General features: G+C 40.9%; 10 protein-coding genes and 2 pseudogenes across 16 annotated transcripts; 3 read left to right on the top strand and 9 right to left on the bottom strand.

Moving 5' to 3' along the window:
* Positions 1-18,787: 18,787 nt before the first annotated feature.
* LOC144070331 (protein Hook homolog 1-like) lies at positions 18,788-30,381 on the bottom strand (annotated as a pseudogene). The gene is made up of 21 exons (XR_013299213.1): positions 30,209-30,381; positions 25,377-25,813; positions 25,139-25,243; positions 24,906-24,956; positions 24,571-24,703; positions 24,353-24,420; positions 23,988-24,050; positions 23,771-23,845; positions 23,076-23,239; positions 22,470-22,610; positions 22,051-22,383; positions 21,889-21,976; positions 21,162-21,231; positions 20,948-21,088; positions 20,786-20,873; positions 20,675-20,706; positions 20,351-20,433; positions 20,180-20,280; positions 20,001-20,102; positions 19,871-19,939; positions 18,788-19,797 (listed from the first exon to the last, which is right to left on the bottom strand). The product of XR_013299213.1 is annotated as a protein Hook homolog 1-like (transcript).
* A 271-nt stretch (positions 30,382-30,652) lies between these two features.
* On the bottom strand, positions 30,653-33,114 carry LOC144070326 (transcription factor 7-like 1-A). Its single transcript, XM_077594887.1, has 7 exons — positions 33,040-33,114; positions 32,358-32,410; positions 32,203-32,277; positions 31,963-32,113; positions 31,771-31,878; positions 31,594-31,630; positions 30,653-31,352 (listed from the first exon to the last, which is right to left on the bottom strand). The coding sequence occupies exons 1-7, from the start codon at positions 33,046-33,048 to the stop codon at positions 31,093-31,095; spliced, it is 693 nt and encodes a 230-aa protein (XP_077451013.1). The 5' UTR covers positions 33,049-33,114; the 3' UTR covers positions 30,653-31,092.
* Positions 33,115-34,355: 1,241 nt separating this feature from the next.
* LOC144070319 (protein Hook homolog 1-like) lies at positions 34,356-41,604 on the bottom strand. Its single transcript, XM_077594880.1, has 22 exons — positions 41,592-41,604; positions 41,193-41,472; positions 40,706-40,778; positions 40,473-40,523; positions 40,138-40,270; positions 39,920-39,987; positions 39,555-39,617; positions 39,338-39,412; positions 38,643-38,806; positions 38,038-38,178; positions 37,750-37,951; positions 37,506-37,616; positions 37,344-37,431; positions 36,736-36,802; positions 36,522-36,662; positions 36,360-36,447; positions 36,249-36,280; positions 35,919-36,001; positions 35,748-35,848; positions 35,569-35,670; positions 35,439-35,507; positions 34,356-35,365 (listed from the first exon to the last, which is right to left on the bottom strand). Exons 1-22 carry the CDS (start codon positions 41,602-41,604, stop codon positions 35,204-35,206), a joined length of 2,307 nt encoding a protein of 768 aa, XP_077451006.1. The 3' UTR covers positions 34,356-35,203.
* Positions 41,605-46,285: 4,681 nt separating this feature from the next.
* Positions 46,286-48,869, bottom strand: LOC144070325 (uncharacterized). Its single transcript, XM_077594886.1, has 7 exons — positions 48,715-48,869; positions 48,275-48,327; positions 48,122-48,196; positions 47,882-48,032; positions 47,690-47,797; positions 47,513-47,549; positions 46,286-47,151 (listed from the first exon to the last, which is right to left on the bottom strand). Exons 1-7 carry the CDS (start codon positions 48,835-48,837, stop codon positions 46,658-46,660), a joined length of 1,041 nt encoding a protein of 346 aa, XP_077451012.1. The 5' UTR covers positions 48,838-48,869; the 3' UTR covers positions 46,286-46,657.
* Positions 48,870-50,381: 1,512 nt separating this feature from the next.
* On the bottom strand, positions 50,382-62,019 carry LOC144070330 (protein Hook homolog 1-like). Its single transcript, XM_077594894.1, has 22 exons — positions 61,814-62,019; positions 56,975-57,411; positions 56,737-56,841; positions 56,504-56,554; positions 56,169-56,301; positions 55,951-56,018; positions 55,586-55,648; positions 55,369-55,443; positions 54,678-54,837; positions 54,069-54,213; positions 53,781-53,982; positions 53,537-53,647; positions 53,375-53,462; positions 52,767-52,833; positions 52,553-52,693; positions 52,391-52,478; positions 52,280-52,311; positions 51,945-52,027; positions 51,774-51,874; positions 51,595-51,696; positions 51,465-51,533; positions 50,382-51,391 (listed from the first exon to the last, which is right to left on the bottom strand). The coding sequence occupies exons 2-22, from the start codon at positions 57,044-57,046 to the stop codon at positions 51,230-51,232; spliced, it is 2,118 nt and encodes a 705-aa protein (XP_077451020.1). The 5' UTR covers positions 57,047-57,411; positions 61,814-62,019; the 3' UTR covers positions 50,382-51,229.
* Positions 62,020-62,255: 236 nt separating this feature from the next.
* Positions 62,256-67,052, bottom strand: LOC144070320 (uncharacterized). Its single transcript, XM_077594881.1, has 6 exons — positions 67,036-67,052; positions 64,158-64,232; positions 63,918-64,068; positions 63,726-63,833; positions 63,549-63,585; positions 62,256-63,187 (listed from the first exon to the last, which is right to left on the bottom strand). The coding sequence occupies exons 1-6, from the start codon at positions 67,050-67,052 to the stop codon at positions 62,694-62,696; spliced, it is 882 nt and encodes a 293-aa protein (XP_077451007.1). The 3' UTR covers positions 62,256-62,693.
* A 101-nt stretch (positions 67,053-67,153) lies between these two features.
* On the bottom strand, positions 67,154-74,195 carry LOC144070321 (protein Hook homolog 1-like; annotated as a pseudogene). The gene is made up of 21 exons (XR_013299212.1): positions 74,181-74,195; positions 73,780-73,865; positions 73,473-73,545; positions 73,241-73,291; positions 72,905-73,037; positions 72,684-72,751; positions 72,319-72,381; positions 72,102-72,176; positions 71,411-71,574; positions 70,805-70,945; positions 70,386-70,718; positions 70,224-70,311; positions 69,497-69,566; positions 69,283-69,423; positions 69,121-69,208; positions 69,010-69,041; positions 68,686-68,768; positions 68,515-68,615; positions 68,336-68,437; positions 68,206-68,274; positions 67,154-68,132 (listed from the first exon to the last, which is right to left on the bottom strand). The product of XR_013299212.1 is annotated as a protein Hook homolog 1-like (transcript).
* Positions 74,196-74,219: 24 nt separating this feature from the next.
* LOC144070322 (tumor necrosis factor ligand superfamily member 6-like) lies at positions 74,220-75,504 on the top strand. Its single transcript, XM_077594882.1, has 2 exons — positions 74,220-74,322; positions 74,902-75,504. Exons 1-2 carry the CDS (start codon positions 74,220-74,222, stop codon positions 75,327-75,329), a joined length of 531 nt encoding a protein of 176 aa, XP_077451008.1. The 3' UTR covers positions 75,330-75,504.
* A 6,314-nt stretch (positions 75,505-81,818) lies between these two features.
* Positions 81,819-93,370, bottom strand: LOC144070328 (protein Hook homolog 1-like). 3 transcript variants are annotated; one of them, XM_077594891.1, is made up of 22 exons: positions 93,243-93,370; positions 88,401-88,837; positions 88,163-88,267; positions 87,930-87,980; positions 87,595-87,727; positions 87,377-87,444; positions 87,012-87,074; positions 86,795-86,869; positions 86,100-86,263; positions 85,495-85,635; positions 85,207-85,408; positions 84,963-85,073; positions 84,801-84,888; positions 84,193-84,259; positions 83,979-84,119; positions 83,817-83,904; positions 83,706-83,737; positions 83,382-83,464; positions 83,211-83,311; positions 83,032-83,133; positions 82,902-82,970; positions 81,819-82,828 (listed from the first exon to the last, which is right to left on the bottom strand). In XM_077594891.1, the coding sequence occupies exons 2-22, from the start codon at positions 88,470-88,472 to the stop codon at positions 82,667-82,669; spliced, it is 2,118 nt and encodes a 705-aa protein (XP_077451017.1). In that variant the 5' UTR covers positions 88,473-88,837; positions 93,243-93,370; the 3' UTR covers positions 81,819-82,666. The 3 variants fall into 3 exon arrangements, with proteins under 3 accessions (XP_077451017.1, XP_077451018.1, XP_077451019.1); XM_077594892.1 differs by having other exon boundaries at positions 88,163-88,235; positions 93,243-93,369; XM_077594893.1 differs by lacking the exon at positions 93,243-93,370 and having other exon boundaries at positions 88,650-88,675.
* LOC144070323 (transcription factor 7-like) lies at positions 88,646-96,677 on the bottom strand. The gene is made up of 7 exons (XM_077594883.1): positions 96,397-96,677; positions 95,722-95,777; positions 95,567-95,641; positions 95,327-95,477; positions 95,135-95,242; positions 94,958-94,994; positions 88,646-88,929 (listed from the first exon to the last, which is right to left on the bottom strand). Exons 1-7 carry the CDS (start codon positions 96,517-96,519, stop codon positions 88,646-88,648), a joined length of 834 nt encoding a protein of 277 aa, XP_077451009.1. The 5' UTR covers positions 96,520-96,677.
* A 4,901-nt stretch (positions 96,678-101,578) lies between these two features.
* On the top strand, positions 101,579-109,611 carry LOC144070324 (transcription factor 7-like). The gene is made up of 7 exons (XM_077594885.1): positions 101,579-101,859; positions 102,479-102,534; positions 102,615-102,689; positions 102,779-102,929; positions 103,014-103,121; positions 103,262-103,298; positions 109,328-109,611. Exons 1-7 carry the CDS (start codon positions 101,737-101,739, stop codon positions 109,609-109,611), a joined length of 834 nt encoding a protein of 277 aa, XP_077451011.1. The 5' UTR covers positions 101,579-101,736.
* LOC144070327 (protein Hook homolog 1-like) lies at positions 104,811-116,439 on the top strand. Of its 3 annotated transcripts, none has more exons than XM_077594888.1 (22): positions 104,811-105,015; positions 109,420-109,856; positions 109,990-110,094; positions 110,277-110,327; positions 110,530-110,662; positions 110,813-110,880; positions 111,183-111,245; positions 111,388-111,462; positions 111,994-112,157; positions 112,622-112,762; positions 112,849-113,050; positions 113,185-113,295; positions 113,370-113,457; positions 113,999-114,065; positions 114,139-114,279; positions 114,354-114,441; positions 114,521-114,552; positions 114,794-114,876; positions 114,947-115,047; positions 115,125-115,226; positions 115,288-115,356; positions 115,430-116,439. In XM_077594888.1, the coding sequence occupies exons 2-22, from the start codon at positions 109,785-109,787 to the stop codon at positions 115,589-115,591; spliced, it is 2,118 nt and encodes a 705-aa protein (XP_077451014.1). In that variant the 5' UTR covers positions 104,811-105,015; positions 109,420-109,784; the 3' UTR covers positions 115,592-116,439. The 3 variants fall into 3 exon arrangements, with proteins under 3 accessions (XP_077451014.1, XP_077451015.1, XP_077451016.1); XM_077594889.1 differs by having other exon boundaries at positions 110,022-110,094; XM_077594890.1 differs by having other exon boundaries at positions 109,420-109,607.
* The last annotated feature ends 23,164 nt before the right edge of the window (positions 116,440-139,603 follow it).

A 139,603-nucleotide genomic window follows, 5' to 3' on the forward strand; every position in this document is an offset into this window, starting at 1 on the left:
GAGGGGAGATGTATATTGACCATTTTCTATAAAATAATCTTCCAGGGAGGTTCTGGGTGGATGTTAGGCAAGAATAAGTGCCCAAATTGGGGTAAATTGCGTCAAAAATAGTGGTTGTCTTGGAACTGGTCTTGGGTGGTTCTGGTTAGTCCATTTACCCTGAAATTGTGTCTCATATGAGGGGAGATGTATATTGACCATAATGTATAAAATAATCTTCCAGGGTGGTTGTGAAGTAAAGTTATGCCACAATCAATGTGCCTAATATGGGCACTTTTATGACAACGAGTGCTTGTGTTGGAACTGGTCCTGAGCGGTTCTGGTTGGTCCATTTACCCAGAAATTGTGTCTCATTTGTGGGTAGATGTATAATTCACAATTTTGTGTAAAATTAGTCTTCCAGGGAGGTTCTGGGGTGATGTTAGGCCAGAATAAGTGCCCAAATTGGGGTAAATTGCGTCAAAAAATAGTGGTTGTCTTGGAACTTGTCTTGGGTGGTTCTGGTTGGTCCATTTACCCTTAAATTTTGTCTCATATGAGGGTAGACTTTTATTGACCATTTTGTATAAAATAATCTTCCAGGGATGCTGTGAAGTAAAGTTATGCCACAATCAATGTGCCTAATATGGGCACTTTTATGACAACGAGTGCTTGTGTTGGAACTGGTCCTGAGTGGTTCTGGTTGGTCCATTTACCCTGAAATTGTGTCTCATATGAGGGGAGATGTATATTGAACATTTTCTATAAAATAGTCTTCCAGGGAGGTTCTGGGTGGATGTTAGGCAAGAATAAGTGCCCAAATTGGGGTAAATTGCGTCAAAAATAGTGGTTGTCTTGGAACTGGTCTTGGGTGGTTCTGGTTGGTCCATTTACCCTTAAATTTTGTCTCATATGAGGGTAGACTTTTATTGACCATTTTGTATAAAATAATCTTCCAGGGATGCTGTGAAGTAAAGTTATGCCACAATCAATGTGCCTAATATGGGCACTTTTATGACAACGAGTGCTTGTGTTGGAACTGGTCCTGAGTGGTTCTGGTTGGTCCATTTACCCTGAAATTGTGTCTCATATGAGGGGAGATGTATATTGACCATTTTCTATAAAATAGTCTTCCAGGGAGGTTCTGGGTGGATTTTAGGCAAGAATAAGTGCCCAAATTGGGGTAAATTGCGTCAAAAATAGTGGTTGTCTTGGAACTGGTCTTGGGTGGTTCTGGTTGGTCCATTTACCCTGAAATTGTGTCTCATATGAGGGGAGATGTATATTGACCATTTTGTATAAAATAATCTTCCAAGGATGTTGTGAAGTAAAGTTATGCCACAATCAATGTACCTAATATGGGCACTTTTATGACAACGAGTGCTTGTGTTGGAACTGGTCCTGAGTGGTTCTGGTTGGTCCATTTACCCTGAAATTGTGTCTCATATGAGGGGAGATGTATATTGACCATTTTCTATAAAATAATCTTCCAGGGAGGTTCTGGGTGGATGTTAGGCAAGAATAAGTGCCCAAATTGGGGTAAATTGCGTCAAAAATAGTGGTTGCATTGGAACTTGTCTTGGGTGGTTCTGGTTGGTCCATTTACCCTGAAATTTTGTCTCATTTGTGGGTAGATGTATACTTCACAATTTTGTGTAAAATTGGTCTTCCAGGGAGGATCTGGGGGGATGTTAGGCCAGAAATAGTGCCCAAATTGGGGTAAATTGCGTCAAAAATAGTGGTTGCATTGTAACTGGTCCTGGGTGGTTCTGGTTGGTCCATTTACCCTGAAATTGTGTCTCATATGAGGGGAGATGTATATTGACCATAATATATAAAATAATCTTCCAGGGTGGTTGTGAAGTAAAGTTATGCCTCAATCAATGTGCCTAATATGGGCACTTTTATGACAACGAGTGCTTGTGTTGGAACTGGTCCTGAGTGGTTCTGCTTGGTCCATTTACCCTGAAATTGTGTCTCATATGAGGGTAGATGTATATTGACCATTTTCTAAAAAATAATCTTCCAAGGATGTTGTGAAGTAAAGTTATGCCACAATCAATGTGCCTAATATGGGCACTTTTATGACAACGAGTGCTTGTGTTGGAACTGGTCCTGAGTGGTTCTGGTTGGTCCATTTACCCTGAAATTGTGTCTCATATGAGGGGAGATGTATATTGAACATTTTCTATAAAATAGTCTTCCAGGGAGGTTCTGGGTGGATGTTAGGCAAGAATAAGTGCCCAAATTGGGGTAAATTGCGTCAAAAATAGTGGTTGTCTTGGAACTGGTCTTGGGTGGTTCTGGTTGGTCCATTTACCCTTAAATTTTGTCTCATATGAGGGTAGACTTTTATTGACCATTTTGTATAAAATAATCTTCCAGGGTGGTCGTGAAGTAAAGTTATGCCACAATCAATGTGCCTAATATGGGCACTTTTATGACAACGAGTGCTTGTGTTGGAACTGGTCCTGAGCGGTTCTGGTTGGTCCATTTACCCTGAAATTGTGTCTCATGTGAGGGGAGATGTATATTGACCATTTTCTATAAAATAATCTTCCAGGGAGGTTCTGGGTGGATGTTAGGCAAGAATAAGTGCCCAAATTGGGGTAAATTGCGTCAAAAATAGTGGTTGTCTTGGAACTGGTCTTGGGTGGTTCTGGTTAGTCCATTTACCCTGAAATTGTGTCTCATATGAGGGGAGATGTATATTGACCATAATGTATAAAATAATCTTCCAGGGTGGTTGTGAAGTAAAGTTATGCCACAATCAATGTGCCTAATATGGGCACTTTTATGACAACGAGTGCTTGTGTTGGAACTGGTCCTGAGCGGTTCTGGTTGGTCCATTTACCCAGAAATTGTGTCTCATTTGTGGGTAGATGTATAATTCACAATTTTGTGTAAAATTAGTCTTCCAGGGAGGTTCTGGGGTGATGTTAGGCCAGAATAAGTGCCCAAATTGGGGTAAATTGCGTCAAAAAATAGTGGTTGTCTTGGAACTTGTCTTGGGTGGTTCTGGTTGGTCCATTTACCCAGAAATTTTGTCTCATATGAGGGGAGATGTATATTGACCATAATGTATAAAATAATCTTCCAGGGTGGTTGTGAAGTAAAGTTATGCCATAATCAATGTGCCTAATATGGGCACTTTTATGACAACGAGTGCTTGTATTGGAACTGGTCCTGGGTGGTTCTGGTTGGTCCATTTACCCAGGAATTGTGTCTTATTTGTGGGTAGATGTTTTATTGACAATTTTGTGTAAAATTAGTCTTCCAGGGAGGTTCTGGAGGGATGTTAGGCCAGAAATAGTGCCCAAATTGGGGTAAATTGCGTCAAAAATAGTGGTTGCATTGTAACTGGTCCTGGGTGGTTCTGGTTGGTCCATTTACCCTGAAATTGTGTCTCATATGAGGGGAGATGTATATTGACCATTCTGTATAAAATGATCTTCCAGGGTGGTTTTCAAGTAAAGTTATGCCACAATCAATGTGCCTAATATGGGCACTTTTATGACAACGAGTGCTTGTGTTGGAACTGGTCCTGAGTGGTTCTGGTTGGTCCATTTACCCTGACATTATGTCTCATATGAGGGGAGATGTATATTGACCATTTTCTATAAAATAATCTTCCAGGGAGGTTCTGGGTGGATGTTAGGCAAGAATAAGTGCCCAAATTGGGGTAAATTGCGTCAAAAATAGTGGTTGTCTTGGAACTGGTCTTGGGTGGTTCTGGTTGGTCCATTTACCCTGAAATTTTGTCTCATATGAGGGTAGACGTATATTGACCATTTTGTATAAAATAATCTTCCAGGGTGGTCGTGAAGTAAAGTTATGCCACAATCAATGTACCTAATATGGGCACTTTTATGACAACGAGTGCTTGTATTGGAACTGGTCCTGAGCGGTTCTGGTTGGTCCATTTACCCGGGAATTGTGTCTCATTTGTGGGTAGATGTATAATTCACAATTTTGTGTAAAATTGGTCTTCCAGGGAGGTTCTGGGGGGATGTTAGGCCAGAAATAGTGCCCAAATTGGGGTAAATTGCGTCAAAAATAGTGGTTGCATTGTAACTGGTCCTGGGTGGTTCTGGTTGGTCCATTTACCCTGAAATTTTGTCTCATATGAGGGTAGACGTATATTGACCATTTTGTATAAAATAATCTTCCAAGGATGTTGTGAAGTAAAGTTATGCCACAATCAATGTACCTAATATGGGCACGTTTATGACAACGAGTGCTTGTATTGGAACTGGTCCTGGGTGGTTCTGGTTGGTCCATTTACCCAGGAATTGTGTCTTATTTGTGGGTAGATGTATTATTGACAATTTTGTGTAAATTTAGTCTTCCAGGGAGGTTCTGGAGGGATGTTAGGCCAGAAATAGTGCCCAAATTGGGGTAAATTTCGTTAAAAATAGTGGTTGCATTGGAACTGGTCTTGGGTGGTTCTGGTTGGTCCATTTACCCTGAAATTTTGTCTCATATGAGGGTAGATGTATATTGACCATTTTGTATGAAATAATCTTCCAGGGATGCTGTGAAGTAAAGTTATGCCACAATCAATGTGCCTAATATGGGCACTTTTATGACAACGAGTGCTTGTGTTGGAACTGGTCCTGAGTGGTTCTGGTTGGTCCATTTACCCTGAAATTGTGTCTCATATGAGGGGAGATGTATATTGACCATTTTCTATAAAATAATCTTCCAGGGAGGTTCTGGGTGGATGTTAGGCAAGAATAAGTGCCCAAATTGGGGTAAATTGCGTCAAAAATAGTGGTTGTCTTGGAACTTGTCTTGGGTGGTTCTGGTTGGTCCATTTACCCTGAAATTGTGTCTCATATGAGGGGAGATGTATATTGACCATTTTGTATAAAATAATCTTCCAAGGATGTTGTGAAGTAAAGTTATGCCACAATCAATGTACCTAATATGGGCACTTTTATGACAACGAGTGCTTGTGTTGGAACTGGTCCTGAGTGGTTCTGGTTGGTCCATTTACCCTGAAATTGTGTCTCATATGAGGGGAGATGTATATTGACCATTTTCTATAAAATAATCTTCCAGGGAGGTTCTGGGTGGATGTTAGGCAAGAATAAGTGCCCAAATTGGGGTAAATTGCGTCAAAAATAGTGGTTGCATTGGAACTTGTCTTGGGTGGTTCTGGTTGGTCCATTTACCCTGAAATTTTGTCTCATTTGTGGGTAGATGTATACTTCACAATTTTGTGTAAAATTGGTCTTCCAGGGAGGATCTGGGGGGATGTTAGGCCAGAAATAGTGCCCAAATTGGGGTAAATTGCGTCAAAAATAGTGGTTGCATTGTAACTGGTCCTGGGTGGTTCTGGTTGGTCCATTTACCCTGAAATTGTGTCTCATATGAGGGGAGATGTATATTGACCATAATATATAAAATAATCTTCCAGGGTGGTTGTGAAGTAAAGTTATGCCACAATCAATGTGCCTAATATGGGCACTTTTATGACAACGAGTGCTTGTGTTGGAACTGGTCCTGAGTGGTTCTGGTTGGTCCATTTACCCTGAAATTGTGTCTCATATGAGGGTAGATGTATATTGACCATTTTCTAAAAAATAATCTTCCAAGGATGTTGTGAAGTAAAGTTATGCCACAATCAATGTGCCTAATATGGGCACTTTTATGACAACGAGTGCTTGTGTTGGAACTGGTCCTGAGTGGTTCTGGTTGGTCCATTTACCCTGAAATTGTGTCTCATATGAGGGGAGATGTATATTGAACATTTTCTATAAAATAGTCTTCCAGGGAGGTTCTGGGTGGATGTTAGGCAAGAATAAGTGCCCAAATTGGGGTAAATTGCGTCAAAAATAGTGGTTGTCTTGGAACTGGTCTTGGGTGGTTCTGGTTGGTCCATTTACCCTTAAATTTTGTCTCATATGAGGGTAGACTTTTATTGACCATTTTGTATAAAATAATCTTCCAGGGTCGTCGTGAAGTAAAGTTATGCCACAATCAATGTGCCTAATATGGGCACTTTTATGACAACGAGTGCTTGTGTTGGAACTGGTCCTGAGCGGTTCTGGTTGGTCCATTTACCCTGAAATTGTGTCTCATGTGAGGGGAGATGTATATTGACCATTTTCTATAAAATAATCTTCCAGGGAGGTTCTGGGTGGATGTTAGGCAAGAATAAGTGCCCAAATTGGGGTAAATTGCGTCAAAAATAGTGGTTGTCTTGGAACTGGTCTTGGGTGGTTCTGGTTAGTCCATTTACCCTGAAATTGTGTCTCATATGAGGGGAGATGTATATTGACCATAATGTATAAAATAATCTTCCAGGGTGGTTGTGAAGTAAAGTTATGCCACAATCAATGTGCCTAATATGGGCACTTTTATGACAACGAGTGCTTGTGTTGGAACTGGTCCTGAGCGGTTCTGGTTGGTCCATTTACCCTGAAATTGTGTCTCATGTGAGGGGAGATGTATATTGACCATTTTCTATAAAATAATCTTCCAGGGAGGTTCTGGGTGGATGTTAGGCAAGAATAAGTGCCCAAATTGGGGTAAATTGCGTCAAAAATAGTGGTTGTCTTGGAACTGGTCCTGGGTGGTTCTGGTTGGTCCATTTACCCTGAAATTTTGTCTCATATGAGGGTAGATGTATATTGACCATTTTCTAAAAAATAATCTTCCAAGGATGTTGTGAAGTAAAGTTATGCCACAATCAATGTGCCTAATATGGGCACTTTTATGACAACGAGTGCTTGTGTTGGAACTGGTCCTGAGTGGTTCTGGTTGGTCCATTTACCCTGAAATTGTGTCTCATATGAAGAGAGATGTATATTGACCTTTTTCTATAAAATAATCTTCCAGGGAGGTTCTGGGTGGATGTTAGGCAAGAATAAGTGCCCAAATTGGGGTAAATTGCGTCAAAAATAGTGGTTGTGTTGGAACTTGTCTTGGGTGGTTCTGGTTGGTCCATTTACCCTGAAATTGTGTCTCATATGAGGGTAGACGTATATTGACCATTTTGTATAAAATAATCTTCCAGGGTGGTCGTGAAGTAAAGTTATGCCACAATCAATGTACCTAATATGGGCACTTTTATGACAACGAGTGCTTGTATTGGAACTGGTCCTGAGCGGTTCTGGTTGGTCCATTTACCCGGGAATTGTGTCTGATTTGTGGGTAGATGTATAATTCACAATTTTGCGTAAAATTGGTCTTCCAGGGAGGTTCTGGGGGGATGTTAGGCCAGAAATAGTGCCCAAATTGGGGTAAATTGCGTCAAAAATAGTGGTTGCATTGTAACTGGTCCTGGGTGGTTCTGGTTGGTCCATTTACCCTGAAATTTTGTCTCATATGAGGGTAGACGTATATTGACCATTTTGTATAAAATAATCTTCCAAGGATGTTGTGAAGTAAAGTTATGCCACAATCAATGTACCTAATATGGGCACTTTTATGACAACGAGTGCTTGTATTGGAACTGGTCCTGGGTGGTTCTGGTTGGTCCATTTACCCAGGAATTGTGTCTTATTTGTGGGTAGATGTATTATTGACAAATTTGTGTAAAATTAGTCTTCCAGGGAGGTTCTGGAGGGATGTTAGGCCAGAAATAGTGCCCAAATTGGGGTAAATTTCGTTAAAAATAGTGGTTGCATTGGAACTGGTCTTGGGTGGTTCTGGTTGGTCCATTTACCCTGAAATTTTGTCTCATATGAGGGGAGATGTATATTGACCATTTTCTATAAAATAGTCTTCCAGGGAGGTTCTGGGTGGATGTTAGGCAAGAATAAGTGCCCAAATTGGAAAAATTGCGTCAAAAATAGTTTTTGTCTTGGAACTGGTCTTGGGTGGTTCTGGTTGGTCCATTTACCCTTAAATTTTGTCTCATATGAGGGTAGACTTTTATTGACCATTTTGTATAAAATAATCTTCCAGGGTGGTCGTGAAGTAAAGTTATGCCACAATCAATGTACCTAATATGGGCACTTTAATGACAACGAGTGCTTGTATTGGAACTGGTCCTGAGCGGTTCTGGTTGGTCCATTTACCCGGGAATTGTGTCTCATTTGTGGGTAGATGTATAATTCACAATTTTGTGTAAAATTGGTCTTCCAGGGAGGTTCTGGGGGGATGTTAGGCCAGAAATAGTGCCCAAATTGGGGTAAATTGCGTAAAAATAGTGGTTGCATTGTAACTGGTCCTGGGTGGTTCTGGTTGGTCCATTTACCCTGAAATTGTGTCTCATATGAGGGGAGATGTATATTGACCATAATGTATAAATAATCTTCCAGGGTGGTTGTGAAGTAAAGTTATGCCACAATCAATGTGCCTAATATGGGCACTTTTATGACAACGAGTGCTTGTGTTGGAACTGGTCCTGAGTGGTTCTGGTAGGTCCATTTACCCTGAAATTGTGTCTCATATGAGGGGAGATGTATATTGACCATTTTCTATAAAATAGTCTTCCAGGGAGGTTCTGGGTGGATGTTAGGCAAGAATAAGTGCCCAAATTGGGGTAAATTGCGTCAAAAATAGTGGTTGTCTTGGAACTGGTCTTGGGTGGTTCTGGTTGGTCCATTTACCCTTAAATTTTGTCTCATATGAGGGTAGACTTTTATTGACCATTTTATATAAAATAATCTTCCAGGGTGGTCGTGAAGTAAAGTTATGCCACAATCAATGTACCTAATATGGGCACTTTTATGACAACGAGTGCTTGAATTGGAACTGGTCCTGAGCGGTTCTGGTTGGTCCATTTACCCGGGAATTGTGTCTCATTTGTGGGTAGATGTATAATTCACAATTTTGTGTAAAATTGGTCTTCCAGGGAGGTTCTGGGGGGATGTTAGGCCAGAAATAGTGCCCAAATTGGGGTAAATTGCGTAAAAATAGTGGTTGCATTGTAACTGGTCCTGGGTGGTTCTGGTTGGTCCATTTACCCTGAAATTGTGTCTCATATGAGGGGAGATGTATATTGACCATAATGTATAAAATAATCTTCCAGGGTGGTTGTGAAGTAAAGTTATGCCACAATCAATGTGCCTAATATGGGCACTTTTATGACAACGAGTGCTTGTGTTGGAACTGGTCCTGAGTGGTTCTGGTTGGTCCATTTACCCTGAAAGTGTGTCTCATATGAGGGGAGATGTATATTGACCATTTTCTATAAAATAATCTTCCAGGGAGGTTCTGGGTGGATGTTAGGCAAGAATAAGTGCCCAAATTGGGGTAAATTGCGTCAAAAATAGTGGTTGTCTTGTAACTGGTCCTGGGTGGTTCTGGTTGGTCCATTTACCCTGAAATTTTGTCTCATATGAGGGTAGACGTATATTGACCATTTTGTATAAAATAATCTTCCAGGGTGGTCGTGAAGTAAAGTTATGCCACAATCAATGTACCTAATATGGGCACTTTTATGACAACGAGTGCTTGTATTGGAACTGGTCCTGAGCGGTTCTGGTTGGTCCATTTACCCGGGAATTGTGTCTCATTTGTGGGTAGATGTATAATTCACAATTTTTTGTAAAATTGGTCTTCCAGGGAGGTTCTGGGGGGATGTTAGGCCAGAAATAGTGCCCAAATTGGGGTAAATTGCGTCAAAAATAGTGGTTGCATTGTAACTGGTCCTGGGTGGTTCTGGTTGGTCCATTTACCCTGAAATTTTGTCTCATATGAGGGTAGACGTATATTGACCATTTTGTATAAAATAATCTTCCAAGGATGTTGTGAAGTAAAGTTATGCCACAATCAATGTACCTAATATGGGCACTTTTATGACAACGAGTGCTTGTATTGGAACTGGTCCTGGGTGGTTCTGGTTGGTCCATTTACCCAGGAATTGTGTCTTATTTGTGGGTAGATGTATTATTGACAATTTTGTGTAAATTTAGTCTTCCAGGGAGGTTCTGGAGGGATGTTAGGCCAGAAATAGTGCCCAAATTGGGGTAAATTTCGTTAAAAATAGTGGTTGCATTGGAACTGGTCTTGGGTGGTTCTGGTTGGTCCATTTACCCTGAAATTGTGTCTCATATGAGGGGAGATGTATATTGACCATTTTGTATAAAATAATCTTCCAAGGATGTTGTGAAGTAAAGTTATGCCACAATCAATGTACCTAATATGGGCACTTTTATGACAACGAGTGCTTGTGTTGGAACTGGTCCTGAGTGGTTCTGGTTGGTCCATTTACCCTGAAATTGTGTCTCATATGAGGGGAGATGTATATTGACCATTTTCTATAAAATAATCTTCCAGGGAGGTTCTGGGTGGATGTTAGGCAAGAATAAGTGCCCAAATTGGGGTAAATTGCGTCAAAAATAGTGGTTGTCTTGGAACTTGTCTTGGGTGGTTCTGGTTGGTCCATTTACCCTTAAATTTTGTCTCATATGAGGGTAGACTTTTATTGACCATTTTGTATAAAATAATCTTCCAGGGTGGTCGTGAAGTAAAGTTATGCCACAATCAATGTACCTAAAATGGGCACTTTTATGACAACGAGTGCTTGTATTGGAACTGGTCCTGAGCGGTTCTGGTTGGTCCATTTACCCGGGAATTGTGTCTCATTTGTGGGTAGATGTATAATTCACAATTTTGTGTAAAATTGGTCTTCCAGGGAGGTTCTGGGGGGATGTTAGGCCAGAAATATTGCCCAAATTGGGGTAAATTGCGTAAAAATAGTGGTTGCATTGTAACTGGTCCTGGGTGGTTCTGGTTAGTCCATTTACCCTGAAATTGTGTCTCATATGAGGGGAGATGTATATTGACCATAATGTATAAAATAATCTTCCAGGGTGGTTGTGAAGTAAAGTTATGCCACAATCAATGTGCCTAATATGGGCACTTTTATGACAACGAGTGCTTGTGTTGGAACTGGTCCTGAGTGGTTCTGGTTGGTCCATTTACCCTGAAATTGTGTCTCATATGAGGGGAGATGTATATTGACCATTTTCTATAAAATAATCTTCCAGGGAGGTTCTGGGTGGATGTTAGGCAAGAATAAGTTCCCAAATTGGGGTAAATTGCGTCAAAAATAGTGGTTGTCTTGGAACTGGTCTTGGGTGGTTCTGGTTGGTCCATTTACCCTGAAATTTTGTCTCATATGAGGGTAGATGTATATTGACCATTTTGTATAAAATAATCTTCCAGGGATGCTGTGAAGTAAAGTTATGCCACAATCAATGTGCCTAATATGGGCACTTTTATGACAACGAGTGCTTGTGTTGGAACTGGTCCTGAGTGGTTCTGGTTGGTCCATTTACCCTGAAATTGTGTCTCATATGAGGGGAGATGTATATTGACCATTTTCTATAAAATAATCTTCCAGGGAGGTTCTGGGTGGATGTTAGGCAAGAATAAGTGCCCAAATTGGGGTAAATTGCGTCAAAAATAGTGGTTGTCTTGGAACTTGTCTTGGGTGGTTCTGGTTGGTCCATTTACCCTGAAATTTTGTCTCATATGAGGGGAGATGTATATTGACCATTCTGTATAAAATAATCTTCCAGGGTGGTTGTGAAGTAAAGTTATGCCACAATCAATGTACCTAATATGGGCACTTTTATGACAACGAGTGCTTGAATTGGAACTGGTCCTGAGCGGTTCTGGTTGGTCCATTTACCCGGGAATTGTGTCTCATTTGTGGGTAGATGTATAATTCACAATTTTGTGTAAAATTGGTCTTCCAGGGAGGTTCTGGGGGGATGTTAGGCCAGAAATAGTGCCCAAATTGGGGTAAATTGCGTAAAAATAGTGGTTGCATTGTAACTGGTCCTGGGTGGTTCTGGTTGGTCCATTTACCCTGAAATTGTGTCTCATATGAGGGGAGATGTATATTGACCATAATGTATCAAATAATCTTCCAGGGTGGTTGTGAAGTAAAGTTATGCCACAATCAATGTGCCTAATATGGGCACTTTTATGACAACGAGTGCTTGTGTTGGAACTGGTCCTGAGTGGTTCTGGTTGGTCCATTTACCCTGAAATTGTGTCTCATATGAGGGGAGATGTATATTGACCATTTTCTATAAAATAGTCTTCCAGGGAGGTTCTGGGTGGATGTTAGGCAAGAATAAGTGCCCAAATTGGGGTAAATTGCGTCAAAAATAGTGGTTGTCTTGGAACTGGTCTTGGGTGGTTCTGGTTGGTCCATTTACCCTTAAATTTTGTCTCATATGAGGGTAGACTTTTATTGACCATTTTGTATAAAATAATCTTCCAGGGTGGTCGTGAAGTAAAGTTATGCCACAATCAATGTACCTAATATGGGCACTTTTATGACAACGAGTGCTTGAATTGGAACTGGTCCTGAGCGGTTCTGGTTGGTCCATTTACCCGGGAATTGTGTCTCATTTGTGGGTAGATGTATAATTCACAATTTTGTGTAAAATTGGTCTTCCAGGGAGGTTCTGGGGGGATGTTAGGCCAGAAATAGTGCCCAAATTGGGGTAAATTGCGTAAAAATAGTGGTTGCATTGTAACTGGTCCTGGGTGGTTCTGGTTGGTCCATTTACCCTGAAATTGTGTCTCATATGAGGGGAGATGTATATTGACCATAATGTATAAAATAATCTTCCAGGGTGGTTGTGAAGTAAAGTTATGCCACAATCAATGTGCCTAATATGGGCACTTTTATGACAACGAGTGCTTGTGTTGGAACTGGTCCTGAGTGGTTCTGGTTGGTCCATTTACCCTGAAATTTTGTCTCATATGAGGGGAGATGTATATTGACCATTTTCTATAAAATAATCTTCCAGGGAGGTTCTGGGTGGATGTTAGGCAAGAATAAGTGCCCAAATTGGGGTAAATTGCGTCAAAAATAGTGGTTGTCTTGGAACTGGTCTTGGGTGGTTCTGGTTGGTCCATTTACCCTGAAGTTTTGTCTCATATGAGGGTAGATGTATATTGACCATTTTGTATAAAATAATCTTCCAGGGATGCTGTGAAGTAAAGTTATGCCACAATCAATGTGCCTAATATGGGCACTTTTATGACAACGAGTGCTTGTGTTGGAACTGGTCCTGAGTGGTTCTGGTTGGTCCATTTACCCTGAAATTGTGTCTCATATGAGGGGAGATGTATATTGACCATTTTCTATAAAATAGTCTTCCAGGGAGGTTCTGGGTGGATGTTAGGCAAGAATAAGTGCCCAAATTGGGGTAAATTGCGTCAAAAATAGTGGTTGTCTTGGAACTGGTCTTGGGTGGTTCTGGTTGGTCCATTTACCCTGAAATTTTGTCTCATATGAGGGTAGACGTATATTGACCATTTTTTATAAAATAATCTTCCAGGGTGGTCGTGAAGTAAAGTTATGCCACAATCAATGTACCTAATATGGGCACTTTTATGACAACGAGTGCTTGTATTTGAACTGGTCCTGAGCGGTTCTGGTTGGTCCATTTACCCGGGAATTGTGTCTCATTTGTGGGTAGATGTATTATTGACAATTTTGTGTAAAATTAGTCTTCCAGGGAGGTTCTGGAGGGATGTTAGGCCAGAAATAGTGCCCAAATTGGGGTAAATTTCGTTAAAAATAGTGGTTGCATTGGAACTGGTCTTGGGTGGTTCTGGTTGGTCCATTTACCCTGAAATTTTGTCTCATATGAGGGTAGATGTATATTGACCATTTTGTATAAAATAATCTTCCAGGGATGCTGTGAAGTAAAGTTATGCCACAATCAATGTGCCTAATATGGGCACTTTTATGACAACGAGTGCTTGTGTTGGAACTGGTCCTGAGTGGTTCTGGTTGGTCCATTTACCCTGAAATTGTGTCTCATATGAGGGGAGATGTATATTGACCATTTTCTATAAAATAGTCTTCCAGGGAGGTTCTGGGTGGATGTTAGGCCAGAATAAGTGCCCAAATTGGGGTAAATTGCGTCAAAAATAGTGGTTGTCTTGGAACTGGTCTTGGGTGGTTCTGGTTGGTCCATTTACCCTGAAATTTTGTCTGATATGAGGGTAGACGTTTAATGACCATTTTGTATAAAATAATCTTCCAGGGTGGTCGTGAAGTAAAGTTATGCCACAATCAATGTACCTAATATGGGCAATTTTATGACAACGAGTGCTTGTATTGGAACTGGTCCTGAGCGGTTCTGGTTGGTCCATTTACCCGGGAATTGTGTCTCATTTGTGGGTAGATGTATAATTCACAATTTTGTGTAAAATTGGTCTTCCAGGGAGGATCTGGGGGGATGTTAGGCCAGAAATAGTGCCCAAATTGGGGTAAATTGCGTCAAAAATAGTGGTTGCATTGTAACTGGTCCTGGGTGGTTCTGGTTGGTCCATTTACCCTGAAATTGTGTCTCATATGAGGGGAGATGTATATTGACCATAATGTATAAAATAATCTTCCAGGGTGGTTGTGAAGTAAAGTTATGCCACAATCAATGTGCCTAATATGGGCACTTTTATGACAACGAGTGCTTGTATTGGAACTGGTCCTGGGTGGTTCTGGTTGGTCCATTTACCCAGGAATTGTGTCTTATTTGTGGGTAGATGTATTATTGACAATTTTGTGTAAAATTAGTCTTCCAGGGAGGTTCTGGAGGGATGTTAGGCCAGAAATAGTGCCCAAATTGGGGTAAATTGCGTCAAAAATAGTGGTTGCATTGTAACTGGTCCTGGGTGGTTCTGGTTGGTCCATTTACCCTGAAATTGTGTCTCATATGAGGGGAGATGTATATTGACCATTCTGTATAAAATGATCTTCCAGGGTGGTTGTCAAGTAAAGTTATGCCACAATCAATGTGCCTAATATGGGCACTTTTATGACAACGAGTGCTTGTGTTGGAACTGGTCCTGAGTGGTTCTGGTTGGTCCATTTACCCTGACATTGTGTCTCATATGAGGGGAGATGTATATTGACCATTTTCTATAAAATAATCTTCCAGGGAGGTTCTGGGTGGATGTTAGGCAAGAATAAGTGCCCAAATTGGGGTAAATTGCGTCAAAAATAGTGGTTGTCTTGGAACTGGTCTTGGGTGGTTCTGGTTGGTCCATTTACCTTGAAATTTTGTCTCATATGAGGGTAGACGTATATTGACCATTTTGTATAAAATAATCTTCCAGGGTGGTCGTGAAGTAAAGTTATGCCACAATCAATGTACCTAATATGGGCACTTTTATGACAACGAGTGCTTGTATTGGAACTGGTCCTGAGCGGTTCTGGTTGGTCCATTTACCCGGGAATTGTGTCGCATTTGTGGGTAGATGTATAATTCACAATTTTTTGTAAAATTGGTCTTCCAGGGAGGTTCTGGGGGGATGTTAGGCCAGAAATAGTGCCCAAATTGGGGTAAATTGCGTCAAAAATAGTGGTTGCATTGTAACTGGTCCTGGGTGGTTCTGGTTGGTCCATTTACCCTGAAATTTTGTCTCATATGAGGGTAGACGTATATTGACCATTTTGTATAAAATAATCTTCCAAGGATGTTGTTAAGTAAAGTTATGCCACAATCAATGTACCTAATATGGGCACTTTTATGACAACGAGTGCTTGTATTGGAACTGGTCCTGGGTGGTTCTGGTTGGTCCATTTACCCAGGAATTGTGTCTTATTTGTGGGTAGATGTATTATTGACAATTTTGTGTAAATTTAGTCTTCCAGGGAGGTTCTGGAGGGATGTTAGGCCAGAAATAGTGCCCAAATTGGGGTAAATTTCGTTAAAAATAGTGGTTGCATTGGAACTGGTCTTGGGTGGTTCTGGTTGGTCCATTTACCCTGAAATTGTGTCTCATATGAGGGGAGATGTATATTGACCATTTTGTATAAAATAATCTTCCAAGGATGTTGTGAAGTAAAGTTATGCCACAATCAATGTACCTAATATGGGCACTTTTATGACAACGAGTGCTTGTGTTGGAACTGGTCCTGAGTGGTTCTGGTTGGTCCATTTACCCTGAAATTGTGTCTCATATGAGGGGAGATGTATATTGACCATTTTCTATAAAATAATCTTCCAGGGAGGTTCTGGGTGGATGTTAGGCAAGAATAAGTGCCCAAATTGGGGTAAATTGCGTCAAAAATAGTGGTTGTCTTGGAACTTGTCTTGGGTGGTTCTGGTTGGTCCATTTACCCTGAAATTTTGTCTCATTTGTGGGTAGATGTATACTTCACAATTTTGTTTAAAATTGGTCTTCCAGGGAGGATCTGGGGGGATGTTAGGCCAGAAATAGTGCCCAAATTGGGGTAAATTGCGTCAAAAATAGTGGTTGCATTGTAACTGGTCCTGGGTGGTTCTGGTTAGTCCATTTACCCTGAAATTGTGTCTCATATGAGGGGAGATGTATATTGACCATAATGTATAAAATAATCTTCCAGGGTGGTTGTGAAGTAAAGTTATGCCACAATCAATGTGCCTAATATGGGCACTTTTATGACAACGAGTGCTTGTGTTGGAACTGGTCCTGAGTGGTTCTGGTTGGTCCATTTACCCTGAAATTGTGTCTCATATGAGGGTAGATGTATATTGACCATTTTCTAAAAAATAATCTTCCAAGGATGTTGTGAAGTAAAGTTATGCCACAATCAATGTGCCTAATATGGGCACTTTTATGACAACGAGTGCTTGTGTTGGAACTGGTCCTGAGTGGTTCTGGTTGGTCCATTTACCCTGAAATTGTGTCTCATATGAGGGGAGATGTATATTGACCATTTTCTATAAAATAGTCTTCCAGGGAGGTTCTGGGTGGATGTTAGGCAAGAATAAGTGCCCAAATTGGGGTAAATTGCGTCAAAAATAGTGGTTGTCTTGGAACTGGTCTTGGGTGGTTCTGGTTGGTCCATTTACCCTTAAATTTTGTCTCATATGAGGGTAGACTTTTATTGACCATTTTGTATAAAATAATCTTCCAGGGTGGTCGTGAAGTAAAGTTATGCCACAATCAATGTACCTAAAATGGGCACTTTTATGACAACGAGTGCTTGTATTGGAACTGGTCCTGAGCGGTTCTGGTTGGTCCATTTACCCGGGAATTGTGTCTCATTTGTGGGTAGATGTATAATTCACAATTTTGTGTAAAATTGGTCTTCCAGGGAGGTTCTGGGGGGATGTTAGGCCAGAAATATTGCCCAAATTGGGGTAAATTGCGTAAAAATAGTGGTTGCATTGTAACTGGTCCTGGGTGGTTCTGGTTAGTCCATTTACCCTGAAATTGTGTCTCATATGAGGGGAGATGTATATTGACCATAATGTATAAAATAATCTTCCAGGGTGGTTGTGAAGTAAAGTTATGCCACAATCAATGTGCCTAATATGGGCACTTTTATGACAACGAGTGCTTGTGTTGGAACTGGTCCTGAGTGGTTCTGGTTGGTCCATTTACCCTGAATTTGTGTCTCATATGAGGGGAGATGTATATTGACCATTTTCTATAAAATAATCTTCCAGGGAGGTTCTGGGTGGATGTTAGGCAAGAATAAGTTCCCAAATTGGGGTAAATTGCGTCAAAAATAGTGGTTGTCTTGGAACTGGTCTTGGGTTGTTCTGGTTGGTCCATTTACCCTGAAATTTTGTCTCATATGAGGGTAGATGTATATTGACCATTTTGTATAAAATAATCTTCCAGGGATGCTGTGAAGTAAAGTTATGCCACAATCAATGTGCCTAATATGGGCACTTTTATGACAACGAGTGCTTGTGTTGGAACTGGTCCTGAGTGGTTCTGGTTGGTCCATTTACCCTGAAATTGTGTCTCATATGAGGGGAGATGTATATTGACCATTTTCTATAAAATAATCTTCCAGGGAGGTTCTGGGTGGATGTTAGGCAAGAATAAGTGCCCAAATTGGGGTAAATTGCGTCAAAAATAGTGGTTGTCTTGGAACTTGTCTTGGGTAGTTCTGGTTGGTCCATTTACCCTGAAATTTTGTCTCATATGAGGGGAGATGTATATTGACCATTCTGTATAAAATAATCTTCCAGGGTGGTTGTGAAGTAAAGTTATGCCACAATCAATGTGCCTAATATGGGCACTTTTATGACAACGAGTGCTTGTGTTGGAACTGGTCCTGAGTGGTTCTGGTTAGTCCATTTACCCTGAAATTGTGTCTCATATGAGGGGAGATGTATATTGACCATTTTCTATAAAATAATCTTCCAGGGAGGTTCTGGGTGGATGTTAGGCAAGAATAAGTGCCCAAATTGGGTTAAATTGCGTCAAAAATAGTGGTTGTCTTGGAACTTGTCTTGGGTGGTTTTGGTTGGTCCATTTACCCTGAAATTGTGTCTCATATGAGGGGAGATGTATATTGACCATTTTGTATAAAATAATCTTCCAAGGATGTTGTGAAGTAAAGTTATGCTTATATTTTTATTTTATTTCAGGACATCGTACATCAAATTAAATACGAACTAGTTTTATGCAGACTTTTTTTTAATATGAAAAATTAATCAAGAAATGACCTGCATTAAAATTTGCACTTTTTTTTAGTTCACATTGTACACAAAAGGGGGGAAAGGGGGTGGGCAAAATAATAATTCCTTTTATAATACACAGAAAAACGATACAAAATAATAATTTCATAGAATATAATTTGACAGAGTAATTGGAAAATAAAATTAAATAAAAAATAATAATAAATTTAAAAAGCATATGCAGCCATCAAGTGAAAAAAAACTACCTTTGTGCTTAGGTACAATTAATTTGTTTATTTACGGAGTCAGGAGTTAAACCAATAACACTATTTTATGCCAAAAAATGAATCTTTATAAAAGACTTATGACCTAGGCACACTTACCCGATTCTCCGCTGCATGTGGTCAGTTATTAGAAATGTACACACCCAGAATATAGATATGTAACTTAATCAGCATGACACCAGAAAATTCATAAAAACTAAATTTAATTCCATCATAATTTTGCTTCAAAACATTTCTTTTAATACAACCATTAAATACAGATATATTTGGACAGCTTTATTTTACCATATAATACAAGAAAATTGTCAAATGTCTAATCAAAATTAAGCAAATCTGCATATTAACACATCGTGACAGAATAAGCCTGCCTAATGTTGATAAAGCACTTAGCAAAGCCCCGAACATCAACGCCCCCAATTAAAAACTATGCCATTGTAGGACCCAGGCTATAATTCTAAGACATTTGGATTTTGGAAAAAAAGCTGGTGTTTAAGTGCAACTCCATGGTTAATAACATGAGACAGTCACCATTTTGTGCCCCCTGATTGTCCGTCAGTGATGAGTCGGTGGCCGGTACAAAATCTACCAAATTTCACATGACATTCACAAACGTAATGCAAGCTTGGCCATCACCGTCCTCTATCTTGTAAGTAGTTAAAGGTTGTCAGGCTTCTGTTCCGTCCTGTTCCTGATGATCTGGTGTCGAGAGAAACTCTAGTCAGCTGAGCGGCCTGGATCCCCATCTTCCTTTAGCCTTTGGCACGGCGCTGACATGTTAAGGTCACTTGAGACTGGATTGGTCCTTTTTTTCCTCAGGGATTTCACTCCATTTTGCCAAAGCAGTAGAGAGAAATGACCCAATACGGTCAAAATAAAAACTATTGCTAGAAATCAATCGGTAAAATTGAGTATAAAAAAGAATGTTCTTCTACAAAAAGACCAAAATAGCTAACTTTGTGAGTAATATATATGCTTTTTTTACAATAAAGGCCAGAAAACGCTGACTGAGTTAAACATGTGGGCTCCACACAACTCTACTTGGAGGTCGTGTTGGGCACGCTGATGGAAAGCACGGGGCGAGGGGCGTTCGACACTTGTCGTTGTTGCGACAAGAAGGACTGGCCAGAATTTGACAGAGCGGCACCAGCGCGGCCACCCAGACGCGACTCGATGGCCAGCTTCTGAAAGTTCAAACTCTGAAGGGCGACAGCATGTTCTTGAGTAACTTGAGCGTGGATGGCGGCTTCAAAAGCGCATCTTGGACCTTACCTTGTTGTACCAAGCGGAGACTATCAGTTTCTCTTCGTACTCGCGCAGTCGGGCCTGCTCACACTGACGCTGTGGAGCCATATTGGCCTTAATTTTCTCCCAATGTGACAGTAGAAGATAGTACAATTACCTCTAGGTTGAGAATCTGTTTGTCTCTGTCTGTCACCTGGTTCCTCAGAGCCTGAATCTCAGCGGTCGCTGGGTTCAATTTAGGGTCTAGAGCTCGGATCACCTGCAGGCAAAGAGGCTCAAACCTTCAACTTCTTAAGTGGGGAAAAAATAGAACTTCATTCAACTCCTGTTACTCACATTTCGAGCTTTCTCTAGGTACAATTTGTACCTCTCCTCCATGGCCCTCATGTCATCATCCTTCTTTTTCAGCGCAACCATGAGCTCGTCCACTTTTAATGCTGAAAAAAACCCATAATTGGACTGATTCGGGTGGGGAATTCCGTCATCCTGTGGGGACGAGACACTCACAGTTTTGAGTGTTGTCGGGCTGCAGGTCCTCCAGGAGCTCTTTCTTCTTCATGATTTCATCCTGGGCCTCATTCAGCTGGACCCTGATGAAACAGGCAAAAGGCCTCTTACTGTAAAGAATCATCCAGATAGTATTCCTGGGGCTTCAAAACCTTGTCCCGCAAAAATGGTCACGTGGCAAAAGTAGGTACTCTCAGGTAGCAACATAGTTACCAGTTTTCCACTAGTTTTTCTTATACACTATTTGAACTGTGAAAATATAAACTATAGAAATATGTATGCTTTCAAGTTCCATCCAGAATCATAGTCCAGTTTGATACTTACATGTGCGCGTCCAGTTTCCGCTTCAGGTTTGACTATGTGTCAGGGACAGGAAGGACAGTTAATAATCAATGTAGGTATGCAAACACAATAGACATCTGCCAGCGCACTCACGTCATCAGGCTTGACCGCCTGACTTTGCAGCGCCTTTTGGAGGTCTTCAACCTGCTGCTGCAGCTCCCCGACTCGTTGGCGACTCAATCTGCACTTTGGGAAAGTAGGAATAAGGCAGAGTAAGGACACTGAACAAATAATCAGGCTGCAAGGAGGGGTAACCTGTTCTCCGTGTCCAATCGACTGCGGCTCTTGTGAGCGTTCTCCAGCTGAGACTGCAGAGATGCGATCTTCTCTCTCTCAAACTCTTCCTGCTGCACTCTAAGCATCCTGTTCTCGTGCTGAAGCCTGATGAACTTCTCCCTACGCGACAATGACAAAAGTCAGCGTTGGGTTAACCGGCCAGCCGTCGTACGTGTTGATGGGACTGTTGCACCTGTGTTCGACGGGGATCAGTTCTGCTGCTAGGTTATCGTGACTGGGGCTTGTGGAATGCAGCATCCCTGCTGCAGACCAGAGAAAACCGCTGATGAGGTTTAGAATTGAAGATCAACCGCGGGAAAACGTTATAGGGACATTTCAGAATTGGACATTTTACGTTCCACTTTCCAAATTGAAATAACCCACATACGAAATCTTAAACTAGCATTTACTCGTTTGGAGACCAAATCTTAAAAAACTAAGACGAAAGGACACTTGAAAATATGTTTGAAAATACCGAATAGGACTGAAGCATGGCCTAAAAATTTAAATTTTCTCCCCTTTGTCCTCAAGACAAGAACAGTTTGTTTCTACTCCTTTGAAAAAATTGCATATTAGTATAGCTCCGCAACCCTCTTACTATAATTATACTATAAATAAAAACTATAAATAAATCCCATCATGAAAATTTCACTATAGGTCTGTAAAATGAGCTAATCTATCTCATAATAATAATAATAATAATCGGACATAGGCTTTGTCATCATCATTGACTCGACAAAAAAGCCCAATTGTCATCATACCCAGCAATTGCGTATGACGAAATTGGTATAAATAGCTGATTAATACCATGGATAAGCAAGAGAAAAGTCATGAACGCAAAGGCTCATGTTTCCAAATTTTGTTGTTGACCAAGACAACCAATTCTGGAATGACCCAAAAGTTTTCTGAATGCACCCTACCGGCTTGGGAGAGTTGGTGCTGTTGCGCTTGGGTACACCGAAGCTCCTCATTGAGTTCCTTCAGAGACTCTCTCTCCACAATGATGCGCTGCAGGTGGATGGAAAAGTTACTCATGCTGCTCTCATTTCCCAACACCCTCCCCAGTTCCTAGAGAGACCCACCTCTTTCTCCTTCGTCACCAGTTCGTATTTCTCTTCCAGCCTTTTCATTTCAAAGTCGTGATTGTCCGCTCGCAAGGACAAAGAAATAATTCTCAAAACTTAAAAAAAAAAATGTAACTACAGCTGACTACCTGGCGCTTATACGTTTCCAGCTGTGCCCGGGCGGCGTTGGCCTTGCGCAGTTCCTCTTCCAGGCTGACGGTGTTCTGCATGTAGATGGTGTTGTTCTCCTCCAGGAGCTTCATCTGCCTCTTCAGGTCCCCCAGGTTGTCCAGTTTACGCTTGTACGTTTCCACCGAAGCCTCCAGCATCACCATTCGGTCTGAACAGTTCCTAGAAGGCAAAATGAGATGTTTTCACTTGCGCGGGAAACCGTGAGCCAAATAATATTGCTCATTTTTGGGCAAAAGCTAACAGACCTCAGTACGTCCAGCTCATCTTTGAGTGACCTGGACTCCTCGGCCAGGCCGGTCAACTCGTCGTTGCGGTGCTGGACTTCCACCAGCTGCTTCTCCAGCTCTTCGCAGTGGATCCTGTAGTCGTCCTTTGCGGCCTCCAGCCTGACAAAATTACCTTCAGGGTCAGTTCACAATTGGAGCACATTTTTGCTCAAAGAAATCAAAGCGTTTATTTATCAGATTTTCCACTACGTAGTATGTGTATTAAAACAAATGTTCCCACAGTTACAAAAAACAGTCACGAGAAAAGAAAAAAAAAGAAAAAAAAAACAAACAAAAATCTAATTTCAACTCATTTTTATAGTTTTACTTTTGAGTACATTTGTTTATGGGGACAGCGGGACAAGAGAAAAATTGTATGCAATTAGGTGATACGCCAGACTTATTTGGTATTTTAAAACGACTTAAAAAACGAATAACAATTATTGTTCTTAACTGAGTTTTAATGTAAATGAGTTCAGATACTGCATGTTTTGTAAAATGTCCCATTTCTTCAGTGATCCCCAAGGTCTTCATGCTTGGCTTTGGGCTCCGCCTAGTGGCACAAGTTGGTAAGCGGTCACCTACCTGAAGTTCTCCTCCTGGAGCACTTCTAGCTGTTGCTGTAGCTGGCTGTGCTTCCTGCCCGACGGCGTGTTGGGGTCGTCAAACGTCTCCAACTGATTGGCTCGGTCGGTGAGGACGTCGTTCTCGGCGAGCAGGCTGTTATGTTCCTCTTGGAGAACAGCCACCTGATCAAGAAGTTCCAAGAAGAAAAACACAGGTAGTAACCTTGGAGAACGAGACTCTTAAAAGACTGGCGGTGGTGAACAGAGTGCAAGTTAATCCATGCACAAACACTCAGTTGGCAGTTAGTCAGCCCACATTTGCCTGGGTAGTACAGAAAAACCACTGAATTAAAATTACTCAAATCACACAGCGTGTCCATGTAGCAACCTTAATGGAGCCCGCGTAAGCCGAGTTAGCGTCAACATCCAAACAGCACGGGGGATTAGTTTCGCTCATGTGGGGCTTACCTGACGGTCCGGCGGGACGGCAAAGGGAACGACAACCGAATCTGTCGAGAGTGATTGGTCAGTCAGTGCCCGCTGCTGAGCGGAATGACCGCAAAGTGGCTGGGCAGACTATATAAGCTCACAATCCTTCTGCCACAGCAGCTCCAGACAAAGGCAATATTTTGTTTACACTGGCCCGCGGACGAGTGTGCATGTGCTCTCGCTGTGTTTGTGTGCGGGAGGGTCCTTTAAAAGAAGTGGAGTCACCTGCTGGTCAAGCTCCTGGCAGCGTTGCGCGAGCGCTTCTTTCTCCGACGTGACTTCTTCCAGAGCTTTTCGGAGCTGAACACATGCGGCAGGGACAAACGGAGTATGAATGAGTGCATGCTCATTTGTGCTTTAACTCATTGGCGTTGAAATTGAAAGACTTCCGTGACATTTGAACTTCAAAGGCTCTGGCAGCGAAGGAGTTAATCGTACTGACCTGCTGTTCGAGGTTTCCAGATAGCTCTCCTCCTAAGGGGGCCACGGTCTCTCTGTGTAAGAGCTGTTTAAAAAAAAAAGTTAAACATTTCACCCATATACGAGAACGCCATTTTCTTCAATGAACAATATATTAGGAGCGCCTTGATTAATCGACAATTAGAGGACAAAAACAAAAATTATTTTTCGATTAATCATTTCCAGACATTGTTGACCAAAACAACTACGGTAAATTCCGAGTTTAGGGATTTATGTGTGGAATATTTTATATTCCAATTTTATCAGTGCAAAGTTTTAGTCGCAATTGTATTTAAAACTATTTTTTTTTACAACAAAACATAAGAGTTTATTAGATGTAGCACGAACCTCCTGAATGGCCGCCATGACGACATGCTGCACCGATTCCTCCAACGTCATGATGATTTGGATGTACTCTGTTAAAAGGGATTCACATTCAGTTGTTTTTTGTTCCTTTTACTTTCGTGGCCGTGGAATGAAGTAGCGAATGTTGGAAAAAAAAATGCACTTAAATATTTAGCCTTTGACAAAAATACCATATTACATCAATTGGCTTAGCCCTATACCTTGCTTACGCTCACATCTGACAGCGCAGTCCAATACGAGCTGCAGTAGCCTGCCCAGCTCCGCCGGGTTCGAGTCCTCGGCGGCCAAGGCCACGTCAGGCAGAGGGAAGTCAGAAAGTCCCTGGACCAAGACCTAGTCCAAAGTGCATCAAGTTACGACTACCACAAAATGTTTACTTTTTTGGCCTCGGTGATATGATCACATAAGCGCATACCAGACTTGATCTGAGCTTTTTTAGCCACAATGCACACTGTTTTCTTTCTTGTGCCTTTTGCTAACAACACAACGCGCCTCATTGGCCACATGAATCCGAACGAAATGAGGAGGCGCTTACCTCGCTGTAATACTCCAACACCATTTGGAGTATCTTCTTTAGGTTGTTCAGCTGTGACACACACAAAATCAGATACTATATTTATCCATTCAGTGCCATTGACGCTGACAAATAACACATTTTGTTTCTATATTTTTGCTCATTGGTAGGTTAATAGGTGTGTTTTTTAATATTTGGTTATAAAAAGGTAGATTGGACATCTTAGCGTAGCAAGAATAGGAGAAACAGTTTACCTTCAGCCTCCAGTTGTCATCCACGTCGGTTTTGATACGAGCAAGCCAAGCGTCAGTGAACCACGAAGGGTCTCTGCGCGACACACACTGCTTCTTAATGAATGCCTTAGAAGAATTTTGATGAAGTAAATTCTACTTTAGAACAAAAACTGTTTGTCAGTAGTAGCTAGTAATAGTAGATAGCTTTTTTCCATTGTGCAATAGCTTTCCTTGATTCATTAAACAAATGTTCACTTACAATTATAGAAAAAAGATCCAATTTCATGAAAAAAATATTGCTTCCCATTTTATCTGGTAAATTTGCTTTCATTCTACCATCCAAAAAGTTTCTTTTGTGTCGCAGGTCGAATTGAAAAGAGCCACTTCCCCAAAACGCTTCGCTGGGATTCGCGCATCAGCGGCGCCTTCACCGGCGGAGGCGTGGCCTACCGGGTGTCGGACGGTGCCCTCCGCGTCAACCAGAGCGGACTCTACCACGTCTACTCACGGGTGGAGTTCATCTTCAAGCACTGCTCGCCCACGTCCTCCTTCGTCCACACCGTGTTCCTCCGCTCGCCGTCGGGTGACGACAGCGCCCTGCTGGAGGCCCACCGGGTGGGCTTCTGCTCTCAGCGCCACGAGCGGGGGCCCCCGCACGCCTGGACCACTGACAGCTACCTGGCGTCGGCCCTGAACCTGCGGCAGAACCAAAGTGTGCTGGTCAACGTGTCGCACCCGGAATATCTCAGTCACTCCAGCCACGCCAACTTTTTCGGGCTGTACAAGATCTGACGGACACAACGCCAGGGAACGCCATCGCGGTCGTCAAGGAAACCGTTAACACTAATGTCGTGTGTAGCATTCTATTTATTCTACCTGGTCGGCCTGGAGACAGCTTTGTGTTAACCACTTCTCACCATGTCGCCACAATTTTCATTACTACATAAATAAAGAGCCCAAAATCAAATGTAAACTCTTTTCGTGATTCTCTAATGGTGACCTTTTTTCGACAAAAAAACTTCCTTGAATTTGCTTAAAATTAACAATAGGGGCCTAAGAATTTGTAGAATCCTCAAGTGATCCACAAATGTTTTTTTATACTACAAAATTACATCAAATTGTGAGACACATTAAAGGTACTGTAAAATCAATGTAAAAATGAATAAATTGCTGGATTGGGTAAAAGTGAAGCCTGTTTACAACTATAACCAATTTGAATAAATGAAAAAGGGGTGCAAGTAATAAGGCTTTAAAAATGTTGCCCTATTAGTAGTACAGTGGTACCTCGTCATACGACCGTTCGTCATACGGAATGCTCGTCTTACGGGGGAAATTTCGATCGAATAATTCGCCCGTGATGCGGTCAAAATTTCATGATGCGACCAAGCCAGGTCGCCATGGCATTTTTTTGTTTTTGCATCTCTTTCGTGTAAAAAATATGTCTACGAGCACTGGTGGGCGGACTTTGCATTTCCACACCCGTTTTCCCCCCACTTGGTCTACATTTACATACCAGGTAAACAATACGTATTACAATGGATCGGCAAAGTTTTGCTAAGAAAAGGCGACCGTTGACAATGGACATGAAACGCGAAATAATTGAAAAACATGAGCGTGGGGTACGTGTTACCGAGCTCGCTCGGCAATACGAGAGGAATACGTCAACCATATCCTCCATCCTTAAGCAGAGGGACGCAATTAAGGAGAAGAGGCCGACCAAAGGACTATCTATCATTTCCCACCGGCGCAGTGACATTCACGACGAGATGGAGAACCTTCTTTTATTGTGAATAAAAGATAAACAATTAGCAGGAGATAGCCTGGCCGAGTCTACCATTTGTGAAAAAGCCAGCCGAATTTACATAGATTTGATATCAACGAAAGGAGAGCCTTCAACAACTTCACAAACATTTAAAGCGAGTCATGGCTGGTTCGAAAAATTTAAAAAACGATCTGGAATACACTCTGCAATCCGACACGCAGAAGCGGCGAGATGCAATTCGAAAGCTGCGGTGGAATTTATCAAGACATTTGCCTTGATTATCGCCCAGGAAAATTACACCCCCAGCAAGTTTTCAACTGCGATGAAACTGGTCTTTTTTGGAAAAAAATGCCCAGGCGAACATTCATCGTGGCAGAAGAGAAGGCATTACCGGGACACAAACCTATGAAAGACCGCTTAACGCTAGCGTTGTGTGCTAATGCCAGCGGTGACTGTAAAATTAAGCCACTACTGGTGTACAATTTATTCAAGAAATGCTTCGATGTGACAGATGACACAGAGCTAACCCTTCGTGAATTTTGGAAAGAGCACTTGATGAGGCAGATGTGAATGACCTAATCGCCGAGCACCACGAAGAACTCATGACACAGGATTTAATCGACCTACAGGAGCGTGAACATTTGTTGCCAGAACTTAGTAGCGAGGAGGCGGTGGAAGAGGCGGCTACAAAAGATATCAAAGACATGCTCGCGAAGTAGCAAGAGGTTTCGGATTTTATAGAAACGATTCACCCTGACAAACTGGCAAGTGGTCGCACATCATCGTATTATGATGACATTTGTATGCGACATTATCGAAATATTTTGAAGGGTAGACAAAAACAAACAACTCTTGATGCGTTCGTTTTGAAGACTTCGGCGGAGTGGCCAGGTGGTGTCAACCCGTAGAACTAAGTAAGGTAAAAAAGATTACAACTAATTTAGAAGTTAGTTTTGTTTGAAGTTACATTAAAGGTTGAGTGTCTGTTTTTTTTAGTTATCCAAGTTAATTTAAATTTGTTTGTTCGTTTAAGAGTGCAATGTTGCCGTGGAGAAAGTCACCCCGAACAGTCCCCCCCCCCTCCGCCTCCGTGTGTGTTGTTCTCTCCCCTCCGCGAAATGTGTCTAATTTTACTCCTATTAAACACATTATTACTATCAAACCACTCGTTATTTATTACTTTGTTAATAGATGGTGAATTATAAGAAATAAAACATGTTTTCCAATCCAATATCCTGTTTTTGGTGTTTTCTTCAGATAGTTGGAACGAATTAATTTGTTTCCCATTCATTTCAATGGGAAACGTTCGTTCGAGTTACGAGAACCTCGTCATACGAGCTCAGTTCCGGAACGGATTAAGCTCGTATCTCGAGGTACCACTGTACTAAGATTCAGTAAGGCATGACCGTGCCAAGTGTCAATCACATTTTCATTAATTAAATAACCAATCCAACTTCCATTTCCTGTTAGCCCTACCCTAGCATAGAATTAACGCAAAAAGTCCAAAGATGATCATGTAGATGACAAAAGTTTGTAAATGCACTTTCACAGTATTTTGGGGTCGGATGGTCTTCACGTTTGGTTTTGCTTTGCACGGATGCTGAAAGAAGGTCGGAATACAAGTGGTCTCTTTTGGTTCATCTCTAAAAATTTGCACCACAATTTCCTTCCTGTATAAGGACGTTTTGGGGGTCTCAAGTGAGTATCAAGAAACTTTGCACCCTTTCGGCGATCCCTATAATATCAATATCACTTGAGAAAATAAATAAATAAATGGAATAAGAAACTCGTTCATTTTTCATACCGCTCATCCTAGTAAAAATAAAAAGCGTTTGATAAATCTTGCTTATAAACCCAACAAAACATGACATCAATTCTTTATTTAAATGATTTTTTTAAATGACTTGATCAGGCCAAATTTTCGATCACGTGATTAGCTGTGGAACATCCCAAGAAGTGAGATGGATAATTTTGTAACATTTTAAACACGTCTGTCAATTCCAATGACACGTATGTATGTCAATTCCAATGACCATCAGTTAAAGTTGATTTATATTTATTATATATATAATATATACATATGTATACATATTTAAACATGTACAGTGGTGCCTCGTCATACGACCGCTCGTCATACAAAATTCTCGTCTTACGGCGGAAATTTCGATCGAATAATTCGCCCGTCATGCGATCAAAATTTCGTGATGCGACCAAGCCAGGTCTTTTTTGCATATCTTTCGTGTATAACAATATTTACGAGCACGGAACGATTAATTCAGACGAGTTTCTCCTAAGACCAGGAAACGCACAACGCGCATGCGCGGGCAAAAAGAGGGCTTTCTGGGTAATGAAGTATACTCGTGCACACAACACCCATAGGCAATGGCAACCTTTCTCAGAATAAAACTTCATTACCCACAATCAATACGTGGGTAAGCTCAACTACTGTATTTCCTGTTATTCTTTCTAAGGAAAGAAGCTCCCGCGATCGTTCTTTAAAGACTATTTCTCGTTGGCAAGTGGTCGTGCGTTGTCCTATTGTGAGGACATTTGTGTGCATCATTTTGGGAATATTTTGAAGGCAATACAACAGCAAACAGTCCATCGATAGCGAACGTGAGGGTGGCGGCGTGGCAAACCACCAACCCGGAAAACGAAGGTAACAAAAGATTACAACAAAATTAGAATTCAGTTTTGTGTAAAGTTACATTAAACATATGTTTGAGTGTCTGTATATATTAATCCAAGTTAATTTAAATTTATTTGTTCCGTTTACGAGTGCGTTGTCGTGGAAAAAAACGACCCCCCCCCCCCACGCCCACAAACGTCTCTGTCTCCCGTCGGCGAAATCTGCCCAATTTTAGTTAGATTAAACACATTTTATTACTATTAAACCACTGGTTATGTGTTACTTTGTTAATAGATGGCGAATTAGAAGAAATAAAACATTTTTTCCAATCCAATATCCTGTTTTGGGTGTTTTTTCAGAGGGCTGGAACGAATTCATTTGTTTTCCATTCATTTCAATGGAAAACGTCCGCTCGAGTTACGAGAATCTCGTCATACGAGCTCAGTTCCGGAATGGATTACGCTAGTATCTCGAGGTACCACTGTATATGCATATAAACAGATTAATTCGAGAACCTCAAATGTTGCAGCAAATAATGTTAACCTATTCTGTTTGAATGTTCATTAAGCCTCCTGTTTGAATGTTCATTAAGCCTCCAACTGGTTGATTAAATATGGAGTTAATTAACTTGCATATTTGAGCAAAATAGTTTTAATTTGGCATTATGAGAATAGCACAAGTGGGTAAATGAGGAACTCACCAAACAATTCAATTCAATGCGTAGTTCTCGGCAGAACTGATGGTAACTCTTTTCGGGGGGGGGACTTTTCTTTTTGTATAAAAACTAATAATTTAGTTTTATTACTGTAATTTTACCTTTCTGTTAAGATACTATTAGCGATAATTTTGCATCGTGCACGCACGGTCACAGGTTGGAAACTGAACGTCACTTCCTCACTTCGATCTGGCCTACAATGACGATAAAACGCTGCACCTGCCCTCTGCTGGTTAAAATATTTACTGCAAGCAATACAACCTGAAATAGTGACTGGCAGGCCCTAAACTGAATGTATCAATATTTATAAGGCCTTTTCTTCCAGTGTTAACTTTGGCAATACAATTTTTCGTTAAAAAAATATTTTTGTCACCTAAAAAAAAGCATTTCCCACAAAATAAACATTTCTGAATTAAGATCACACAATAACACTTATTTAATATAAAAACATAAAAACAACATTTAAAACAGTAGTAAAATAGTATTCACATTTTTTTTTACAAATCGAAAACAGATGAATCAAGGTCTTCAAATTCATCGAAGAGCATATCTCCTTGCTCTTTTAAAAGTTAATTTTAGTGGCATCGGAAACTCTGCCATCACGTCAAAGGACGTGGAGAACAGGCAGGTGTCGGGAAACAACATTTAAAACGGTAGTAAAATAGTATTCACAAATATATACTTTTTTTTTTCAAATCAAAAACAGATAAATCAAGGTCTTCGAATTCATCGAAGAGCATATCTCCTTGCTCTTTTAAAAGTTAATTTTAAAAGGACGTGAAGAACGGGCAGGTGTCGGGAAATAACATTTAAAAACTGTAGTAAAATAGTATTCACAAATATACATATATATATATATACATTTTTTTTTACAAATCGAAAACAGATAAATCAAGGTCTTCGAATTCATCGAAGAGCATATCTCCATGCTCTTTAAAAAAATCATTTAGTTCCAGCTCAAGGCTGAGTGGCATCTGAAACTCTGTCGTCACGTCAAAGGACGTGAAGAAGGGCCAGGTGTCGGGAACCGTTGCCGGAGCGGCTTGGAAAGTTGCCGTTGGAGAGGCGGATGGATAGGCAGTGACCGGCTGGACAAAGCCTGGATCGGCATCGACTTGGTGAGAAGATGCTGAAAAGAATAAATAAATGTAGGTTATCCCGTGATTGAGCGTGGGTATTAACTCACTATCTGCCATTGACAGCACTAGACGTCCAATCAGTTGGCAGTGAATAATTGGCATAATTCCATCAGGTTTCTCACAAATACTCTTCTTTTCTTATGTACCAACTATGATCTCAAATCATGTGACTTTTATATTAAGCTCCTAAATGGATTTTAAGAATTAAAAGAAAGAAAGAAAGAAACTTACGTGCCGCATGACAACACTTCTTTTTCTTTGTTTTACCCTGGAAAATAAAAACAAAACATAATCAAGACCAGGCTGGAGTGTGAATATGTTGACTATAGAAATGATATGATAAATAATATTGAAAATTCCATGAAAAACATCAGCTATGACAAGTTGTTGCTCAGTTTCTCAACTTACGTAGTTGTCACGGGTCGACCAGTTGGGATACATAATGGCGTGCTCGTCGTTCAAGCGCTGCGCCTCCTCGAAATATTTCTGTTTGTCATATTGCGAAAGCGTTTTCCACTGTGGACAAAACCACACGAGCGTCAACACACACAAAAAGTTCACAAGCAGCAACAACCACACCGCATGGCCAGTTAAACTCACCATCTGACCCAAGAGTTTGTTAATGCTGGCGCTGTCTTTTTTCTCATAAAGCATTTTCAAAATGGGCCGGTTCTCCTTTGCATAAAGCATGAAGGCATTCAAGGGCTTCTTGATATAATCCGGTGAGCCTCGCACCGATGTCCTCTTTTTCCTAATAAATAAATAAAAACACAAAAATAAGTCAGTTGGGCTGAGTGTTGCCAAAGTGCAAATTTTTGGTGAACGGTTGAGACATCTTACAAGGTTGATGAGGACTTTTGTGGAGGATCAGCACCATAGGTGGAATCTGGGGGTGGTTGGTTCACCTGCCCTTGGCTACACAAAACCAACTGACATTAGGCCATGTTATAAAGCATGTGTATGTGTGTGTGTGTGTGTGTGAGAATGGTACTTACGTGCTGACTTCAACAATATTTTTAAGACCAATCCAGAATCCAGCATCAGTGTTCTGCTGAAAAAAGAAGAAAAAAAAGCAGTTAATATCATCTAACTACTTGACATTGTTGTAAAAGCTGTTGTTTAAATGCTGTTATTTGAGCCTATTACTTGCAACATGCATGTTTTTTTCCCATGCAATTTAACACTTGTGCCCAAACACTCCCATTTCTTGACAATTGTGGTAATTTTGTAAAAGTAAGAGCATCTAGCAGAGAAAACCATTGGTGCATTTTCAGTTAAAGCTTGGCAGAGCATGATGCCTGAACAAAAATATTTTTACCATCTAACTACTTGACATTGTTGTAAAAGCTGTTGTTTAAATGCTGTTATTTGAGCCTATTACTTGCAACATGCATGTTTTTTTCCCATGCAATTTAACACTTGTGCCCAAACAATCCCATTTCTTGACAATTGTGGTAATTTTGTAAAAGTAAGAGCATCTAGCAGAGAAAACCATTGGTGCATTTTCAGTTAAAGCTTGGCAGAGCATGATGCCTGAACAAAAATATTTTTACCTGAAAAGTTTTACGGACATCTGAAATTATTGTCAAAAGTAAAAAGTTAAGCATATTTATTAGGAAAAGATCTAAATCTAAACTACAATATTAAACTGGGATGATAATAATTTTGGTCTCCTACCTGTTGCATGGCAGGAAAAGTTGGGAATTCCCCAAGTGCATCTGGAGAAGAAGTCAAATTCCAGTCGATCAGCTCAAAGGTGGAGCTCAACCAAAGCTGGTTAATAGTTTCGAAGGACTCCATTTGATTTAATATAAGTTTTTCTTTCTTGCTGCTTGCAGAGACCCGAATGCTTCGCAGGCAAAGATGGACTGATGATGGATGACTGCCGTTGAGCGAAGGCCGCTGTGACGTCACGGGTGAAAAACCCCGCCCAACTAGAACGGCGCGTTCAACCATTCACTTCGCGAATCAACTCATCGCATTAAAATTCGATTTGAGTTTTGGACACTAAGGAAAAATAACGTTGAACAAAATCGTTACATCGAATTATATTAATTGTCACATTTACATGAACACCCCGTTGAATTTTATCAACGGATTAATTAAAAGAAAAGTGGGAAAAATAAAAAGTGTAATATACTTTACCGTCTTAAGATGGCGCCCACCCTAAGATGGCGCCCACCCCCCATCACTCGTAGCTTTGCTAGTTTTCCGCCAGGTTATCTTTGTTTATGTCGACAAAACACAACAAATAGCAAGTTTACACCATTTGAAAGTATTCACAAACATGCTAAACCCAAGCAATAAGGACAAAACGTTTTATTACGTCTGTGGTTGATTTTAGGAGTAGCCTGTCGATGATTCCAATGTAACGGTTTGCACGTTAGCCAGAAAGATGGCAGGTGATAGAAAAAAAACAGGCCCCAATTTTGGATGACGTCATTTCTTAATATTTTGAGCCCCATAGAAACTATTATATTTTTATTTTATTTCAGGACATCGTACATCAAATTAAATACGAACTAGTTTTATGCAGACTTTTTTTTAATATGAAAAATTAATCAAGAAATGACCTGCATTAAAATTTGCACTTTTTTTTAGTTCACATTGTACACAAAAGGGGGGAAAGGGGGTGGGCAAAATAATAATTCCTTTTATAATACACAGAAAAACGATACAAATTAATAATTTCATAGAATATAATTTGACAGTAATTGGAAAATAAAATTAAATAAAAAATAATAATAAATTTAAAAAGCATATGCAGCCATCAAGTGAAAAAAAACTACCTTTGTGCTTAGGTACAATTAATTTGTTTATTTACGGAGTCAGGAGTTAAACCAATAACACTATTTTATGCCAAAAAATGAATCTTTATAAAAGACTTATGACCTAGGCACACTTAGCCGATTCTCCGCTGCATGTGGTCAGTTATTAGAAATGTACACACCCAGAATATAGATATGTAACTTAATCAGCATGACACCAGAAAATTCATAAAAACTAAATTTAATTCCATCATAATTTTGCTTCAAAACATTTCTTTTAATACAACCATTAAATACAGATATATTTGGACAGCTTTATTTTACCATATAATACAAGAAAATTGTCAAATGTCTAATCAAAATTAAGCAAATCTGCATATTAACACATCGTGACAGAATAAGCCTGCCTAATGTTGATAAAGCACTTAGCAAAGCCCCGAACATCAACGCCCCCAATTAAAAACTATGCCATTGTAGGACCCAGGCTATAATTCTAAGACATTTGGATTTTGGAAAAAAAGCTGGTGTTTAAGTGCAACTCCATGGTTAATAAGATGAGACAGTCACCATTTTGTGCCCCCTGATTGTCCGTCAGTGATGAGTCGGTGGCCGGTACAAAATCTACCAAATTTCACATGACATTCACAAACGTAATGCAAGCTTGGCCATCACCGTCCTCTATCTTGTAAGTAGTTAAAGGTTGTCAGGCTTCTGTTCCGTCCTGTTCCTGATGATCTGGTGTCGAGAGAAACTCTAGTCAGCTGAGCGGCCTGGATCCCCATCTTCCTTTAGCCTTTGGCACGGCGCTGACATGTTAAGGTCACTTGAGACTGGATTGGTCCTTTTTTTCCTCAGGGATTTCACTCCATTTTGCCAAAGCAGTAGAGAGAAATGACCCAATACGGTCAAAATAAAAACTATTGCTAGAAATCAATCGGTAAAATTGAGTATAAAAAAGAATGTTCTTCTACAAAAAGACCAAAATAGCTAACTTTGTGAGTAATATATATGCTTTTTTTACAATAAAGGCCAGAAAACGCTGACTGAGTTAAACATGTGGGCTCCACACAACTCTACTTGGAGGTCGTGTTGGGCACGCTGATGGAAAGCACGGGGCGAGGGGCGTTCGACACTTGTCGTTGTTGCGACAAGAAGGACTGGCCAGAATTTGACAGAGCGGCACCAGCGCGGCCACCCAGACGCGACTCGATGGCCAGCTTCTGAAAGTTCAAACTCTGAAGGGCGACAGCATGTTCTTGAGTAACTTGAGCGTGGATGGCGGCTTCAAAAGCGCATCTTGGACCTTACCTTGTTGTACCAAGCGGAGACTATCAGTTTCTCTTCGTACTCGCGCAGTCGGGCCTGCTCACACTGACGCTGTGGAGCCATATTGGCCTTAATTTTCTCCCAATGTGACAGTAGAAGATAGTACAATTACCTCTAGGTTGAGAATCTGTTTGTCTCTGTCTGTCACCTGGTTCCTCAGAGCCTGAATCTCAGCGGTCGCTGGGTTCAATTTAGGGTCTAGAGCTCGGATCACCTGCAGGCAAAGAGGCTCAAACCTTCAACTTCTTAAGTGGGGAAAAAATAGAACTTCATTCAACTCCTGTTACTCACATTTCGAGCTTTCTCTAGGTACAATTTGTACCTCTCCTCCATGGCCCTCATGTCATCATCCTTCTTTTTCAGCGCAGCCATGAGCTCGTCCACTTTTAATGCTGAAAAAAACCCATAATTGGACTGATTCGGGTGGGGAATTCCGTCATCCTGTGGGGACGAGACACTCACAGTTTTGAGTGTTGTCGGGCTGCAGGTCCTCCAGGAGCTCTTTCTTCTTCATGATTTCGTCCTGGGCCTCATTCAGCTGGACCCTGATGAAACAAGCAAAAGGCCTCTTACTGTAAAGAAACATCCAGATAGTATTCCTGGGGCTTCAAAACCTTGTCCCGCAAAAATGGTCACGTGGCAAAAGTGGCTACTCTAAGGTAGCAACATAGTTACCGGTTTTCCACTAGTTTCTCTTACACACTTTCGACAGCGAAACTATAAAAATATAAACTATAGAAATATGTATGCTTTCAAGTTCCATCCAGAATCATAGTCCAGTCTGATACTTACATGTGCGCGTCCAGTTTCCGCTTCAGGTTTGACTATGTGTCAGGGACAGGAAGGACAGTTAATAATCAATGTAGGTATGCAAACACAATAGACATCTGCCAGCGCACTCACGTCATCAGGCTTGACCGCCTGACTCTGCAGCGCCTTTTGGAGGTCTTCAACCTGCTGCTGCAGCTCCCCGACTCGTTGGCGACTCAATCTGCACTTTGGGAAAGTAGGAATAAGGCAGAGTAAGGACACTGAACAAATAATCAGGCTGCAAGGAGGGGTAACCTGTTCTCCGTGTCCAATCGACTGCGGCTCTTGTGAGCGTTCTCCAGCTGAGACTGCAGAGATGCGATCTTCTCTCTCTCAAACTCTTCCTGCTGCACTCTAAGCATCCTGTTCTCATGCTGAAGCCTGATGAACTTCTCCCTACGCGCCAACCACAAAAGTCAGCGTTGGGCTAACCGGCCAGCCGTCGTACGTGTTGATGGGACTGTTGCACCTGTGCTCGACGGGGATCAGTTCTGCTGCTAGGTTATCGTGACTGGGGCTTGTGGAATGCAGCATCCCTGCCGCACACCAGAGAGAACCGCTGATGAGGTTTAGAATTGAAGATCAACCGCGGGAAAACGTTATAGGGGCATTTCAGAATTGGAGGACATTTTATGTTCCACTTTCCAAATTGAAATAACCCACATACGAAATCTTAAAATAGCATTTACTCGTTTGGAGACCAAATCTTAAAAAACTAAGACGAAAGGACGCTTGAAAATATGTTTGAAAATACCAAATAGGACTGAAGCATGGCCTAAAAATGTAAATTTTCTCCCCTTTGTCCTCAAGACAAGAACAGTTTGTTTCTACTCCTTTGAAAAAATTGCACATTGGTATAGCTTCGCAACCCTCTTACTATAATTATACTATAAATAAAAACTAAATCAATCCAATCATGAAAATTTCACAATAGATCTGTAAAATAGCTAATCTATCCGGTAAAGTTGATTAATACCATGAATATATATGCAAGAGAAAATTCATTTTTCCAATTTCTTTTGTTGACCAAGACAACCAATTCTGGAATGACCCAAAAGTTTTCTGAATGCACCCTACCGGCTTGGGAGAGTTGGTGCTGTTGCGCTTGGGTGCACCGAAGCTCCTCATTGAGTTCCTTCAGAGAGTCTCTCTCCACAATGATGCGCTGCAGGTGGATGGAAAAGTTACTCACGCTCCTCTCATTTCCCAACACCCTCCCCAGTTCCTGGAGAGACCCACCTCTTTCTCCTTCGTCACCAGTTCGTATTTCTCTTCCAGCCTTTTCATTTCAAAGTCGTGACTGTCCGCTCGCCTTGCCTCGTCTGACAACTTCAAGTGTAGCTCTTGGACCTGAAGGGGTGCAAACAACCAGAATACACCAAATCAGGGGTCCTTTGTTGATTTTTTTGTCTTTTCAAAATAAATCAAGGACAAAGAAATAATTCTCAAAACTTTCTTTTTTTTTTTAAATACATCCGACTACCTGGCGCTTATACGTTTCCAGCTGTGCCCGGGCGGCGTTGGCCTTGCGCAGTTCCTCTTCCAGGCTGACGGTGTTCTGCATGTAGATGGTGTTGTTCTCCTCCAGGAGCTTCATCTGCCTCTTCAGGTCCCCCAGGTTGTCCAGTTTACGCTTGTACGTTTCCACCGAAGCCTCCAGCATCACCATTCGGTCTGAACAGTTCCTAGAAGGCAAAATGAGATGTTTTCACTTGCGCGGGAAACCGTGAGCCAAATAATATTGCTCATTTTTGGGCAAAAGCTAACAGACCTCAGTACGTCCAGCTCATCCTTGAGTGACCTGGACTCCTCGGCCAGGCCGGTCAACTCGTCGTTGCGGTGCTGGACTTCCACCAGCTGCTTCTCCAGCTCTTCGCAGTGGATCCTGTAGTCGTCCTTTGCGGCCTCCAGCCTGACAAAATTACTTTCAGGGTCAGTTCACAATAGGAGCACATTTTTGCTCAAAGGAATCAAAGCGTTTATTTATCAGATTTTCCACTACATAGTATGTGTATTAAAACAAATGTTCCCACAGTTACAAAAGACAGTCACGAGAAAAAAAAGAAAGAGAAAACCCCCCAAACAAAATTCTAATTTCAACTCATTTTTATAGTTTTACTTTTGAGTACATTTGTTTATGGGGACAGCGGGACAAGAGAAAAATTGTATGCAATTAGGTGATACGCCAGACTTATTTGGTATTTTAAAACGACTTAAAAAACGAATAACAATTATTGTTCTTAACTGAGTTTTAATGTAAATGAGTTCAGATACTGCATGTTTTGTAAAATGTCCCATTTCTTCAGTGATCCCCAAGGTCTTCATGCTTGGCTTTGGGCTCCGCCTAGTGGCACAAGTTGGTAAGCGGTCACCTACCTGAAGTTCTCCTCCTGGAGCACTTCTAGCTGTTGCTGTAGCTGGCTGTGCTTCCTGCCCGACGGCGTGTTGGGATCGTCAAACGTCTCCAACTGATTGGCTCGGTCGGTGAGGACGTCGTTCTCGGCGAGCAGGCTGTTATGTTCCTCTTGGAGAACAGCCACCTGATCAAGAAGTTCCAAGAAGAAAAACACAGGTAGTAACCTTGGAGAACGAGACTCTTAAAAGACTGGCGGTGGTGAACAGAGTGCAAGTTAATCCATGCACAAACACTCAGTTGGCAGTTAGTCAGCCCACATTTGCCTGGGTAGTACAGAAAAACCACTGAATTAAAATTACTCAAATCACACAGCGTGTCCATGTAGCAACCTTAATGGAGCCCCCGTTAGCCGAGTTAGCGTCAACATCCAAACAGCACGGGGGATTAGTTTCGCTCATGTGGGGCTTACCTGACGGTCCGGCGGGACGGCAAAGGGAACGACAACCGAATCTGTCGAGAGTGATTGGTCAGTCAGTGCCCGCTGCTGAGCGGAATGACCGCAAAGTGGCTGGGCAGACTATATAAGCTCACAATCCTTCTGCCACAGCAGCTCCAGACAAAGGCAATATTTTGTTTACACTGGCCCGCGGACGAGTGTGCATGTGCTCTCGCTGTGTTTGTGTGCGGGAGGGTCCTTTAAAAGAAGTGGAGTCACCTGCTGGTCAAGCTCCTGGCAGCGTTGCGCGAGCGCTTCTTTCTCCGACGTGACTTCTTCCAGAGCTTTTCGGAGCTGAACACATGCGGCAGGGACAAACGGAGTATGAATGAGTGCATGCTCATTTGTGCTTTAACTCATTGGCGTTGAAATTGAAAGACTTCCGTGACATTTGAACTTCAAAGGCTCTGGCAGCGAAGGAGTTAATCGTACTGACCTGCTGTTCGAGGTTTCCAGATAGCTCTCCTCCTAAGGGGGCCACGGTCTCTCTGTGTAAGAGCTGTTTAAAAAAAAAAGTTAAACATTTCACCCATTTACGAGAACGCCATTTTCTTCAATGAACAATATATTAGGAGCGCCTTGATTAATCGACAATTAGAGGACAAAAACAAAAATTATTTTTCGATTAATCATTTCCAGACATTGTTGACCAAAACAACTACGGTAAATTCCGAGTTTAGGGATTTATGTGTGGAATATTTTATATTCCAATTTTATCAGTGCAAAGTTTTAGTCGCAATTGTATTTAAAACTATTTTTTTTTACAACAAAACATAAGAGTTTATTAGATGTAGCACGAACCTCCTGAATGGCCGCCATGACGACATGCTGCACCGATTCCTCCAACGTCATGATGATTTGGATGTACTCTGTTAAAAGGGATTCACATTCAGTTGTTTTTTGTTCCTTTTACTTTCGTGGCCGTGGAATGAAGTAGCGAATGTTGGAAAAAAAAATGCACTTAAATATTTAGCCTTTGACAAAAATACCATATTACATCAATTGGCTTAGCCCTATACCTTGCTTACGCTCACATTTGACAGCGCAGCCCAATACGAGCTGCAGTAGCCTGCCCAGCTCCGCCGGGTTCGAGTCCTCGGCGGCCAAGGCCACGTCAGGCAGAGGGAAGTCAGAAAGTCCCTGGACCAAGACCTAGTCCAAAGTGCATCAAGTTACGACTACCACAAAATGTTTACTTTTTTGGCCTCGGTGATATGATCACATAAGCGCATACCAGACTTGATCTGAGCTTTTTTAGCCACAATGCACACTGTTTTCTTTCTTGTGCCTTTTGCTAACAACACAACGCGCCTCATTGGCCACATGAATCCGAACGAAATGAGGAGGCGCTTACCTCGCTGTAATACTCCAACACCATTTGGAGTATCTTCTTTAGGTTGTTCAGCTGTGACACACACAAAATCAGATACTATATTTATCCATTCAGTGCCATTGACGCTGACAAATAACACATTTTGTTTCTATATTTTTGCTCATTGGTAGGTTAATAGGTGTGTTTTTTAATATTTGGTTATAAAAAGGTAGATTGGACATCTTAGCGTAGCAAGAATAGGAGAAACAGTTTACCTTCAGCCTCCAGTTGTCATCCACGTCGGTTTTGATACGAGCAAGCCAAGCGTCAGTGAACCACGAAGGGTCTCTGCGCGACACACACTGCTTCTTAATGAATGCCTTAGAAGAATTTTGATGAAGTAAATTCTACTTTAGAACAAAAACTGTTTGTCAGTAGTAGCTAGTAATAGTAGATAGCTTTTTTCCATTGTGCAATAGCTTTCCTTGATTCATTAAACAAATGTTCACTTACAATTATAGAAAAAAGATCAAATTTCATGAAAAAAATATTGCTTCCCATTTTATCTGGTAAATTTGCTTTCATTCTACCATCCAAAAAGTTTCTTTTGTGTCGCAGGTCGAATTGAAAAGAGCCACTTCCCCAAAACGCTTCGCTGGGATTCGCGCATCAGCGGCGCCTTCACCGGCGGAGGCGTGGCCTACCGGGTGTCGGACGGTGCCCTCCGCGTCAACCAGAGCGGACTCTACCACGTCTACTCACGGGTGGAGTTCATCTTCAAGCACTGCTCGCCCACGTCCTCCTTCGTCCACACCGTGTTCCTCCGCTCGCCGTCGGGTGACGACAGCGCCCTGCTGGAGGCCCACCGGGTGGGCTTCTGCTCTCAGCGCCACGAGCGGGGGCCCCCGCACGCCTGGACCACTGACAGCTACCTGGCGTCGGCCCTGAACCTGCGGCAGAACCAAAGTGTGCTGGTCAACGTGTCGCACCCGGAATATCTCAGTCACTCCAGCCACGCCAACTTTTTCGGGCTGTACAAGATCTGACGGACACAACGCCAGGGAACGCCATCGCGGTCGTCAAGGAAACCGTTAACACTAATGTCGTGTGTAGCATTCTATTTATTCTACCTGGTCGGCCTGGAGACAGCTTTGTGTTAACCACTTCTCACCATGTCGCCACAATTTTCATTACTACATAAATAAAGAGCCCAAAATCAAATGTAAACTCTTTTCGTGATTCTCTAATGGTGACCTTTTTTCGACAAAAAAACTTCCTTGAATTTGCTTAAAATTAACAATAGGGGCCTAAGAATTTGTAGAATCCTCAAGTGATCCACAAATGTTTTTTTATACTACAAAATTACATCAAATTGTGAGACACATTAAAGGTACTGTAAAATCAATGTAAAAATGAATAAATTGCTGGATTGGGTAAAAGTGAAGCCTGTTTACAACTATAACCAATTTGAATAAATGAAAAAGGGGTGCAAGTAATAAGGCTTTAAAAATGTTGCCCTATTAGTAGTACAGTGGTACCTCGTCATACGACCGTTCGTCATACGGAATGCTCGTCTTACGGGGGAAATTTCGATCGAATAATTCGCCCGTGATGCGGTCAAAATTTCATGATGCGACCAAGCCAGGTCGCCATGGCATTTTTTTGTTTTTGCATCTCTTTCGTGTAAAAAATATGTCTACGAGCACTGGTGGGCGGACTTTGCATTTCCACACCCGTTTTCCCCCCACTTGGTCTACATTTACATACCAGGTAAACAATACGTATTACAATGGATCGGCAAAGTTTTGCTAAGAAAAGGCGACCGTTGACAATGGACATGAAACGCGAAATAATTGAAAAACATGAGCGTGGGGTACGTGTTACCGAGCTCGCTCGGCAATACGAGAGGAATACGTCAACCATATCCTCCATCCTTAAGCAGAGGGACGCAATTAAGGAGAAGAGGCCGACCAAAGGACTATCTATCATTTCCCACCGGCGCAGTGACATTCACGACGAGATGGAGAACCTTCTTTTATTGTGAATAAAAGATAAACAATTAGCAGGAGATAGCCTGGCCGAGTCTACCATTTGTGAAAAAGCCAGCCGAATTTACATAGATTTGATATCAACGAAAGGAGAGCCTTCAACAACTTCACAAACATTTAAAGCGAGTCATGGCTGGTTCGAAAAATTTAAAAAACGATCTGGAATACACTCTGCAATCCGACACGCAGAAGCGGCGAGATGCAATTCGAAAGCTGCGGTGGAATTTATCAAGACATTTGCCTTGATTATCGCCCAGGAAAATTACACCCCCAGCAAGTTTTCAACTGCGATGAAACTGGTCTTTTTTGGAAAAAAATGCCCAGGCGAACATTCATCGTGGCAGAAGAGAAGGCATTACCGGGACACAAACCTATGAAAGACCGCTTAACGCTAGCGTTGTGTGCTAATGCCAGCGGTGACTGTAAAATTAAGCCACTACTGGTGTACAATTTATTCAAGAAATGCTTCGATGTGACAGATGACACAGAGCTAACCCTTCGTGAATTTTGGAAAGAGCACTTGATGAGGCAGATGTGAATGACCTAATCGCCGAGCACCACGAAGAACTCATGACACAGGATTTAATCGACCTACAGGAGCGTGAACATTTGTTGCCAGAACTTAGTAGCGAGGAGGCGGTGGAAGAGGCGGCTACAAAAGATATCAAAGACATGCTCGCGAAGTAGCAAGAGGTTTCGGATTTTATAGAAACGATTCACCCTGACAAACTGGCAAGTGGTCGCACATCATCGTATTATGATGACATTTGTATGCGACATTATCGAAATATTTTGAAGGGTAGACAAAAACAAACAACTCTTGATGCGTTCGTTTTGAAGACTTCGGCGGAGTGGCCAGGTGGTGTCAACCCGTAGAACTAAGTAAGGTAAAAAAGATTACAACTAATTTAGAAGTTAGTTTTGTTTGAAGTTACATTAAAGGTTGAGTGTCTGTTTTTTTTAGTTATCCAAGTTAATTTAAATTTGTTTGTTCGTTTAAGAGTGCAATGTTGCCGTGGAGAAAGTCACCCCGAACAGTCCCCCCCCCCTCCGCCTACGTGTGTGTTGTTCTCTCCCCTCCGCGAAATGTGTCTAATTTTACTCCTATTAAACACATTATTACTATCAAACCACTCGTTATTTATTACTTTGTTAATAGATGGTGAATTATAAGAAATAAAACATGTTTTCCAATCCAATATCCTGTTTTTGGTGTTTTCTTCAGATAGTTGGAACGAATTAATTTGTTTCCCATTCATTTCAATGGAAAACGTTCGTTCGAGTTACGAGAACCTCGTCATACGAGCTCAGTTCCGGAACGGATTAAGCTCGTATCTCGAGGTACCACTGTACTAAGATTCAGTAAGGCATGACCGTGCCAAGTGTCAATCACATTTTCATTAATTAAATAACCAATCCAACTTCCATTTCCTGTTAGCCCTACCCTAGCATAGAATTAACGCAAAAAGTCCAAAGATGATCATGTAGATGACAAAAGTTTGTAAATGCACATTCACAGTATTTTGGGGTCGGATGGTCTTCACGTTTGGTTTTGCTTTGCACGGATGCTGAAAGAAGGTCGGAATACAAGTGGTCTCTTTTGGTTCATCTCTAAAAATTTGCACCACAATTTCCTTCCTGTATAAGGACGTTTTGGGGGTCTCAAGTGAGTATCAAGAAACTTTGCACCCTTTCGGCGATCCCTATAATATCAATATCACTTGAGAAAATAAATAAATAAATGGAATAAGAAACTCGTTCATTTTTCATACCGCTCATCCTAGTAAAAATAAAAAGCGTTTGATAAATCTTGCTTATAAACCCAACAAAACATGACATCAATTCTTTATTTAAATGATTTTTTTAAATGACTTGATCAGGCCAAATTTTCGATCACGTGATTAGCTGTGGAACATCCCAAGAAGTGAGATGGATAATTTTGTAACATTTTAAACACGTCTGTCAATTCCAATGACACGTATGTATGTCAATTCCAATGACCATCAGTTAAAGTTGATTTATATTTATTATATATATAATATATACATATATATACATATTTAAACATGTACAGTGGTGCCTCGTCATACGACCGCTCGTCATACAAAATTCTCGTCTTACGGCGGAAATTTCGATCGAATAATTCGCCCGTCATGCGATCAAAATTTCGTGATGCGACCAAGCCAGGTCTTTTTTGCATATCTTTCGTGTATAACAATATTTACGAGCACGGAACGATTAATTCAGACGAGTTTCTCCTAAGACCAGGAAACGCACAACGCGCATGCGCGGGCAAAAAGAGGGCTTTCTGGGTAATGAAGTATACTCGTGCACACAACACCCATAGGCAATGGCAACCTTTCTCAGAATAAAACTTCATTACCCACAATCAATACGTGGGTAAGCTCAACTATTGTATTTCCTGTTATTCTTTCTAAGGAAAGAAGCTCCCGCGATCGTTCTTTAAAGACTATTTCTCGTTGGCAAGTGGTCGTGCGTTGTCCTATTGTGAGGACATTTGTGTGCATCATTTTGGGAATATTTTGAAGGCAATACAACAGCAAACAGTCCATCGATAGCGAACGTGAGGGTGGCGGCGTGGCAAACCACCAACCCGGAAAACGAAGGTAACAAAAGATTACAACAAAATTAGAATTCAGTTTTGTGTAAAGTTACATTAAACATATGTTTGAGTGTCTGTATATATTAATCCAAGTTAATTTAAATTTATTTGTTCCGTTTACGAGTGCGTTGTCGTGGAAAAAAACGACCCCCCCCCCCCACGCCCACAAACGTCTCTGTCTCCCGTCGGCGAAATCTGCCCAATTTTAGTTAGATTAAACACATTTTATTACTATTAAACCACTGGTTATGTGTTACTTTGTTAATAGATGGCGAATTAGAAGAAATAAAACATTTTTTCCAATCCAATATCCTGTTTTGGGTGTTTTTTCAGAGGGCTGGAACGAATTCATTTGTTTTCCATTCATTTCAATGGAAAACGTCCGCTCGAGTTACGAGAATCTCGTCATACGAGCTCAGTTCCGGAATGGATTACGCTAGTATCTCGAGGTACCACTGTATATGCATATAAACAGATTAATTCGAGAACCTCAAATGTTGCAGCAAATAATGTTAACCTATTCTGTTTGAATGTTCATTAAGCCTCCTGTTTGAATGTTCATTAAGCCTCCAACTGGTTGATTAAATATGGAGTTAATTAACTTGCATATTTGAGCAAAATAGTTTTAATTTGGCATTATGAGAATAGCACAAGTGGGTAAATGAGGAACTCACCAAACAATTCAATTCAATGCGTAGTTCTCGGCAGAACTGATGGTAACTCTTTTCGGGGGGGACTTTTCTTTTTGTATAAAAACTAATAATTTAGTTTTATTACTGTAATTTTACCTTTCTGTTAAGATACTATTAGCGATAATTTTGCATCGTGCACGCACGGTCACAGGTTGGAAATTGAACGTCACTTCCTCACTTCGATCTGGCCTACAATGACGATAAAACGCTGCACCTGCCCTCTGCTGGTTAAAATATTTACTGCAAGCAATACAACCTGAAATAGTGACTGGCAGGCCCTAAACTGAATGTATCAATATTTATAAGGCCTTTTCTTCCAGTGTTAACTTTGGCAATACAATTTTTCGTTAAAAAAATATTTTTGTCACCTAAAAAAAAGCATTTCCCACAAAATAAACATTTCTGAATTAAGATCACACAATAACACTTATTTAATATAAAAACATAAAAACAACATTTAAAACAGTAGTAAAATAGTATTCACATTTTTTTTACAAATCGAAAACAGATGAATCAAGGTCTTCAAATTCATCGAAGAGCATATCTCCTTGCTCTTTTAAAAGTTAATTTTAGTGGCATCGGAAACTCTGCCATCACGTCAAAGGACGTGGAGAACAGGCAGGTGTCGGGAAACAACATTTAAAACGGTAGTAAAATAGTATTCACAAATATATACTTTTTTTTTCAAATCAAAAACAGATAAATCAAGGTCTTCGAATTCATCGAAGAGCATATCTCCTTGCTCTTTTAAAAGTTAATTTTAAAAGGACGTGAAGAACGGGCAGGTGTCGGGAAATAACATTTAAAAACTGTAGTAAAATAGTATTCACAAATATACATATATATATATATATACATTTTTTTTTACAAATCGAAAACAGATAAATCAAGGTCTTCGAATTCATCGAAGAGCATATCTCCATGCTCTTTAAAAAAATCATTTAGTTCCAGCTCAAGGCTGAGTGGCATCTGAAACTCTGTCGTCACGTCAAAGGACGTGAAGAAGGGCCAGGTGTCGGGAACCGTTGCCGGAGCGGCTTGGAAAGTTGCCGTTGGAGAGGCGGATGGATAGGCAGTGACCGGCTGGACAAAGCCTGGATCGGCATCGACTTGGTGAGAAGATGCTGAAAAGGCTGTGACCGGCTGGACAAAGCCTGGATCGGCATCGACTTGGTGAGCAGTGACCGCATAGTCAGCCGGACTTGTGACTGGAGCAGACGCTGGATAGGCAGTCACCGGATGGGCGTAAACTGGATAGACACTGACTTGAGGAGGAGACGCTGGATAGCCAGCAACCGGAGGAGCAAAGACCGGATAGGCAGCGACCGAAGTGGCAGCGGGGCGCTGGCTCGTGCACCCTGAGAAGAAAACAAACAACAATTACTACCCACAACAATAACATTGCACGACTTGATTGTTCATTTTTCCACCCTTAAAATGTTGTCAGAAAACGACATCTTCCTTTGGAAGTAGAAAAATATATATATATTTTTAAACTCAGGTTATCCCGTGATTGAGCGTGGGTATTGACTCACTATCTGCCATTGACAGCACTAAACGTCCAATCAGTTGGCAGTGAATAATTGGCATAATTCCATCAGGTTTCTCACAAATACTCTTCTTTTCTTATGTACCAACTATTATCTCAAATCATGTGACTTTTATAATAAGCTCCTAAATGGATTTTAGGAATTAAAAGAAAGAAAGAAAGAAACTTACGTGCCGCATGACAACACTTCTTTTTCTTTGTTTTGCCCTGGAAAATAAAAACAAAACACAATCAAGACCAGACTGGAGTGTGAATGTGTTGAATATAGAAATGATATGATAAATAATATTGAAAATTCCATGAAAAACATCAGCTATGACAAGTTGTTGCTCAGTTTCTCAACTTACGTAGTTGTCACGGGTCGACCAGTTGGGATACATAATGGCGTGCTCGTCGTTCAAGCGCTGCGCCTCCTCGAAATATTTCTGTTTGTCACCTTGCGAAAGCGTTTTCCACTGTGGACAAAACCACACGAGCGTCAACACACACAAAAAGTTCACAAGCAGCAACAACGACACCGCATGGCCAGTTAAACTCACCATCTGACCCAAGAGTTTGTTAATGCTGGCGCTGTCTTTTTTCTCATAAAGCATTTTCAAAATGGGCCGGTTCTCCTTTGCATAAAGCATGAAGGCATTCAAGGGCTTCTTGATATAATCCGGTGAGCCTCGCACCGATGTCCTCTTTTTCCTAATAAATAAATACAAACACAAAAATAAGTCAGTTGGGCTGAGTGTTGCCAAAGTGCAAATGTTTGGTGAACGGTTGAGACATCTTACAAGGTTGATGAGGACTTTTGCGGAGGATCAGCACCATAGTTGGAATCTGGGTGTGGTTGGTTCACCTGCCCTTGGCTGCACAAAACCAACTGACATTAGGCCATGTTATAAAGCATGTGTATGTGTATGTGTGTGTGTGAGAATGGTACTTACGTGCTGACTTCAACAATATTTTTAAGACCAATCCAGAATCCAGCATCAGTGTTCTGCTGGAAAAAAAAAAACAGTTAATATCATCTAACTACTTGACATTGTTGTAAAAGCTGTTGTTTAAATGCTGTTATTTGAGCCTATTACTTGCAACATGCATGTTTTTTTCCCATGCAATTTAACACTTGTGCCCAAACACTCCCATTTCTTGACAATTGTGGTAATTTTGTAAAAGTAAGAGCATCTAGCAGAGAAAACCATTGGTGCATTTTCAGTTAAAGCTTGGCAGAGCATGATGCCTGAACAAAAATATTTTTACCTGAAAAGTTTTACGGACATCTGAAGTTATTGTCAAAAGTAAAAAGTTAAGCATATTTATTAGGAAAAGATCTAAATCTAAACTACAATATTAAACTGGGATGATAATAATTTTGGTCTCCTACCTGTTGCATGGCAGGAAAAGTTGTGAATTCCCCAAGTGCATCTGGAGAAGAAGTCAAATTCCAGTCGATCAGCTCAAAGGTGGAGCTCAACCAAAGCTGGTTAATAGTTTCGAAGGACTCCATTTGATTTAATATAAGTTGTTCTTTCTTGCTGCTTGCAGAGACCTGAATGCTTCGCAGGCAAAGATGGACTGATGATGGATGCAGCCGTTGAGCGAAGGCCGCTGTGACGTCACGGGTGAAAAACCCCGCCCAACTAGAACGGCGCGTTCAACCATTCACTTCGCGAATCAACTCATCGCATTAAAATTCGATTTGAGTTTTGGACACTAAGGAAAAATAACGTTACCATTTTTAAATCTCTCTATATCGTCTAAGAATGATTATAGTCACTTTTTTAATGCAAGTTTACTAATGGAAAAATGTGTATTAACCAAAAAAGTTGGTGACTACACAATTATGATGTGATATAAACAAACGTATTTTACCTAGGCTACTTTTATTAAATAATTCATTGTCTCGTTTGTTCAAAATGTTATTTGAAGATCGAAAATATTTGGATTTTTATAATTGCAACTGATAACGTTAGCATGGTAACACTTTTCTTTGACCTCTTTCATATACGTCACGGCGTTTGATGGCGCTTGTCCAATAGGAAGCCGGGAAAAAATGAGAACCATTTCACTCGATTTTTAAGTTGAACAAAATCGTTACATCGAATTATATTAATTGTCATATTTACATGAACACCCCGTTGAATTTTATCAACGGATAAATTAAAAGAAAAGTGGGAAAAATAAAAAGTGTAATACTTTACCGTCTTAAGATGGCGCCCACCCTAAGATGGCGCCCACCCCCCATCACTCGTAGCTCTGCTAGTTTTCCGCCAGGTTATCTTTGTTTATGTCGACAAAACACAACAAATAGCAAGTTTACACCATTTGAAAGTATTCACAAACATGCTAAACCCAAGCAATAAGGACAAAACGTTTTATTACGTCTGTGGTTGATTTTAGGAGTAGCCTGTCGATGATTCCAATGTAACGGTTTGCACGTTAGCCAGAAAGATAGCAGGTGATAGAAAAAAAACAGGTCCCAATTTTGGATGACGTCATTTCTTAATATTTTGAGCCCCATAGAAACTATTATATTTTTATTTTATTTCAGGACATCGTACATCAAATTAAATACGAACTAGTTTTATGCAGACTTTTTTTTAATATGAAAAATTAATCAAGAAATGACCTGCATTAAAATTTGCACTTTTTTTTAGTTCACATTGTACACAAAAGGGGGGAAAGGGGGTGGGCAAAATAATAATTCCTTTTATAATACACAGAAAAACGATACAAATTAATAATTTCATAGAATATAATTTGACAGAGTAATTGAAAAATAAAATTAAATAAAAAATAATAATAAATTTAAAAAGCATATGCAGCCATCAAGTGAAAAAAAACTACCTTTGTGCTTAGGTACAATTAATTTGTTTATTTACGGAGTCAGGAGTTAAACCAATAACACTATTTTATGCCAAAAAATGAATCTTTATAAAAGACTTATGACCTAGGCACACTTACCCGATTCTCCGCTGCATGTGGTCAGTTATTAGAAATGTACACACCCAGAATATAGATATGTAACTTAATCAGCATGACACCAGAAAATTCATAAAAACTAAATTTAATTCCATCATAATTTTGCTTCAAAACATTTCTTTTAATACAACCATTAAATACAGATATATTTGGACAGCTTTATTTTACCATATAATACAAGAAAATTGTCAAATGTCTAATCAAAATTAAGCAAATCTGCATATTAACACATCGTGACAGAATAAGCCTGCCTAATGTTGATAAAGCACTTAGCAAAGCCCCGAACATCAACGCCCCCAATTAAAAACTATGCCATTGTAGGACCCAGGCTATAATTCTAAGACATTTGGATTTTGGAAAAAAAGCTGGTGTTTAAGTGCAACTCCATGGTTAATAAGATGAGACAGTCACCATTTTGTGCCCCCTGATTGTCCGTCAGTGATGAGTCGGTGGCCGGTACAAAATCTACCAAATTTCACATGACATTCACAAACGTAATGCAAGCTTGGCCATCACCGTCCTCTATCTTGTAAGTAGTTAAAGGTTGTCAGGCTTCTGTTCCGTCCTGTTCCTGATGATCTGGTGTCGAGAGAAACTCTAGTCAGCTGAGCGGCCTGGATCCCCATCTTCCTTTAGCCTTTGGCACGGCGCTGACATGTTAAGGTCACTTGAGACTGGATTGGTCCTTTTTTTCCTCAGGGATTTCACTCCATTTTGCCAAAGCAGTAGAGAGAAATGACCCAATACGGTCAAAATAAAAACTATTGCTAGAAATCAATCGGTAAAATTGAGTATAAAAAAGAATGTTCTTCTACAAAAAGACCAAAATAGCTAACTTTGTGAGTAATATATATGCTTTTTTTACAATAAAGGCCAGAAAACGCTGACTGAGTTAAACATGTGGGCTCCACACAACTCTACTTGGAGGTCGTGTTGGGCACGCTGATGGAAAGCACGGGGCGAGGGGCGTTCGACACTTGTCGTTGTTGCGACAAGAAGGACTGGCCAGAATTTGACAGAGCGGCACCAGCGCGGCCACCCAGACGCGACTCGATGGCCAGCTTCTGAAAGTTCAAACTCTGAAGGGCGACAGCATGTTCTTGAGTAACTTGAGCGTGGATGGCGGCTTCAAAAGCGCATCTTGGACCTTACCTTGTTGTACCAAGCGGAGACTATCAGTTTCTCTTCGTACTCGCGCAGTCGGGCCTGCTCACACTGACGCTGTGGAGCCATATTGGCCTTAATTTTCTCCCAATGTGACAGTAGAAGATAGTACAATTACCTCTAGGTTGAGAATCTGTTTGTCTCTGTCTGTCACCTGGTTCCCCAGAGCCTGAATCTCAGCGGTCGCTGGGTTCAATTTAGGGTCTAGAGCTCGGATCACCTGCAGGCAAAGAGGCTCAAACCTTCAACTTCTTAAGTGGGGAAAAAATAGAACTTCATTCAACTCCTGTTACTCACATTTCGAGCTTTCTCTAGGTACAATTTGTACCTCTCCTCCATGGCCCTCATGTCATCATCCTTCTTTTTCAGCGCAGCCATGAGCTCGTCCACTTTTAATGCTGAAAAAAACCCATAATTGGACTGATTCGGGTGGGGAATTCCGTCATCCTGTGGGGACGAGACACTCACAGTTTTGAGTGTTGTCGGGCTGCAGGTCCTCCAGGAGCTCTTTCTTCTTCATGATTTCGTCCTGGGCCTCATTCAGCTGGACCCTGATGAAACAAGCAAAAGGCCTCTTACTGTAAAGAAACATCCAGATAGTATTCCTGGGGCTTCAAAACCTTGTCCCGCAAAAATGGTCACGTGGCAAAAGTAGGTACTACTCTCAGGTAGCAACATAGTTACCAGTTTTCCACTAGTTTTTCTTATACACTATTTGAACTGTGAAACTATAAAAATATAAACTATAGAAATATGTATGCTTTCAAGTTCCATCCAGAATCATAGTCCAGTCTGATACTTACATGTGCGCGTCCAGTTTCCGCTTCAGGTTTGACTATGTGTCAGGGACAGGAAGGACAGTTAATAATCAATGTAGGTATGCAAACACAATAGACATCTGCCAGCGCACTCACGTCATCAGGCTTGACCGCCTGACTCTGCAGCGCCTTTTGGAGGTCTTCAACCTGCTGCTGCAGCTCCCCGACTCGTTGGCGACTCAATCTGCACTTTGGGAAAGTAGGAATAAGGCAGAGTAAGGACACTGAACAAATAATCAGGCTGCAAGGAGGGGTAACCTGTTCTCCGTGTCCAATCGACTGCGGCTCTTGTGAGCGTTCTCCAGCTGAGACTGCAGAGATGCGATCTTCTCTCTCTCAAACTCTTCCTGCTGCACTCTAAGCATCCTGTTCTCATGCTGAAGCCTGATGAACTTCTCCCTACGCGCCAACCACAAAAGTCAGCGTTGGGCTAACCGGCCAGCCGTCGTACGTGTTGATGGGACTGTTGCACCTGTGCTCGACGGGGATCAGTTCTGCTGCTAGGTTATCGTGACTGGGGCTTGTGGAATGCAGCATCCCTGCCGCACACCAGAGAGAACCGCTGATGAGGTTTAGAATTGAAGATCAACCGCGGGAAAACGTTATAGGGGCATTTCAGAATTGGAGGACATTTTATGTTCCACTTTCCAAATTGAAATAACCCACATACGAAATCTTAAAATAGCATTTACTCGTTTGGAGACCAAATCTTAAAAAACTAAGACGAAAGGACGCTTGACAATATGTTTGAAAATACCAAATAGGACTGAAGCATGGCCTAAAAATGTAAATTTTCTCCCCTTTGTCCTCAAGACAAGAACAGTTTGTTTCTACTCCTTTGAAAAAATTGCACATTGGTATAGCTTCGCAACCCTCTTACTATAATTATACTATAAATAAAAACTAAATCAATCCAATCATGAAAATTTCACAATAGATCTGTAAAATAGCTAATCTATCCGGTAAAGTTGATTAATACCATGAATATATATGCAAGAGAAAATTCATTTTTCCAATTTCTTTTGTTGACCAAGACAACCAATTCTGGAATGACCCAAAAGTTTTCTGAATGCACCCTACCGGCTTGGGAGAGTTGGTGCTGTTGCGCTTGGGTGCACCGAAGCTCCTCATTGAGTTCCTTCAGAGAGTCTCTCTCCACAATGATGCGCTGCAGGTGGATGGAAAAGTTACTCACGCTCCTCTCATTTCCCAACACCCTCCCCAGTTCCTGGAGAGACCCACCTCTTTCTCCTTCGTCACCAGTTCGTATTTCTCTTCCAGCCTTTTCATTTCAAAGTCGTGACTGTCCGCTCGCCTTGCCTCGTCTGACAACTTCAAGTGTAGCTCTTGGACCTGAAGGGGTGCAAACAACCAGAATACACCAAATCAGGGGTCCTTTGTTGATTTTTTTGTCTTTTCAAAATAAATCAAGGACAAAGAAATAATTCTCAAAACTTTCTTTTTTTTTTTAAATACATCCGACTACCTGGCGCTTATACGTTTCCAGCTGTGCCCGGGCGGCGTTGGCCTTGCGCAGTTCCTCTTCCAGGCTGACGGTGTTCTGCATGTAGATGGTGTTGTTCTCCTCCAGGAGCTTCATCTGCCTCTTCAGGTCCCCCAGGTTGTCCAGTTTACGCTTGTACGTTTCCACCGAAGCCTCCAGCATCACCATTCGGTCTGAACAGTTCCTAGAAGGCAAAATGAGATGTTTTCACTTGCGCGGGAAACCGTGAGCCAAATAATATTGCTCATTTTTGGGCAAAAGCTAACAGACCTCAGTACGTCCAGCTCATCCTTGAGTGACCTGGACTCCTCGGCCAGGCCGGTCAACTCGTCGTTGCGGTGCTGGACTTCCACCAGCTGCTTCTCCAGCTCTTCGCAGTGGATCCTGTAGTCGTCCTTTGCGGCCTCCAGCCTGACAAAATTACTTTCAGGGTCAGTTCACAATAGGAGCACATTTTTGCTCAAAGGAATCAAAGCGTTTATTTATCAGATTTTCCACTACATAGTATGTGTATTAAAACAAATGTTCCCACAGTTACAAAAGACAGTCACGAGAAAAAAAAGAAAGAGAAAACCCCCCAAACAAAATTCTAATTTCAACTCATTTTTATAGTTTTACTTTTGAGTACATTTGTTTATGGGGACAGCGGGACAAGAGAAAAATTGTATGCAATTAGGTGATACGCCAGACTTATTTGGTATTTTAAAACGACTTAAAAAACGAATAACAATTATTGTTCTTAACTGAGTTTTAATGTAAATGAGTTCAGATACTGCATGTTTTGTAAAATGTCCCATTTCTTCAGTGATCCCCAAGGTCTTCATGCTTGGCTTTGGGCTCCGCCTAGTGGCACAAGTTGGTAAGCGGTCACCTATCTGAAGTTCTCCTCCTGGAGCACTTCTAGCTGTTGCTGTAGCTGGCTGTGCTTCCTGCCCGACGGCGTGTTGGGGTCGTCAAACGTCTCCAACTGATTGGTTCGGTCGGTGAGGACGTCGTTCTCGGCGAGCAGGCTGTTATGTTCCTCTTGGAGAACAGCCACCTGATCAAGAAGTTCCAAGAAGAAAAACACAGGTAGTAACCTTGGAGAACGAGACTCTTAAAAGACTGGCGGTGGTGAACAGAGTGCAAGTTAATCCATGCACAAACACTCAGTTGGCAGTTAGTCAGCCCACATTTGCCTGGGTAGTACAGAAAAACCACTGAATTAAAATTACTCAAATCACACAGCGTGTCCATGTAGCAACCTTAATGGAGCCCCCGTTAGCCGAGTTAGCGTCAACATCCAAACAGCACGGGGGATTAGTTTCGCTCATGTGGGGCTTACCTGACGGTCCGGCGGGACGGCAAAGGGAACGACAACCGAATCTGTCGAGAGTGATTGGTCAGTCAGTGCCCGCTGCTGAGCGGAATGACCGCAAAGTGGCTGGGCAGACTATATAAGCTCACAATCCTTCTGCCACAGCAGCTCCAGACAAAGGCAATATTTTGTTTACACTGGCCCGCGGACGAGTGTGCATGTGCTCTCGCTGTGTTTGTGTGCGGGAGGGTCCTTTAAAAGAAGTGGAGTCACCTGCTGGTCAAGCTCCTGGCAGCGTTGCGCGAGCGCTTCTTTCTCCGACGTGACTTCTTCCAGAGCTTTTCGGAGCTGAACACATGCGGCAGGGACAAACGGAGTATGAATGAGTGCATGCTCATTTGTGCTTTAACTCATTGGCGTTGAAATTGAAAGACTTCCGTGACATTTGAACTTCAAAGGCTCTGGCAGCGAAGGAGTTAATCGTACTGACCTGCTGTTCGAGGTTTCCAGATAGCTCTCCTCCTAAGGGGGCCACGGTCTCTCTGTGTAAGAGCTGTTTAAAAAAAAAAGTTAAACATTTCACCCATATACGAGAACGCCATTTTCTTCAATGAACAATATATTAGGAGCGCCTTGATTAATCGACAATTAGAGGACAAAAACAAAAATTATTTTTCGATTAATCATTTCCAGACATTGTTGACCAAAACAACTACGGTAAATTCCGAGTTTAGGGATTTATGTGTGGAATATTTTATATTCCAATTTTATCAGTGCAAAGTTTTAGTCGCAATTGTATTTAAAACTATTTTTTTTTACTACAAAACATAAGAGTTTATTAGATGTAGCACGAACCTCCTGAATGGCCGCCATGACGACATGCTGCACCGATTCCTCCAACGTCATGATGATTTGGATGTACTCTGTTAAAAGGGATTCACATTCAGTTGTTTTTTGTTCCTTTTACTTTCGTGGCCGTGGAATGAAGTAGCGAATGTTGGAAAAAAAAATGCACTTAAATATTTAGCCTTTGACAAAAATACCATATTACATCAATTGGCTTAGCCCTATACCTTGCTTACGCTCACATCTGACAGCGCAGCCCAATACGAGCTGCAGTAGCCTGCCCAGCTCCGCCGGGTTCGAGTCCTCGGCGGCCAAGGCCACGTCAGGCAGAGGGAAGTCAGAAAGTACCTGGACCAAGACCTAGTCCAAAGTGCATCAAGTTACGACTACCACAAAATGTTTACTTTTTTGGCCTCGGTGATATGATCACATAAGCGCATACCAGACTTGATCTGAGCTTTTTTAGCCACAATGCACACTGTTTTCTTTCTTGTGCCTTTTGCTAACAACACAACGCGCCTCATTGGCCACATGAATCCGAACGAAATGAGGAGGCGCTTACCTCGCTGTAATACTCCAACACCATTTGGAGTATCTTCTTTAGGTTGTTCAGCTGTGACACACACAAAATCAGATACTATATTTATCCATTCAGTGCCATTGACGCTGACAAATAACACATTTTGTTTCTATATTTTTGCTCATTGGTAGGTTAATAGGTGTGTTTTTTAATATTTGGTTATAAAAAGGTAGATTGGACATCTTAGCGTAGCAAGAATAGGAGAAACAGTTTACCTTCAGCCCCCAGTTGTCATCCACGTCGGTTTTGATACGAGCAAGCCAAGCGTCAGTGAACCACGAAGGGTCTCTGCGCGACACACACTGCTTCTTAATGAATGCCTTAGAAGAATTTTGATGAAGTAAATTCTACTTTAGAACAAAAACTGTTTGTCAGTAGTAGCTAGTAATAGTAGATAGCTTTTTTCCATTGTGCAATAGCTTTCCTTGATTCATTAAACAAATGTTCACTTACAATTATAGAAAAAAGATCCAATTTCATGAAAAAAATATTGCTTCCCATTTTATCTGGTAAATTTGCTTTCATTCTACCATCCAAAAAGTTTCTTTTGTGTCGCAGGTCGAATTGAAAAGAGCCACTTCCCCAAAACGCTTCGCTGGGATTCGCGCATCAGCGGCGCCTTCACCGGCGGAGGCGTGGCCTACCGGGTGTCGGACGGTGCCCTCCGCGTCAACCAGAGCGGACTCTACCACGTCTACTCACGGGTGGAGTTCATCTTCAAGCACTGCTCGCCCACGTCCTCCTTCGTCCACACCGTGTTCCTCCGCTCGCCGTCGGGTGACGACAGCGCCCTGCTGGAGGCCCACCGGGTGGGCTTCTGCTCTCAGCGCCACGAGCGGGGGCCCCCGCACGCCTGGACCACTGACAGCTACCTGGCGTCGGCCCTGAACCTGCGGCAGAACCAAAGTGTGCTGGTCAACGTGTCGCACCCGGAATATCTCAGTCACTCCAGCCACGCCAACTTTTTCGGGCTGTACAAGATCTGACGGACACAACGCCAGGGAACGCCATCGCGGTCGTCAAGGAAACCGTTAACACTAATGTCGTGTGTAGCATTCTATTTATTCTACCTGGTCGGCCTGGAGACAGCTTTGTGTTAACCACTTCTCACCATGTCGCCACAATTTTCATTACTACATAAATAAAGAGCCCAAAATCAAATGTAAACTCTTTTCGTGATTCTCTAATGGTGACCTTTTTTCGACAAAAAAACTTCCTTGAATTTGCTTAAAATTAACAATAGGGGCCTAAGAATTTGTAGAATCCTCAAGTGATCCACAAATGTTTTTTTATACTACAAAATTACATCAAATTGTGAGACACATTAAAGGTACTGTAAAATCAATGTAAAAATGAATAAATTGCTGGATTGGGTAAAAGTGAAGCCTGTTTACAACTATAACCAATTTGAATAAATGAAAAAGGGGTGCAAGTAATAAGGCTTTAAAAATGTTGCCCTATTAGTAGTACAGTGGTACCTCGTCATACGACCGTTCGTCATACGGAATGCTCGTCTTACGGGGGAAATTTCGATCGAATAATTCGCCCGTGATGCGGTCAAAATTTCATGATGCGACCAAGCCAGGTCGCCATGGCATTTTTTTGTTTTTGCATCTCTTTCGTGTAAAAAATATGTCTACGAGCACTGGTGGGCGGACTTTGCATTTCCACACCCGTTTTCCCCCCACTTGGTCTACATTTACATACCAGGTAAACAATACGTATTACAATGGATCGGCAAAGTTTTGCTAAGAAAAGGCGACCGTTGACAATGGACATGAAACGCGAAATAATTGAAAAACATGAGCGTGGGGTACGTGTTACCGAGCTCGCTCGGCAATACGAGAGGAATACGTCAACCATATCCTCCATCCTTAAGCAGAGGGACGCAATTAAGGAGAAGAGGCCGACCAAAGGACTATCTATCATTTCCCACCGGCGCAGTGACATTCACGACGAGATGGAGAACCTTCTTTTATTGTGAATAAAAGATAAACAATTAGCAGGAGATAGCCTGGCCGAGTCTACCATTTGTGAAAAAGCCAGCCGAATTTACATAGATTTGATATCAACGAAAGGAGAGCCTTCAACAACTTCACAAACATTTAAAGCGAGTCATGGCTGGTTCGAAAAATTTAAAAAACGATCTGGAATACACTCTGCAATCCGACACGCAGAAGCGGCGAGATGCAATTCGAAAGCTGCGGTGGAATTTATCAAGACATTTGCCTTGATTATCGCCCAGGAAAATTACACCCCCAGCAAGTTTTCAACTGCGATGAAACTGGTCTTTTTTGGAAAAAAATGCCCAGGCGAACATTCATCGTGGCAGAAGAGAAGGCATTACCGGGACACAAACCTATGAAAGACCGCTTAACGCTAGCGTTGTGTGCTAATGCCAGCGGTGACTGTAAAATTAAGCCACTACTGGTGTACAATTTATTCAAGAAATGCTTCGATGTGACAGATGACACAGAGCTAACCCTTCGTGAATTTTGGAAAGAGCACTTGATGAGGCAGATGTGAATGACCTAATCGCCGAGCACCACGAAGAACTCATGACACAGGATTTAATCGACCTACAGGAGCGTGAACATTTGTTGCCAGAACTTAGTAGCGAGGAGGCGGTGGAAGAGGCGGCTACAAAAGATATCAAAGACATGCTCGCGAAGTAGCAAGAGGTTTCGGATTTTATAGAAACGATTCACCCTGACAAACTGGCAAGTGGTCGCACATCATCGTATTATGATGACATTTGTATGCGACATTATCGAAATATTTTGAAGGGTAGACAAAAACAAACAACTCTTGATGCGTTCGTTTTGAAGACTTCGGCGGAGTGGCCAGGTGGTGTCAACCCGTAGAACTAAGTAAGGTAAAAAAGATTACAACTAATTTAGAAGTTAGTTTTGTTTGAAGTTACATTAAAGGTTGAGTGTCTGTTTTTTTTAGTTATCCAAGTTAATTTAAATTTGTTTGTTCGTTTAAGAGTGCAATGTTGCCGTGGAGAAAGTCACCCCGAACAGTCCCCCCCCCCTCCGCCTACGTGTGTGTTGTTCTCTCCCCTCCGCGAAATGTGTCTAATTTTACTCCTATTAAACACATTATTACTATCAAACCACTCGTTATTTATTACTTTGTTAATAGATGGTGAATTATAAGAAATAAAACATGTTTTCCAATCCAATATCCTGTTTTTGGTGTTTTCTTCAGATAGTTGGAACGAATTAATTTGTTTCCCATTCATTTCAATGGAAAACGTTCGTTCGAGTTACGAGAACCTCGTCATACGAGCTCAGTTCCGGAACGGATTAAGCTCGTATCTCGAGGTACCACTGTACTAAGATTCAGTAAGGCATGACCGTGCCAAGTGTCAATCACATTTTCATTAATTAAATAACCAATCCAACTTCCATTTCCTGTTAGCCCTACCCTAGCATAGAATTAACGCAAAAAGTCCAAAGATGATCATGTAGATGACAAAAGTTTGTAAATGCACATTCACAGTATTTTGGGGTCGGATGGTCTTCACGTTTGGTTTTGCTTTGCACGGATGCTGAAAGAAGGTCGGAATACAAGTGGTCTCTTTTGGTTCATCTCTAAAAATTTGCACCACAATTTCCTTCCTGTATAAGGACGTTTTGGGGGTCTCAAGTGAGTATCAAGAAACTTTGCACCCTTTCGGCGATCCCTATAATATCAATATCACTTGAGAAAATAAATAAATAAATGGAATAAGAAACTCGTTCATTTTTCATACCGCTCATCCTAGTAAAAATAAAAAGCGTTTGATAAATCTTGCTTATAAACCCAACAAAACATGACATCAATTCTTTATTTAAATGATTTTTTTAAATGACTTGATCAGGCCAAATTTTCGATCACGTGATTAGCTGTGGAACATCCCAAGAAGTGAGATGGATAATTTTGTAACATTTTAAACACGTCTGTCAATTCCAATGACACGTATGTATGTCAATTCCAATGACCATCAGTTAAAGTTGATTTATATTTATTATATATATAATATATACATATGTATACATATTTAAACATGTACAGTGGTGCCTCGTCATACGACCGCTCGTCATACAAAATTCTCGTCTTACGGCGGAAATTTCGATCGAATAATTCGCCCGTCATGCGATCAAAATTTCGGGTTGCGACCAAGCCAGGTCTTTTTTGCATATCTTTCGTGTATAACAATATTTACGAGCACGGAACGATTAATTCAGACGAGTTTCTCCTAAGACCAGGAAACGCACAACGCGCATGCGCGGGCAAAAAGAGGGCTTTCTGGGTAATGAAGTATACTCGTGCACACAACACCCATAGGCAATGGCAACCTTTCTCAGAATAAAACTTCATTACCCACAATCAATACGTGGGTAAGCTCAACTATTGTATTTCCTGTTATTCTTTCTAAGGAAAGAAGCTCCCGCGATCGTTCTTTAAAGACTATTTCTCGTTGGCAAGTGGTCGTGCGTTGTCCTATTGTGAGGACATTTGTGTGCATCATTTTGGGAATATTTTGAAGGCAATACAACAGCAAACAGTCCATCGATAGCGAACGTGAGGGTGGCGGCGTGGCAAACCACCAACCCGGAAAACGAAGGTAACAAAAGATTACAACAAAATTAGAATTCAGTTTTGTGTAAAGTTACATTAAACATATGTTTGAGTGTCTGTATATATTAATCCAAGTTAATTTAAATTTATTTGTTCCGTTTACGAGTGCGTTGTCGTGGAAAAAAACGACCCCCCCCCCCCCCCCCCCACGCCCACAAACGTCTCTGTCTCCCGTCGGCGAAATCTGCCCAATTTTAGTTAGATTAAACACATTTTATTACTATTAAACCACTGGTTATGTGTTACTTTGTTAATAGATGGCGAATTAGAAGAAATAAAACATTTTTTCCAATCCAATATCCTGTTTTGGGTGTTTTTTCAGAGGGCTGGAACGAATTCATTTGTTTTCCATTCATTTCAATGGAAAACGTCCGCTCGAGTTACGAGAATCTCGTCATACGAGCTCAGTTCCGGAATGGATTACGCTAGTATCTCGAGGTACCACTGTATATGCATATAAACAGATTAATTCGAGAACCTCAAATGTTGCAGCAAATAATGTTAACCTATTCTGTTTGAATGTTCATTAAGCCTCCTGTTTGAATGTTCATTAAGCCTCCAACTGGTTGATTAAATATGGAGTTAATTAACTTGCATATTTGAGCAAAATAGTTTTAATTTGGCATTATGAGAATAGCACAAGTGGGTAAATGAGGAACTCACCAAACAATTCAATTCAATGCGTAGTTCTCGGCAGAACTGATGGTAACTCTTTTCGGGGGGGACTTTTCTTTTTGTATAAAAACTAATAATTTAGTTTTATTACTGTAATTTTACCTTTCTGTTAAGATACTATTAGCGATAATTTTGCATCGTGCACGCACGGTCACAGGTTGGAAATTGAACGTCACTTCCTCACTTCGATCTGGCCTACAATGACGATAAAACGCTGCACCTGCCCTCTGCTGGTTAAAATATTTACTGCAAGCAATACAACCTGAAATAGTGACTGGCAGGCCCTAAACTGAATGTATCAATATTTATAAGGCCTTTTCTTCCAGTGTTAACTTTGGCAATACAATTTTTCGTTAAAAAAATATTTTTGTCACCTAAAAAAAAGCATTTCCCACAAAATAAACATTTCTGAATTAAGATCACACAATAACACTTATTTAATATAAAAACATAAAAACAACATTTAAAACAGTAGTAAAATAGTATTCACATTTTTTTTTACAAATCGAAAACAGATGAATCAAGGTCTTCAAATTCATCGAAGAGCATATCTCCTTGCTCTTTTAAAAGTTAATTTTAGTGGCATCGGAAACTCTGCCATCACGTCAAAGGACGTGGAGAACAGGCAGGTGTCGGGAAACAACATTTAAAACGGTAGTAAAATAGTATTCACAAATATATACTTTTTTTTTTCAAATCAAAAACAGATAAATCAAGGTCTTCGAATTCATCGAAGAGCATATCTCCTTGCTCTTTTAAAAGTTAATTTTAAAAGGACGTGAAGAACGAGCAGGTGTCGGGAAATAACATTTAAAAACTGTAGTAAAATAGTATTCACAAATATACATATATATATATACATTTTTTTTTACAAATCGAAAACAGATAAATCAAGGTCTTCGAATTCATCGAAGAGCATATCTCCATGCTCTTTAAAAAAATCATTTAGTTCCAGCTCAAGGCTGAGTGGCATCTGAAACTCTGTCGTCACGTCAAAGGACGTGAAGAAGGGCCAGGTGTCGGGAACCGTTGCCGGAGCGGCTTGGAAAGTTGCCGTTGGAGAGGCGGATGGATAGGCAGTGACCGGCTGGACAAAGCCTGGATCGGCATCGACTTGGTGAGAAGATGCTGAAAAGGCTGTGACCGGCTGGACAAAGCCTGGATCGGCATCGACTTGGTGAGCAGTGACCGCATAGTCAGCCGGACTTGTGACTGGAGCAGACGCTGGATAGGCAGTCACCGGATGGGCGTAAACTGGATAGACACTGACTTGAGGAGGAGACGCTGGATAGCCAGCAACCGGAGGAGCAAAGACCGGATAGGCAGCGACCGAAGTGGCAGCGGGGCGCTGGCTCGTGCACCCTGAGAAGAAAACAAACAACAATTACTACCCACAACAATAACATTGCACGACTTGATTGTTCATTTTTCCACCCTTAAAATGTTGTCAGAAAACGACATCTTCCTTTGGAAGTAGAAAAATATATATATATTTTTAAACTCAGGTTATCCCGTGATTGAGCGTGGGTATTGACTCACTATCTGCCATTGACAGCACTAAACGTCCAATCAGTTGGCAGTGAATAATTGGCATAATTCCATCAGGTTTCTCACAAATACTCTTCTTTTCTTATGTACCAACTATTATCTCAAATCATGTGACTTTTATAATAAGCTCCTAAATGGATTTTAGGAATTAAAAGAAAGAAAGAAAGAAACTTACGTGCCGCATGACAACACTTCTTTTTCTTTGTTTTGCCCTGGAAAATAAAAACAAAACACAATCAAGACCAGACTGGAGTGTGAATGTGTTGAATATAGAAATGATATGATAAATAATATTGAAAATTCCATGAAAAACATCAGCTATGACAAGTTGTTGCTCAGTTTCTCAACTTACGTAGTTGTCACGGGTCGACCAGTTGGGATACATAATGGCGTGCTCGTCGTTCAAGCGCTGCGCCTCCTCGAAATATTTCTGTTTGTCACCTTGCGAAAGCGTTTTCCACTGTGGACAAAACCACACGAGCGTCAACACACACAAAAAGTTCACAAGCAGCAACAACGACACCGCATGGCCAGTTAAACTCACCATCTGACCCAAGAGTTTGTTAATGCTGGCGCTGTCTTTTTTCTCATAAAGCATTTTCAAAATGGGCCGGTTCTCCTTTGCATAAAGCATGAAGGCATTCAAGGGCTTCTTGATATAATCCGGTGAGCCTCGCACCGATGTCCTCTTTTTCCTAATAAATAAATACAAACACAAAAATAAGTCAGTTGGACTGAGTGTTGCCAAAGTGCAAATGTTTGGTGAACGGTTGAGACATCTTACAAGGTTGATGAGGACTTTTGCGGAGGATCAGCACCATAGTTGGAATCTGGGTGTGGTTGGTTCACCTGCCCTTGGCTGCACAAAACCAACTGACATTAGGCCATGTTATAAAGCATGTGTATGTGTGTGTGTGTGTGTGTGAGAATGGTACTTACGTGCTGACTTCAACAATATTTTTAAGACCAATCCAGAATCCAGCATCAGTGTTCTGCTGGAAAAAAAAACAGTTAATATCATCTAACTACTTGACATTGTTGTAAAAGCTGTTGTTTAAATGCTGTTATTTGAGCCTATTACTTGCAACATGCATGTTTTTTTCCCATGCAATTTAACACTTGTGCCCAAACACTCCCATTTCTTGACAATTGTGGTAATTTTGTAAAAGTAAGAGCATCTAGCAGAGAAAACCATTGGTGCATTTTCAGTTCAAGCTTGGCAGAGCATGATGCCTGAACAAAAATATTTTTACCATCTAACTACTTGACATTGTTGTAAAAGCTGTTGTTTAAATGCTGTTATTTGAGCCTATTACTTGCAACATGCATGTTTTTTTCCCATGCAATTTAACACGTGTGCCCAAACACTCCCAATTCTTGACAATTGTGGTAATTTTGTAAAAGTAAGAGCATCTAGCAGAGAAAACCATTGGTGCATTTTCAGTTAAAGCTTGGCAGAGCATGATGCCTGAACAAAAATATTTTTACCATCTAACTACTTGACATTGTTGTAAAAGCTGTTGTTTAAATGCTGTTATTTGAGCCTATTACTTGCAACATGCATGTTTTTTTCCCATGCAATTTAACACTTGTGCCCAAACACTCCCATTTCTTGACAATTGTGGTAATTTTGTAAAAGTAAGAGCATCTAGCAGAGAAAACCATTGGTGCATTTTCAGTTCAAGCTTGGCAGAGCATGATGCCTGAACAAAAATATTTTTACCATCTAACTACTTGACATTGTTGTAAAAGCTGTTGTTTAAATGCTGTTATTTGAGCCTATTACTTGCAACATGCATGTTTTTTTCCCATGCAATTTAACACTTGTGCCCAAACACTCCCATTTCTTGACAATTGTGGTAATTTTGTAAAAGTAAGAGCATCTAGCAGAGAAAACCATTGGTGCATTTTCAGTTAAAGCTTGGCAGAGCATGATGCCTGAACAAAAATATTTTTACCTGAAAAGTTTTACGGACATCTGAAGTTATTGTCAAAAGTAAAAAGTTAAGCATATTTATTAGGAAAAGATCTAAATCTAAACTACAATATTAAACTGGGATGATAATAATTTTGGTCTCCTACCTGTTGCATGGCAGGAAAAGTTGTGAATTCCCCAAGTGCATCTGGAGAAGAAGTCAAATTCCAGTCGATCAGCTCAAAGGTGGAGCTCAACCAAAGCTGGTTAATAGTTTCGAAGGACTCCATTTGATTTAATATAAGTTGTTCTTTCTTGCTGCTTGCAGAGACCCGAATGCTTCGCAGGCAAAGATGGACTGATGATGGATGCAGCCGTTGAGCGAAGGCCGCTGTGACGTCACGGGTGAAAAACCCCGCCCAACTAGAACGGCGCGTTCAACCATTCACTTCGCGAATCAACTCATCGCATTAAAATTCGATTTGAGTTTTGGACACTAAGGAAAAATAACGTTACCATTTTTAAATCTCTCTATATCGTCTAAGAATGATTATAGTCACTTTTTTAATGCAAGTTTACTAATGGAAAAATGTGTATTAACCAAAAAAGTTGGTGACTACACAATTATGATGTGATATAAACAAACGTATTTTACCTAGGCTACTTTTATTAAATAATTCATTGTCTCGTTTGTTCAAAATGTTATTTGAAGATCGAAAATATTTGGATTTTTATAATTGCAACTGATAACGTTAGCATGGTAACACTTTTCTTTGACCTCTTTCATATACGTCACGGCGTTTGATGGCGCTTGTCCAATAGGAAGCCGGGAAAAAATGAGAACCATTTCACTCGATTTTTAAGTTGAACAAAATCGTTACATCGAATTATATTAATTGTCATATTTACATGAACACCCCGTTGAATTTTATCAACGGATAAATTAAAAGAAAAGTGGGAAAAATAAAAAGTGTAATACTTTACCGTCTTAAGATGGCGCCCACCCTAAGATGGCGCCCACCCCCCATCACTCGTAGCTCTGCTAGTTTTCCGCCAGGTTATCTTTGTTTATGTCGACAAAACACAACAAATAGCAAGTTTACACCATTTGAAAGTATTCACAAACATGCTAAACCCAAGCAATAAGGACAAAACGTTTTATTACGTCTGTGGTTGATTTTAGGAGTAGCCTGTCGATGATTCCAATGTAACGGTTTGCACGTTAGCCAGAAAGATAGCAGGTGATAGAAAAAAAACAGGTCCCAATTTTGGATGACGTCATTTCTTAATATTTTGAGCCCCATAGAAACTATTATATTTTTATTTTATTTCAGGACATCGTACATCAAATTAAATACGAACTAGTTTTATGCAGACTTTTTTTTAATATGAAAAATTAATCAAGAAATGACCTGCATTAAAATTTGCACTTTTTTTTAGTTCACATTGTACACAAAAGGGGGGAAAGGGGGTGGGCAAAATAATAATTCCTTTTATAATACACAGAAAAACGATACAAATTAATAATTTCATAGAATATAATTTGACAGAGTAATTGGAAAATAAAATTAAATAAAAAATAATAATAAATTTAAAAAGCATATGCAGCCATCAAGTGAAAAAAAACTACCTTTGTGTTTAGGTACAATTAATTTGTTTATTTACGGAGTCAGGAGTTAAACCAATAACACTATTTTATGCCAAAAAATGAATCTTTATAAAAGACTTATGACCTAGGCACACTTACCCGATTCTCCGCTGCATGTGGTCAGTTATTAGAAATGTACACACCCAGAATATAGATATGTAACTTAATCAGCATGACACCAGAAAATTCATAAAAACTAAATTTAATTCCATCAAAATTTTGCTTCAAAACATTTCTTTTAATACAACCATTAAATACAGATATATTTGGACAGCTTTATTTTACCATATAATACAAGAAAATTGTCAAATGTCTAATCAAAATTAAGCAAATCTGCATATTAACACATCGTGACAGAATAAGCCTGCCTAATGTTGATAAAGCACTTAGCAAAGCCCCGAACATCAACGCCCCCAATTAAAAACTATGCCATTGTAGGACCCAGGCTATAATTCTAAGACATTTGGATTTTGGAAAAAAAGCTGGTGTTTAAGTGCAACTCCATGGTTAATAAGATGAGACAGTCACCATTTTGTGCCCCCTGATTGTCCGTCAGTGATGAGTCGGTGGCCGGTACAAAATCTACCAAATTTCACATGACATTCACAAACGTAATGCAAGCTTGGCCATCACCGTCCTCTATCTTGTAAGTAGTTAAAGGTTGTCAGGCTTCTGTTCCGTCCTGTTCCTGATGATCTGGTGTCGAGAGAAACTCTAGTCAGCTGAGCGGCCTGGATCCCCATCTTCCTTTAGCCTTTGGCACGGCGCTGACATGTTAAGGTCACTTGAGACTGGATTGGTCCTTTTTTTCCTCAGGGATTTCACTCCATTTTGCCAAAGCAGTAGAGAGAAATGACCCAATACGGTCAAAATAAAAACTATTGCTAGAAATCAATCGGTAAAATTGAGTATAAAAAAGAATGTTCTTCTACAAAAAGACCAAAATAGCTAACTTTGTGAGTAATATATATGCTTTTTTTACAATAAAGGCCAGAAAACGCTGACTGAGTTAAACATGTGGGCTCCACACAACTCTACTTGGAGGTCGTGTTGGGCACGCTGATGGAAAGCACGGGGCGAGGGGCGTTCGACACTTGTCGTTGTTGCGACAAGAAGGACTGGCCAGAATTTGACAGAGCGGCACCAGCGCGGCCACCCAGACGCGACTCGATGGCCAGCTTCTGAAAGTTCAAACTCTGAAGGGCGACAGCATGTTCTTGAGTAACTTGAGCGTGGATGGCGGCTTCAAAAGCGCATCTTGGACCTTACCTTGTTGTACCAAGCGGAGACTATCAGTTTCTCTTCGTACTCGCGCAGTCGGGCCTGCTCACACTGACGCTGTGGAGCCATATTGGCCTTAATTTTCTCCCAATGTGACAGTAGAAGATAGTACAATTACCTCTAGGTTGAGAATCTGTTTGTCTCTGTCTGTCACCTGGTTCCTCAGAGCCTGAATCTCAGCGGTCGCTGGGTTCAATTTAGGGTCTAGAGCTCGGATCACCTGCAGGCAAAGAGGCTCAAACCTTCAACTTCTTAAGTGGGGAAAAAATAGAACTTCATTCAACTCCTGTTACTCACATTTCGAGCTTTCTCTAGGTACAATTTGTACCTCTCCTCCATGGCCCTCATGTCATCATCCTTCTTTTTCAGCGCAGCCATGAGCTCGTCCACTTTTAATGCTGAAAAAAACCCATAATTGGACTGATTCGGGTGGGGAATTCCGTCATCCTGTGGGGACGAGACACTCACAGTTTTGAGTGTTGTCGGGCTGCAGGTCCTCCAGGAGCTCTTTCTTCTTCATGATTTCATCCTGGGCCTCATTCAGCTGGACCCTGATGAAACAGGCAAAAGGCCTCTTACTGTAAAGAATCATCCAGATAGTATTCCTGGGGCTTCAAAACCTTGTCCCGCAAAAATGGTCACGTGGCAAAAGTAGGTACTCTCAGGTAGCAACATAGTTACCAGTTTTCCACTAGTTTTTCTTATACACTATTTGAACTGTGAAAATATAAACTATAGAAATATGTATGCTTTCAAGTTCCATCCAGAATCATAGTCCAGTCTGATACTTACATGTGCGCGTCCAGTTTCCGCTTCAGGTTTGACTATGTGTCAGGGACAGGAAGGACAGTTAATAATCAATGTAGGTATGCAAACACAATAGACATCTGCCAGCGCACTCACGTCATCAGGCTTGACCGCCTGACTTTGCAGCGCCTTTTGGAGGTCTTCAACCTGCTGCTGCAGCTCCCCGACTCGTTGGCGACTCAATCTGCACTTTGGGAAAGTAGGAATAAGGCAGAGTAAGGACACTGAACAAATAATCAGGCTGCAAGGAGGGGTAACCTGTTCTCCGTGTCCAATCGACTGCGGCTCTTGTGAGCGTTCTCCAGCTGAGACTGCAGAGATGCGATCTTCTCTCTCTCAAACTCTTCCTGCTGCACTCTAAGCATCCTGTTCTCGTGCTGAAGCCTGATGAACTTCTCCCTACGCGACAATGACAAAAGTCAGCGTTGGGTTAACCGGCCAGCCGTCGTACGTGTTGATGGGACTGTTGCACCTGTGTTCGACGGGGATCAGTTCTGCTGCTAGGTTATCGTGACTGGGGCTTGTGGAATGCAGCATCCCTGCTGCAGACCAGAGAAAACCGCTGTTGAGGTTTAGAATTGAAGATCAACCGCGGGAAAACGTTATAGGGACATTTCAGAATTGGACATTTTACGTTCCACTTTCCAAATTGAAATAACCCACATACGAAATCTTAAACTAGCATTTACTCGTTTGGAGACCAAATCTTAAAAAACTAAGACGAAAGGACACTTGAAAATATGTTTTAAAATACCGAATAGGACTGAAGCATGGCCTAAAAATTTAAATTTTCTCCCCTTTGTCCTCAAGACAAGAACAGTTTGTTTCTACTCCTTTGAAAAAATTGCATATTAGTATAGCTCCGCAACCCTCTTACTATAATTATACTATAAATAAAAACTATAAATAAATCCCATCATGAAAATTTCACTATAGGTCTGTAAAATGAGCTAATCTATCTCATAATAATAATAATAATAATCGGACATAGGCTTTGTCATCATCATTGACTCGACAAAAAAGCCCAATTGTCATCATACCCAGCAATTGCGTATGACGAAATTGGTATAAATAGCTGATTAATACCATGGATAAGCAAGAGAAAAGTCATGAACGCAAAGGCTCATGTTTCCAAATTTTGTTGTTGACCAAGACAACCAATTCTGGAATGACCCAAAAGTTTTCTGAATGCACCCTACCGGCTTGGGAGAGTTGGTGCTGTTGCGCTTGGGTACACCGAAGCTCCTCATTGAGTTCCTTCAGAGACTCTCTCTCCACAATGATGCGCTGCAGGTGGATGGAAAAGTTACTCATGCTGCTCTCATTTCCCAACACCCTCCCCAGTTCCTAGAGAGACCCACCTCTTTCTCCTTCGTCACCAGTTCGTATTTCTCTTCCAGCCTTTTCATTTCAAAGTCGTGATTGTCCGCTCGCAAGGACAAAGAAATAATTCTCAAAACTTAAAAAAAAAAATGTAACTACAGCTGACTACCTGGCGCTTATACGTTTCCAGCTGTGCCCGGGCGGCGTTGGCCTTGCGCAGTTCCTCTTCCAGGCTGACGGTGTTCTGCATGTAGATGGTGTTGTTCTCCTCCAGGAGCTTCATCTGCCTCTTCAGGTCCCCCAGGTTGTCCAGTTTACGCTTGTACGTTTCCACCGAAGCCTCCAGCATCACCATTCGGTCTGAACAGTTCCTAGAAGGCAAAATGAGATGTTTTCACTTGCGCGGGAAACCGTGAGCCAAATAATATTGCTCATTTTTGGGCAAAAGCTAACAGACCTCAGTACGTCCAGCTCATCCTTGAGTGACCTGGACTCCTCGGCCAGGCCGGTCAACTCGTCGTTGCGGTGCTGGACTTCCACCAGCTGCTTCTCCAGCTCTTCGCAGTGGATCCTGTAGTCGTCCTTTGCGGCCTCCAGCCTGACAAAATTACTTTCAGGGTCAGTTCACAATAGGAGCACATTTTTGCTCAAAGGAATCAAAGCGTTTATTTATCAGATTTTCCACTACATAGTATGTGTATTAAAACAAATGTTCCCACAGTTACAAAAAACAGTCACGAGAAAAGAAAAAAAAAGAAAAAAAAAACAAACAAAAATCTAATTTCAACTCATTTTTATAGTTTTACTTTTGAGTACATTTGTTTATGGGGACAGCGGGACAAGAGAAAAATTGTATGCAATTAGGTGATACGCCAGACTTATTTGGTATTTTAAAACGACTTAAAAAACGAATAACAATTATTGTTCTTAACTGAGTTTTAATGTAAATGAGTTCAGATACTGCATGTTTTGTAAAATGTCCCATTTCTTCAGTGATCCCCAAGGTCTTCATGCTTGGCTTTGGGCTCCGCCTAGTGGCACAAGTTGGTAAGCGGTCACCTACCTGAAGTTCTCCTCCTGGAGCACTTCTAGCTGTTGCTGTAGCTGGCTGTGCTTCCTGCCCGACGGCGTGTTGGGGTCGTCAAACGTCTCCAACTGATTGGCTCGGTCGGTGAGGACGTCGTTCTCGGCGAGCAGGCTGTTATGTTCCTCTTGGAGAACAGCCACCTGATCAAGAAGTTCCAAGAAGAAAAACACAGGTAGTAACCTTGGAGAACGAGACTCTTAAAAGACTGGCGGTGGTGAACAGAGTGCAAGTTAATCCATGCACAAACACTCAGTTGGCAGTTAGTCAGCCCACATTTGCCTGGGTAGTACAGAAAACCACTGAATTAAAATTACTCATCACACAGCGTGTCCATGTAGCAACCTTAATGGAGCCCCGTTAGCCGAGTTAGCGTCAACATCCAAACAGCACGGGGGATTAGTTTCGCTCATGTGGGGCTTACCTGACGGTCCGGCGGGACGGCAAAGGGAACGACAACCGAATCTGTCGAGAGTCATTGGTCAGTCAGTGCCCGCTGCTGAGCGGAATGACCGCAAAGTGGCTGGGCAGACTATATAAGCTCACAATCCTTCTGCCACAGCAGCTCCAGACAAAGGTAATATTTTGTTTACACTGGCCCGCGGACGAGTGTGCATGTGCTCTCGCTGTGTTTGTGTGCGGGAGGGTCCTTTAAAAGAAGTGGAGTCACCTGCTGGTCAAGCTCCTGGCAGCGTTGCGCGAGCGCTTCTTTCTCCGACGTGACTTCTTCCAGAGCTTTTCGGAGCTGAACACATGCGGCAGGGACAAACGGAGTATGAATGAGTGCATGCTCATTTGTGCTTTAACTCATTGGCGTTGTAATTGAGAGACTTCAGTGACATTTGAACTTCAAAGGCTCTGGCAGCGAAGGAGTTAATCGTACTGACCTGCTGTTCGAGGTTTCCAGATAGCTCTGCTCCTAAGGGGGCCACGGTCTCTCTGTGTAAGAGCTGTTTAAAAAAAAAAGTTAAACATTTCACCCATATACGAGAATGCCATTTTCTTCAATGAACAATATATTAGGAGCGCCTTGATTAATCGACAATTAGAGGACAAAAACAAAAAATATTTTTCGATTAATCATTTCCAGACATTGTTGACCAAAACAACTACGGTAAATTCCGAGTTTAGGGATTTATGTGTGGAATATTTTATATTCCAATTTTATCAGTGCAAAGTTTTAGTCGCAATTGTATTTAAAACTATTTTTTTTTACTACAAAACATAAGAGTTTATTCGATGTAGCACGAACCTCCTGAATGGCCGCCATGACGACATGCTGCACCGATTCCTCCAACGTCATGATGATTTGGATGTACTCTGTTAAAAGGGATTCACATTCAGTTGTTTTTTGTTCCTTTTACTTTCGTGGCCGTGGAATGAAGTAGCGAATTTGTTGGAAAAAAAAATCTGACTTCAATATTTAGCCTTTGACAAAAATACCATATTACATCAATTGGCTTAGCCCTATACCTTGCTTACGCTCACATCTGACAGCGCAGCCCAGTACGAGCTGCAGTAGCCTGCCCAGCTCCGCCGGGTTCGAGTCCTCGGCGGCCAAGGCCACGTCAGGCAGAGGGAAGTCAGAAAGTCCCTGGACCAAGACCTAGTCCAAAGTGCATCAAGTTACGACTACCACAAAATGGTTAACTTTTTTGGCCCCGGTGATATGATCACATAAGCGCATACCAGACTTGATCTGAGCTTTTTTAGCCACAATACACACTGTTTTCTTTCTTGTGCCTTTTGCTAACAACACAACGCGCCTCATTGGCCGCATGAATCCGAACGAAATGAGGAGGCGCTTACCTCGCTGTAATACTCCAACACCATTTGGAGTATCTTCTTTAGGTTGTTCAGCTGTGACACACACAAAATCAGATACTATATTTATCCATTCAGTGCCATTGACGCTGACAAATAACACATTTTGTTTCTATATTTTTGCTAATTGGTAGGTTAATAGGTGTGTTTTTAATATTTGGTTATAAAAAGGTAGATTGGACATCTTAGCGTAGCAAGAATAGGAGAAACCGTTTACCTTCAGCCTCCAGTTGTCATCCACGTCGGTTTTGATACGAGAAAGCCAAGCGTCAGTGAACCACGAAGGGTCTCTGCGCGACACACACTTAATGAATGGCTTAGAAGAATTTTGATGAATTAAATTCAACTTTAGAACAAAAACTGTTTGTCAGTAGTAGCTAGTAATAGTAGATAGTAAAAAAAAATAGCAAAAAGAGGCTAGGTTCTTCATTGCACTTAAGTAGCAAATGTACAATACAAATATCAAAATCTCATGTCCCAAGACCGCAGGGGGTGCTTGTGCGCGTGCGTATGTGTCCTCTCACATTTGATGCAAAGCCTGTGATAAGGCAGCTCCACTGGTCAAGTCCTCTACTGTTGTGCATGGAGCAGACGTGTTGAAGGTCTGTAGCTGGGGGAAAAATGACAACAAAATGTTACCTCAAATGACCCTTTAATTAAATTCTTACATGGATTTAACAGGTTAGCTTACTTATAGGGCTGCTGTTGCCAAAACAAACTGTTAGGAGTGAGTTGGGTGTAGTCGCTCGACGGCCAGTTAAACGGATTAGGGCTCTAAATGCAAACTTGTGAAGAGTGGCTTAACAAAGATGTCTGATTGAACTTCAGACGCCTGAAAAGTGTAGTACTTTATGGGCCCTACGAAAAACACTCCTAATTGAACGAATAAGACAGACAGTTCAAAAGTTTTTAAAGGCCACAAAACATTTCTGCTTGACATTGAAATTCCTTACAAAAGGATGAAATGCAATGCGCTGTCTGTCTTCAAGGTTTCAAGGATGAAACCGGACGGAACAAAGATGACAAAAAGAAGAAAGAGTTAGAAAGGACCGCAGCGCATGTCATAGGTAAAGTGTTTCTTTAAAATATGGCTGAAGGCTCCCACACAAACTATTTCTGCATTTTTTTTAGACTTTATAGAAAAATATTAAAAACCTTTTTTCACTTCATTTAATATTTTTTTGAAAGGTTAGAGAATTATTCATTAATCCCATTTTTTTTTTTAAAAAGAACACTTTTCGAGAACAAAATATTAGGATGTATACTTGAAGAACTTGTATAATTTGGGGAGAAAACAACAAATACTTTTTTGCATTTTTCTAAACTAAAATTCATTTTGTATATTTTCTTTTTTGGTGGACCTGTTCTATTTCATATTTTTTCTAAACATGTCCAATGTGAAAATATATATTTTTTAAAATAATTTTAAAACATTTACATTTTGTTAAAAAAAATCTAAATAAAAATCCTAATCAAATCAACACTTTTTTTCCATTGTACAATAGTTTTCCTTGATTCATTAAACAAATGTTAACTTACAATTATAGAAAAAAAAGATCAAATTTCATTAAAAAAATATTGCTTCCCATTTTATCTGGTAAATTTGCTTTCATTCTACCATCCAAAAAGTTTCTTTTGTGTCGCAGGTCGAATTGAAAAGAGCCACTTCCCCAAAACGCTTCGCTGGGATTCGCGCATCAGCGGCGCCTTCACCGGCGGAGGCGTGGCCTACCGGGTGTCGGACGGTGCCCTCCGCGTCAACCAGAGCGGACTCTACCACGTCTACTCACGGGTGGAGTTCATCTTCAAGCACTGCTCGCCCACGTCCTCCTTCGTCCACACCGTGTTCCTCCGCTCGCCGTCGGGTGACGACAGCGCCCTGCTGGAGGCCCACCGGGTGGGCTTCTGCTCTCAGCGCCACGAGCGGGGGCCCCCGCACGCCTGGACCACTGACAGCTACCTGGCATCAGCCCTGAACCTGCGGCAGAACCAAAGTGTGCTGGTCAACGTGTCGCACCCGGAATATCTCAGTCACTCCAGCCACGCCAACTTTTTCGGGCTGTACAAGATCTGACGGACACAACGCCAGGGAACGCCATCGCGGTCGTCAAGGAAACCGTTAACACTAATGTCGTGTGTAGCATTCTATTTATTCTACCTGGTCGGCCTGGAGACAGCTTTGTGTTAACCACTTCTCACCATGTCGCCACTATTTTCATTACTACATAAATAAAGAGCCCAAAATCAAATGTGAACTCTTTTCGTGTTTCTCTATAGCAGGGGTAGGGAACCTATGGCTCGGGAGCCACATGTGGCTCTTTTGATGGGTGCATCTGGCTCTTTGCTAACCTGTGAGCTAAAATATGGAAATCGCTGGTGACAGAACTGAGATATTACGTTTAGAACTGCTTTAATCTTCTTTTTTTTTGCTTTAATCTTTATTTTTTTGCAGTAGACTCTTCTAGAATGCACCCTCTCATTGATTTGCAACAGCATAAGAACCTTTTTTAAAAAAATCAGTTTTTTCCACTTTAAAAGTGGTGAAATTACAAAAAAGGCACTCGTTTACATGTATGTATTTTGACTTTTAAATTTGTAGTATGGCTCACAAGGAATAACATTTGAAAATATGAATTGTTTGTGGCTCTCTTCGTCAAAAAGGTTCCCGACCTCTGCTCTATGGGGACCTTTTTTCGACAAAAAAAACTTCCTTGAATTGGCTTAAAATTAACAATAGGGGCCTAAGAATTTGTAGAATCCTCAAGTGATCCTCAAATTGTTTTTTGATACTACAAAATTACATCAAATTGTGAGACACATTAAAGGTACTATAAACTCAATGTAAAAATGAATAAATTGCTGGATTGGGTAAAAGTGAAGCCTGTTTACAACTATAACCAATTTGAATAAATGAAAAAGGGATGCAAGTAATAAGGCTTTAAAAATGTTGCCCTATTAGTAGTACTAAGGTTCAGTAAGGCATGACCGTGCCAAGTGTCAATCACACTTTCATTAATTTAATAACCAATCCAACTTCCATTTCCTGTTAGCCCTACCCTAGCATAGAATTAACGCAAAAAGTCCAAAGATGATCATGTAGATGACAAAAGTTTGTAAATGCACATTCACAGTATTTTGGGGTCGGATGGTCTTCACGTTTGGTTTTGCTTTGCACGCATGCTGAAAGAAGGTCGGAATACAAGTGGTCTCTTTTGGTGCACCTCTAAAAATTTGCACCACAATTTCCTTCCTGTATAAGGACGTTTTGGGGGTCTCAAGTGAGTATCAAGAAACTTTGCACCCTTTCGGCGATCCCTATAATATCAATATCACTTGAGAAAATTAATAAATAAATGGAATAAGAAACTCGTTCATTTTTCATACCGCTCATCCTAGTAAAAATAAAAAGCGTTTGATAAATCTTGCTTATAAACCCAACAAAACATGACATCAATTCTTTATTTAAATGATTTTTTTAAATGACTTGATCAGGCCAAATTTTCGATCACGTGATTAGCTGTGGAACATCCCAAGAAGTGAGATGGATAATTTTGTAACATTTTAAACACGTCTGTCAATCCCAATGACACGTATGTATGTCAATTCCAATGACCATCAGTTAAAGTTGATTTATATTTATTATATATATAATATATACATATGTATACATATTTAAACATGTACAGTGGTGCCTCGTCATACGACCGCTCGTCATACAAAGTTCTCGTCTTACGGCGGAAATTTCGATCGAATAATTCGCCCGTCATGCGATTAAAATTTCGTGATGCGACCAAGCCAGGTCTTTTTTGCATATCTTTCGTGTATAACAATATTTACGAGCACGGAACAATTAATTCAGACGAGTTTCTCGTACGACCAGGAAACGCACAACGCGGATGTGCGGGCAAAAAGAGGGCTTTCTGGGTAATGAAGTATACTCGTGTACACAACACCCATAGGCAATGGCAACCTTTCTCAGAATAAAACTTCATTACCCACAATCAATACGTGGGTAAGCTCAACTATTGTATTTCCTGTTATTCTTTCTAAGGAAAGAAGCTCCCGCGATCGTTCTTTAAAGACTATTTCTCGTTGGCAAGTGGTCGTGCGTTGTCCTATTGTGAGGACATTTGTGTGCATCATTTTGGGAATATTTTGAAGGCAATACAACAGCAAACAGTCAATCGATAGCGAACGTGAGGGTGGAGGCGTGGCAAACCACCAACCCGGAAAACGAAGGTAACAAAAGATTACAACAAAATTAGAATTCAGTTTTGTGTAAAGTTACATTAAACGTATGTTTGAGTGTCTGTATATATTAATCCAAGTTAATTTGAATGTGTTTGTTCCGTTTACGAGTGCGTTGTCGTGGAAAAAAAACGACCCCCCCCCCCAAACGTCTCTGTCTCCCGTCGGCGAAATCTGCCCAATTTTAGTTAGATTAAACACATTTTATTACTATTAAACCACTGGTTATGTGTTACTTTGTTAATAGATGGCGAATTAGAAGAAATAAAACATTTTTTCCAATAGATCGGCATCGACTTGGTGAAAAGATGCTGGATAGGCAGTGACCGGCTGGACAAAGCCTGGATCGACATAGACTTGGTGAAAAGATGCTGGATAGGCAGTGACCGGCTGGACAAAGCCTGGATCGACATCGACTTGGTGAAAAGATGCTGGATAGGCAGTGACCGGCTGGACAAAGCCTGGATCGACATCGACTTGGTGAAAAGATGCTGGATAGGCAGTGACCGGCTGGACAAAGCCTGGATCGACATCGACTTGGTGAAAAGATGCTGGATAGGCAGTGACCGGCTGGACAAAGCCTGGATCGGCATCGACTTGGTGAAAAGATGCTGGATAGGCAGTGACCGGCTGTACAAAGCCTGGATCGACATCGACTTGGTGAAAAGATGCTGGATAGGCAGTGACCGGCTGGACAAAGCCTGGATCGACATCGACTTGGTGAAAAGATGCTGGATAGGCAGTGACCGGCTGGACAAAGCCTGGATCGGCATCGACTTGATGAGCAGTGACCGCATAGTCAGCCGGACTTGTGACTGGAGCAGACGCTGGATAGGGAGTCACCGGATGGGCGTAAACTGGATAGACACTGACTTGAGGAGGAGACGCTGGATAGCCAGCAACCGGAGGAGCAAAGACCGGATAGGCAGCGACCGAAGTGGCAGCGGGGCGCTGGCTCGTGCACCCAGAGAAGAAAACAAACAACAATTACTACCCACAACAATAACATTGCACGACTTGATTGTTCATTTTTCCACCCTTAAAATGTTGTCAGAAAACGACATCTTCCTTTGGAAGTTGAAAAAAATAAATAAATGTAGGTTATCCCGTGATTGAGCGTGGGTATTAACTCACTATCTGCCATTGACAGCACTAGACGTCCAATCAGTTGGCAGTGAATAATTGGCATAATTCCATCAGGTTTCTCACAAATACTCTTCTTTTCTTATGTACCAACTATGATCTCAAATCATGTGACTTTTATATTAAGCTCCTAAATGGATTTTAAGAATTAAAAGAAAGAAAGAAAGAAACTTACGTGCCGCATGACAACACTTCTTTTTCTTTGTTTTACCCTGGAAAATAAAAACAAAACATAATCAAGACCAGGCTGGAGTGTGAATATGTTGACTATAGAAATGATATGATAAATAATATTGAAAATTCCATGAAAAACATCAGCTATGACAAGTTGTTGCTCAGTTTCTCAACTTACGTAGTTGTCACGGGTCGACCAGTTGGGATACTTAATGGCGTGCTCGTCGTTCAAGCGCTGCGCCTCCTCGAAATATTTCTGTTTGTCACCTTGCGAAAGCGTTTTCCACTGTGGACAAAACCACACGAGCGTCAACACACACAAAAAGTTCACAAGCAGCAACAACCACACCGCATGGCCAGTTAAACTCACCATCTGACCCAAGAGTTTGTTAATGCTGGCGCTGTCTTTTTTCTCATAAAGCATTTTCAAAATGGGCCGGTTCTCCTTTGCATAAAGCATGAAGGCATTCAAGGGCTTCTTGATATAATCCGGTGAGCCTCGCACCGATGTCCTCTTTTTCCTAATAAATAAATAAAAACACAAAAATAAGTCAGTTGGGCTGAGTGTTGCCAAAGTGCAAATTTTTGGTGAACGGTTGAGACATCTTACAAGGTTGATGAGGACTTTTGTGGAGGATCAGCACCATAGGTGGAATCTGGGGGTGGTTGGTTCACCTGCCCTTGGCTACACAAAACCAACTGACATTAGGCCATGTTATAAAGCATGTGTATGTGTGTGTGTGTGTGTGAGAATGGTACTTACGTGCTGACTTCAACAATATTTTTAAGACCAATCCAGAATCCAGCATCAGTGTTCTGCTGAAAAAAGAAGAAAAAAAAGCAGTTAATATCATCTAACTACTTGACATTGTTGTAAAAGCTGTTGTTTAAATGCTGTTATTTGAGCCTATTACTTGCTACATGCATGTTTTTTTCCCATGCAATTTAACACTTGTGCCCAAACACTCCCATTTCTTGACAATTGTGGTAATTTTGTAAAAGTAAGAGCATCTAGCAGAGAAAACCATTGGTGCATTTTCAGTTCAAGCTTGGCAGAGCATGATGCCTGAACAAAAATATTTTTACCATCTAACTACTTGACATTGTTGTAAAAGCTGTTGTTTAAATGCTGTTATTTGAGCCTATTACTTGCAACATGCATGTTTTTTTCCCATGCAATTTAACACGTGTGCCCAAACACTCCCAATTCTTGACAATTGTGGTAATTTTGTAAAAGTAAGAGCATCTAGCAGAGAAAACCATTGGTGCATTTTCAGTTAAAGCTTGGCAGAGCATGATGCCTGAACAAAAATATTTTTACCATCTAACTACTTGACATTGTTGTAAAAGCTGTTGTTTAAATGCTGTTATTTGAGCCTATTACTTGCAACATGCATGTTTTTTTCCCATGCAATTTAACACTTGTGCCCAAACACTCCCATTTCTTGACAATTGTGGTAATTTTGTAAAAGTAAGAGCATCTAGCAGAGAAAACCATTGGTGCATTTTCAGTTAAAGCTTGGCAGAGCATGATGCCTGAACAAAAATATTTTTACCTGAAAAGTTTTACGGACATCTGAAATTATTGTCAAAAGTAAAAAGTTAAGCATATTTATTAGGAAAAGATCTAAATCTAAACTACAATATTAAACTGGGATGATAATAATTTTGGTCTCCTACCTGTTGCATGGCAGGAAAAGTTGGGAATTCCCCAAGTGCATCTGGAGAAGAAGTCAAATTCCAGTCGATCAGCTCAAAGGTGGAGCTCAACCAAAGCTGGTTAATAGTTTCGAAGGACTCCATTTGATTTAATATAAGTTTTTCTTTCTTGCTGCTTGCAGAGACCCGAATGCTTCGCAGGCAAAGATGGACTGATGATGGATGACTGCCGTTGAGCGAAGGCCGCTGTGACGTCACGGGTGAAAAACCCCGCCCAACTAGAACGGCGCGTTCAACCATTCACTTCGCGAATCAACTCATCGCATTAAAATTCGATTTGAGTTTTGGACACTAAGGAAAAATAACGTTGAACAAAATCGTTACATCGAATTATATTAATTGTCACATTTACATGAACACCCCGTTGAATTTTATCAACGGATTAATTAAAAGAAAAGTGGGAAAAATAAAAAGTGTAATATACTTTACCGTCTTAAGATGGCGCCCACCCTAAGATGGCGCCCACCCCCCATCACTCGTAGCTTTGCTAGTTTTCCGCCAGGTTATCTTTGTTTATGTCGACAAAACACAACAAATAGCAAGTTTACACCATTTGAAAGTATTCACAAACATGCTAAACCCAAGCAATAAGGACAAAACGTTTTATTACGTCTGTGGTTGATTTTAGGAGTAGCCTGTCGATGATTCCAATGTAACGGTTTGCACGTTAGCCAGAAAGATAGCAGGTGATAGAAAAAAAACAGGCCCCAATTTTGGATGACGTCACTTCTTAATATTTTGAGCCCCATAGAAACTATTATATTTTTATTTTATTTCAGGACATCGTACATCAAATTAAATACGAACTAGTTTTATGCAGACTTTTTTTTAATATGAAAAATTAATCAAGAAATGACCTGCATTAAAATTTGCACTTTTTTTTAGTTCACATTGTACACAAAAGGGGGGAAAGGGGGTGGGCAAAATAATAATTCCTTTTATAATACACAGAAAAACGATACAAATTAATAATTTCATAGAATATAATTTGACAGAGTAATTGGAAAATAAAATTAAATAAAAAATAATAATAAATTTAAAAAGCATATGCAGCCATCAAGTGAAAAAAAACTACCTTTGTGCTTAGGTACAATTAATTTGTTTATTTACGGAGTCAGGAGTTAAACCAATAACACTATTTTATGCCAAAAAATGAATCTTTATAAAAGACTTATGACCTAGGCACACTTACCCGATTCTCCGCTGCATGTGGTCAGTTATTAGAAATGTACACACCCAGAATATAGATATGTAACTTAATCAGCATGACACCAGAAAATTCATAAAAACTAAATTTAATTCCATCATAATTTTGCTTCAAAACATTTCTTTTAATACAACCATTAAATACAGATATATTTGGACAGCTTTATTTTACCATATAATACAAGAAAATTGTCAAATGTCTAATCAAAATTAAGCAAATCTGCATATTAACACATCGTGACAGAATAAGCCTGCCTAATGTTGATAAAGCACTTAGCAAAGCCCCGAACATCAACGCCCCCAATTAAAAACTATGCCATTGTAGGACCCAGGCTATAATTCTAAGACATTTGGATTTTGGAAAAAAAGCTGGTGTTTAAGTGCAACTCCATGGTTAATAAGATGAGACAGTCACCATTTTGTGCCCCCTGATTGTCCGTCAGTGATGAGTCGGTGGCCGGTACAAAATCTACCAAATTTCACATGACATTCACAAACGTAATGCAAGCTTGGCCATCACCGTCCTCTATCTTGTAAGTAGTTAAAGGTTGTCAGGCTTCTGTTCCGTCCTGTTCCTGATGATCTGGTGTCGAGAGAAACTCTAGTCAGCTGAGCGGCCTGGATCCCCATCTTCCTTTAGCCTTTGGCACGGCGCTGACATGTTAAGGTCACTTGAGACTGGATTGGTCCTTTTTTTCCTCAGGGATTTCACTCCATTTTGCCAAAGCAGTAGAGAGAAATGACCCAATACGGTCAAAATAAAAACTATTGCTAGAAATCAATCGGTAAAATTGAGTATAAAAAAGAATGTTCTTCTACAAAAAGACCAAAATAGCTAACTTTGTGAGTAATATATATGCTTTTTTTACAATAAAGGCCAGAAAACGCTGACTGAGTTAAACATGTGGGCTCCACACAACTCTACTTGGAGGTCGTGTTGGGCACGCTGATGGAAAGCACGGGGCGAGGGGCGTTCGACACTTGTCGTTGTTGCGACAAGAAGGACTGGCCAGAATTTGACAGAGCGGCACCAGCGCGGCCACCCAGACGCGACTCGATGGCCAGCTTCTGAAAGTTCAAACTCTGAAGGGCGACAGCATGTTCTTGAGTAACTTGAGCGTGGATGGCGGCTTCAAAAGCGCATCTTGGACCTTACCTTGTTGTACCAAGCGGAGACTATCAGTTTCTCTTCGTACTCGCGCAGTCGGGCCTGCTCACACTGACGCTGTGGAGCCATATTGGCCTTAATTTTCTCCCAATGTGACAGTAGAAGATAGTACAATTACCTCTAGGTTGAGAATCTGTTTGTCTCTGTCTGTCACCTGGTTCCTCAGAGCCTGAATCTCAGCGGTCGCTGGGTTCAATTTAGGGTCTAGAGCTCGGATCACCTGCAGGCAAAGAGGCTCAAACCTTCAACTTCTTAAGTGGGGAAAAAATAGAACTTCATTCAACTCCTGTTACTCACATTTCGAGCTTTCTCTAGGTACAATTTGTACCTCTCCTCCATGGCCCTCATGTCATCATCCTTCTTTTTCAGCGCAGCCATGAGCTCGTCCACTTTTAATGCTGAAAAAAACCCATAATTGGACTGATTCGGGTGGGGAATTCCGTCATCCTGTGGGGACGAGACACTCACAGTTTTGAGTGTTGTCGGGCTGCAGGTCCTCCAGGAGCTCTTTCTTCTTCATGATTTCATCCTGGGCCTCATTCAGCTGGACCCTGATGAAACAGGCAAAAGGCCTCTTACTGTAAAGAATCATCCAGATAGTATTCCTGGGGCTTCAAAACCTTGTCCCGCAAAAATGGTCACGTGGCAAAAGTAGGTACTCTCAGGTAGCAACATAGTTACCAGTTTTCCACTAGTTTTTCTTATACACTATTTGAACTGTGAAAATATAAACTATAGAAATATGTATGCTTTCAAGTTCCATCCAGAATCATAGTCCAGTCTGATACTTACATGTGCGCGTCCAGTTTCCGCTTCAGGTTTGACTATGTGTCAGGGACAGGAAGGACAGTTAATAATCAATGTAGGTATGCAAACACAATAGACATCTGCCAGCGCACTCACGTCATCAGGCTTGACCGCCTGACTCTGCAGCGCCTTTTGGAGGTCTTCAACCTGCTGCTGCAGCTCCCCGACTCGTTGGCGACTCAATCTGCACTTTGGGAAAGTAGGAATAAGGCAGAGTAAGGACACTGAACAAATAATCAGGCTGCAAGGAGGGGTAACCTGTTCTCCGTGTCCAATCGACTGCGGCTCTTGTGAGCGTTCTCCAGCTGAGACTGCAGAGATGCGATCTTCTCTCTCTCAAACTCTTCCTGCTGCACTCTAAGCATCCTGTTCTCATGCTGAAGCCTGATGAACTTCTCCCTACGCGCCAACCACAAAAGTCAGCGTTGGGCTAACCGGCCAGCCGTCGTACGTGTTGATGGGACTGTTGCACCTGTGCTCGACGGGGATCAGTTCTGCTGCTAGGTTATCGTGACTGGGGCTTGTGGAATGCAGCATCCCTGCCGCACACCAGAGAGAACCGCTGATGAGGTTTAGAATTGAAGATCAACCGCGGGAAAACGTTATAGGGGCATTTCAGAATTGGAGGACATTTTATGTTCCACTTTCCAAATTGAAATAACCCACATACGAAATCTTAAAATAGCATTTACTCGTTTGGAGACCAAATCTTAAAAAACTAAGACGAAAGGACGCTTGAAAATATGTTTGAAAATACCAAATAGGACTGAAGCATGGCCTAAAAATGTAAATTTTCTCCCCTTTGTCCTCAAGACAAGAACAGTTTGTTTCTACTCCTTTGAAAAAATTGCACATTGGTATAGCTTCGCAACCCTCTTACTATAATTATACTATAAATAAAAACTAAATCAATCCAATCATGAAAATTTCACAATAGATCTGTAAAATAGCTAATCTATCCGGTAAAGTTGATTAATACCATAAATATATATGCAAGAGAAAATTCATTTTTCCAATTTCTTTTGTTGACCAAGACAACCAATTCTGGAATGACCCAAAAGTTTTCTGAATGCACCCTACCGGCTTGGGAGAGTTGGTGCTGTTGCGCTTGGGTGCACCGAAGCTCCTCATTGAGTTCCTTCAGAGAGTCTCTCTCCACAATGATGCGCTGCAGGTGGATGGAAAAGTTACTCACGCTCCTCTCATTTCCCAACACCCTCCCCAGTTCCTGGAGAGACCCACCTCTTTCTCCTTCGTCACCAGTTCGTATTTCTCTTCCAGCCTTTTCATTTCAAAGTCGTGACTGTCCGCTCGCCTTGCCTCGTCTGACAACTTCAAGTGTAGCTCTTGGACCTGAAGGGGTGCAAACAACCAGAATACACCAAATCAGGGGTCCTTTGTTGATTTTTTTGTCTTTTCAAAATAAATCAAGGACAAAGAAATAATTCTCAAAACTTTCTTTTTTTTTTTAAATACATCCGACTACCTGGCGCTTATACGTTTCCAGCTGTGCCCGGGCGGCGTTGGCCTTGCGCAGTTCCTCTTCCAGGCTGACGGTGTTCTGCATGTAGATGGTGTTCTTCTCCTCCAGGAGCTTCATCTGCCTCTTCAGGTCCCCCAGGTTGTCCAGTTTACGCTTGTACGTTTCCACCGAAGCCTCCAGCATCACCATTCGGTCTGAACAGTTCCTAGAAGGCAAAATGAGATGTTTTCACTTGCGCGGGAAACCGTGAGCCAAATAATATTGCTCATTTTTGGGCAAAAGCTAACAGACCTCAGTACGTCCAGCTCATCCTTGAGTGACCTGGACTCCTCGGCCAGGCCGGTCAACTCGTCGTTGCGGTGCTGGACTTCCACCAGCTGCTTCTCCAGCTCTTCGCAGTGGATCCTGTAGTCGTCCTTTGCGGCCTCCAGCCTGACAAAATTACTTTCAGGGTCAGTTCACAATAGGAGCACATTTTTGCTCAAAGGAATCAAAGCGTTTATTTATCAGATTTTCCACTACATAGTATGTGTATTAAAACAAATGTTCCCACAGTTACAAAAGACAGTCACGAGAAAAAAAAGAAAGAGAAAACCCCCCAAACAAAATTCTAATTTCAACTCATTTTTATAGTTTTACTTTTGAGTACATTTGTTTATGGGGACAGCGGGACAAGAGAAAAATTGTATGCAATTAGGTGATACGCCAGACTTATTTGGTATTTTAAAACGACTTAAAAAACGAATAACAATTATTGTTCTTAACTGAGTTTTAATGTAAATGAGTTCAGATACTGCATGTTTTGTAAAATGTCCCATTTCTTCAGTGATCCCCAAGGTCTTCATGCTTGGCTTTGGGCTCCGCCTAGTGGCACAAGTTGGTAAGCGGTCACCTACCTGAAGTTCTCCTCCTGGAGCACTTCTAGCTGTTGCTGTAGCTGGCTGTGCTTCCTGCCCGACGGCGTGTTGGGGTCGTCAAACGTCTCCAACTGATTGGCTCGGTCGGTGAGGACGTCGTTCTCGGCGAGCAGGCTGTTATGTTCCTCTTGGAGAACAGCCACCTGATCAAGAAGTTCCAAGAAGAAAAACACAGGTAGTAACCTTGGAGAACGAGACTCTTAAAAGACTGGCGGTGGTGAACAGAGTGCAAGTTAATCCATGCACAAACACTCAGTTGGCAGTTAGTCAGCCCACATTTGCCTGGGTAGTACAGAAAAACCACTGAATTAAAATTACTCAAATCACACAGCGTGTCCATGTAGCAACCTTAATGGAGCCCCCGTTAGCCGAGTTAGCGTCAACATCCAAACAGCACGGGGGATTAGTTTCGCTCATGTGGGGCTTACCTGACGGTCCGGCGGGACGGCAAAGGGAACGACAACCGAAACTGTCGAGAGTGATTGGTCAGTCAGTGCCCGCTGCTGAGCGGAATGACCGCAAAGTGGCTGGGCAGACTATATAAGCTCACAATCCTTCTGCCACAGCAGCTCCAGACAAAGGCAATATTTTGTTTACACTGGCCCGCGGACGAGTGTGCATGTGCTCTCGCTGTGTTTGTGTGCGGGAGGGTCCTTTAAAAGAAGTGGAGATACCTGCTGGTCAAGCTCCTGGCAGCGTTGCGCGAGCGCTTCTTTCTCCGACGTGACTTCTTCCAGAGCTTTTCGGAGCTGAACACATGCGGCAGGGACAAACGGAGTATGAATGAGTGCATGCTCATTTGTGCTTTAACTCATTGGCGTTGAAATTGAAAGACTTCCGTGACATTTGAACTTCAAAGGCTCTGGCAGCGAAGGAGTTAATCGTACTGACCTGCTGTTCGAGGTTTCCAGATAGCTCTCCTCCTAAGGGGGCCACGGTCTCTCTGTGTAAGAGCTGTTTAAAAAAAAAAGTTAAACATTTCACCCATATACGAGAACGCCATTTTCTTCAATGAACAATATATTAGGAGCGCCTTGATTAATCGACAATTAGAGGACAAAAACAAAAATTATTTTTCGATTAATCATTTCCAGACATTGTTGACCAAAACAACTACGGTAAATTCCGAGTTTAGGGATTTATGTGTGGAATATTTTATATTCCAATTTTATCAGTGCAAAGTTTTAGTCGCAATTGTATTTAAAACTATTTTTTTTTACAACAAAACATAAGAGTTTATTAGATGTAGCACGAACCTCCTGAATGGCCGCCATGACGACATGCTGCACCGATTCCTCCAACGTCATGATGATTTGGATGTACTCTGTTAAAAGGGATTCACATTCAGTTGTTTTTTGTTCCTTTTACTTTCGTGGCCGTGGAATGAAGTAGCGAATGTTGGAAAAAAAAATGCACTTAAATATTTAGCCTTTGACAAAAATACCATATTACATCAATTGGCTTAGCCCTATACCTTGCTTACGCTCACATCTGACAGCGCAGCCCAATACGAGCTGCAGTAGCCTGCCCAGCTCCGCCGGGTTCGAGTCCTCGGCGGCCAAGGCCACGTCAGGCAGAGGGAAGTCAGAAAGTCCCTGGACCAAGACCTAGTCCAAAGTGCATCAAGTTACGACTACCACAAAATGTTTACTTTTTTGGCCTCGGTGATATGATCACATAAGCGCATACCAGACTTGATCTGAGCTTTTTTAGCCACTATGCACACTGTTTTCTTTCTTGTGCCTTTTGCTAACAACACAACGCGCCTCATTGGCCACATGAATCCTAACGAAATGAGGAGGCGCTTACCTCGCTGTAATACTCCAACACCATTTGGAGTATCTTCTTTAGGTTGTTCAGCTGTGACACACACAAAATCAGATACTATATTTATCCATTGAGTGCCATTGACGCTGACAAATAACACATTTTGTTTCTATATTTTTGCTCATTGGTAGGTTAATAGGTGTGTTTTTTAATATTTGGTTATAAAAAGGTAGATTGGACATCTTAGCGTAGCAAGAATAGGAGAAACAGTTTACCTTCAGCCTCCAGTTGTCATCCACGTCGGTTTTGATACGAGCAAGCCAAGCGTCAGTGAACCACGAAGGGTCTCTGCGCGACACACACTGCTTCTTAATGAATGCCTTAGAAGAATTTTGATGAAGTAAATTCTACTTTAGAACAAAAACTGTTTGTCAGTAGTAGCTAGTAATAGTAGATAGCTTTTTTCCATTGTGCAATAGCTTTCCTTGATTCATTAAACAAATGTTCACTTACAATTATAGAAAAAAGATCCAATTTCATGAAAAAAATATTGCTTCCCATTTTATCTGGTAAATTTGCTTTCATTCTACCATCCAAAAAGTTTCTTTTGTGTCGCAGGTCGAATTGAAAAGAGCCACTTCCCCAAAACGCTTCGCTGGGATTCGCGCATCAGCGGCGCCTTCACCGGCGGAGGCGTGGCCTACCGGGTGTCGGACGGTGCCCTCCGCGTCAACCAGAGCGGACTCTACCACGTCTACTCACGGGTGGAGTTCATCTTCAAGCACTGCTCGCCCACGTCCTCCTTCGTCCACACCGTGTTCCTCCGCTCGCCGTCGGGTGACGACAGCGCCCTGCTGGAGGCCCACCGGGTGGGCTTCTGCTCTCAGCGCCACGAGCGGGGGCCCCCGCACGCCTGGACCACTGACAGCTACCTGGCGTCGGCCCTGAACCTGCGGCAGAACCAAAGTGTGCTGGTCAACGTGTCGCACCCGGAATATCTCAGTCACTCCAGCCACGCCAACTTTTTCGGGCTGTACAAGATCTGACGGACACAACGCCAGGGAACGCCATCGCAGTCGTCAAGGAAACCGTTAACACTAATGTCGTGTGTAGCATTCTATTTATTCTACCTGGTCGGCCTGGAGACAGCTTTGTGTTAACCACTTCTCACCATGTCGCCACAATTTTCATTACTACATAAATAAAGAGCCCAAAATCAAATGTAAACTCTTTTCGTGATTCTCTAATGGTGACCTTTTTTCGACAAAAAAACTTCCTTGAATTGGCTTAAAATTAACAATAGGGGCCTAAGAATTTGTAGAATCCTCAAGTGATCCACAAATGTTTTTTTTATACTACAAAATTACATCAAATTGTGAGACACATTAAAGGTACTGTAAAATCAATGTAAAAATGAATAAATTGCTGGATTGGGTAAAAGTGAAGCCTGTTTACAACTATAACCAATTTGAATAAATGAAAAAGGGGTGCAAGTAATAAGGCTTTAAAAATGTTGCCCTATTAGTAGTACAGTGGTACCTCGTCATACGACCGTTCGTCATACGGAATGCTCGTCTTACGGGGGAAATTTCGATCGAATAATTCGCCCGTGATGCGGTCAAAATTTCATGATGCGACCAAGCCAGGTCGCCATGGCATTTTTTTGTTTTTGCATCTCTTTCGTGTAAAAAATATGTCTACGAGCACTGGTGGGCGGACTTTGCATTTCCACACCCGTTTTCCCCCCACTTGGTCTACATTTACATACCAGGTAAACAATACGTATTACAATGGATCGGCAAAGTTTTGCTAAGAAAAGGCGACCGTTGACAATGGACATGAAACGCGAAATAATTGAAAAACATGAGCGTGGGGTACGTGTTACCGAGCTCGCTCGGCAATACGAGAGGAATACGTCAACCATATCCTCCATCCTTAAGCAGAGGGACGCAATTAAGGAGAAGAGGCCGACCAAAGGACTATCTATCATTTCCCACCGGCGCAGTGACATTCACGACGAGATGGAGAACCTTCTTTTATTGTGAATAAAAGATAAACAATTAGCAGGAGATAGCCTGGCCGAGTCTACCATTTGTGAAAAAGCCAGCCGAATTTACATAGATTTGATATCAACGAAAGGAGAGCCTTCAACAACTTCACAAACATTTAAAGCGAGTCATGGCTGGTTCGAAAAATTTAAAAAACGATCTGGAATACACTCTGCAATCCGACACGCAGAAGCGGCGAGATGCAATTCGAAAGCTGCGGTGGAATTTATCAAGACATTTGCCTTGATTATCGCCCAGGAAAATTACACCCCCAGCAAGTTTTCAACTGCGATGAAACTGGTCTTTTTTGGAAAAAAATGCCCAGGCGAACATTCATCGTGGCAGAAGAGAAGGCATTAACGGGACACAAACCTATGAAAGACCGCTTAACGCTAGCGTTGTGTGCTAATGCCAGCGGTGACTGTAAAATTAAGCCACTACTGGTGTACAATTTATTCAAGAAATGCTTCGATGTGACAGATGACACAGAGCTAACCCTTCGTGAATTTTGGAAAGAGCACTTGATGAGGCAGATGTGAATGACCTAATCGCCGAGCACCACGAAGAACTCATGACACAGGATTTAATCGACCTACAGGAGCGTGAACATTTGTTGCCAGAACTTAGTAGCGAGGAGGCGGTGGAAGAGGCGGCTACAAAAGATATCAAAGACATGCTCGCGAAGTAGCAAGAGGTTTCGGATTTTATAGAAACGATTCACCCTGACAAACTGGCAAGTGGTCGCACATCATCGTATTATGATGACATTTGTATGCGACATTATCGAAATATTTTGAAGGGTAGACAAAAACAAACAACTCTTGATGCGTTCGTTTTGAAGACTTCGGCGGAGTGGCCAAGTGGTGTCAACCCGTAGAACTAAGTAAGGTAAAAAAGATTACAACTAATTTAGAAGTTAGTTTTGTTTGAAGTTACATTAAAGGTTGAGTGTCTGTTTTTTTTAGTTATCCAAGTTAATTTAAATTTGTTTGTTCGTTTAAGAGTGCAATGTTGCCGTGGAGAAAGTCACCCCGAACAGTCCCCCCCCCCCCCTCCGCCTCCGTGTGTGTTGTTCTCTCCCCTCCGCGAAATGTGTCTAATTTTAATCCTATTAAACACATTATTACTATCAAACCACTCGTTATTTATTACTTTGTTAATAGATGGTGAATTATAAGAAATAAAACATGTTTTCCAATCCAATATCCTGTTTTTGGTGTTTTCTTCAGATAGTTGGAACGAATTAATTTGTTTCCCATTCATTTCAATGGGAAACGTTCGTTCGAGTTACGAGAACCTCGTCATACGAGCTCAGTTCCGGAACGGATTAAGCTCGTATCTCGAGGTACCACTGTACTAAGATTCAGTAAGGCATGACCGTGCCAAGTGTCAATCACATTTTCATTAATTAAATAACCAATCCAACTTCCATTTCCTGTTAGCCCTACCCTAGCATAGAATTAACGCAAAAAGTCCAAAGATGATCATGTAGATGACAAAAGTTTGTAAATGCACATTCACAGTATTTTGGGGTCGGATGGTCTTCACGTTTGGTTTTGCTTTGCACGGATGCTGAAAGAAGGTCGGAATACAAGTGGTCTCTTTTGGTTCATCTCTAAAAATTTGCACCACAATTTCCTTCCTGTATAAGGACGTTTTGGGGGTCTCAAGTGAGTATCAAGAAACTTTGCACCCTTTCGGCGATCCCTATAATATCAATATCACTTGAGAAAATAAATAAATAAATGGAATAAGAAACTCGTTCATTTTTCATACCGCTCATCCTAGTAAAAATAAAAAGCGTTTGATAAATCTTGCTTATAAACCCAACAAAACATGACATCAATTCTTTATTTAAATGATTTTTTTAAATGACTTGATCAGGCCAAATTTTCGATCACGTGATTAGCTGTGGAACATCCCAAGAAGTGAGATGGATAATTTTGTAACATTTTAAACACGTCTGTCAATTCCAATGACACGTATGTATGTCAATTCCAATGACCATCAGTTAAAGTTGATTTATATTTATTATATATATAATATATACATATGTATACATATTTAAACATGTACAGTGGTGCCTCGTCATACGACCGCTCGTCATACAAAATTCTCGTCTTACGGCGGAAATTTCGATCGAATAATTCGCCCGTCATGCGATCAAAATTTCGTGATGCGACCAAGCCAGGTCTTTTTTGCATATCTTTCGTGTATAACAATATTTACGAGCACGGAACGATTAATTCAGACGAGTTTCTCCTAAGACCAGGAAACGCACAACGCGCATGCGCGGGCAAAAAGAGGGCTTTCTGGGTAATGAAGTATACTCGTGCACACAACACCCATAGGCAATGGCAACCTTTCTCAGAATAAAACTTCATTACCCACAATCAATACGTGGGTAAGCTCAACTATTGTATTTCCTGTTATTCTTTCTAAGGAAAGAAGCTCCCGCGATCGTTCTTTAAAGACTATTTCTCGTTGGCAAGTGGTCGTGCGTTGTCCTATTGTGAGGACATTTGTGTGCATCATTTTGGGAATATTTTGAAGGCAATACAACAGCAAACAGTCCATCGATAGCGAACGTGAGGGTGGCGGCGTGGCAAACCACCAACCCGGAAAACGAAGGTAACAAAAGATTACAACAAAATTAGAATTCAGTTTTGTGTAAAGTTACATTAAACATATGTTTGAGTGTCTGTATATATTAATCCAAGTTAATTTAAATTTATTTGTTCCGTTTACGAGTGCGTTGTCGTGGAAAAAAACGACCCCCCCCCCCCCCCCCCACGCCCACAAACGTCTCTGTCTCCCGTCGGCGAAATCTGCCCAATTTTAGTTAGATTAAACACATTTTATTACTATTAAACCACTGGTTATGTGTTACTTTGTTAATAGATGGCGAATTAGAAGAAATAAAACATTTTTTCCAATCCAATATCCTGTTTTGGGTGTTTTTTCAGAGGGCTGGAACGAATTCATTTGTTTTCCATTCATTTCAATGGAAAACGTCCGCTCGAGTTACGAGAATCTCGTCATACGAGCTCAGTTCCGGAATGGATTACGCTAGTATCTCGAGGTACCACTGTATATGCATATAAACAGATTAATTCGAGAACCTCAAATGTTGCAGCAAATAATGTTAACCTATTCTGTTTGAATGTTCATTAAGCCTCCTGTTTGAATGTTCATTAAGCCTCCAACTGGTTGATTAAATATGGAGTTAATTAACTTGCATATTTGAGCAAAATAGTTTTAATTTGGCATTATGAGAATAGCACAAGTGGGTAAATGAGGAACTCACCAAACAATTCAATTCAATGCGTAGTTCTCGGCAGAACTGATGGTAACTCTTTTCGGGGGGGACTTTTCTTTTTGTATAAAAACTAATAATTTAGTTTTATTACTGTAATTGTACCTTTCTGTTAAGATACTATTAGCGATAATTTTGCATCGTGCACGCACGGTCACAGGTTGGAAATTGAACGTCACTTCCTCACTTCGATCTGGCCTACAATGACGCTAAAACGCTGCACCTGCCCTCTGCTGGTTAAAATATTTACTGCAAGCAATACAACCTGAAATAGTGACTGGCAGGCCCTAAACTGAATGTATCAATATTTATAAGGCCTTTTCTTCCAGTGTTAACTTTGGCAATACAATTTTTCGTTAAAAAAATATTTTTGTCACCTAAAAAAAAGCATTTCCCACAAAATAAACATTTCTGAATTAAGATCACACAATAACACTTATTTAATATAAAAACATAAAAACAACATTTAAAACAGTAGTAAAATAGTATTCACATTTTTTTTTACAAATCGAAAACAGATGAATCAAGGTCTTCAAATTCATCGAAGAGCATATCTCCTTGCTCTTTTAAAAGTTAATTTTAGTGGCATCGGAAACTCTGCCATCACGTCAAAGGACGTGGAGAACAGGCAGGTGTCGGGAAACAACATTTAAAACGGTAGTAAAATAGTATTCACAAATATATACTTTTTTTTTTCAAATCAAAAACAGATAAATCAAGGTCTTCGAATTCATCGAAGAGCATATCTCCTTGCTCTTTTAAAAGTTAATTTTAAAAGGACGTGAAGAACGGGCAGGTGTCGGGAAATAACATTTAAAAACTGTAGTAAAATAGTATTCACAAATATACATATATATATATATATATATATACATTTTTTTTTACAAATCGAAAACAGATAAATCAAGGTCTTCGAATTCATCGAAGAGCATATCTCCATGCTCTTTAAAAAAATCATTTAGTTCCAGCTCAAGGCTGAGTGGCATCTGAAACTCTGTCGTCACGTCAAAGGACGTGAAGAAGGGCCAGGTGTCGGGAACCGTTGCCGGAGCGGCTTGGAAAGTTGCCGTTGGAGAGGCGGATGGATAGGCAGTGACCGGCTGGACAAAGCCTGGATCGGCATCGACTTGGTGAGAAGATGCTGAAAAGGCTGTGACCGGCTGGACAAAGCCTGGATCGGCATCGACTTGGTGAGCAGTGACCGCATAGTCAGCCGGACTTGTGACTGGAGCAGACGCTGGATAGGCAGTCACCGGATGGGCGTAAACTGGATAGACACTGACTTGAGGAGGAGACGCCGGATAGGCAGCGACCGAAGTGGCAGCGGGGCGCTGGCTCGTGCACCCTGAGAAGAAAACAAACAACAATTACTACCCACAACAATAACATTGCACGACTTGATTGTTCATTTTTCCACCCTTAAAATGTTGTCAGAAAACGACATCTTCCTTTGGAAGTAGAAAAATATATATATATTTTTAAACTCAGGTTATCCCGTGATTGAGCGTGGGTATTGACTCACTATCTGCCATTGACAGCACTAAACGTCCAATCAGTTGGCAGTGAATAATTGGCATAATTCCATCAGGTTTCTCACAAATACTCTTCTTTTCTTATGTACCAACTATTATCTCAAATCATGTGACTTTTATAATAAGCTCCTAAATGGATTTTAGGAATTAAAAGAAAGAAAGAAAGAAACTTACGTGCCGCATGACAACACTTCTTTTTCTTTGTTTTGCCCTGGAAAATAAAAACAAAACACAATCAAGACCAGACTGGAGTGTGAATGTGTTGAATATAGAAATGATATGATAAATAATATTGAAAATTCCATGAAAAACATCAGCTATGACAAGTTGTTGCTCAGTTTCTCAACTTACGTAGTTGTCACGGGTCGACCAGTTGGGATACATAATGGCGTGCTCGTCGTTCAAGCGCTGCGCCTCCTCGAAATATTTCTGTTTGTCACCTTGCGAAAGCGTTTTCCACTGTGGACAAAACCACACGAGCGTCAACACACACAAAAAGTTCACAAGCAGCAACAACGACACCGCATGGCCAGTTAAACTCACCATCTGACCCAAGAGTTTGTTAATGCTGGCGCTGTCTTTTTTCTCATAAAGCATTTTCAAAATGGGCCGGTTCTCCTTTGCATAAAGCATGAAGGCATTCAAGGGCTTCTTGATATAATCCGGTGAGCCTCGCACCGATGTCCTCTTTTTCCTAATAAATAAATACAAACACAAAAATAAGTCAGTTGGGCTGAGTGTTGCCAAAGTGCAAATGTTTGGTGAACGGTTGAGACATCTTACAAGGTTGATGAGGACTTTTGCGGAGGATCAGCACCATAGTTGGAATCTGGGTGTGGTTGGTTCACCTGCCCTTGGCTGCACAAAACCAACTGACATTAGGCCATGTTATAAAGCATGTGTATGTGTGTGTGTGTGTGTGTGAGAATGGTACTTACGTGCTGACTTCAACAATATTTTTAAGACCAATCCAGAATCCAGCATCAGTGTTCTGCTGGAAAAAAAAAAACAGTTAATATCATCTAACTACTTGACATTGTTGTAAAAGCTGTTGTTTAAATGCTGTTATTTGAGCCTATTACTTGCAACATGCATGTTTTTTTCCCATGCAATTTAACACTTGTGCCCAAACACTCCCATTTCTTGACAATTGTGGTAATTTTGTAAAAGTAAGAGCATCTAGCAGAGAAAACCATTGGTGCATTTTCAGTTCAAGCTTGGCAGAGCATGATGCCTGAACAAAAATATTTTTACCATCTAACTACTTGACATTGTTGTAAAAGCTGTTGTTTAAATGCTGTTATTTGAGCCTATTACTTGCAACATGCATGTTTTTTTCCCATGCAATTTAACACTTGTGCCCAAACACTCCCATTTCTTGACAATTGTGGTAATTTTGTAAAAGTAAGAGCATCTAGCAGAGAAAACCATTGGTGCATTTTCAGTTAAAGCTTGGCAGAGCATGATGCCTGAACAAAAATATTTTTACCTGAAAAGTTTTACGGACATCTGAAGTTATTGTCAAAAGTAAAAAGTTAAGCATATTTATTAGGAAAAGATCTAAATCTAAACTACAATATTAAACTGGGATGATAATAATTTTGGTCTCCTACCTGTTGCATGGCAGGAAAAGTTGTGAATTCCCCAAGTGCATCTGGAGAAGAAGTCAAATTCCAGTCGATCAGCTCAAAGGTGGAGCTCAACCAAAGCTGGTTAATAGTTTCGAAGGACTCCATTTGATTTAATATAAGTTGTTCTTTCTTGCTGCTTGCAGAGACCCGAATGCTTCGCAGGCAAAGATGGACTGATGATGGATGCAGCCGTTGAGCGAAGGCCGCTGTGACGTCACGGGTGAAAAACCCCGCCCAACTAGAACGGCGCGTTCAACCATTCACTTCGCGAATCAACTCATCGCATTAAAATTCGATTTGAGTTTTGGACACTAAGGAAAAATAACGTTACCATTTTTAAATCTCTCTATATCGTCTAAGAATGATTATAGTCACTTTTTTAATGCAAGTTTACTAATGGAAAAATGTGTATTAACCAAAAAAGTTGGTGACTACACAATTATGATGTGATATAAACAAACGTATTTTACCTAGGCTACTTTTATTAAATAATTCATTGTCTCGTTTGTTCAAAATGTTATTTGAAGATCGAAAATATTTGGATTTTTATAATTGCAACTGATAACGTTAGCATGGTAACACTTTTCTTTGACCTCTTTCATATACGTCACGGCGTTTGATGGCGCTTGTCCAATAGAAAGCCGGGAAAAAATGAGAACCATTTCACTCGATTTTTAAGTTGAACAAAATCGTTACATCGAATTATATTAATTGTCATATTTACATGAACACCCCGTTGAATTTTATCAACGGATAAATTAAAAGAAAAGTGGGAAAAATAAAAAGTGTAATACTTTACCGTCTTAAGATGGCGCCCACCCTAAGATGGCGCCCACCCCCCATCACTCGTAGCTCTGCTAGTTTTCCGCCAGGTTATCTTTGTTTATGTCGACAAAACACAACAAATAGCAAGTTTACACCATTTGAAAGTATTCACAAACATGCTAAACCCAAGCAATAAGGACAAAACGTTTTATTACGTCTGTGGTTGATTTTAGGAGTAGCCTGTCGATGATTCCAATGTAACGGTTTGCACGTTAGCCAGAAAGATAGCAGGTGATAGAAAAAAAACAGGTCCCAATTTTGGATGACGTCATTTCTTAATATTTTGAGCCCCATAGAAACTATTATATTTTTATTTTATTTCAGGACATCGTACATCAAATTAAATACGAACTAGTTTTATGCAGACTTTTTTTTAATATGAAAAATTAATCAAGAAATGACCTGCATTAAAATGTGCACTTTTTTTTAGTTCACATTGTACACAAAAGGGGGGAAAGGGGGTGGGCAAAATAATAATTCCTTTTATAATACACAGAAAAACGATACAAATTAATAATTTCATAGAATATAATTTGACAGAGTAATTGGAAAATAAAATTAAATAAAAAATAATAATAAATTTAAAAAGCATATGCAGCCATCAAGTGAAAAAAAACTACCTTTGTGCTTAGGTACAATTAATTTGTTTATTTACGGAGTCAGGAGTTAAACCAATAACACTATTTTATGCCAAAAAATGAATCTTTATAAAAGACTTATGACCTAGGCACACTTACCCGATTCTCCGCTGCATGTGGTCAGTTATTAGAAATGTACACACCCAGAATATAGATATGTAACTTAATCAGCATGACACCAGAAAATTCATAAAAACTAAATTTAATTCCATCATAATTTTGCTTCAAAACATTTCTTTTAATACAACCATTAAATACAGATATATTTGGACAGCTTTATTTTACCATATAATACAAGAAAATTGTCAAATGTCTAATCAAAATTAAGCAAATCTGCATATTAACACATCGTGACAGAATAAGCCTGCCTAATGTTGATAAAGCACTTAGCAAAGCCCCGAACATCAACGCCCCCAATTAAAAACTATGCCATTGTAGGACCCAGGCTATAATTCTAAGACATTTGGATTTTGGAAAAAAAGCTGGTGTTTAAGTGCAACTCCATGGTTAATAAGATGAGACAGTCACCATTTTGTGCCCCCTGATTGTCCGTCAGTGATGAGTCGGTGGCCGGTACAAAATCTACCAAATTTCACATGACATTCACAAACGTAATGCAAGCTTGGCCATCACCGTCCTCTATCTTGTAAGTAGTTAAAGGTTGTCAGGCTTCTGTTCCGTCCTGTTCCTGATGATCTGGTGTCGAGAGAAACTCTAGTCAGCTGAGCGGCCTGGATCCCCATCTTCCTTTAGCCTTTGGCACGGCGCTGACATGTTAAGGTCACTTGAGACTGGATTGGTCCTTTTTTTCCTCAGGGATTTCACTCCATTTTGCCAAAGCAGTAGAGAGAAATGACCCAATACGGTCAAAATAAAAACTATTGCTAGAAATCAATCGGTAAAATTGAGTATAAAAAAGAATGTTCTTCTACAAAAAGACCAAAATAGCTAACTTTGTGAGTAATATATATGCTTTTTTTACAATAAAGGCCAGAAAACGCTGACTGAGTTAAACATGTGGGCTCCACACAACTCTACTTGGAGGTCGTGTTGGGCACGCTGATGGAAAGCACGGGGTGAGGGGCGTTCGACACTTGTCGTTGTTGCGACAAGAAGGACTGGCCAGAACTTGACAGAGCGGCACCAGCGCGGCCACCCAGACGCGACTCGATGGCCAGCTTCTGAAAGTTCAAACTCTGAAGGGCGACAGCAGGCAAAGAGGCTCAAACCTTCAACTTCTTAAGTGGGGAAAAAATAGAACTTCATTCAACTCCTGTTACTCACATTTCGAGCTTTCTCTAGGTACAATTTGTACCTCTCCTCCATGGCCCTCATGTCATCATCCTTCTTTTTCAGCGCAGCCATGAGCTCGTCCACTTTTAATGCTGAAAAAAAAAATACATAATTGGACTGATTCGGGTGGGGAATTCCGTCATCCTGTGGAGACGAGACACTCACAGTTTTGAGTGTTGTCGGGCTGCAGGTCCTCCAGGAGCTCTTTCTTCTTCATGATTTCGTCCTGGGCCTCATTCAGCTGGACCCTGATGAAACAGGGAAAAGGCCTCTTACTGTAAAGAATCATCCAGATAGTATTCCTGGGGCTTCAAAACCTTGTCCCGCAAAAATGGTCACGTGGCAAAAGTAGGTACTCTCAGGTAGCAACATAGTTACCAGTTTTCCACTAGTTTTTCTTATACACTATTTGAACTGTGAAACTATAAAAATATTAACTATAGAAATATGTATGCTTTCAAGTTCCATCCAGAATCATAGTCCAGTCTGATACTTACATGTGCGCGTCCAGTTTCCGCTTCAGGTTTGACTATGTGTCAGGGACAGGAAGGACAGTTAATAATCAATGTAGGTATGCAAACACAATAGACATCTGCCAGCGCACTCACGTCATCAGGCTTCACCGCCTGACTCTGCGGCCACCGACTCATCACTGACGGACAATCAGGGGGCACAAAATGGTGACTGTCTCATCTTATTAACCATGGAGTTGCACTTAAACACCAGCTTTTTTTCCAAAATCCAAATGTCTTAGAATTATAGCCTGGGTCCTACAATGGCATAGTTTTTAATTGGGGGCGTTGATGTTCGGGGCTTTGCTAAGTGCTTTATCAACATTAGGCAGGCTTATTCTGTCACGATGTGTTAATATGCAGATTTGCTTAATTTTGATTAGACATTTGACAATTTTCTTGTATTATATGGTAAAATAAAGCTGTCCAAATATATCTGTATTTAATGGTTGTATTAAAAGAAATGTTTTGAAGCAAAATTATGATGGAATTAAATTTAGTTTTTATGAATTTTCTGGTGTCATGCTGATTAAGTTACATATCTATATTCTGGGTGTGTACATTTCTAATAACTGACCACATGCAGCGGAGAATCGGGTAAGTGTGCCTAGGTCATAAGTCTTTTATAAAGATTCATTTTTTGGCATAAAATAGTGTTATTGGTTTAACTCCTGACTCCGTAAATAAACAAATTAATTGTACCTAAGCACAAAGGTAGTTTTTTTTCACTTGATGGCTGCATATGCTTTTTAAATTTATTATTATTTTTTATTTAATTTTATTTTCCAATTACTCTGTCAAATTATATTCTATGAAATTATTAATTTGTATCGTTTTTCTGTGTATTATAAAAGGAATTATTATTTTGCCCACCCCCTTTCCCCCCTTTTGTGTACAATGTGAACTAAAAAAAAGTGCACATTTTAATGCAGGTCATTTCTTGATTAATTTTTCATATTAAAAAAAAGTCTGCATAAAACTAGTTCGTATTTAATTTGATGTACGATGTCCTGAAATAAAATAAAAATATAATAGTTTCTATGGGGCTCAAAATATTAAGAAATGACGTCATCCAAAATTGGGACCTGTTTTTTTTCTATCACCTGCTATCTTTCTGGCTAACGTGCAAACCGTTACATTGGAATCATCGACAGGCTACTCCTAAAATCAACCACAGACGTAATAAAACGTTTTGTCCTTATTGCTTGGGTTTAGCATGTTTGTGAATACTTTCAAATGGTGTAAACTTGCTATTTGTTGTGTTTTGTCGACATAAACAAAGATAACCTGGCGGAAAACTAGCAGAGCTACGAGTGATGGGGGGTGGGCGCCATCTTAGGGTGGGCGCCATCTTAAGACGGTAAAGTATTACACTTTTTATTTTTCCCACTTTTCTTTTAATTTATCCGTTGATAAAATTCAACGGGGTGTTCATGTAAATATGACAATTAATATAATTCGATGTAACGATTTTGTTCAACTTAAAAATCGAGTGAAATGGTTCTCATTTTTTCCCGGCTTTCTATTGGACAAGCGCCATCAAACGCCGTGACGTATATGAAAGAGGTCAAAGAAAAGTGTTACCATGCTAACGTTATCAGTTGCAATTATAAAAATCCAAATATTTTCGATCTTCAAATAACATTTTGAACAAACGAGACAATGAATTATTTAATAAAAGTAGCCTAGGTAAAATACGTTTGTTTATATCACATCATAATTGTGTAGTCACCAACTTTTTTGGTTAATACACATTTTTCCATTAGTAAACTTGCATTAAAAAAGTGACTATAATCATTCTTAGACGATATAGAGAGATTTAAAAATGGTAACGTTATTTTTCCTTAGTGTCCAAAACTCAAATCGAATTTTAATGCGATGAGTTGATTCGCGAAGTGAATGGTTGAACGCGCCGTTCTAGTTGGGCGGGGTTTTTCACCCGTGACGTCACAGCGGCCTTCGCTCAACGGCTGCATCCATCATCAGTCCATCTTTGCCTGCGAAGCATTCGGGTCTCTGCAAGCAGCAAGAAAGAACAACTTATATTAAATCAAATGGAGTCCTTCGAAACTATTAACCAGCTTTGGTTGAGCTCCACCTTTGAGCTGATCGACTGGAATTTGACTTCTTCTCCAGATGCACTTGGGGAATTCACAACTTTTCCTGCCATGCAACAGGTAGGAGACCAAAATTATTATCATCCCAGTTTAATATTGTAGTTTAGATTTAGATCTTTTCCTAATAAATATGCTTAACTTTTTACTTTTGACAATAACTTCAGATGTCCGTAAAACTTTTCAGGTAAAAATATTTTTGTTCAGGCATCATGCTCTGCCAAGCTTTAACTGAAAATGCACCAATGGTTTTCTCTGCTAGATGCTCTTACTTTTACAAAATTACCACAATTGTCAAGAAATGGGAGTGTTTGGGCACAAGTGTTAAATTGCATGGGAAAAAAACATGCATGTTGCAAGTAATAGGCTCAAATAACAGCATTTAAACAACAGCTTTTACAACAATGTCAAGTAGTTAGATGGTAAAAATATTTTTGTTCAGGCATCATGCTCTGCCAAGCTTGAACTGAAAATGCACCAATGGTTTTCTCTGCTAGATGCTCTTACTTTTACAAAATTACCACAATTGTCAAGAAATGGGAGTGTTTGGGCACAAGTGTTAAATTGCATGGGAAAAAAACATGCATGTTGCAAGTAATAGGCTCAAATAACAGCATTTAAACAACAGCTTTTACAACAATGTCAAGTAGTTAGATGATATTAACTGTTTTTTTTTTTCCAGCAGAACACTGATGCTGGATTCTGGATTGGTCTTAAAAATATTGTTGAAGTCAGCACGTAAGTACCATTCTCACACACACACACACACACATACACATGCTTTATAACATGGCCTAATGTCAGTTGGTTTTGTGCAGCCAAGGGCAGGTGAACCAACCACACCCAGATTCCAACTATGGTGCTGATCCTCCGCAAAAGTCCTCATCAACCTTGTAAGATGTCTCAACCGTTCACCAAACATTTGCACTTTGGCAACACTCAGCCCAACTGACTTATTTTTGTGTTTGTATTTATTTATTAGGAAAAAGAGGACATCGGTGCGAGGCTCACCGGATTATATCAAGAAGCCCTTGAATGCCTTCATGCTTTATGCAAAGGAGAACCGGCCCATTTTGAAAATGCTTTATGAGAAAAAAGACAGCGCCAGCATTAACAAACTCTTGGGTCAGATGGTGAGTTTAACTGGCCATGCGGTGTCGTTGTTGCTGCTTGTGAACTTTTTGTGTGTGTTGACGCTCGTGTGGTTTTGTCCACAGTGGAAAACGCTTTCGCAAGGTGACAAACAGAAATATTTCGAGGAGGCGCAGCGCTTGAACGACGAGCACGCCATTATGTATCCCAACTGGTCGACCCGTGACAACTACGTAAGTTGAGAAACTGAGCAACAACTTGTCATAGCTGATGTTTTTCATGGAATTTTCAATATTATTTATCATATCATTTCTATATTCAACACATTCACACTCCAGTCTGGTCTTGATTGTGTTTTGTTTTTATTTTCCAGGGCAAAACAAAGAAAAAGAAGTGTTGTCATGCGGCACGTAAGTTTCTTTCTTTCTTTCTTTTAATTCCTAAAATCCATTTAGGAGCTTATTATAAAAGTCACATGATTTGAGATAATAGTTGGTACATAAGAAAAGAAGAGTATTTGTGAGAAACCTGATGGAATTATGCCAATTATTCACTGCCAACTGATTGGACGTTTAGTGCTGTCAATGGCAGATAGTGAGTCAATACCCACGCTCAATCACGGGATAACCTGAGTTTAAAAATATATATATATTTTTCTACTTCCAAAGGAAGATGTCGTTTTCTGACAACATTTTAAGGGTGGAAAAATGAACAATCAAGTCGTGCAATGTTATTGTTGTGGGTAGTAATTGTTGTTTGTTTTCTTCTCAGGGTGCACGAGCCAGCGCCCCGCTGCCACTTCGGTCGCTGCCTATCCGGCGTCTCCTCCTCAAGTCAGTGTCTATCCAGTTTACGCCCATCCGGTGACTGCCTATCCAGCGTCTGCTCCAGTCACAAGTCCGGCTGACTATGCGGTCACTGCTCACCAAGTCGATGCCGATCCAGGCTTTGTCCAGCCGGTCACAGCCTTTTCAGCATCTTCTCACCAAGTCGATGCCGATCCAGGCTTTGTCCAGCCGGTCACTGCCTATCCATCCGCCTCTCCAACGGCAACTTTCCAAGCCGCTCCGGCAACGGTTCCCGACACCTGGCCCTTCTTCACGTCCTTTGACGTGACGACAGAGTTTCAGATGCCACTCAGCCTTGAGCTGGAACTAAATGATTTTTTTAAAGAGCATGGAGATATGCTCTTCGATGAATTCGAAGACCTTGATTTATCTGTTTTCGATTTGTAAAAAAAAATGTATATATATATATATATATATATATGTATATTTGTGAATACTATTTTACTACAGTTTTTAAATGTTATTTCCCGACACCTGCCCGTTCTTCACGTCCTTTTAAAATTAACTTTTAAAAGAGCAAGGAGATATGCTCTTCGATGAATTCGAAGACCTTGATTTATCTGTTTTTGATTTGAAAAAAAAAAGTATATATTTGTGAATACTATTTTACTACCGTTTTAAATGTTGTTTCCCGACACCTGCCTGTTCTCCACGTCCTTTGACGTGATGGCAGAGTTTCCGATGCCACTAAAATTAACTTTTAAAAGAGCAAGGAGATATGCTCTTCGATGAATTTGAAGACCTTGATTCATCTGTTTTCGATTTGTAAAAAAAAATGTGAATACTATTTTACTACTGTTTTAAATGTTGTTTTTATGTTTTTATATTAAATAAGTGTTATTGTGTGATCTTAATTCAGAAATGTTTATTTTGTGGGAAATGCTTTTTTTTAGGTGACAAAAATATTTTTTTAACGAAAAATTGTATTGCCAAAGTTAACACTGGAAGAAAAGGCCTTATAAATATTGATACATTCAGTTTAGGGCCTGCCAGTCACTATTTCAGGTTGTATTGCTTGCAGTAAATATTTTAACCAGCAGAGGGCAGGTGCAGCGTTTTAGCGTCATTGTAGGCCAGATCGAAGTGAGGAAGTGACGTTCAATTTCCAACCTGTGACCGTGCGTGCACGATGCAAAATTATCGCTAATAGTATCTTAACAGAAAGGTAAAATTACAGTAATAAAACTAAATTATTAGTTTTTATACAAAAAGAAAAGTCCCCCCCGAAAAGAGTTACCATCAGTTCTGCCGAGAACTACGCATTGAATTGAATTGTTTGGTGAGTTCCTCATTTACCCACTTGTGCTATTCTCATAATGCCAAATTAAAACTATTTTGCTCAAATATGCAAGTTAATTAACTCCATATTTAATCAACCAGTTGGAGGCTTAATGAACATTCAAACAGGAGGCTTAATGAACATTCAAACAGAATAGGTTAACATTATTTGCTGCAACATTTGAGGTTCTCGAATTAATCTGTTTATATGCATATACAGTGGTACCTCGAGATACTAGCGTAATCCATTCCGGAACTGAGCTCGTATGACGAGATTCTCGTAACTCGAGCGGACGTTTTCCATTGAAATGAATGGAAAACAAATGAATTCGTTCCAGCCCTCTGAAAAAACACCCAAAACAGGATATTGGATTGGAAAAAATGTTTTATTTCTTCTAATTCGCCATCTATTAACAAAGTAACACATAACCAGTGGTTTAATAGTAATAAAATGTGTTTAATCTAACTAAAATTGGGCAGATTTCGCCGACGGGAGACAGAGACGTTTGTGGGCGTGGGGGGGGGGGGGGGGGGTCGTTTTTTTCCACGACAACGCACTCGTAAACGGAACAAATAAATTTAAATTAACTTGGATTAATATATACAGACACTCAAACATATGTTTAATGTAACTTTACACAAAACTGAATTCTAATTTTGTTGTAATCTTTTGTTACCTTCGTTTTCCGGGTTGGTGGTTTGCCACGCCGCCACCCTCACGTTCGCTATCGATGGACTGTTTGCTGTTGTATTGCCTTCAAAATATTCCCAAAATGATGCACACAAATGTCCTCACAATAGGACAACGCACGACCACTTGCCAACGAGAAATAGTCTTTAAAGAACGATCGCGGGAGCTTCTTTCCTTAGAAAGAATAACAGGAAATACAATAGTTGAGCTTACCCACGTATTGATTGTGGGTAATGAAGTTTTATTCTGAGAAAGGTTGCCATTGCCTATGGGTGTTGTGTGCACGAGTATACTTCATTACCCAGAAAGCCCTCTTTTTGCCCGCGCATGCGCGTTGTGCGTTTCCTGGTCTTAGGAGAAACTCGTCTGAATTAATCGTTCCGTGCTCGTAAATATTGTTATACACGAAAGATATGCAAAAAAGACCTGGCTTGGTCGCATCACGAAATTTTGATCGCATGACGGGCGAATTATTCGATCGAAATTTCCGCCGTAAGACGAGAATTTTGTATGACGAGCGGTCGTATGACGAGGCACCACTGTACATGTTTAAATATGTATACATATGTATATATTATATATATAATAAATATAAATCAACTTTAACTGATGGTCATTGGAATTGACATACATACGTGTCATTGGAATTGACAGACGTGTTTAAAATGTTACAAAATTATCCATCTCACTTCTTGGGATGTTCCACAGCTAATCACGTGATCGAAAATTTGGCCTGATCAAGTCATTTAAAAAAATCATTTAAATAAAGAATTGATGTCATGTTTTGTTGGGTTTATAAGCAAGATTTATCAAACGCTTTTTATTTTTACTAGGATGAGCGGTATGAAAAATGAACGAGTTTCTTATTCCATTTATTTATTTATTTTCTCAAGTGATATTGATATTATAGGGATCGCCGAAAGGGTGCAAAGTTTCTTGATACTCACTTGAGACCCCCAAAACGTCCTTATACAGGAAGGAAATTGTGGTGCAAATTTTTAGAGATGAACCAAAAGAGACCACTTGTATTCCGACCTTCTTTCAGCATCCGTGCAAAGCAAAACCAAACGTGAAGACCATCCGACCCCAAAATACTGTGAATGTGCATTTACAAACTTTTGTCATCTACATGATCATCTTTGGACTTTTTGCGTTAATTCTATGCTAGGGTAGGGCTAACAGGAAATGGAAGTTGGATTGGTTATTTAATTAATGAAAATGTGATTGACACTTGGCACGGTCATGCCTTACTGAATCTTAGTACAGTGGTACCTCGAGATACGAGCTTAATCCGTTCCGGAACTGAGCTCGTATGACGAGGTTCTCGTAACTCGAACGAACGTTTCCCATTGAAATGAATGGGAAACAAATTAATTCGTTCCAACTATCTGAAGAAAACACCAAAAACAGGATATTGGATTGGAAAACATGTTTTATTTCTTATAATTCACCATCTATTAACAAAGTAATAAATAACGAGTGGTTTGATAGTAATAATGTGTTTAATAGGAGTAAAATTAGACACATTTCGCGGAGGGGAGAGAACAACACACACGGAGGCGGAGGGGGGGGGGGGACTGTTCGGGGTGACTTTCTCCACGGCAACATTGCACTCTTAAACGAACAAACAAATTTAAATTAACTTGGATAACTAAAAAAAACAGACACTCAACCTTTAATGTAACTTCAAACAAAACTAACTTCTAAATTAGTTGTAATCTTTTTTACCTTACTTAGTTCTACGGGTTGACACCACTTGGCCACTCCGCCGAAGTCTTCAAAACGAACGCATCAAGAGTTGTTTGTTTTTGTCTACCCTTCAAAATATTTCGATAATGTCGCATACAAATGTCATCATAATACGATGATGTGCGACCACTTGCCAGTTTGTCAGGGTGAATCGTTTCTATAAAATCCGAAACCTCTTGCTACTTCGCGAGCATGTCTTTGATATCTTTTGTAGCCGCCTCTTCCACCGCCTCCTCGCTACTAAGTTCTGGCAACAAATGTTCACGCTCCTGTAGGTCGATTAAATCCTGTGTCATGAGTTCTTCGTGGTGCTCGGCGATTAGGTCATTCACATCTGCCTCATCAAGTGCTCTTTCCAAAATTCACGAAGGGTTAGCTCTGTGTCATCTGTCACATCGAAGCATTTCTTGAATAAATTGTACACCAGTAGTGGCTTAATTTTACAGTCACCGCTGGCATTAGCACACAACGCTAGCGTTAAGCGGTCTTTCATAGGTTTGTGTCCCGGTAATGCCTTCTCTTCTGCCACGATGAATGTTCGCCTGGGCATTTTTTTCCAAAAAAGACCAGTTTCATCGCAGTTGAAAACTTGCTGGGGGTGTAATTTTCCTGGGCGATAATCAAGGCAAATGTCTTGATAAATTCCACCGCAGCTTTCGAATTGCATCTCGCCGCTTCTGCGTGTCGGATTGCAGAGTGTATTCCAGATCGTTTTTTAAATTTTTCGAACCAGCCATGACTCGCTTTAAATGTTTGTGAAGTTGTTGAAGGCTCTCCTTTCGTTGATATCAAATCTATGTAAATTCGGCTGGCTTTTTCACAAATGGTAGACTCGGCCAGGCTATCTCCTGCTAATTGTTTATCTTTTATTCACAATAAAAGAAGGTTCTCCATCTCGTCGTGAATGTCACTGCGCCGGTGGGAAATGATAGATAGTCCTTTGGTCGGCCTCTTCTCCTTAATTGCGTCCCTCTGCTTAAGGATGGAGGATATGGTTGACGTATTCCTCTCGTATTGCCGAGCGAGCTCGGTAACACGTACCCCACGCTCATGTTTTTCAATTATTTCGCGTTTCATGTCCATTGTCAACGGTCGCCTTTTCTTAGCAAAACTTTGCCGATCCATTGTAATACGTATTGTTTACCTGGTATGTAAATGTAGACCAAGTGGGGGGAAAACGGGTGTGGAAATGCAAAGTCCGCCCACCAGTGCTCGTAGACATATTTTTTACACGAAAGAGATGCAAAAACAAAAAAATGCCATGGCGACCTGGCTTGGTCGCATCATGAAATTTTGACCGCATCACGGGCGAATTATTCGATCGAAATTTCCCCCGTAAGACGAGCATTCCGTATGACGAACGGTCGTATGACGAGGTACCACTGTACTACTAATAGGGCAACATTTTTAAAGCCTTATTACTTGCACCCCTTTTTCATTTATTCAAATTGGTTATAGTTGTAAACAGGCTTCACTTTTACCCAATCCAGCAATTTATTCATTTTTACATTGATTTTACAGTACCTTTAATGTGTCTCACAATTTGATGTAATTTTGTAGTATAAAAAAAACATTTGTGGATCACTTGAGGATTCTACAAATTCTTAGGCCCCTATTGTTAATTTTAAGCCAATTCAAGGAAGTTTTTTTGTCGAAAAAAGGTCACCATTAGAGAATCACGAAAAGAGTTTACATTTGATTTTGGGCTCTTTATTTATGTAGTAATGAAAATTGTGGCGACATGGTGAGAAGTGGTTAACACAAAGCTGTCTCCAGGCCGACCAGGTAGAATAAATAGAATGCTACACACGACATTAGTGTTAACGGTTTCCTTGACGACTGCGATGGCGTTCCCTGGCGTTGTGTCCGTCAGATCTTGTACAGCCCGAAAAAGTTGGCGTGGCTGGAGTGACTGAGATATTCCGGGTGCGACACGTTGACCAGCACACTTTGGTTCTGCCGCAGGTTCAGGGCCGACGCCAGGTAGCTGTCAGTGGTCCAGGCGTGCGGGGGCCCCCGCTCGTGGCGCTGAGAGCAGAAGCCCACCCGGTGGGCCTCCAGCAGGGCGCTGTCGTCACCCGACGGCGAGCGGAGGAACACGGTGTGGACGAAGGAGGACGTGGGCGAGCAGTGCTTGAAGATGAACTCCACCCGTGAGTAGACGTGGTAGAGTCCGCTCTGGTTGACGCGGAGGGCACCGTCCGACACCCGGTAGGCCACGCCTCCGCCGGTGAAGGCGCCGCTGATGCGCGAATCCCAGCGAAGCGTTTTGGGGAAGTGGCTCTTTTCAATTCGACCTGCGACACAAAAGAAACTTTTTGGATGGTAGAATGAAAGCAAATTTACCAGATAAAATGGGAAGCAATATTTTTTTCATGAAATTGGATCTTTTTTCTATAATTGTAAGTGAACATTTGTTTAATGAATCAAGGAAAGCTATTGCACAATGGAAAAAAGCTATCTACTATTACTAGCTACTACTGACAAACAGTTTTTGTTCTAAAGTAGAATTTACTTCATCAAAATTCTTCTAAGGCATTCATTAAGAAGCAGTGTGTGTCGCGCAGAGACCCTTCGTGGTTCACTGACGCTTGGCTTGCTCGTATCAAAACCGACGTGGATGACAACTGGAGGCTGAAGGTAAACTGTTTCTCCTATTCTTGCTACGCTAAGATGTCCAATCTACCTTTTTATAACCAAATATTAAAAAACACACCTATTAACCTACCAATGAGCAAAAATATAGAAACAAAATGTGTTATTTGTCAGCGTCAATGGCACTCAATGGATAAATATAGTATCTGATTTTGTGTGTGTCACAGCTGAACAACCTAAAGAAGATACTCCAAATGGTGTTGGAGTATTACAGCGAGGTAAGCGCCTCCTCATTTCGTTAGGATTCATGTGGCCAATGAGGCGCGTTGTGTTGTTAGCAAAAGGCACAAGAAAGAAAACAGTGTGCATAGTGGCTAAAAAAGCTCAGATCAAGTCTGGTATGCGCTTATGTGATCATATCACCGAGGCCAAAAAAGTAAACATTTTGTGGTAGTCGTAACTTGATGCACTTTGGACTAGGTCTTGGTCCAGGGACTTTCTGACTTCCCTCTGCCTGACGTGGCCTTGGCCGCCGAGGACTCGAACCCGGCGGAGCTGGGCAGGCTACTGCAGCTCGTATTGGGCTGCGCTGTCAGATGTGAGCGTAAGCAAGGTATAGGGCTAAGCCAATTGATGTAATATGGTATTTTTGTCAAAGGCTAAATATTTAAGTGCATTTTTTTTTCCAACATTCGCTACTTCATTCCACGGCCACGAAAGTAAAAGGAACAAAAAACAACTGAATGTGAATCCCTTTTAACAGAGTACATCCAAATCATCATGACGTTGGAGGAATCGGTGCAGCATGTCGTCATGGCGGCCATTCAGGAGGTTCGTGCTACATCTAATAAACTCTTATGTTTTGTTGTAAAAAAAAATAGTTTTAAATACAATTGCGACTAAAACTTTGCACTGATAAAATTGGAATATAAAATATTCCACACATAAATCCCTAAACTCGGAATTTACCGTAGTTGTTTTGGTCAACAATGTCTGGAAATGATTAATCGAAAAATAATTTTTGTTTTTGTCCTCTAATTGTCGATTAATCAAGGCGCTCCTAATATATTGTTCATTGAAGAAAATGGCGTTCTCGTATATGGGTGAAATGTTTAACTTTTTTTTTTAAACAGCTCTTACACAGAGAGACCGTGGCCCCCTTAGGAGGAGAGCTATCTGGAAACCTCGAACAGCAGGTCAGTACGATTAACTCCTTCGCTGCCAGAGCCTTTGAAGTTCAAATGTCACGGAAGTCTTTCAATTTCAACGCCAATGAGTTAAAGCACAAATGAGCATGCACTCATTCATACTCCGTTTGTCCCTGCCGCATGTGTTCAGCTCCGAAAAGCTCTGGAAGAAGTCACGTCGGAGAAAGAAGCGCTCGCGCAACGCTGCCAGGAGCTTGACCAGCAGGTATCTCCACTTCTTTTAAAGGACCCTCCCGCACACAAACACAGCGAGAGCACATGCACACTCGTCCGCGGGCCAGTGTAAACAAAATATTGCCTTTGTCTGGAGCTGCTGTGGCAGAAGGATTGTGAGCTTATATAGTCTGCCCAGCCACTTTGCGGTCATTCCGCTCAGCAGCGGGCACTGACTGACCAATCACTCTCGACAGTTTCGGTTGTCGTTCCCTTTGCCGTCCCGCCGGACCGTCAGGTAAGCCCCACATGAGCGAAACTAATCCCCCGTGCTGTTTGGATGTTGACGCTAACTCGGCTAACGGGGGCTCCATTAAGGTTGCTACATGGACACGCTGTGTGATTTGAGTAATTTTAATTCAGTGGTTTTTCTGTACTACCCAGGCAAATGTGGGCTGACTAACTGCCAACTGAGTGTTTGTGCATGGATTAACTTGCACTCTGTTCACCACCGCCAGTCTTTTAAGAGTCTCGTTCTCCAAGGTTACTACCTGTGTTTTTCTTCTTGGAACTTCTTGATCAGGTGGCTGTTCTCCAAGAGGAACATAACAGCCTGCTCGCCGAGAACGACGTCCTCACCGACCGAGCCAATCAGTTGGAGACGTTTGACGACCCCAACACGCCGTCGGGCAGGAAGCACAGCCAGCTACAGCAACAGCTAGAAGTGCTCCAGGAGGAGAACTTCAGGTAGGTGACCGCTTACCAACTTGTGCCACTAGGCGGAGCCCAAAGCCAAGCATGAAGACCTTGGGGATCACTGAAGAAATGGGACATTTTACAAAACATGCAGTATCTGAACTCATTTACATTAAAACTCAGTTAAGAACAATAATTGTTATTCGTTTTTTAAGTCGTTTTAAAATACCAAATAAGTCTGGCGTATCACCTAATTGCATACAATTTTTCTCTTGTCCCGCTGTCCCCATAAACAAATATACTCAAAAGTAAAACTATAAAAATGAGTTGAAATTAGAATTTTGTTTGGGGGGTTTTCTCTTTCTTTTTTTTCTCGTGACTGTCTTTTGTAACTGTGGGAACATTTGTTTTAATACACATACTATGTAGTGGAAAATCTGATAAATAAACGCTTTGATTCCTTTGAGCAAAAATGTGCTCCTATTGTGAACTGACCCTGAAAGTAATTTTGTCAGGCTGGAGGCCGCAAAGGACGACTACAGGATCCACTGCGAAGAGCTGGAGAAGCAGCTGGTGGAAGTCCAGCACCGCAACGACGAGTTGACCGGCCTGGCCGAGGAGTCCAGGTCACTCAAGGATGAGCTGGACGTACTGAGGTCTGTTAGCTTTTGCCCAAAAATGAGCAATATTATTTGGCTCACGGTTTCCCGCGCAAGTGAAAACATCTCATTTTGCCTTCTAGGAACTGTTCAGACCGAATGGTGATGCTGGAGGCTTCGGTGGAAACGTACAAGCGTAAACTGGACAACCTGGGGGACCTGAAGAGGCAGATGAAGCTCCTGGAGGAGAACAACACCATCTACATGCAGAACACCGTCAGCCTGGAAGAGGAACTGCGCAAGGCCAACGCCGCCCGGGCACAGCTGGAAACGTATAAGCGCCAGGTAGTCGGATGTATTTAAAAAAAAAAAAGAAAGTTTTGAGAATTATTTCTTTGTCCTTGATTTATTTTGAAAAGACAAAAAAATCAACAGAGGACCCCTGATTTGGTGTATTCTGGTTGTTTGCACCCCTTCAGGTCCAAGAGCTACACTTGAAGTTGTCAGACGAGGCAAGGCGAGCGGACAGTCACGACTTTGAAATGAAAAGGCTGGAAGAGAAATACGAACTGGTGACGAAGGAGAAAGAGGTGGGTCTCTCCAGGAACTGGGGAGGGTGTTGGGAAATGAGAGGAGCGTGAGTAACTTTTCCATCCACCTGCAGCGCATCATTGTGGAGAGAGACTCTCTGAAGGAACTCAATGAGGAGCTTCGGTGCACCCAAGCGCAACAGCACCAACTCTCCCAAGCCGGTAGGGTGCATTCAGAAAACTTTTGGGTCATTCCAGAATTGGTTGTCTTGGTCAACAAAAGAAATTGGAAAAATGAATTTTCTCTTGCATATATATTCATGGTATTAATCAACTTTACCGGATAGATTAGCTATTTTACAGATCTATTGTGAAATTTTCATGATTGGATTGATTTAGTTTTTATTTATAGTATAATTATAGTAAGAGGGTTGCGAAGCTATACCAATGTGCAATTTTTTCAAAGGAGTAGAAACAAACTGTTCTTGTCTTGAGGACAAAGGGGAGAAAATTTACATTTTTAGGCCATGCTTCAGTCCTATTTGGTATTTTCAAACATATTTTCAAGCGTCCTTTCGTCTTAGTTTTTTAAGATTTGGTCTCCAAACGAGTAAATGCTATTTTAAGATTTCGTATGTGGGTTATTTCAATTTGGAAAGTGGAACATAAAATGTCCTCCAATTCTGAAATGCCCCTATAACGTTTTCCCGCGGTTGATCTTCAATTCTAAACCTCATCAGCGGTTCTCTCTGGTGTGCGGCAGGGATGCTGCATTCCACAAGCCCCAGTCACGATAACCTAGCAGCAGAACTGATCCCCGTCGAGCACAGGTGCAACAGTCCCATCAACACGTACGACGGCTGGCCCGTTAGCCCAACGCTGACTTTTGTGGTTGGCGCGTAGGGAGAAGTTCATCAGGCTTCAGCATGAGAACAGGATGCTTAGAGTGCAGCAGGAAGAGTTTGAGAGAGAGAAGATCGCATCTCTGCAGTCTCAGCTGGAGAACGCTCACAAGAGCCGCAGTCGATTGGACACGGAGAACAGGTTACCCCTCCTTGCAGCCTGATTATTTGTTCAGTGTCCTTACTCTGCCTTATTCCTACTTTCCCAAAGTGCAGATTGAGTCGCCAACGAGTCGGGGAGCTGCAGCAGCAGGTTGAAGACCTCCAAAAGGCGCTGCAGAGTCAGGCGGTCAAGCCTGATGACGTGAGTGCGCTGGCAGATGTCTATTGTGTTTGCATACCTACATTGATTATTAACTGTCCTTCCTGTCCCTGACACATAGTCAAACCTGAAGCGGAAACTGGACGCGCACATGTAAGTATCAGACTGGACTATGATTCTGGATGGAACTTGAAAGCATACATATTTCTATAGTTTATATTTTCACAGTTCAAATAGTGTATAAGAAAAACTAGTGGAAAACTGGTAACTATGTTGCTACCTGAGAGTACCTACTTTTGCCACGTGACCATTTTTGCGGGACAAGGTTTTGAAGCCCCAGGAATACTATCTGGATGATTCTTTACAGTAAGAGGCCTTTTGCCTGTTTCATCAGGGTCCAGCTGAATGAGGCCCAGGATGAAATCATGAAGAAGAAAGAGCTCCTGGAGGACCTGCAGCCCGACAACACTCAAAACTGTGAGTGTCTCGTCCCCACAGGATGACGGAATTCCCCACCCGAATCAGTCCAATTATGGGTTTTTTTCAGCATTAAAAGTGGACGAGCTCATGGCTGCGCTGAAAAAGAAGGATGATGACATGAGGGCCATGGAGGAGAGGTACAAATTGTACCTAGAGAAAGCTCGAAATGTGAGTAACAGGAGTTGAATGAAGTTCTATTTTTTCCCCACTTAAGAAGTTGAAGGTTTGAGCCTCTTTGCCTGCAGGTGATCCGAGCTCTAGACCCTAAATTGAACCCAGCGACCGCTGAGATTCAGGCTCTGAGGAACCAGGTGACAGACAGAGACAAACAGATTCTCAACCTAGAGGTAATTGTACTATCTTCTACTGTCACATTGGGAGAAAATTAAGGCCAATATGGCTCCACAGCGTCAGTGTGAGCAGGCCCGACTGCGCGAGTACGAAGAGAAACTGATAGTCTCCGCTTGGTACAACAAGGTAAGGTCCAAGATGCGCTTTTGAAGCCGCCATCCACGCTCAAGTTACTCAAGAACATGCTGTCGCCCTTCAGAGTTTGAACTTTCAGAAGCTGGCCATCGAGTCGCGTCTGGGTGGCCGCGCTGGTGCCGCTCTGTCAAATTCTGGCCAGTCCTTCTTGTCGCAACAACGACAAGTGTCGAACGCCCCTCGCCCCGTGCTTTCCATCAGCGTGCCCAACACGACCTCCAAGTAGAGTTGTGTGGAGCCCACATGTTTAACTCAGTCAGCGTTTTCTGGCCTTTATTGTAAAAAAAGCATATATATTACTCACAAAGTTAGCTATTTTGGTCTTTTTGTAGAAGAACATTCTTTTTTATACTCAATTTTACCGATTGATTTCTAGCAATAGTTTTTATTTTGACCGTATTGGGTCATTTCTCTCTACTGCTTTGGCAAAATGGAGTGAAATCCCTGAGGAAAAAAAGGACCAATCCAGTCTCAAGTGACCTTAACATGTCAGCGCCGTGCCAAAGGCTAAAGGAAGATGGGGATCCAGGCCGCTCAGCTGACTAGAGTTTCTCTCGACACCAGATCATCAGGAACAGGACGGAACAGAAGCCTGACAACCTTTAACTACTTACAAGATAGAGGACGGTGATGGCCAAGCTTGCATTACGTTTGTGAATGTCATGTGAAATTTGGTAGATTTTGTACCGGCCACCGACTCATCACTGACGGACAATCAGGGGGCACAAAATGGTGACTGTCTCATCTTATTAACCATGGAGTTGCACTTAAACACCAGCTTTTTTTCCAAAATCCAAATGTCTTAGAATTATAGCCTGGGTCCTACAATGGCATAGTTTTTAATTGGGGGCGTTGATGTTCGGGGCTTTGCTAAGTGCTTTATCAACATTAGGCAGGCTTATTCTGTCACGATGTGTTAATATGCAGATTTGCTTAATTTTGATTAGACATTTGACAATTTTCTTGTATTATATGGTAAAATAAAGCTGTCCAAATATATCTGTATTTAATGGTTGTATTAAAAGAAATGTTTTGAAGCAAAATTATGATGGAATTAAATTTAGTTTTTATGAATTTTCTGGTGTCATGCTGATTAAGTTACATATCTATATTCTGGGTGTGTACATTTCTAATAACTGACCACATGCAGCGGAGAATCGGGTAAGTGTGCCTAGGTCATAAGTCTTTTATAAAGATTCATTTTTTGGCATAAAATAGTGTTATTGGTTTAACTCCTGACTCCGTAAATAAACAAATTTATTGTACCTAAGCACAAAGGTAGTTTTTTTTCACTTGATGGCTGCATATGCTTTTTAAATTTATTATTATGTTTTATTTAATTTTATTTTCCAATTACTCTGTCAAATTATATTCTATGAAATTATTAATTTGTATCGTTTTTCTGTGTATTATAAAAGGAATTATTATTTTGCCCACCCCCTTTCCCCCCTTTTGTGTACAATGTGAACTAAAAAAAAGTGCAAATTTTAATGCAGGTCATTTCTTGATTAATTTTTCATATTAAAAAAAAGTCTGCATAAAACTAGTTCGTATTTAATTTGATGTACGATGTCCTGAAATAAAAAAAAAATATAATAGTTTCTATGGGGCTCAAAATATTAAGAAATGACGTCATCCAAAATTGGGGCCTGTTTTTTTTCTATCACCTGCCATCTTTCTGGCTAACGTGCAAACCGTTACATTGGAATCATCGACAGGCTACTCCTAAAATCAACCACAGACGTAATAAAACGTTTTGTCCTTATTGCTTGGGTTTAGCATGTTTGTGAATACTTTCAAATGGTGTAAACTTGCTATTTGTTGTGTTTTGTCGACATAAACAAAGATAACCTGGCGGAAAACTAGCAGAGCTACGAGTGATGGGGGGTGGGCGCCATCTTAGGGTGGGCGCCATCTTAAGACGGTAAAGTATTACACTTTTTATTTTTCCCACTTTTCTTTTAATTTATCCGTTGATAAAATTCAACGGGGTGTTCATGTAAATATGACAATTAATATAATTCGATGTAACGATTTTGTTCAACTTAAAAATCGAGTGAAATGGTTCTCATTTTTTCCCGGCTTCCTATTGGACAAGCGCCATCAAACGCCGTGACGTATATGAAAGAGGTCAAAGTCCTGAGTGGTTCTGGTTGGTCCATTTACCCTGAAATTGTGTCTCATATGAGGGGAGATGTATATTGACCATTTTCTATAAAATAGTCTTCCAGGGAGGTTCTGGGTGGATGTTAGGCAAGAATAAGTGCCCAAATTGGGGTAAATTGCGTCAAAAATAGTGGTTGTCTTGGAACTGGTCTTGGGTGGTTCTGGTTGGTCCATTTACCCTTAAATTTTGTCTCATATGAGGGTAGACTTTTATTGACCATTTTGTATAAAATAATCTTCCAGGGATGCTGTGAAGTAAAGTTATGCCACAATCAATGTGCCTAATATGGGCACTTTTATGGCAACGAGTGCTTGTGTTGGAACTGGTCCTGAGTGGTTCTGGTTAGTCCATTTACCCTGAAATTGTGTCTCATATGAGGGGAGATGTATATTGACCATTTTCTATAAAATAATCTTCCAGGGAGGTTCTGGGTGGATGTTAGGCAAGAATAAGTGCCCAAATTGGGGTAAATTGCGTCAAAAATAGTGGTTGTCTTGGAACTTGTCTTGGGTGGTTCTGGTTGGTCCATTTACCCTGAAATTTTGTCTCATATGAGGGGAGATGTATATTGACCATTCTGTATAAAATAATCTTCCAGGGTGGTTGTGAAGTAAAGTTATGCCACAATCAATGTGCCTAATATGGGCACTTTTATGGCAACGAGTGCTTGTGTTGGAACTGGTCCTGAGTGGTTCTGGTTAGTCCATTTACCCTGAAATTGTGTCTCATATGAGGGGAGATGTATATTGACCATTTTCTATAAAATAATCTTCCAGGGAGGTTCTGGGTGGATGTTAGGCAAGAATAAGTGCCCAAATTGGGGTAAATTGCGTCAAAAATAGTGGTTGTCTTGGAACTTGTCTTGGGTGGTTCTGGTTGGTCCATTTACCCTGAAATTGTGTCTCATATGAGGGTAGATGTATATTGACCATTTTGTATAAAATAATCTTCCAAGGATGTTGTGAAGTAAAGTTATGCCACAATCAATGTACCTAATATGGGCACTTTTATGACAACGAGTGCTTGTATTGGAACTGGTCCTGGGTGGTTCTGGTTGGTCCATTTACCCAGGAATTGTGTCTTATTTGTGGGTAGATGTATTATTGACAAATTTGTGTAAAATTAGTCTTCCAGGGAGGTTCTGGAGGGATGTTAGGCCAGAAATAGTGCCCAAATTGGGGTAAATTTCGTTAAAAATAGTGGTTGCATTGGAACTGGTCTTGGGTGGTTCTGGTTGGTCCATTTACCCTGAAATTTTGTCTCATATGAGGGTAGATGTATATTGACCATTTTGTATAAAATAATCTTCCAGGGATGCTGTGAAGTAAAGTTATGCCACAATCAATGTGCCTAATATGGGCACTTTTATGACAACGAGTGCTTGTGTTGGAACTGGTCCTGAGTGGTTCTGGTTGGTCCATTTACCCTGAAATTGTGTCTCATATGAGGGGAGATGTATATTGACCATTTTCTATAAAATAGTCTTCCAGGGAGGTTCTGGGTGGATGTTAGGCAAGAATAAGTGCCCAAATTGGGGTAAATTGCGTCAAAAATAGTGGTTGTCTTGGAACTGGTCTTGGGTGGTTCTGGTTGGTCCATTTACCCTTAAATTTTGTCTCATATGAGGGTAGACTTTTATTGACCATTTTGTATAAAATAATCTTCCAGGGTGGTCGTGAAGTAAAGTTATGCCACAATCAATGTACCTAATATGGGCACTTTTATGACAACGAGTGCTTGTATTGGAACTGGTCCTGAGCGGTTCTGGTTGGTCCATTTACCCGGGAATTGTGTCTCATTTGTGGGTAGATGTATAATTCACAATTTTGTGTAAAATTGGTCTTCCAGGGAGGTTCTGGGGGGATGTTAGGCCAGAAATAGTGCCCAAATTGGGGTAAATTGCGTAAAAATAGTGGTTGCATTGTAACTGGTCCTGGGTGGTTCTGGTTGGTCCATTTACCCTGAAATTGTGTCTCATATGAAGGGAGATGTATATTGACCATAATGTATAAAATAATCTTCCAGGGTGGTTGTGAAGTAAAGTTATGCCACAATCAATGTGCCTAATATGGGCACTTTTATGACAACGAGTGCTTGTGTTGGAACTGGTCCTGAGTGGTTCTGGTTGGTCCATTTACCCTGAAATTGTGTCTCATATGAGGGGAGATGTATATTGACCATTTTCTATAAAATAATCTTCCAGGGAGGTTCTGGGTGGATGTTAGGCAAGAATAAGTGCCCAAATTGGGGTAAATTGCGTCAAAAATAGTGGTTGTCTTGGAACTGGTCTTGGGTGGTTCTGGTTGGTCCATTTACCCTGAAGTTTTGTCTCATATGAGGGTAGATGTATATTGACCATTTTGTATAAAATAATCTTCCAGGGATGCTGTGAAGTAAAGTTATGCCACAATCAATGTGCCTAATATGGGCACTTTTATGACAACGAGTGCTTGTGTTGGAACTGGTCCTGAGTGGTTCTGGTTGGTCCATTTACCCTGAAATTGTGTCTCATATGAGGGGAGATGTATATTGACCATTTTCTATAAAATAATCTTCCAGGGAGGTTCTGGGTGGATGTTAGGCAAGAATAAGTGCCCAAATTGGGGTAAATTGCGTCAAAAATAGTGGTTGTCTTGGAACTGGTCTTGGGTGGTTCTGGTTGGTCCATTTACCCTGAAATTTTGTCTCATATGAGGGTAGACGTATATTGACCATTTTGTATAAAATAATCTTCCAGGGTGGTCGTGAAGTAAAGTTATGCCACAATCAATGTACCTAATATGGGCACTTTTATGACAACGAGTGCTTGTATTGGAAGTGGTCCTGGGTGGTTCTGGTTGGTCCATTTACCCGGGAATTGTGTCTCATTTGTGGGTAGATGTATAATTCACATTTTTGTATAAAATTAGACTTCCAGGGATGTTCTGGAGGGATGTTAGGCCAGAATAAGTTCCCAAAATGGGGTAAATTTCGTTAAAAATAGTGGTTGCATTGGAACTGGTCTTGGGTGGTTCTGGTTGGTCCATTTACCCAGAAGTTTTGTCTCATATGAGGGTAGATGTATATTGACCATTTTGTATAAAATAATCTTCCAGGGAGGTTGTGAAGTAAAGTTATGCCACAATCAGTGTGCCTGATATGGGCACTTTTATGACAACGAGTGCTTGTATTGGAACTGGTCCCGAGCGGTTCTGGTTGGTCCATTTACCCAGAAATTGTGTCTCATTTGTGGGTAGATGTATAATTCACCATTTTGTATAAAATTAGACTTCCAGGGATGTTCTGGGGGGATGTTAGGCCAGAATAAGTGACCAAAATGGGGTAAATTTCGTCAAAAATAGTGGTTGTCTTGGAACTGGTCTTGGGTGGTTCTGGTTGGTCCATTTACCCTGAAATTGTGTCTCATATGAGGGTAGATGTATATTGACCAATTTGTATAAAATAATTTTCCAGGGAGGTTGTGAAGTAAAGTTATGCCACAATCAATGTACCTAATATGGGCACTTTTATGACAACGAGTGCTTGTATTGGAACTGGTCCTGAGTGGTTCTGGTTGGTCCATTTACCCGGGACTTGTGTCTCATTTGTGGGTAGATGTATAATTCACAATTTTGTATAAAATTAGTCTTCCAGGGAGGTTCTGGGGGGATGTTAGGCAATAAATAGTGCCCAAATTGGGGTAAATTGCGTCAAAAATAGTGGTTGCATTGGAACTGGTCCTGGATGGTTCTGGTTGGTCCATTTACCCTGAAATTTTGTCTCATATGAGGGTAGACGTATATTGACCAATTTTTTATAAATTAATCTTCCAGGGTGGTTGTGAAGTAAAGTTATGCCACAATCAGTGTGCCTAATATGGGCACTTTTATGACAACGAGTGCTTGTATTGGAACTGGTCCTGAGCGGTTCTGGTTTGTCCATTTACCCAGAAATTGTGTCTCATTTGTGGGTAGATGTATAATTCACAATTATGTGTAAAATTAGTCTTCCAGGGAGGTTCTGGGGTGATGTTAGGCCAGAATAAGTGCCCAAATTGGGGTAAATTGCATCAAAAATAGTGTTTGTCTTGGAACTGGTCTTGGGTGGTTCTGGTTGGTCCATTTACCTTGAAATTTTGTCTTATATGAGGGTAGACGTATATTGACCATTCTGTATAAAATAATCTTCCAGGGTGGTTGTGAAGTAAAGTTATGCCACAAACAGTGTGCCTAATATTGGCACTTTTATGACAACGAGTGCTTGTATTGGAACTGGTCCTGGGTGGTTCTGGTTGGTCCATTTACCCAGAAATTTTGTATCATATGAGGGTAGATGTTTATTGACCATTTTCTATAAAATAATCTTCCAGGGAGGTTCTGGGGGGATGTTAGGCAAGAATAAGTGCCCAAAATGGGGTAAATTTCGTTAAAAAGAGTGGTTGCATTGTAACTGGTCCTGGGTGGTTCTGGTTGGTCCATTTACCCTGAAATTTTGTCTCATATGAGGGGAGATGTATATTGACAATTCTGTATAAAATAATCTTCCAGGGTGGTTGTGAAGTAAAGTTATGCCACAATCAATGTACCTAATATGGGCACTTTTATGACAACGAGTGCTTGTATTGGAACTGGTCCTGGGTGGTTCTGGTTGGTGCATTTACCCAGAAATTGTGCCTCATTTGTGGGTAGATGTATAATTCACCATTTTGTGTAAAATTAGTCTTCCAGGGAGGTTCTGGGGGGATGTTAAGCCAGAAATAGTGCCCAAATTGGGGTAAATTTCGTTAAAAATAGTGGTTGTCTCGGAACTGGTCTTGGGTGGTTCTGGTTGGTCCATTTACCCTGAAATTGTGTCTCATATGAGGGGAGATGTATATTGACCGTTTTGTATAAAATAATCTTTCAGGGAGGATGTGAAGTAAAGTTATGCCACAATCATGGTACCTAATATGGGCACTTTTATGACAACGAGTGCTTGTATTGGAACTGGTCCTGAGTGGTTCTGGTTGGTCCATTTACCCGGGACTTGTGTCATATTTGTGGGTAGATGTATAATTCACATTTTTGTATAAAATTAGACTTCCAGGGATGTTCTGGAGGGATGTTAGGCCAGAATAAGTGCCCAAAGTGGGGTAAATTTCGTTAAAAATAGTGGTTGCATTGGAACTGGTCTTGGGTGGTTCTGGTTGGTCCATTTACCCAGAAATTTTGTCTCATATGAGGGTAGATGTATATTGACAATTCTGTATAAAATAATCTTCCAGGGTGGTTGTGAAGTAAAGTTATGCCACAATCAATGTACCTAATATGGGCACTTTTATGACAACGAGTGCTTGTATTGGAACTGGTCCTGGGTGGTTCTGGTTGGTGCATTTACCCAGAAATTGTGCCTCATTTGTGGGTAGATGTATAATTCACCATTTTGTGTAAAATTAGTCTTCCAGGGAGGTTCTGGGGTGATGTTAGGCCAGAATAAGTGCCCAAATTGGGGTAAATTGCGTCAAAAATAGTGGTTGTCTTGGAACTTGTCTTGGGTGGTTCTGGTTGGTCCATTTACCCAGAAATTTTGTCTCATATGAGGGTAGATGTATGTTGACCATTTTGTATAAAATAATCTTCCAGGGTGGTTGTGAAGTAAAGTTATGCTACAATCTGTGTGCCTAATATGGGCACTCTTATTGAAAAGAGTGCTTGTATTGGAACTGGTCCTGAGTGGTTCTGGTTGGTCCATTTACCCGGGAATTGTGTCTCATTTGTGGGTAGATGTATAATTCACATTTTTGTATAAAATTAGACTTCCAGGGATGTTCTGGGGGGATGGTAGGCAAGAAATAGTTCCCAAAAAGGGGTAATTTTCGTTAAAAATAGTGGTTGCATTGGAACTGGTCCTGGGTGGTTCTGGTTGGTCCATTTACCCTGAAATTGTGTCTCATATGTGGGTAGACGTATATTGACCATTTTGTATAAAATAATCTTCCAGGGTGGTCGTGAAGTAAAGTTATGCCACAATCAATGTACCTAATATGGGCACTTTTATGACAACGAGTGCTTGTATTGGAAGTGGTCCTGGGTGGTTCTGGTTGGTCCATTTACCCGGGAATTGTGTCTCATTTGTGGGTAGATGTATAATTCACATTTTTGTATAAAATTAGACTTCCAGGGATGTTCTGGAGGGATGTTAGGCCAGAATAAGTGCCCAAAATGGGGTAAATTTCGTTAAAAATAGTGGTTTCATTGGAACTGGTCTTGGGTGGTTCTGGTTGGTCCATTTACCCAGAAGTTTTGTCTCATATGAGGGTAGATGTATATTGACCATTTTGTATAAAATAATCTTCCAGGGAGGTTGTGAAGTAAAGTTATGCCACAATCAGTGTGCCTGATATGGGCACTTTTATGACAACGAGTGTTTGTATTGGAACTGGTCCTGAGCGGTTCTGGTTGGTCCATTTACCCAGAAATTGTGTCTCATTTGATGGTAGATGTATAATTCACCATTTTGTATAAAATTAGACTTCCAGGGATGTTCTGGGGGGATGTTAGGCCAGAATAAGTGACCAAAATGGGGTAAATTTCGTCAAAAATAGTGGTTGTCTTGGAACTGGTCTTGGGTGGTTCTGGTTGGTCCATTTACCCTGAAATTGTGTCTCATATGAGGGTAGATGTATATTGACCAATTTGTATAAAATAATTTTCCAGGGAGGTTGTGAAGTAAAGTTATGCCACAATCAATGTACCTAATATGGGCACTTTTATGACAACGAGTGCTTGTATTGGAACTGGTCCTGAGTGGTTCTGGTTGGTCCATTTACCCGGGACTTGTGTCTCATTTGTGGGTAGATGTATAATTCACAATTTTGTATAAAATTAGTCTTCCAGGGAGGTTCTGGGGGGATGTTAGGCAATAAATAGTGCCCAAATTGGGGTAAATTGCGTCAAAAATAGTGGTTGCATTGGAACTGGTCCTGGATGGTTCTGGTTGGTCCATTTACCCTGAAATTTTGTCTCATATGAGGGTAGACGTATATTGACCAATTTTTTATAAAATAATCTTCCAGGGTGGTTGTGAAGTAAAGTTATGCCACAATCAGTGTGCCTAATATGGGCACTTTTATGACAACGAGTGCTTGTATTGGAACTGGTCCTGAGCGGTTCTGGTTTGTCCATTTACCCAGAAATTGTGTCTCATTTGTGGGTAGATGTATAATTCACAATTATGTGTAAAATTAGTCTTCCAGGGAGGTTCTGGGGTGATGTTAGGCCAGAATAAGTGCCCAAATTGGGGTAAATTGCATCAAAAATAGTGGTTGTCTTGGAACTGGTCTTGGGTGGTTCTGGTTGGTCCATTTACCTTGAAATTTTGTCTTATATGAGGGTAGACGTATATTGACCATTCTGTATAAAATAATCTTCCAGGGTGGTTGTGAAGTAAAGTTATGCCACAAACAGTGTGCCTAATATGGGCACTTTTATGACAACGAGTGCTTGTATTGGAACTGGTCCTGGGTGGTTCTGGTTGGTCCATTTACCCAGAAATTTTGTATCATATGAGGGTAGATGTTTATTGACCATTTTCTATAAAATAATCTTCCAGGGAGGTTCTGGGGGGATGTTAGGCAAGAATAAGTGCCCAAAATGGGGTAAATTTCGTTAAAAAGAGTGGTTGCATTGTAACTGGTCCTGGGTGGTTCTGGTTGGTCCATTTACCCTGAAATTTTGTCTCATATGAGGGGAGATGTATATTGACAATTCTGTATAAAATAATCTTCCAGGGTGGTTGTGAAGTAAAGTTATGCCACAATCAATGTACCTAATATGGGCACTTTTATGACAACGAGTGCTTGTATTGGAACTGGTCCTGGGTGGTTCTGGTTGGTGCATTTACCCAGAAATTGTGCCTCATTTGTGGGTAGATGTATAATTCACCATTTTGTGTAAAATTAGTCTTCCAGGGAGGTTCTGGGGGGATGTTAAGCCAGAAATAGTGCCCAAATTGGGGTAAATTTCGTTAAAAATAGTGGTTGTCTCGGAACTGGTCTTGGGTGGTTCTGGTTGGTCCATTTACCCTGAAATTGTGTCTCATATGAGGGGAGATGTATATTGACCGTTTTGTATAAAATAATCTTTCAGGGAGGATGTGAAGTAAAGTTATGCCACAATCAATGTACCTAATATGGGCACTTTTATGACAACGAGTGCTTGTATTGGAACTGGTCCTGAGTGGTTCTGGTTGGTCCATTTACCCGGGACTTGTGTCATATTTGTGGGTAGATGTATAATTCACATTTTTGTATAAAATTAGACTTCCAGGGATGTTCTGGAGGGATGTTAGGCCAGAATAAGTGCCCAAAGTGGGGTAAATTTCGTTAAAAATAGTGGTTGCATTGGAACTGGTCTTGGGTGGTTCTGGTTGGTCCATTTACCCAGAAATTTTGTCTCATATGAGGGTAGATGTATATTGACAATTCTGTATAAAATAATCTTCCAGGGTGGTTGTGAAGTAAAGTTATGCCACAATCAATGTACCTAATATGGGCACTTTTATGACAACGAGTGCTTGTATTGGAACTGGTCCTGGGTGGTTCTGGTTGGTGCATTTACCCAGAAATTGTGCCTCATTTGTGGGTAGATGTATAATTCACCATTTTGTGTAAAATTAGTCTTCCAGGGAGGTTCTGGGGTGATGTTAGGCCAGAATAAGTGCCCAAATTGGGGTAAATTGCGTCAAAAATAGTGGTTGTCTTGGAACTTGTCTTGGGTGGTTCTGGTTGGTCCATTTACCCAGAAATTTTGTCTCATATGAGGGTAGATGTATATTGACCATTTTGTATAAAATAATCTTCCAGGGTGGTTGTGAAGTAAAGTTATGCTACAATCTGTGTGCCTAATATGGGCACTCTTATTGAAAAGAGTGCTTGTATTGGAACTGGTCCTGAGTGGTTCTGGTTGGTCCATTTACCCGGGAATTGTGTCTCATTTGTGGGTAGATGTATAATTCACATTTTTGTATAAAATTAGACTTCCAGGGATGTTCTGGGGGGATGGTAGGCAAGAAATAGTTCCCAAAAAGGGGTAATTTTCGTTAAAAATAGTGGTTGCATTGGAACTGGTCCTGGGTGGTTCTGGTTGGTCCATTTACCCTGAAATTGTGTCTCATATGTGGGTAGACGTATATTGACCATTTTGTATAAAATAATCTTCCAGGGTGGTCGTGAAGTAAAGTTATGCCACAATCAATGTACCTAATATGGGCACTTTTATGACAACGAGTGCTTGTATTGGAAGTGGTCCTGGGTGGTTCTGGTTGGTCCATTTACCCGGGAATTGTGTCTCATTTGTGGGTAGATGTATAATTCACATTTTTGTATAAAATTAGACTTCCAGGGATGTTCTGGAGGGATGTTAGGCCAGAATAAGTGCCCAAAATGGGGTAAATTTCGTTAAAAATAGTGGTTTCATTGGAACTGGTCTTGGGTGGTTCTGGTTGGTCCATTTACCCAGAAGTTTTGTCTCATATGAGGGTAGATGTATATTGACCATTTTGTATAAAATAATCTTCCAGGGAGGTTGTGAAGTAAAGTTATGCCACAATCAGTGTGCCTGATATGGGCACTTTTATGACAACGAGTGCTTGTATTGGAACTGGTCCTGAGCGGTTCTGGTTGGTCCATTTACCCAGAAATTGTGTCTCATTTGATGGTAGATGTATAATTCACCATTTTGTATAAAATTAGACTTCCAGGGATGTTCTGGGGGGATGTTAGGCCAGAATAAGTGACCAAAATGGGGTAAATTTCGTCAAAAATAGTGGTTGTCTTGGAACTGGTCTTGGGTGGTTCTGGTTTGTCCATTTACCCTGAAATTGTGTCTCATATGAGGGTAGATGTATATTGACCAATTTGTATAAAATAATTTTCCAGGGAGGTTGTGAAGTAAAGTTATGCCACAATCAATGTACCTAATATGGGCACTTTTATGACAACGAGTGCTTGTATTGGAACTGGTCCTGAGTGGTTCTGGTTGGTCCATTTACCCGGGACTTGTGTCTCATTTGTGGGTAGATGTATAATTCACAATTTTGTATAAAATTAGTCTTCCAGGGAGGTTCTGGGGGGATGTTAGGCAATAAATAGTGCCCAAATTGGGGTAAATTGCGTCAAAAATAGTGGTTGCATTGGAACTGGTCCTGGATGGTTCTGGTTGGTCCATTTACCCTGAAATTTTGTCTCATATGAGGGTAGACGTATATTGACCAATTTTTTATAAAATAATCTTCCAGGGTGGTTGTGAAGTAAAGTTATGCCACAATCAGTGTGCCTAATATGGGCACTTTTATGACAACGAGTGCTTGTATTGGAACTGGTCCTGAGCGGTTCTGGTTTGTCCATTTACCCAGAAATTGTGTCTCATTTGTGGGTAGATGTATAATTCACAATTATGTGTAAAATTAGTCTTCCAGGGAGGTTCTGGGGTGATGTTAGGCCAGAATAAGTGCCCAAATTGGGGTAAATTGCATCAAAAATAGTGGTTGTCTTGGAACTGGTCTTGGGTGGTTCTGGTTGGTCCATTTACCTTGAAATTTTGTCTTATATGAGGGTAGACGTATATTGACCATTCTGTATAAAATAATCTTCCAGGGTGGTTGTGAAGTAAAGTTATGCCACAAACAGTGTGCCTAATATGGGCACTTTTATGACAACGAGTGCTTGTATTGGAACTGGTCCTGGGTGGTTCTGGTTGGTCCATTTACCCAGAAATTTTGTATCATATGAGGGTAGATGTTTATTGACCATTTTCTATAAAATAATCTTCCAGGGAGGTTCTGGGGGGATGTTAGGCAAGAATAAGTGCCCAAAATGGGGTAAATTTCGTTAAAAAGAGTGGTTGCATTGTAACTGGTCCTGGGTGGTTCTGGTTGGTCCATTTACCCTGAAATTTTGTCTCATATGAGGGGAGATGTATATTGACAATTCTGTATAAAATAATCTTCCAGGGTGGTTGTGAAGTAAAGTTATGCCACAATCAATGTACCTAATATGGGCACTTTTATGACAACGAGTGCTTGTATTGGAACTGGTCCTGGGTGGTTCTGGTTGGTGCATTTACCCAGAAATTGTGCCTCATTTGTGGGTAGATGTATAATTCACCATTTTGTGTAAAATTAGTCTTCCAGGGAGGTTCTGGGGGGATGTTAAGCCAGAAATAGTGCCCAAATTGGGGTAAATTTCGTTAAAAATAGTGGTTGTCTCGGAACTGGTCTTGGGTGGTTCTGGTTGGTCCATTTACCCTGAAATTGTGTCTCATATGAGGGGAGATGTATATTGACCGTTTTGTATAAAATAATCTTTCAGGGAGGATGTGAAGTAAAGTTATGCCACAATCAATGTACCTAATATGGGCACTTTTATGACAACGAGTGCTTGTATTGGAACTGGTCCTGAGTGGTTCTGGTTGGTCCATTTACCCGGGACTTGTGTCATATTTGTGGGTAGATGTATAATTCACATTTTTGTATAAAATTAGACTTCCAGGGATGTTCTGGAGGGATGTTAGGCCAGAATAAGTGCCCAAAGTGGGGTAAATTTCGTTAAAAATAGTGGTTGCATTGGAACTGGTCTTGGGTGGTTCTGGTTGGTCCATTTACCCAGAAATTTTGTCTCATATGAGGGTAGATGTATATTGACAATTCTGTATAAAATAATCTTCCAGGGTGGTTGTGAAGTAAAGTTATGCCACAATCAATGTACCTAATATGGGCACTTTTATGACAACGAGTGCTTGTATTGGAACTGGTCCTGGGTGGTTCTGGTTGGTGCATTTACCCAGAAATTGTGCCTCATTTGTGGGTAGATGTATAATTCACCATTTTGTGTAAAATTAGTCTTCTAGGGAGGTTCTGGGGTGATGTTAGGCCAGAATAAGTGCCCAAATTGGGGTAAATTGCGTCAAAAATAGTGGTTGTCTTGGAAATTGTCTTGGGTGGTTCTGGTTGGTCCATTTACCCAGAAATTTTGTCTCATATGAGGGTAGATGTATATTGACCATTTTGTATAAAATAATCTTCCAGGGTGGTTGTGAAGTAAAGTTATGCTACAATCTGTGTGCCTAATATGGGCACTCTTATTGAAAAGAGTGCTTGTATTGGAACTGGTCCTGAGTGGTTCTGGTTGGTCCATTTACCCGGGAATTGTGTCTCATTTGTGGGTAGATGTATAATTCACATTTTTGTATAAAATTAGACTTCCAGGGATGTTCTGGGGGGATGGTAGGCAAGAAATAGTTCCCAAAAAGGGGTAATTTTCGTTAAAAATAGTGGTTGCATTGGAACTGGTCCTGGGTGGTTCTGGTTGGTCCATTTACCCTGAAATTGTGTCTCATATGTGGGTAGATGTATATTGACCATTTGGTATAAAATAATCTTCCAGGGAGGTTGTGAAGTAAAGTTATGCCACAATCAGTGTGCCTGATATGGGCACTTTTATGACAACGAGTGCTTGTATTGGAACTGGTCCTGAGTGGTTCTGGTTGGTCCATTTACCCGGGACTTGTGTCATATTTGTGGGTAGATGTATAATTCACATTTTTGTATAAAATTAAACTTCCAGGGATGTTCTGGGGGGATGTTAGGCAAGAAATAGTGCCCAAAAAGGGGTAATTTTCACTAAAAATAGTGGTTGCATTGGAACTGGTCCTGGGTGGTTCTGGTTGGTCCATTTACCCTGAAATTGTGTCTCATATGTGGGTAGATGTATATTGACCATTTTGTATAAAATAATCTTCCAAGGATGTTGTGAAGTAAAGTTATGCCACAATCAATGTACCTAATATGGGCACTTTTATGACAACGAGTGCTTGTATTGGAAGTGGTCCTGGGTGGTTCTGGTTGGTCCATTTACCCGGGAATTGTGTCTCATTTGTGGGTAGATGTATAATTCACATTTTTGTATAAAATTAGTCTTCCAGGGAGATTCTGGGGGGATGTTAGGCCAGAAATAGTGCCCAAAATGGGGTAATTTTCGTTAAAAAGAGTGGTTGTGTTGGAACTCGTCCTGGGTGGTTCTGGTTGGTCCATTTACCCTGAAATTGTGTCTCATATGAGGGTAGACGTATATTGACCATTTTGTATAAAATAATCTTCCAGGGTCGTTGTGAAGTAAAGTTATGCCACAATCAGTGTGCCTAATATGGGCACTTTTATGACAACGAGTGCTTGTATTGGAACTGGTCCTGAGCGGTTCTGGTTGGTGCATTTACCCAGAAATTGTGCCTCATTTGTGGGTAGATGTATAATTCACCATTTTGTGTAAAATTAGTCTTCCAGGGAGGTTCTGGGGTGATGTTAGGCCAGAATAAGTGCCCAAATTGGGGTAAATTGCGTCAAAAATAGTGGTTGTCTTGGAACTTGTCTTGGGTGGTTCTGGTTGGTCCATTTACCCAGAAATTTTGTCTCATATGAGGGTAGATGTATATTGACCATTTTGTATAAAATAATCTTCCAGGGTGGTTGTGAAGTAAAGTTATGCTACAATCTGTGTGCCTAATATGGGCACTCTTATTGAAAAGAGTGCTTGTATTGGAACTGGTCCTGAGTGGTTCTGGTTGGTCCATTTACCCGGGAATTGTGTCTCATTTGTGGGTAGATGTATAATTCACATTTTTGTATAAAATTAGACTTCCAGGGATGTTCTGGGGGGATGGTAGGCAAGAAATAGTTCCCAAAAAGGGGTAATTTTCGTTAAAAATAGTGGTTGCATTGGAACTGGTCCTGGGTGGTTCTGGTTGGTCCATTTACCCTGAAATTGTGTCTCATATGTGGGTAGATGTATATTGACCATTTGGTATAAAATAATCTTCCAGGGAGGTTGTGAAGTAAAGTTATGCCACAATCAGTGTGCCTGATATGGGCACTTTTATGACAACGAGTGCTTGTATTGGAACTGGTCCTGAGTGGTTCTGGTTGGTCCATTTACCCGGGACTTGTGTCATATTTGTGGGTAGATGTATAATTCACATTTTTGTATAAAATTAGACTTCCAGGGATGTTCTGGGGGGGTGTTAGGCAAGAAATAGTGCCCAAAAAGGGGTAATTTTCACTAAAAATAGTGGTTGCATTGGAACTGGTCCTGGGTGGTTCTGGTTGGTCCATTTACCCTGAAATTGTGTCTCATATGAGGGGAGATGTATATTGACCATTTTCTATAAAATAATCTTCCAGGGAGGTTCTGGGTGGATGTTAGGCAAGAATAAGTGCCCAAATTGGGGTAAATTGCGTCAAAAATAGTGGTTGTCTTGGAACTGGTCCTGGGTGGTTCTGGTTGGTCCATTTACCCTGAAATTGTGTCTCATATGTGGGTAGATGTATATTGACCATTTTGTATAAAATAATCTTCCAAGGATGTTGTGAAGTAAAGTTATGCCACAATCAATGTACCTAATATGGGCACTTTTATGACAACGAGTGCTTGTATTGGAAGTGGTCCTGGGTGGTTCTGGTTGGTCCATTCACCCGGGAATTGTGTCTCATTTGTGGGTAGATGTATAATTCACATTTTTGTATAAAATTAGACTTCCAGGGATGTTCTGGGGGGATGTTAGGCAAGAAATAGTGCCCAAATTGGGATAAATTGCGTCAAAAATAGTGGTTGCATTGGAACTGGTCCTGGATGGTTCTGGTTGGTTCATTTACCCTGAAATTTTGTCTCATATGAGGGTAGACGTATATTGACCATTTTGTATAAAATAATCTTCCAGGGTGGTTGTGAAGTAAAGTTATGCCACAATCAGTGTGCCTAATATGGGCACTTTTATGACAACGAGTGCTTGTATTGGAACTGGTCCTGAGCGGTTCTGGTTGGTCCATTTACCCGGGACTTGTGTCATATTTGTGGGTAGATGTATAATTCACATTTTTGTATAAAATTAGACTTCCAGGGATGTTCTGGGGGGGGTGTTAGGCAAGAAATAGTGCCCAAAAAGGGGTAATTTTCACTAAAAATAGTGGTTGCATTGGAACTGGTCCTGGGTGGTTCTGGTTGGTCCATTTACCCTGAAATTGTGTCTCATATGAGGGGAGATGTATATTGACCATTTTCTATAAAATAATCTTCCAGGGAGGTTCTGGGTGGATGTTAGGCAAGAATAAGTGCCCAAATTGGGGTAAATTGCGTCAAAAATAGTGGTTGTCTTGGAACTGGTCCTGGGTGGTTCTGGTTGGTCCATTTACCCTGAAATTGTGTCTCATATGTGGGTAGATGTATATTGACCATTTTGTATAAAATAATCTTCCAAGGATGTTGTGAAGTAAAGTTATGCCACAATCAATGTACCTAATATGGGCACTTTTATGACAACGAGTGCTTGTATTGGAAGTGGTCCTGGGTGGTTCTGGTTGGTCCATTTACCCGGGAATTGTGTCTCATTTGTGGGTAGATGTATAATTCACATTTTTGTATAAAATTAGACTTCCAGGGATGTTCTGGGGGGATGTTAGGCAAGAAATAGTTCCCAAATTGGGATAAATTGCGTCAAAAATAGTGGTTGCATTGGAACTGGTCCTGGATGGTTCTGGTTGGTTCATTTACCCTGAAATTTTGTCTCATATGAGGGTAGACGTATATTGACCATTTTGTATAAAATAATCTTCCAGGGTGGTTGTGAAGTAAAGTTATGCCACAATCAGTGTGCCTAATATGGGCACTTTTATGACAACGAGTGCTTGTATTGGAACTGGTCCTGAGCGGTTCTGGTTGGTCCATTTACCCAGAAATTTTGTCTTATTTGTGGGTAGATGTATAATTCACAATTTTGTGTAAAATTAGTCTTCCAGGGAGGTTCTGGGGTGATGTTAGGCCAGAATAAGTGCCCAAATTGGGGTAAATTGCGTCAAAAATAGTGGTTGTCTTGGAACTGGTCTTGGGTGGTTCTGGTTGGTCCATTTACCTTGAAATTTTGTCTTATATGAGGGTAGACGTATATTGACATTCTGTATAAAATAATCTTCCAGGGTGGTTGTGAAGTAAAGTTATGCCACAAACAGTGTGCCTAATATGGGCACTTTTATGACAACGAGTGCTTGTATTGGAACTGGTCCTGGGTGGTTCTGGTTTGTCCATTTACCCAGAAATTTTGTATCATATGAGGGGAGATGTTTATTGACAATTTTCTATAAAATAATCTTCCAGGGAGGTTCTGGGAGGATGTTAGGCAAGAATAAGTGCCCAAAATGGGGTAAATTTCGTTCAAAAGAGTGGTTGCATTGTAACTGGTCCTGGGTGGTTCTGGTTAGTCCATTTACCCTGAAATTTTGTCTCATATGAGGGGAGATGTATTTTGACAATTCTGTATAAAATAATCTTCCAGGGTGGTTGTGAAGTAAAGTTATGCCACAATCAATGTACCTAATATGGGCACTTTTATGACAACGAGTGCTTGTATTGGAACTGGTCCTGGGTGGTTCTGGTTGGTGCATTTACCCAGAAATTGTGTCTCATTTGTGGGTAGATGTATAATTCACCATTTTGTGTAAAATTAGTCTTCCAGGGAGGTTCTGGGGGGATGTTAAGCCAGAAATAGTGCCCAAATTGGGGTAAATTTCGTTAAAAATAGTGGTTGCATTGTAACTGGTCCTGGGTGGTTCTGGTTGGTCCATTTACCCTGAAAATTTGTCTGATATGAGGGTAGACGTATATTGACCATTTTGTATAAAATAATCTTCCAGGGTGGTTGTGAAGTAAAGTTATGCCACAATCAGTGTGCCAAATATGGGCACTTTTATGATAACGAGTGCTTGTATTGGAACTGGTCCTGAGCGGTTCTGGTTGGTCCATTTACCCAGAAATTGTGTCTCATTTGTGGGTAGATGTATAATTCACAATTTTGTGTAAAATTAGTCTTCCAGGGAGGTTCTGGGGTGATGTTAGGCCAGAATAAGTGCCCAAATTGGGGTAAATTGCGTCAAAAATAGTGGTTGTCTTGGAACTTGTCTTGGGTGGTTCTGGTTGGTCCATTTACCCAGAAATTTTGTCTCATATGAGGGTAGATGTATATTGACCATTTTGTATAAAATAATCTTCCAGGGTGGTTGTGAAGTAAAGTTATGCTACAATCTGTGTGCCTAATATGGGCACTTTTATGACAACGAGTGCTTGTATTGGAACTGGTCCTGGGTGGTTCTGGTTGGTCCATTTACCCAGAAATTTTGTATCATATGAGGGTAGATGTTTATTGATCATTTTCTATAAAATAATCTTCCAGGGAGGTTCTGGGGGGATGTTAGGCAAGAAATAGTGCCCAAAAAGTGGTAATTTTTGTTCAAAATAGTGGTTGCATTGGAACTGGTCCTGGGTGGTTCTGGTTGGTCCATTTACCCTGAAATTATGTCTCATATGTGGGTAGATGTATATTGACCATTTTGTATAAAATAATCTTCCAAGGATGTTGTGAAGTAAAGTTATGCCACAATCAATGTACCTAGTATGGGCACTTTTATGACAACGAGTGCTTGTATTGGAAGTGGTCCTGGGTGGTTCTGGTTGGTCCATTTACCCGGGAATTGTGTCTCATTTGTGGGTAGATGTATAATTCACATTTTTGTATAAAATTAGACTTCCAGGGATGTTCTGGAGGGATGTTAGGCCAGAATAAGTGCCCAAAATGGGGTAAATTTCGTTAAAAATAGTGGTTGCATTGGAACTGGTCTTGGGTGGTTCTGGTTGGTCCATTTACCCAGAAATTTTGTCTCATATGAGGGTAGATGTATATTGACCATTTTGTATAAAATAATCTTCCAGGGAGGTTGTGAAGTAAAGTTATGCCACAATCAGTGTGCCTGATATGGGCACTTTTATGACAACGAGTGCTTGTATTGGAACTGGTCCTGAGCGGTTCTGGTTGGTCCATTTACCCATAAATTGTGTCTCATTTGTGGGTAGATGTATAATTCACCATTTTGTATAAAATTAGACTTCCAGGGATGTTCTGGGGGGATGTTAGGCCAGAATAAGTGACCAAAATGGGGTAAATTTTGTCAAAAATAGTGGTTGTCTTGGAACTGGTCTTGGGTGGTTCTGGTTGGTCCATTTACCCTGAAATTGTGTCTCATATGAGGGTAGATGTATATTGACCAATTTGTATAAAATAAATTTCCAGGGAGGTTGTGAAGTAAAGTTATGCCACAATCAATGTACCTAATATGGGCACTTTTATGACAACGAGTGCTTGTATTGGAACTGGTCCTGAGTGGTTCTGGTTTGTCCATTTACCCAGAAATTGTGTCTCATTTGTGGGTAGATGTATAATTCACAATTATGTGTAAAATTAGTCTTCCAGGGAGGTTCTGGGGTGATGTTAGGCCAGAATAAGTGCCCAAATTGGGGTAAATTGCATCAAAAATAGTGGTTGTCTTGGAACTGGTCTTGGGTGGTTCTGGTTGGTCCATTTACCTTGAAATTTTGTCTTATATGAGGGTAGACGTATATTGACCATTCTGTATAAAATAATCTTCCAGGGTGGTTGTGAAGTAAAGTTATGCCACAAACAGTGTGCCTAATATGGGCACTTTTATGACAACGAGTGCTTGTATTGGAACTGGTCCTGGGTGGTTCTGGTTGGTGCATTTACCCAGAAATTGTGCCTCATTTGTGGGTAGATGTATAATTCACCATTTTGTGTAAAATTAGTCTTCCAGGGAGGTTCTGGGGGGATGTTAAGCCAGAAATAGTGCCCAAATTGGGGTAAATTTCGTTAAAAATAGTGGTTGTCTCGGAACTGGTCTTGGGTGGTTCTGGTTGGTCCATTTACCCTGAAATTGTGTCTCATATGAGGGGAGATGTATATTGACCGTTTTGTATAAAATAATCTTTCAGGGAGGATGTGAAGTAAAGTTATGCCACAATCAATGTACCTAAAATGGGCACTTTTATGACAACGAGTGCTTGTATTGGAACTGGTCCTGAGTGGTTCTGGTTGGTCCATTTACCCGGGACTTGTGTCATATTTGTGGGTAGATGTATAATTCACATTTTTGTATAAAATTAGACTTCCAGGGATGTTCTGGAGGGATGTTAGGCCAGAATAAGTGCCCAAAGTGGGGTAAATTTCGTTAAAAATAGTGGTTGCATTGGAACTGGTCTTGGGTGGTTCTGGTTGGTCCATTTACCCAGAAATTTTATTTCATATGAGGGTAGATGTATATTGACAATTCTGTATAAAATAATCTTCCAGGGTGGTTGTGAAGTAAAGTTATGCCACAATCAATGTACCTAATATGGGCACTTTTATGACAACGAGTGCTTGTATTGGAACTGGTCCTGGGTGGTTCTGGTTGGTGCATTTACACAGAAATTGTGCCTCATTTGTGGGTAGATGTATAATTCACCATTTTGTGTAAAATTAGTCTTCCAGGGAGGTTCTGGGGTGATGTTAGGCCAGAATAAGTGCCCAAATTGGGGTAAATTGCGTCAAAAATAGTGGTTGTATTGGAACTTGTCTTGGGTGGTTCTGGTTGGTCCATTTACCCAGAAATTTTGTCTCATATGAGGGTAGATGTATATTGACCATTTTGTATAAAATAATCTTCCAGGGTGGTTGTGAAGTAAAGTTATGCTACAATCTGTGTGCCTAATATGGGCACTCTTATTGAAAAGAGTGCTTGTATTGGAACTGGTCCTGAGTGGTTCTGGTTGGTCCATTTACCCGGGAATTGTGTCTCATTTGTGGGTAGATGTATAATTCACATTTTTGTATAAAATTAGACTTCCAGGGATGTTCTGGGGGGATGGTAGGCAAGAAATAGTTCCCAAAAAGGGGTAATTTTCGTTAAAAATAGTGGTTGCATTGGAACTGGTCCTGGGTGGTTCTGGTTGGTCCATTTACCCTGAAATTGTGTCTCATATGTGGGTAGATATATATTGACCATTTGGTATAAAATAATCTTCCAGGGAGGTTGTGAAGTAAAGTTATGCCACAATCAGTGTGCCTGATATGGGCACTTTTATGACAACGAGTGCTTGTATTGGAACTGGTCCTGAGTGGTTCTGGTTGGTCCATTTACCCGGGACTTGTGTCATATTTGTGGGTAGATGTATAATTCACATTTTTGTATAAAATTAGACTTCCAGGGATGTTCTGGGGGGATGTTAGGCAAGAAATAGTGCCCAAAAAGGGGTAATTTTCACTAAAAATAGTGGTTGCATTGGAACTGGTCCTGGGTGGTTCTGGTTGGTCCATTTACCCTGAAATTGTGTCTCATATGTGGGTAGATGTATATTGACCATTTTATATAAAATAATCTTCCAAGGAGGATGTGAAGTAAAGTTATGCCACAATCAATGTACCTAATATGGGCACTTTTATGACAACGAGTGCTTGTATTGGAAGTGGTCCTGGGTGGTTCTGGTTGGTCCATTTACCCGGGAATTGTGTCTCATTTGTGGGTAGATGTATAATTCACATTTTTGTATAAAATTAGACTTCCAGGGATGTTCTGGAGGGATGTTAGGCCAGAAATAGTGCCCAAATTGGGGTAAATTTCGTTAAAAATAGTGGTTGTCTCGGAACTGGTCTTGGGTGGTTCTTGTTGGTCCATTTACCCTGAAATTGTGTCTCATATGAGGGGAGATGTATATTGACCGTTTTGTATAAAATAATCTTTCAGGGAGGATGTGAAGTAAAGTTATGCCACAATCAATGTACCTAATATGGGCACTTTTATGACAACGAGTGCTTGTATTGGAACTGGTCCTGAGTGGTTCTGGTTGGTCCATTTACCCGGGACTTGTGTCATATTTGTGGGTAGATGTATAATTCACATTTTTTATAAAATTAGACTTCCAGGGATGTTCTGGAGGGATGTTAGGCCAGAATAAGTGCCCAAAGTGGGGTAAATTTCGTTAAAAATAGTGGTTGCATTGGAACTGGTCTTGGGTGGTTCTGGTTGGTCCATTTACCCAGAAATTTTGTCTCATATGAGGGTAGATGTATATTGACAATTCTGTATAAAATAATCTTCCAGGGTGGTTGTGAAGTAAAGTTATGCCACAATCAATGTACCTAATATGGGCACTTTTATGACAACGAGTGCTTGTATTGGAACTGGTCCTGGGTGGTTCTGGTTGGTGCATTTACCCAGAAATTGTGCCTCATTTGTGGGTAGATGTATAATTCACCATTTTGTGTAAAATTAGTCTTCCAGGGAGGTTCTGGGGTGATGTTAGGCCAGAATAAGTGCCCAAATTGGGGTAAATTGCGTCAAAAATAGTGGTTGTCTTGGAACTTGTCTTGGGTGGTTCTGGTTGGTCCATTTACCCAGAAATTTTGTCTCATATGAGGGTAGATGTATATTGACCATTTTGTATAAAATAATCTTCCAGGGTGGTTGTGAAGTAAAGTTATTTTACAATCTGTGTGCCTAATATGGGCACTCTTATTGAAAAGAGTGCTTGTATTGGAACTGGTCCTGAGTGGTTCTGGTTGGTCCATTTACCCGGGAATTGTGTCTCATTTGTGGGTAGATGTATAATTCACATTTTTGTATAAAATTAGACTTCCAGGGATGTTCTGGGGGGATGGTAGGCAAGAAATAGTTCCCAAAAGGGGTAATTTTCGTTAAAAATAGTGGTTGCATTGGAACTGGTCCTGGGTGGTTCTGGTTGGTCCATTTACCCTGAAATTGTGTCTCATATGTGGGTAGATGTATATTGACCATTTGGTATAAAATAATCTTCCAGGGAGGTTGTGAAGTAAAGTTATGCCACAATCAGTGTGCCTGATATGGGCACTTTTATGACAACGAGTGCTTGTATTGGAACTGGTCCTGAGTGGTTCTGGTTGGTCCATTTACCCGGGACTTGTGTCATATTTGTGGGTAGATGTATAATTCACATTTTTGTATAAAATTAGACTTCCAGGGATGTTCTGGGGGGATGTTAGGCAAGAAATAGTGCCCAAAAAGGGGTAATTTTCACTAAAAATAGTGGTTGCATTGGAACTGGTCCTGGGTGGTTCTGGTTGGTCCATTTACCCTGAAATTGTGTTTCATATGTGGGTAGATGTATATTGACCATTTTGTATAAAATAATCTTCCAAGGATGTTGTGAAG

This window comes from Stigmatopora argus, unplaced genomic scaffold, assembly GCF_051989625.1.
Source record: "Stigmatopora argus isolate UIUO_Sarg unplaced genomic scaffold, RoL_Sarg_1.0 HiC_scaffold_28, whole genome shotgun sequence".
In the NCBI taxonomy this organism is placed as follows: Eukaryota; Metazoa; Chordata; class Actinopteri; order Syngnathiformes; family Syngnathidae; genus Stigmatopora; species Stigmatopora argus.

Bases quoted from the DNA above. Each gene is read 5' to 3' on its own strand.
- LOC144070326 (XM_077594887.1), bottom strand. The intron at 32,278-32,357 runs GTAAGTACCATT...GGTTTTGTGTAG, and splicing joins AATATTGTTGAAGTCAGCAC to CCAAGGGCAGGTGAACCAAC. The intron at 32,114-32,202 runs GTAAGATGTCTC...TTTATTTATTAG, and splicing joins CAAAAGTCCTCATCAACCTT to GAAAAAGAGGACATCGGTGC.
- LOC144070319 (XM_077594880.1), bottom strand. The intron at 36,002-36,248 runs GTAAGTATCAGA...TTGTTTCATCAG, and splicing joins CGGAAACTGGACGCGCACAT to GGTCCAGCTGAATGAGGCCC. The intron at 35,366-35,438 runs GTAAGGTCCAAG...GTCGCCCTTCAG, and splicing joins TCTCCGCTTGGTACAACAAG to AGTTTGAACTTTCAGAAGCT.
- LOC144070325 (XM_077594886.1), bottom strand. From the start codon at position 48,837: ATGGAGTCCTTCGAAACTATTAACCAGCTTTGGTTGAGCTCCACCTTT. The intron at 48,197-48,274 runs GTAAGTACCATT...GGTTTTGTGCAG, and splicing joins AATATTGTTGAAGTCAGCAC to CCAAGGGCAGGTGAACCAAC. The intron at 47,152-47,512 runs GTAAGTTTCTTT...TTTTCTTCTCAG, and splicing joins GAAGTGTTGTCATGCGGCAC to GGTGCACGAGCCAGCGCCCC.
- LOC144070330 (XM_077594894.1), bottom strand. From the start codon at position 57,046: ATGAAAGCAAATTTACCAGATAAAATGGGAAGCAATATTTTTTTCATG. The intron at 53,648-53,780 runs GTAGTCGGATGT...GCACCCCTTCAG, and splicing joins TGGAAACGTATAAGCGCCAG to GTCCAAGAGCTACACTTGAA. The intron at 51,697-51,773 runs GTGAGTAACAGG...CTTTGCCTGCAG, and splicing joins ACCTAGAGAAAGCTCGAAAT to GTGATCCGAGCTCTAGACCC.
- LOC144070320 (XM_077594881.1), bottom strand. The intron at 63,834-63,917 runs GTGAGTTTAACT...TTTTGTCCACAG, and splicing joins ACAAACTCTTGGGTCAGATG to TGGAAAACGCTTTCGCAAGG. The intron at 63,188-63,548 runs GTAAGTTTCTTT...TTTTCTTCTCAG, and splicing joins GAAGTGTTGTCATGCGGCAC to GGTGCACGAGCCAGCGCCCC.
- LOC144070322 (XM_077594882.1), top strand. From the start codon at position 74,220: ATGCAATGCGCTGTCTGTCTTCAAGGTTTCAAGGATGAAACCGGACGG. The intron at 74,323-74,901 runs GTAAAGTGTTTC...TTTGTGTCGCAG, and splicing joins GACCGCAGCGCATGTCATAG to GTCGAATTGAAAAGAGCCAC.
- LOC144070328 (XM_077594891.1), bottom strand. From the start codon at position 88,472: ATGAAAGCAAATTTACCAGATAAAATGGGAAGCAATATTTTTTTCATG. The intron at 86,264-86,794 runs GTATCTCCACTT...CTTCTTGATCAG, and splicing joins GCCAGGAGCTTGACCAGCAG to GTGGCTGTTCTCCAAGAGGA. The intron at 85,636-86,099 runs GTAGGTGACCGC...TAATTTTGTCAG, and splicing joins CTCCAGGAGGAGAACTTCAG to GCTGGAGGCCGCAAAGGACG.
- LOC144070323 (XM_077594883.1), bottom strand. From the start codon at position 96,519: ATGGAGTCCTTCGAAACTATTAACCAGCTTTGGTTGAGCTCCACCTTT. The intron at 95,778-96,396 runs GTAGGAGACCAA...TTTTTTTTCCAG, and splicing joins CTTTTCCTGCCATGCAACAG to CAGAACACTGATGCTGGATT. The intron at 94,995-95,134 runs GTAAGTTGAGAA...TTTATTTTCCAG, and splicing joins GGTCGACCCGTGACAACTAC to GGCAAAACAAAGAAAAAGAA.
- LOC144070324 (XM_077594885.1), top strand. From the start codon at position 101,737: ATGGAGTCCTTCGAAACTATTAACCAGCTTTGGTTGAGCTCCACCTTT. The intron at 102,535-102,614 runs GTAAGTACCATT...GGTTTTGTGCAG, and splicing joins AATATTGTTGAAGTCAGCAC to CCAAGGGCAGGTGAACCAAC. The intron at 102,690-102,778 runs GTAAGATGTCTC...TTTATTTATTAG, and splicing joins CAAAAGTCCTCATCAACCTT to GAAAAAGAGGACATCGGTGC.
- LOC144070327 (XM_077594888.1), top strand. From the start codon at position 109,785: ATGAAAGCAAATTTACCAGATAAAATGGGAAGCAATATTTTTTTCATG. The intron at 111,246-111,387 runs GTCAGTACGATT...GCATGTGTTCAG, and splicing joins CTGGAAACCTCGAACAGCAG to CTCCGAAAAGCTCTGGAAGA. The intron at 114,553-114,793 runs GTAAGTATCAGA...CTGTTTCATCAG, and splicing joins CGGAAACTGGACGCGCACAT to GGTCCAGCTGAATGAGGCCC.